The 111,842-nt window shown below is 39.6% G+C and overlaps 2 protein-coding genes and 1 long non-coding RNA gene across 4 annotated transcripts; 2 read left to right on the top strand and 1 right to left on the bottom strand.

The window, feature by feature from the left end:
• Window positions 1-696: 696 nt before the first annotated feature.
• On the top strand, window positions 697-81,523 carry WWTR1 (WW domain containing transcription regulator 1). Its single transcript, XM_075031164.1, has 6 exons — window positions 697-1,382; window positions 46,295-46,431; window positions 66,678-66,877; window positions 77,767-77,900; window positions 78,450-78,562; window positions 79,645-81,523. Exons 1-6 carry the CDS (start codon window positions 988-990, stop codon window positions 79,827-79,829), a joined length of 1,164 nt encoding a protein of 387 aa, XP_074887265.1. The 5' UTR covers window positions 697-987; the 3' UTR covers window positions 79,830-81,523.
• A 6,151-nt stretch (window positions 81,524-87,674) lies between these two features.
• LOC142032509 (uncharacterized) lies at window positions 87,675-110,266 on the top strand. Its single transcript, XR_012650853.1, has 3 exons — window positions 87,675-87,742; window positions 107,697-107,904; window positions 110,030-110,266. It is a non-coding gene; the product is annotated as an uncharacterized LOC142032509 (long non-coding RNA).
• On the bottom strand, window positions 88,482-94,611 carry TM4SF4 (transmembrane 4 L six family member 4). 2 transcript variants are annotated; one of them, XM_075033169.1, is made up of 5 exons: window positions 94,184-94,611; window positions 93,829-93,918; window positions 91,526-91,659; window positions 88,980-89,169; window positions 88,482-88,689 (listed from the first exon to the last, which is right to left on the bottom strand). In XM_075033169.1, the coding sequence occupies exons 1-5, from the start codon at window positions 94,355-94,357 to the stop codon at window positions 88,672-88,674; spliced, it is 606 nt and encodes a 201-aa protein (XP_074889270.1). In that variant the 5' UTR covers window positions 94,358-94,611; the 3' UTR covers window positions 88,482-88,671. The 2 variants fall into 2 exon arrangements, with proteins under 2 accessions (XP_074889270.1, XP_074889272.1); XM_075033171.1 differs by lacking the exon at window positions 88,482-88,689 and having other exon boundaries at window positions 89,122-89,287.
• Window positions 110,267-111,842: the final 1,576 nt, after the last annotated feature.

Here is a 111,842-nt window from a genome sequence, read left to right as displayed (position 1 = left end):
CTCCGCCTGCTGCGGGCCCCGGGGCGACGGCCGGGCCGGGCCGGGCCAGGCCAGCCGCTCCCGCCAACGAGCCGCCTGCGGCCCCCCGCGGGCCGCCTGGGGCCCGCCGCCGCGCGCCGTGGCCCGGGCCGGCAGCGAGCGCGGCCGCCGCGCTCACCCGGAACGCCCCGCCCGGCCTCCATGGCGCCGCCTTCCCCCGGCCTCCGCTAACTCCGTGCGGGACGGGGGCAGCGGCGGCCCGAGGACAGACCCTCTTGCCAGGGCTCTGAGGGACACCCCGGCGGGCTCGGAGGGACACCCGGGCAGTCCCCGGCCCCAGCCCCGTCGGGCGCGGAGGGAGACCCCGGCGGTCCCCTGCCCCGATCCCGGCGGGCGCGGAGGGACACCCCGGCGGTCCCCTGCCCCGATCCCGGCGGCCTCGGAGGGACACCCCGCCGGTCCCCTGCCCCGATCCCGTCGGGCGCGGAGGGAGACTCCGGCGGTCCCCTGCCCCGATCCCGGCGGGTGCGGAGGGACACTCGGGCGGGCCGGGTCTGATCCGTGGCCCCGCCGCCCTGAGGGTCCCCCTGCTAGGCGGGGAACCCGCCCCCGCCCCACAGCGACTCCGAGTACCCAAAGTTTCCGTGGCAGTTGCATAACTGCGAGCGAGGCGGAGGCGGGGGCGGGCGGGGCCGCCGCGGGGCGGGCGGGCGGGGCTGGCGCTGCCCTCGTCCCGCCGCTGCCCGGCGCGGCCCGGCCCGGGGGAGGGCGCCGCGCTGCCCGGGGGCTGACCCGCCCGCCCCTCCGCCGGCCGCCCGGGACACCGACACTGCCGACGGGGGCGCAGAGGCACTTCCCCGCGCCGCCCGCCCGCTCCGACAGAGCGGCGCTGGTCCCGGAGAGCCGCCCGCCCGGCTCCGAAAGGCGCGTTCTCGGCGGCGGCCTGCAGCGGGGCCGGCCCCGGCCACTGCCTGCCCGCGCCCGCCGTCGGGGCCGCCGGGTGTGAAAATGAACCCCGCTCCCGCGCCTCCGCCGCCGGGGCAGCAGGTGATCCACGTCACGCAGGACCTGGACACGGAGCTGGAGGCGCTTTTCAACGCGGTGATGAACCCGAAGCCCAGCTCCTGGAGGAAAAAGATCCTGCCCGAGTCCTTCTTCAAGGAGCCCGACTCGGGCTCGCACTCGCGGCAGTCGAGCACGGACTCGGGCGGCCCCCCGCCGCGGCCCGCCGCCGCCGCGCAGCACGTCCGCTCCCACTCCTCGCCCGCCTCGCTGGTGGGCTCGGGCGCGGCGCCGCAGCACGCGCACCTCCGCCAGCGCTCCTACGACGTGACGGACGAGCTGCCGCTGCCGCCCGGCTGGGAGATGGCGCTCACGCACACGGGACAGCGGTACTTCCTCAAGTGAGTGGGGCGGCGGGCGGCTGCGGGGGCGCTGGCGGGGAGCTCCTGCGCCCGGCGGTGGCTGCAGCCCCGGGGCGGGCGCGGAGTCTCGGGCTGGAGGGCGGTTGCCGCGGCCCGGTCCGCACCGGGGGAGGGTTGTCGGTCAAGTTTCACGGCGGCCAGCCGGGGCTGGCGCAGAGGAGCGCGACGGGGGGTTATTGGTCGCCGGGCCGGCCGACGCGAGCTGCGGCGGCGGGAGGACGGGGGGGGGGGCATCGCCGTGAGGTGAGGGCGGCGGGGGGGGGGGGGGGGGGGGAAGCCTCGCCGTGAGGTGAGGGCGGCGGGGGCGGGGGCGGGAAGCCTCGCCGTGAGGTGAGGGCGGCGGGGGCGGGGGCGGGAAGCCTCGCCGTGAGGTGAGGGCGGCGGGGGCGGGGGGGGGAAGCCTCGCCGTGAGGTGAGGGCGGCGGGGGGCGCCGAGACCTTCCAAGGCTGAGGTGGATGCGAGGAAACTCCTTCCCGCGAGGAAGACGGTCGAGGTGAAGCGAGCCGTCGGGCGCGGGCTGGATGGCTGCTTCCAGAGCAGGGGGGAAGCCCTGCCTGTAAAACTGTCGGTTCCGTATTTCTTTGCTGCTTCGTCTCACGTCCAAGATTCAGAAACTAATTTATTTTTTTTTTAAGAAGTTTAATAGGAGTTGTTCCAGGGAGTTTTCCAGAATGTGGGAACAGTACACTGTGTGTCTGTGACCTGTTGGAGGTAAACCAGGCTGTGGATGGGGGAACTACATAACCTGGGCTCTCAGGTCTCCAGTCCAGGCTTTTAACTGCGAAACCACCGTGTTCGTTTCATGGGTGGCTTTTCACAAACGGAATGCACTGCTAGTGGTACAAGTGGTGTGTATTATATTTATAGTATCCATATCTTTAGGGACACGGGAGGAGGCTTCCTTATTTTAGTCATAGATTTTGAGAAGTGTGGTAACATAACTGCCTGTCCCATCTGGCCAGTAACTTTTGGCCAGAGTGTTTTATTTATGACGTTTGAAATTTGATTCAAAGCAGTTTAATAGGCCTGAAGATATGTAATAATTTTTATATGTGGTAAGACAACAGTGCCTTATTTTGGTAGATTCTGTTATCTCTGGTCCAGATTCATTGCAGATTAAGCGGCACTGTATTAACCCAATAAATATGCATTGACAAAATGTTCACTAATGAAATAAAACATTTACTGATGAAACATCTACCTAAGGATACTGAGGGATTTAAACTGCCAGGGTTACAGGACATCATTTACTCGTTTACTATGGCCTTCTCAGTCAGAAGAGTAGTTCATACTCAACCGTGTGTGTGTATTCAGCCATAATAAATGGCATATAGACATTGCATGATGGGACTGGCAAAGATAGATGATATTTAATATTTAGAAAACTGATTAAATGCATAATTTACATGATTCTGTAACAATTTCTTTGCCTTGTGGCTTTGGAATATCCAAAGGGTTACTCAAGAGCTCAATCTTCTAATTACTCTGCACAGAGTTTACTTTTTTGCCTCTTGTCATACTCTGAGTTACTAGCAAAGCACAAAAATACATTTTGTTTCTATCTGCCATTCTGCATGTTACTGTATATGGTTTATAATACTGGGTGGACATGTACCAGGGTCCAAATTACGAGTTTTTCATTAATCTGGTTTATCACCTGAATGAGAAGATCTTGTTGTTCTGTGCTTTGCATGTATTTTTCTTGATAGAGCAGCACAGAGAAACAGCAGCTGACTGATAAGAGCACTGTAACAGATCATTCGTAAATAAATATTTTATATAAATTCTTGCTAGGGCTTGGCTAGCAGGTGTTTTTGGATACCTCTGGCTAAAAATTACATAACATAATCTTTGTCTGCCAGTCGGTTTTTTACTAATATCAAAATGAGCTCATGTGGTTTCACCTTCCTGTCACACATTTCTGATGTAGAGACAGAGTTTTCCAAGCTGGTGGATTCTTGTTGCTTAGGCCAAAAATGCAAGTCCCTTATTTAAAAAAAAAAAAAAAAAAAGCTATAGATAAAACCCCAAAGTATCTTTCATTTTTTTCCAAATCGTGTCAACAGTAATACTCTCATTAATGACATCCTTTTTCATATATGAAACAAAAATTTCATTGTGTGTGTAATTTATTACCTAGTTTTGTTTCCCCAGTTTTATTTATCCAACAGGACTTTTCTCATTCCTATAAAAATTAATTGGAATAATGTATTTATACCTATAATGTATTTCTTTATATGTCAATGCTGTTGGGATTAATACTTAGCTATAAAATAATCACATATGAATTCTAATACTTGGCAAGTGGTGTAATGTTTTTCAGGTGAAAATAGAATTTTCTGCAGAGATCTAAGATTGTTTATGGAAAGCAACATTTAGAACTATGTGCAATAATATGTAGGGTTCAGTTGGATTATGTACTTGAAAATCTTATTGGGTCAAACCAGGCATACAAGATTACCTTTTCCTATATTCAAGGCCTGTCTGTCAAAAAAATTTGCCATTTTTTTCCAGCTTAATGATAAAGATTTGTTTACAGTCATTAGCAAAAGAAAATTGAGAAGGAAATTAAGAGCAAATAGCCAAATTAGGTCCTGTTAAAGCCTTTATTATCTGTTAAAGTTTAGAATGCAATTTGTTGTATTTAAACATATTTCCAAGAATTATTAAACAAAAGTAGTGATGGGACTTTCAGTGAACAGTGAGCTAACCTTCTTGACCGGGAACCAGCTATAACTTGAAGCAATCACACTCCTGCATGTCAATTCCTGCAGAAATTTTCTGGCTGTGACTGGAAGAAACATAAGTAGCCTGGGGACCACTCCACCCTGTAATTAAATACCAAACTGCAGAAGTGGGGGATGGAAAACAGGCTAATGAACACACACTTCCAGCAATGTTATCTAAAGCATTTCTCTCTGTGTGCATGTGTGGAAAAAAATTTAAGTGTGAATTATTTCTGATAAAAAGGGTTTCTGGAAAGACAGGCATTGTCTGCCCTGCATAGCTCTTATGTTGTTAAACGGGAATATCAGTTGCGTATTGATCCACATGCTGAGCTGTGTACACATACTCTGTAAAAAGAATTTTTCAAGTATTACTTTCCATCAATTTGTTTTTAGGTCGTACAGCCTTGTATTTAAAATGAAGACTAAGATTTTAATGTTTTCTCAGTGTGTGTACAGTGCTTTAGTCAGACTCTGATTTCATTTCAGAAGGTAAACAGAATATAGAGAACACAGCGTTTGCAGTGAACAGATTTGTGAAACTGTTATCTTTATCACAGTGTTTTCTAAAAAGTTGCAGTGAACATTTGCCATACCAGGACGTATTTGCCAGTAAATCCTGCTCAAGGGGAAAGAAGGCTAATTACTTTCAATAATTTATTTACTTGACAAGTTCAGATTTTTTCCTACTGGTTTCTGTTGGTAGAGGAGCTTGATTTAACACATGATCAGTTTTACATTACTGAGCATGTTCAGCAGGACAACAGGAGAAGAAAAGTAATGTGAATACTATGATAACTTTTTTCTGAAAATGACAAAACAAGTAGTATTAAGACAGTTGAAGTGCTCAAATGATTTCCAAATATAGCCTTTCCTTGAAAACCATTTGTGTTAATTCTGTAGGGGTTTTTATTATTTTATATTGATTTTGTGCTTGGTGCTGTACAGTGTTCATAACAGAGGTACTTTTCTGCCTCAGGACTGTAGTTAACACAACTAGAAATGGAGGAGGAGATGGACGATGCATGAGACAGTTACTCTGTTAAGTTCTGATAAAAATGGGGAAAACACCAGCACCTTTGAATGACACTTGCAGTATTGTTCCACAGTTATGACCACAATTACTCATGGACATGAGTAAGGTGGGGCTTACACCTATGTAGCTTTGGTCCTTGTAGAAAAATGGTGGAAAGCAAGAGGCCACGCATCCTGGCTGGTTTTGGTGTCATGCATTAGGAAGAGACACTTACAAAAGGATGCAGCTTTTGGAGCATTTAATCCCCACTTTAGGGGATTTGTTTTGTTCCCTGTCTCCAGTGGTTATGTGGGACTTTGTGTGCCTGAACTCCTCTCCTTGCCGGCGTTCCTTTATTAAAAATGAGTTATGGCGTGAAAGACAGTGTCAAGATGTATTACTACTAATGACTTTTATCTGGAATGAATGCATGTATCTGCTATTTTACAGTTACAGACAGGAAAGCTGTGATACAATACCAAAGTTTAACTGATGGAAACTCAACTGTAGATCACCTTTGTAACTCATTTTAGAGGTGCTTAGGAAGTTCTGTGCACATCAAAACTAAATTTGCAAGCTGTGATTGACAGCATTGGAGGTCTACCTGATTGCTCCTTTGACTGGAGTCTGTAGTTCAAATGCTGTTTCAATGATGATGTTATAAATCCAGAGAACTTCCTTAACTTTTGTGCAAATGAGAATTGTTTTCTACCTTCCTGGGAGATCAACATGGTGTATGGAGTAATTTCAGCCTCTTGATTCTGAGATTGGGCCAGATCTCATTTTGGCAGAACTTGAGTGATTGGGCTTTGGCTAAGGGACCTCTAATGTAATCAAATAGAGAGGATCAGCACATGAACTCTTCAGACATAGGCAGTTAGGTCATTTAATTCCTACACATTAAAATAATGAAATACAAAACTAGGAAGAATCATTTTAGGATTAGAAATAAATTGTTATATTCTCTTGGTTTAATGATCTCTAGCACCATGTACAAGCAAGGAAAACAATGGAATTTCAAAGTTGTCTCTCAAAACAGAGTTATTTTAGCTTGCTAGTTAGTTTAATGCAAATATTAGGCCTTGATAGGATTTTTGCCCAACTGAGGACAGAATAAGAATTTCAGAAATTGACCTTATACATTGTTTAGGAATAACTGTTTTATTTCAGTACAAAATAGTGTCTAAATTTCTGGTAAGGGAGAGTTATAGAGATAAATTTGAACATGCTCCCAAAATTAAGTGTGTACATTTTCAAGTACAGTAAAAACAATAGTATCAGGAACCACCAGAGTATTTAATAAGTTTTATTAAAGAACTGTTGATATTGAAAGTTACTGTTGGGACATACTAATAAAAGGCATATACACTAGTCCATATTCTTGCTATTACATACTTTGTAGGCTGTTCTGCTTCATTAGAATTGCATGCCTATGACTGCAGTCAGAACTTGCATTTCAGTCATCACAGCTTTAAAAGTTTCTCAATTTAATATGTATGTACAGAATGCAGCCATATTTCAGATACATCTGTATGAGCTTAATTTAATTACTGTACTTGCAAATATATTAAATAATAAGCACTGACAAACTGTAACAGTAATTATTTCATAATAATCTGCATACAAAGTTAATTTTATTTTTTTAATATTACATGAAGGAAATGCTGTTTCCTGATAGTTTTTAGGTACCTTTTTGATTTATAATAATGTTTTCTTATCAATATGTTCCACTAAATCATGGGTAAATTCTCATGATTGTATTCAGCTTGATATAAACATGTAACTTGATAGGAATGTTCAGATAGAGCAAACAGTGAAGTTCATGTGATCACTTGAAAGCCTACACTGATTTTTTTTGTTTCTGAAGATGTTTGTTAATTTCAAATTTTAGATGGCTCTTTTACAAGTACATTTTAATTGGGTATATATATTGCCTAAGACAATTCCGTATGATTAGCTGTTAAGTACAACAGTACTGACATGGAATTTTTCATTTATTTATTTAGTTTTATTTCTTTTGTTGATTTGAAAGATTTAATAGATTAACTTCCATATTCAGTGGTACATCAGTAGTGAATTGAACTAAAAACAGACCTGCAATGGTCTCCACAGGGAAAAACCAAAAGTTTGACCGTAGTAATTTAATTTCTTTGTGCTTCTGTCAATGCAAAGGAGTATATGGAAGTAAAATGCTGAGAAATAAAGGACAATTAAAATGGTATGCAAAATGAATGGACAATATATGTGATCAGATTGTTATGCACAAACTGCAAGCTTGGATAGGTTTCACTACTGTAGGTTACAAAGTTGATAGTGAAACAGGTGTAATTCTTTCTCTTACAGGGAATTGTCTGGCTGAACTATTTCATGGGTTAAAATTTGTGTTTTGCATAATCTTTGAAGTTCCGTTGCTTTTAATTGAGTACACTTGCTAGCATTTTTCAGGAGAAGTGGGGCAGAACCATTTATTTTTTTCTGGTGATCAAGCCAAGAATTCACATTTTGTGTGTGAAAAAGTTTTTCTTCCCATTGACAATTATAAATATGTGGAATAGATTACTTCAAAATTAGAGTGATTCATTGGACCTGGATAAACAAATAAGTTCTTTTGATATAAATTTATAAAGCCTAGCTGAAAAGAAAAATTAAGCTAATTCCTATATTGACGTTGGAGTTCCTCTTAAAAACTTAAAAGACCACCAGGGATTTATGAGGTACTTTTTTCCCCTCTGAATTTGGTAGTAGGAATGGCTACAGAGTTTCCCATGAAAGCTAATAATTATTCGTTTTCTGGTCCAAGACAATGTCTTTTCACGATCAATAGACTCTTTTCTCAGGATCTAAAGTCATGTCTCCTGTGGTGCTTAATAAAATTTGATGGTTAATGTGGTGTTTAATAAAATCTGAGGATGAAAGCAGATCTGGAATAAAATTGTGTTGAGAACACATTCAATTTACAGGATGTGATCCAATTCCCTCTTTTGTCAGGTTTTGTGAGTTAGGATACAAGCTATGTTTTTGACTTGGCTGCAAAGTGTCAGTGAAGAAATCTTTAAGCACGACTACGCTGACCCTGGAAGTGTTACCAAGAAGGGTTTCCTTTGAGGGAAATATTTAAGACAGTTAATTGTAAAGGGCTGTCTAGACACAAAAGTGGCACTAAATTTAGGTGTATGCAGTTCCAAATGATTTAAGGAAACTGATGACAACCCTGCTATACACACTAGTTTGTTGATACAAAATGGGATATATTGTACTGATGCATACTTTTAAGCTAATAAATGAATAATTTGCATGCAGAGGATTGCATTGGTTTAATTACATTTGTCTTAAATTACTCCTTTAGTCTTAGTGTTAAACCCAAAGTCCAGGAATATTTGTGCATTAATGGATGAGAACTGTCTGGCATCCATCTTGTGATATAAGCTGAAAATACAATTGCTTTATGCATTAATCATTAGAAAAGAATATAAGTTATAATATTTTTAGAAAGATGTGTATAGAATAGATACAGGTGTTAATTAAGAATGCTACCATGAAAACTTTTTTCTGGAACCATCTGAAAGGCTGTTGGCTTTACTAATGGTTTGGGTTGCTCAAAGAAAGAAAAATGAGCAGTAGGTTTATTTTTATAATTTTCGTGAGCTGCTATAGTCAACATCTAAAAGATGGTCTGCCTGACCATCTTTACTCCATAATTGGTAAATAGATGACAATATCCAGAGCCATTTGCTTTCTAAGTTGATGAATGTGCCCAACTTTGAGCAGATTTGACAATGTACGATTTGTAAAGTCTGTCTTTTCCAGCTTTTTACTGTTCACTCCTTCAAATCATGTTGGAAGAGTCGGTGGTTAGGCTTTGACTTGTTTCCTTTTTGGATGCTTTGGATGAAGTTGAAAATTGGTTTTACCCGTAAGTCTGTCTCTTTGATTAAGGAGGTTATTGCAGGACAAGAGCTTCTTTGTAACAGCATATTTAGTGCTCTGAGGGTAGCGTGACTAGCAGATACAAATTGTATGGAAGCAATTAAATCCAAAGGAAATGTCATGTGGGCTGAATTTCAACATACAAGCTTGTGGCATTTTCCCTCTTCGTTTTAGAGAGAGAGGGAGAGAGGTAGGCGTGATGTGGGGTGGAGGTGGATGGGGAGTTTTTTTGTTGTTGTTTGGGGATATTTTTTTTTACATTGATTAAATCAAAGTCCAGACCTAGCATGAATGCTAATGCCGGTGACTGTTGTATGAACTCTTCAAGAATGTGAAACTTGGGAACACTGTACCGTACTGCAGTATTCCCTACCTATGACTATTTTTAAGGCAGATGTGACTGAAGCTACAGTGAAGAGACAGATACAGGCTTTCTTAGAGAACTGAACAGAATGTATTGTGTTAAAACTGAACTAATTGCTTGGAGTGTCACCACAAATTACTACAATCTAAGGGGAGGTGTGAAAGAGGAGTTAGCTGTCTTGCCTTTCCTCATGGCTAATAGATGCATGTAGGCAGTTACAGCGTAAGCGTAGCAATAGTAGAGTTACAAGTCCAGACAGAGCTTTTCCTGCAGTAACTTGTTTGTCTGCCCATGCCCTATACGACATCTGCTGGCCCCTTGCTATTTTCTTGGTCAGAATGCTACTTTTTGTTCATTGGGTATTGATCTGTCCCTAATCCTTTTGGGGTTCAATACTCTTGACAGTCTTTCAGGTTTGTGAATAGAAGGACACTTCCATGGTACATTTGAGTTTTTTCCTGTACCATAAGTAATCCTTTTTTTCTACCTGCGATCAATTTAACCTAGTTTACCTGCTGATGGTGTTTTTACTAAATGTTCTATGTTCCTATTTTTCGATGACTGATTGGTGAGCAATGGTGCAAGCATCACAAAATGAAATAACAGTCTTCTGTCAAGAAATTCTTAAAGGTTGCATTAAAGTGTATTGTGTTTCTGAAATCAAAAATTGTATTTGAACTGTGAGATTTCTGTTTATGTGAGATTCTTAAAGGCCACTAGGAGTCTTAAATTGTGTGGTGTTTTTTTTAAAGAAGTTCTTAAAAATTCTTGACTGACAAGTTTTCTTAGGCTTCACCTTCACTGCGAAGCCCTTAAATACAGCAGGATCAGAGAAGAAGGAAGTAGCAGTCATTGGGAAGCTGACCTAGGTTGAAGGAAACAGTGGTGCAGTTCCTGTTGTGCTGCAGTGTGTGACTCTTAGGAAATCACGTAATCTCTTTGTGCCTTCATTTGTGGTGTGTAAAGCTAGAAGAATATCTTTTCCCACTGTCTGGTAGCTCATGTGAAATAGTATATTAAAGATTGAGGCACTAGCACAAAACTCAGAAGTATCTATAGTGATATTGATAATGCAGGGCATATGCATTAAGAACTGATCAGCATCTGTTCTTGTCAATGAAAAATTTCTGTGTTTTGAAGCAGATAGTGTACAGGAATAAACACTAAATTTTTGCTCAGTGGAAGTTGTTTCTTACAATGTAAGCTTACATCCTTTTGCAGTGTTACCATTCTAAGTGGATACAAAGCTTGCGTTTCCATAGGGCACCTCAGACATTAACCACCAGGATGTTGTAGTGCAGTTTTTGGTGATTCTTGACCATTCTACCAGCAGCAGGAGTTCAAAATCCCTGGAGATGACTGCTGATTGCTTTTTAATATGCTTCTCCTGTGGGCATGTTTACAAAAACTAACTATAGTTTGTACAAACTACAGCAACGCCCCAAACACACTTGGAGGTAGAACAGAATTTTTCATAGGAGCAGACTTCACAAACGTAAGAGGAAGGCACCTTGCCCAACTGGAGTTTGTTAGATTCACAGACTATATTTTCCAAGGTCTCTTTACCTGATAAATCATTTGGAGGATGTGGGTTTGGAGTCTTCTTTTTTAAAAAGGAAGGAAGAAGAAGAACAAAACCAAACTGTTTTATGTCGTTTGCCTAAGCAGCATTTTGTACACATTCAGGTGGAAATGCAAATGTTTTCAGAATTTTCTCAAAATATGATATTTTTAAAAGCTTCAGGAGTAAAAAAGTAATTACCATTTGAGAAAGGCTTTGGATTGTCTCCTTAGTTGGACAGTTTGGACAAAAGTAGCTTTTCCAATATTAACATCCATTCTGTATGATTTCTTTTAGAGCCATATAGGAAGCTGCATTGTGTGGATATGCTTCTCTGCAGCCTCTTGCTGGTGCCATTATTCACCTAGGTTAGATAGCTGGGGACTGAAACAAAGCAAGCTTTGCATCAGTAAGTGAGTACAGCCTGCACTGTGTGGTCATCATTGTACAGCTTTGTGGGGAATGTAGTAAAAGGTCAACATTTTTGAGCTTACAAGAGCAGAATTTAGTGTGGGAGTTCTTCACAAAAGGTTTTTTTATTTCACATTTGGTTTTGACACTACATTTTCCTAGTCATGTTTGTCATTTTACTCATTCTACTGTATATATTTAAACAGAAATATAAGTGCTTTTGCCTTGAGAAGTTAGGAAAAAATTTTTTTGCAAATATATACAGCTTAATTGCATAGTCACGTGTCAAAAATGAGGATTTGATGTTAATGTGAAAATTGTGGACTAGATTTTAATGTTGAATAAAAGTGTGTATATGCAATCTATGACTCCTCTACCTGACATGGCAGCCTTGCTAGCAGGAGGGATATAGTGATGCCAGTGATTCTTGCCATCCCTTCATACTGCACAGGATATACTTCGTATAACTTTTTGACAGCCATTCCTTTAATGATGACTTTTGTGGTCATGGGATGATCTTTTCATGGATGCTGCCATCACTGTCTCAGCCCTGACATCACCCAAATGGTAGATTATAATTTTAGACAAAACTTCTTTTTATTGGAGGTGGCAGAGGGTTCTGCTTCTTTATTCATGTTTATATTTGGCATTTTGATTTTTATCTGCTACTGAAGGACTTTATGGCAGTGAAGAATCAATGAAATTATGCCACTGCAAGAGAGTGGACAATGTAAAATTGAATAACTAGAGTAAAAGAGTTTTCTAATGAGACTATTTACAACTTATTGCAAGTGGAACATGAAATTATTGATATTTAAAAGAAATTAAAGTTTCTCTAAAGATTCAGCACTGAGAATAGTCAGTAAGGGTATGTATGTTGTAAAAGATACTTTGTCAAAGCTAGGAAAGATCCTGGTTTGAGATCTGTGACACTCCCAGGATTAAAAAAGCATCCTTTTTAAATTCTGCCCAACTTGAAAGCAGAAAATTGTTGAATCAGTCATCATTTAAAAAAAAAAAAAAAAAAGAGAGGGGCACAATTCCAATGAAACAAACAAACAGACAAAGCATCTATTTATGAAAATTTCTGGAGCTATTGATTTCATATTACTTTTACTTTGATTATGTTCTATTTACATTTCTTTAATTTAATTTTTTAATATGATTTGCTCTAAGTTCCTTCCAAAAATAGGTTAAGAATATGAAAAGCTCAGTTTCAAAGTTACTCTGACAGCCTTGTAAAGACCTCTGTAGACAATTGTTGGTATAAAGATAGTGGATGTGATCAGCTGTAGTGGAGCCTCAGCAGAAGGTCACCCAGACAAAATTCCATATGTTTGTTCACCTTTGGGAACGCTTGTTATTGTTCTTATTGTCTTGCTTTCAATTTACATCTGGAAAGGGAAAATAAAGTTCTCTGGGAAGTCTGAGACACAGGCAACAGGTCATTTTTTTTAGTGTCACACTCAGCCACACATAATTGGACAACTTTTAATTTGGCATTAATAGTTCACTTCAGTGTTTGGGTGCTTGTTTTTAATTTTTTATTTTTTTAAGACAGTTTCAGAGGGCTTTCTTGTTTGAAAAGTGCTGTTGGACTTGTTCATCTTTGACTTTATTAGTCAGCAGAAAAAAACAAGTTAATGTAATGGAAAGGCAGAAGCTTAGCTGTTTTGATAGGTTTTTAAAGTGTCTTTTACCACCTCTACAATCTAAAAAAGTGTTTCAAAACACATAATTAGATAATTTCCTGGTACAATGAAACATCTCTTTTGGAAAAGATGCTTTACAAAATGAAATTGGTGATTGTTACACTGATTTTCTTTGTTGCAAATGAAAAGTTTGATCTCATAAATCCATACTTGAGATAGAGTACTCTTGTGAGTAGGAATTATTTATTTAAACATTTTCAAGATGGAATCCAGAAACAGAGGACCCAGGCCTCCCTGCTTCATGAAGGTGTGAAACATGAGATTTGAAACATGTGCTTGGTTACCTTGCAGGGGTTTATCTGTGACAGTGATGTGACTGGGGAAGGCTACAGTGCAAAGCAGTAGCTGGAGATCACAACACCTGATGGTGCTCTGTTCAGTGTGCAGTCCTTTTGGAGAGACACTTCTGACTGCAGCACAAACATTCAGCTGCCTGTTTCTCAAGTCCCACAGTGACAAAGGGCTGGTAGATCAGGCAGCCTTACTGCCTGCATCTGGTATGCAGGGGTCCCAGAATGACAGAGTACGTTGCTGTGTGGGTGCCTGAGCTGCTGGTGGTGGTGGGGCGTGTGTCAGGACTCTTCTGGTATGTTGCAGTTCATGCTTGGAGGGTTAGAGTTGGTGAGAGTATGTCTTTCAATGGAAGTTCAATGGAAAGCATTCAATCTCTTGACTGCCCAAAGACAAAAGAGGGTCCCAGAACTTTAAATTTAGAATTGATGGATGATTTCTTCTCTTCTGCCCTTACTCAAGAAGGATCATACAACCCATACTTCAAACCAAGCAAGTCCTGAATAAGTATGGAGAACCCTAGTGACTCAGTTGGTGGGATTTTGTTCTCAGAGTTCCCTTTTGTGCTCTTAACTGAACAGTTTGCCTCTTAGTTGGTAGCCAGTGACTGTGATTGCATTTTGGTCCCTTGTGCAAGTAGAGAGAAGATAACATGAAAGTCAGGAATGCCCCTAGAGAATTTGTATTCCCTATTCCAGCCTGTTGGTTCCCTAACAAAAGGCTGACATGCTCTAGTATGGGACATGCCTCCCACAATACATTTTATGCATTGCTTTATCACTGGCTTGCAGGAAATATTTTGCAATCTGTGATGTCTTTGGTCTGTGTAAACGGTGTATTGATTTTACAGATCATGTGAAAAGTATTCTCCATTAGCTACAGAGGATTAATAAGAGTATTTCTTATCCTTTTTTAATAGTCCAAATATTGTTTCAAGCTTTTATTTGAAATTCTTAACTGATATTGCCAATATTCCTCATTTATCCAAACACGGGTCCCAAAATCATTAAATGGTTTTCTAAGTTTAGGTTGTCATTAATGATCTGAGAGGTGTCAAACTCTCCATAACTTCTGTAGGCAACAGTTTGGTTTAAATGCTTAATACTTACCAAGATGAGGCAAAAGTTTACTTTTCAAGGTTTTTCCCTTTGGAATTTCTATTTTTAGTACCAAAAGTAATTATTATTTTTTCCTGCAAATAGCTGAAGTAAGGGGATCTGTGTGCTGATGTGTTCAGTAGCTGTGGAGACCTCTTAGCTTGGACTTTCACCAGATGTGCTTGGCTTTTGACGTTAATTAAAATAACCCTGTTGACATGATGAGTAAGCTTATTTTGTTCACTGATGCCTCCATTTGTCTCACCCAGCCACAGCGTATTGTTAGATAACTGTGTTTCAGCAGTGAGTAGAATGTAGGGTTTGTTTTTTTTCCCCTGGATTCTATCTTGTTATGAGAAAAAATGATTCTGTTCTGCATGTTGTAATAGTTCTTGCCTCAAAACTTGACTTTTATGGGGTTTCTTATTCCTCAGGTTTCTGGTGGATTTTTTCAGAGATGGAACACATAAACACAGCAAATACACACAAACACAACAAGTATACAAGTAACAAATGTATAGTTTCTTCTTTGGCATATTTCTCTTTGTGAGAACAGCAGTCTTATTTTAGGATATGCAAAGTACTTGATATGATGGAATGGTTATAATTTAGTTATTTTAGGCTACTGAAAAGGGACTTTCAAAAAACACTTGGTTGTTTTCTTGAATTTATTAAATAAGTAAATGGCATGTTAAGTACACCATTGGAAAACATGCTCTAATTGATTCTACCTGGTTTTGCTTTAAACAGAATTAATTATTTTGAACTTCTTACAAAGGTAAGATAAAGCATACAGAAAGAATAAAAATAGAAAGAAAAGGAGCTAAAATATGTGTAGGAGTTTTGCTTTTCAGGTTCCAGAGCAAATACCAGTCTAGTGCTGATAGAAGCAGTGTATGGAGCATGGACCCCTGCCAGCAACATCTTGAAACAGTAGTACAGGGATGTAGAGGGGTTTATAGCTGACCGTGGGCTTGGAGCATGTGACACCTTGGAAGGGCACCTGCAAGTTATGGGGCCAATCATCATGCTGCTTTTGGGTGAAGAAGACTTTAAAATTCTCAAAATATAGGCTGCTGTATTACTTTAATGAAAACTAATAAGAAGCAGAATGTTTCAGTAGCTAGTTAGTCTGAGTAACTTGAATTGCTCTCCCCAAGATTAATTGTCCACCTTGTGACCATGTATGTGTCTTTCCCATTCATATTCTGTAAGGGCTTTTTAACTGAGATTTCTCTGACTGGGAAGACAACTGCTATTGAAACAAAAATAATTAAAATGAAAAAGGTGTGTAAATATTGCATCTTTAAAATTAGCACAGTATCATCAGAAATTACAACGTACAGCCGCGTGTTCTCCTGGTTTGGTTGGGGTTTTTTTTCAGGGACGGGGGCATCCACCAGGCACTGAAGGCAGTGCTAGGATGAGAAGAAATTAAAGCTGAGTTTACTCTAATGAGATGGAAGGTGTCAGCCAACTCCAAGTGAGTAGTTGGGGCCTTATAGCTTCTCCCCTGTTGTGGTTTAACCCCAGCCGGCAACTAAGCCCCACGCAGCCGCTCACTCACTTGCCCTGCGTCAGCATGAGGGAGAAAATCGGAAGGGTAAAAGTGAGAAAACTCGTGGGTTGAGATAAAGGCAGTTTAAAAGGTAAAGCAAAAGCCGTGCATGCAAGCAAAGTGAAACAAGGAATTAATTCGCCACTTCCCATGGGCAGGCAGGTGTTCAGCCATCTCCAGGAAAGCAGGGCTCCATCATGTGTAACGGTAGGAAGACAAACACGATCACTCTGAACATCTCCTCCTTCCTTCTTCTCCCGCCCCCCCCCCCCCGCCTTTATAGGCTGAGTATGACATCATATGGTCTGGAATATCCCTTGGGTCAGTTGGGGTCAGCTGTCCTGGCTGTGTCCCCTCCCAACTTCTTGTGCCCCCCCCAGCCTGCTCGCTAGTGGGGTAGGGTGAGAAGCAGAAGAGGCCTTGGCTCTGTGTAAGCACTGCTTAGCAGTAACAAAAGCATCCCTGTATTATCAACACTTTTCAGCACAAAACCAAAGCATAGCCCCATACCAGCTACTATGAAGAAAATTAATTCTATCCCAGCCAAACCAGCACACACACCCTAAAAAAAGTTCAGACCAGAAGTTTGCAAAAATGTTGAGAGTTAAGTTTTTTCATGTATGCAAATTACAGGAGAGTTTTGTCAACCTTGTTTGTTTGTGACAATATAAAAAAAAAAACCTTGTGTTCTTGAAAATGGGAAATCTGAGTCATTGACACTAACAGGTCTGCAAAAAATTTTTTGCCATGGGACTGTTTCATGTAATTTCAGTTTACGGTGACTATTTTGTAGCAGCATAGGATGTAGCAGGAATCCAGTCCAGTCCCCTTCTATTAGAGACAACTCCTTCATATAATCCACTTTACATTTCATAAAAACTTAAGTTTTTTGGACCCTGCTCTTCCTCTTAACACAGTTGCAGAAACTTCTCTGATAGGCAGAAATCTTGTTTTAATATCCTGCCTTTTTACAGTGTAATGAGTGTTATGTGTGTATAATGAGAATATTACAATAGAAATATAAATTTGTAGGCTTCTATACCCATTTGTCTAGTGTAATTTACTGTGCAGTAAGTTCACAAATAACTTTGCAGTTCTAGTCCATAAATTGTAAAGAAGAGGTAGCTCTTGCTATTAACCATGCTAATAGTCACCCAAATCTATGGAGAAACATTATTTTAAGCAGTCATCTGCAGTGACTGAGTGATTCATATTATTAGGTTTAGTTTCTTTCCATGGTAGACTTGCTCTGAGGACAGACGGATGATCTAACTTTGATTCCTTAAATTCTGTTTAATTATATCAACAGCTAGATCTGCCATCTCTTGTGAATTACTTGACAGAAACAGGCTTGCCATGGTGTTCCATTGCCAAACCTTTGGGTGAAGTTTCTTGCTACTGTGACAGGTCACCTTTTTGTGTTGCCACATGGAAATATATGAACAGTCTGTGGCATCAGATGTGGTTTCAGGTGCTATATGTTCCAGAAAGCAGCTCTTGCATGATCTGGGGTTGTGGTAGGTAAAAGGAGTAATCCTGTTCATGTCTGATGGTCCGCTTTTTAAAAAACACCTCAGATTTAAGAGGTTATTATAGTTACTACATTATATATTACACTAGATTTTTATATGGAGGTTCTTGTGTTGAATTTCTTGTCAAATAATTGCCAAAACTTAGGCATTGCAATTGATTCCAATATTTGGTGCAGTATATTTATAGTCAAATACTTCTCAAAACATCCATTAAATTTTGAGGTTTTGACATGCTGTTTTTTAGCAATTATCACAGATGTTTCTTGTAACAGAGTAGCACATTAAAAGGTGAAAGAGAAGCGTAAAATTGCATGTAAAACAAATGGGGATGCAGTTAAGACACAGAAGTACTGTCATTTTCCAGTTTGTACTACTTTTCCTGTAGATACAGACATAGGTTTGCATTTATTTGAGTAGTTTTGGCGTACTGTCTCGTTTGCTTTACTAAAACCATGCCTTTTGCTGAGGATATTGTCTCATGAACATTTCCTTTTTCTGTCAGGATGGCCTCTACTAGAACAATATTTTCAGTAGTCTTTTTTATCTTGGAGAAACAAATGTCTGATTCATTTTTCTAGAAAAAACAGGAAGCTGTAAAGAAGACAAACTGAAAAAGTAATGCATACTATTACTTACAATTTGTAAGTAATTTAATTTGTAAATTAATTTGTAAAGGTATAAAGCAAACTGGAAGTAACTCTTTGTTAGATACTGAGGGGATATTACAGTTTTACTGTTTTCCTCGTATTATCTAAACCTTATGTGAAGAGCAATTTAAGATGAGCTTGTTAAAAAACAAAACCAAAGAACTACCTACACATATGAGAACCTCAAATTAAAGCAGCTTAAGCACAGCAGCATGTACTTTGAAAGCATCCAGTCTGTGCACCTTTGTGAGCTATGTTATCTGTCACGATGTTCAGTACTACTGCTGCACTATGGCTGGTACAGATTCTGACTATAAAACAACAAATGGGGAAATTTGATCTGAAAGTTCTTTCTGGACTGTATGAGTTTGAGATTTTTTTGAAATGAGATTACATGATTAATGGATAAAATGTTCCAGTTAATTTTAGTAGGCTGAAAAAAACCCTGCATATTAATAATCACATTACTAAGCATGGCTCTTTTTGCTATAGAAATAATTAATCCTAAAGGCAAATTCTTCTCAGATTTGCATACAGATCTGTACTCTGGCCTTCCTGTATGGTGGAAATATCCACCGACATCTTGCATCTTTAAAAAGCAGAATGACTGCGTGCTGAAAGGAAAGTGGAGTATTAAAAAGCACGTACCACAGTAACCACTGCAGTAGGATGATGGTTCTAAGTATATGCAATCCTAAGCAATAACTGAGTAATGAGGTGTTGATACTTTGGTGTATCACTGGTACTAGCTTTGTACTTACCTTGCTGTGCATAACCTGGTCCTCCACTCTGGTACCTTTGTTACTATTCTTTTTCCTTGTTGGTGAAAAAGTATCCCCTTAACACAAGCATTGTTAAAACTTGAAGATTAGGCCTTCATGTTTTAATACCCATGACGGTGGAAAGAAGCTTAGAAATTAACAGGAATGCGTCCTAAGGAAAAGAAAAGTCAAGTTAAAAAACTTCTGTTATTCTCATGCTTTTGCCCTCTGGCAGATACGAGATGAACTCCCTAAAAACCGTAATGAAACAGGTGTATTGAAAATATGTGAAGTTCAGTTTTCACTTCTGCAGGTAGATAAAACACTCTGTAGTAAGATTATCTTGACTGTATTTAAAGAGCGCTTGCATAATGCAGAACCATCAGAAATTAAGCTGACCCTGTATAGCTGAAGTCTCTGCCTTTGAGGTAGTGTTGGGAGAAACTGTAGATTTGTATCCAAATGTGGAGTGGTGCCACTTGGTTCACAGCCTTTGCAGATTCCTTGCACAAAACAATTCAAATATATTTGATAGTTTGTAATGGCCAACAACCTGCCTGACTGGCTCCAGCTCAACTCACTCGGGCATCTTCATCCCAAGCTCCAAAATTGCTTTTAGGCTTTTGGTTGCAGAGCACAAATTTTCTCATAACGAATAATTTTGTCTATTTTGAAGTGGTGGTTTTTTCTTGATGACTGCACTAGGAACAGCAGGGAAGAAAAAGAAGTCTTAACTAAAATACCTCTGGGGGCCATACGGAAAGAGATATCACTGCAAAAATTTCACATGATACACACATGACATTTGTCCTGACTTTATTGTGCATGTCAGTGTTGCAGCTTGCCTTTTTAGATAGCATTTTAGATACTGGCAGAAGGGAAATGTTTTCTAGTCAATCAGTGTCCAGCCTTTTTACAAAAAAGTAAAGTTGCAAAAGCTGCTTTTGGTGTTTTACCTTGGGGTCTTTGAGACAAAGCTATGCCAGTCTTTAAAATTTTAATCAATACATGAAATTTTATTTAAACCACAGCTTAAAAAAAAAAGTTAACTGCTGAGAGATTGCAGTTTACAAATGACTCATTCCTTTGAGTCATTTGAATGAGTATTCGTTTGATAGTGTAATTCCAGATGGGATGTGCAAGAGTCTTGACCTGCCAGATCATCTCTGCTAGACCGAAATGCATCCTGCAAACTCTTCCCTTATATTGAATTTTCATTTTTAAGTTGAAATGAAATAAATGTTTTTAAAATCCTGGGAAGATCACCTCAGTGTAAAGCATTTAAATACAGGTATTTCAAAATAAAGACAAAAAGCTTACCAATTTGGTTTAATTCTAAGACAATTTGGATTTTACAGGGCAATGTTTTGTTTTCATGAATATTAAAGAAGAAATACACAATGCAAACCATATGTAGGTTTGTTAAATTGTATGGCAAGTTGCTTTGAAAGGAAGATCATATGCGTGAGTTTTATTCCAAAAGAGGGCTTTTATGAAAAAAGCGCCTGTGTGTTTTAACACAATCTGCATGCACAAAGTAGGCAATAGAAGTACCATTTTTCACTATTTGATATGAAGAGTTTTGTCTTTAATTCATGTGTTTGGAATTTAAAAAATTGTAATGAAGATTAATAGCAAACATTTTAAATAAGCATAAGAAGTTGATGACAAGACTGTCTTTTAATGTATTTTGTAATGGGTTGTTAGTCCAATGCAAAAAAAAATTGTATATTTTAGCATATTGGTTTCTAGTGGTTGAAACAGGACTGAGAGCTAGCTGATCAGTGTTCCGTTCCAGTCTGTCACTGCATGATGATTGAATACAACATTTGGTCTGTATTTCCATACTTTTTTGTTCTTGGCAAGTCAGGAAATTTTAATACTAACTGTGGTCTGGAGCTGGTTGAATGTGGCTGAGTCCCAGAGGTATTTAATTGGAAAGTGCTAGGTGAATGGAATATTATTTATCATTGTAACAAACTTACAGGGTCTTTATAGAATTGTCAGTGAAATTGGTAGATATAATCCATTATTTTTACTTTGTAATTTTGAGAGTCATCTTTAACAGATCCATTTATTTGTATCACATCATCGTGGTGAGATCAAAATAGTAGCTTTTTTTGTTGACATGACATTTGTAATTGGTGTAATGACTAGACTATGTTTTAGTCCTTAATCTGTTAGTATTATTAAGCTAATTCTAATTTCACTTAAAGCTTACCTGCTTAAAATAATCTAAAGCAAGATGATGATCAGTTTAAACATAAGCAAGGCATACATACTTGTTCTTCAGTTCACACAGCTATTTTGGCCTTCCTTTTCTGTATGAGGTCAAACCTCAGATATCAGGGCTAATTATGCCATTAAAAGGACTACAAATTTAAATCCAGGGTTGATAAATTACATGATCATATGCATGTCGAGCCCAGGTTCTTTTGGCTCTTGAATAATACCATTGTTACTAAAAATCTTCAGAATATTTTTCTTGAGGTTGGAAAAAAATGGAACTGCTAAGATAGAAGCAATTTCTTTTTCTATGTCAGTGAGAAACATTTATACATGAAGAATATTTAGTTTAAATGCCCTGAAAGGGAGTGAGTGAAAGATGATCCCTTTTCAAAGACATCTACCCACATTAAACAATTACTGCTTGTGGCCTGAACTCTACTTACAGAGTATTTGAATAGTTTACTGCTTCTTACTTGGCCCTGCAGTCAGTGGATGTTTTGCCATTCACTTCAGTAGAAATAAGACAGGGGAGTTCAGTAAAATAGCCATGTCTAGATTACATCTATAATGAAAATATTAAGCATTTGTTTAATGTGTTAATAATGTGTTTGGCTCTCACTAAGCAAAATACTGACTGAAATCAGTTGGAGTGTTGGATTAAAGTCCACAATATTTGGCACCTGAGAGAAAACAGCTGATCCCTATCTGGAGGGATTTTTGCTTTGTAGAAAGATGAGAGAGAAGTGTAAGTATTCATTAGAAATTGTTCATATAGCTGCTCACAGACAGACAAAAGTAAACCAGTGCTACATAATATAGGAGTTAACTAATTGATTTCCATAACGGCTGAAGAATACTCTCCAGCTCTTGCTGTGGGGAAGGTTTTTTTTTGTTGCAGGGGTTTGACCCAGCTCTTCCCCTTCTCCCCCCCCCCCGTTCCTTTCTGCTGATGCCAGGTGGGACCGTGGAAGTGGGTTTAGTTTTGATGAATTGAACAGGCATGTTAGTATGTATGATAGAGTCTTGTTTTTAGGTACATCACAGTTGCTAAAAAGAAAGGGACCTCTATTGTACAAGATACAGAGAGAACATCATGTGTTATGACAACTACGTGCTTTAGGAACATCTGTGAAAATCACTTGTTCTGGGAATAACCACCATTATTTCTCTGACCACAGAGTTGTAACTGCATGGTTGGACTGAAATCAAAGTGTATTTCTTTCTGCCAAAGACATCGTTCTCTTGCTGGGGTTTTGTAGTTGGATGCCTCTTCCAGAATTAGTTCTTGAAGCTGACGCACCTCAGCAAGGCATACGGAAGGTCCCATCCACTTAGGCAGTGCTTCATGCTCTGTGGATTTAGCAAGCTAACTGCCTGCTGTGAAACACAGCAGTAAATGAATTTTGCAGTCATGGCCATGCAGAACTCATTGAAGTTTAATATTCCTTGCTGCAAGGTGTAGTGAACAACTCTTAGTGATCTCCAGCTGATTACACTGTGAAGATGCTTGCTTTTTAAACCTTTTTTAAACCTTTTTTACAAACTGGATGGCTAGCAACTCACAACTTCAGAAATAGAAGCCAGACATGCATTCTACATGAAAAAAGATCAGGGTGAGTTGAAACTTGTATATAGCTTGCAACGAATTTAGTGCCTGAACAATTACAACTTCTCAAGCCATCCTTTTTTTCCCCCCTCCTTTGTCATTCATGTTTGTATTAACCAGACCTGTTAACTTGTTTTTCTGTGAAACTTCGTGCTGCTTTATTAGATCCAGTTTTTACTGCCCTGTGCAACCTTTATTTTGACAGCTAAAGCTGTCTTTAGTTATGCTCTTGCATATTATTTCCCTGGCTTGTTGACTCATTCACTACACAGGATTAAAAGTTCACAGTTAATAAACAGCTAGGTGCTTTACTTCATCTCCTTTCATGTGTTCTCCTACCTTGCTTACTGCACGCTACTGAACTTGTTCCAAAGACAGAAATACTATCTTCTTATTGGAGTTTCTCTGGTGCCCTTTGGTGAGCTGTGCCAGTCCTATGGATAGCCTTGTAAACTTTCCTGATGTGTTCAGTCCTTTTCCTAGTTATGAGAGATTACCTATGAAACAGTGATTGGATCTGTAGTTTTCCTCCAGATTTGAGGTTCCAAATGTGTCTCTAGTAAAATGAAAAAGGAATTCATAATCTGGCTGTCTGATTTGTGGGCACAGTTAGGCAAATGTGTACTTAAAAATTCCAAATTTAAGATAACATTTAATTGTGGGTGACAAAACTATCTTGTAAATTACAGCTACAAAATAGTGTTTTATTTTTCAGCTGAGTCTTTCAAAGCCAAGCTCTGTAACTGGGTGACCTGCAGAATGTTAATTAAGTCTAGGGGTTCTCAGCAGAAGCTGTTATGTGTAACATTCATTTCGCATTGAATGAGAAGAAAAGTCTGGCTTTTTTTTTTTTTCTCCGTATGTTCAACTTTGGTAGAAAAACATGGACTTGTCTGTTTTTGAAGAAAATGTCTGTAAGAAATGACTTGGAGTGCAATATTGTGGGGTTTTGTCTTATTTGTGTGTAGTATGTTGATACTTTTAGAATATCATTGCAGTGTTTCCAGAGAGCATACAGAAAAGCTTGGGGGGGAACAATAATCATGTGGAAATATTAAGTTGTTATTTGTCTCAGGTCATATATTGACCTTCATGTCTTAGAGTCCGGAAGGTCCAGAGAAGATCAATGGCTTCACACTAGCCCTGGGTCAGTAGTTTGTGGTAGCAGAAAGCAATTAGTTGCCATGAGGAAAAAAACCAGCAATTCTGATTTCTTTCCTGTGCTTGTCTGTTTTTATTTATATGCTTTATGTCAACAAATCAGTACATAAGACTGTATTACATGATGCAGTCTAAGGGGAATTAGTGTAAGTACTGACACTGACTTCAATGGGAATAACACAGCAATAATATCCTTGGTAGTGGAAGACACTGTGACATTGGAAAGTAAAAATATAGAGCGTGTACAGTCAGTTGAACCCAGTAGATGAGTGAGACGAGCATATTTTAAAAGTGAAGTGTAGAAAATAATTTTTCCCCTCCTCTTTGGTGGTTCAGTTGGCAGTGGCCTCCCGGCTGCCCCTCAAGTTACTTATATTCTGCCTCTTCTTCAGCTGTTACTCAGTTCCCTCCCTGGTGGGAGCAGAGAGCTGCTTTTCTGTTAGGTCTTCATTCCTGCTACTGGTTTTACTAATGGAGATAAGGGGCTGAGAAGCAGCCAGACATTGAAGTGGCCTCCCGCTCCTCTTGGTCTGGTATGACCCCTGATGCAGGCACTGGTTGATGAGACAAGGAAATAGCTCCATTTGATTTCTTTCCCTGGCTTCTTTATATGCAAGAACAAAGACGACTACACAACCCTATCTGTGTCAAGACCAGTAATGTCAGTCCCCTCTGACTTCATCAGTGTTGTAGTCATACCTTTAGGGGCACATATCTGATGTGTATCTCGGGTCACAATTCAGTTGCACCCAAAGAAAAAGACTCTGTGAATTTGTTTTGGCTGATAGAAGCTGAACTGAAAATAAAAATACAGGATGATTGCCCTTACCTCTCAGTCAGGTGATAACCTGATTACTTTCATTATTGTAAATATGAAAGTGCCAACATATGGTTAAAGTTTACCAGGTAAATTTTGAAATAGGACTGCTTTATTCCTCTTCTGAACACAGTATGCCAATAAAACATGACAAATCTTCATTAAGATGACAGAGCTCCTTGCAGGTCATATCTTAAATTGCATTCTCATGGTTTCTTTTGCCTCCTAGTAGTTTATTTTTGGTCAAGGTTCATTTTCATTTACTATTTCATTGAATTTGGATGCTACAAATTCTTTGCCTGTTTTTTTAAAGACCATAAAGGATTTTAAGGCTTTGAACTCAATAAAGTACAGTCTTACCAAAAATATTTACAATGTGAAGTTGTAAAGGAGGGCAACAGCGGTGGTGAAAGGAGTAGAGGACATGACTTTGGAGGAGCCGCTAAGGTACTAGGTTTGTGCAGCTTGGAGAAGACTGAGGGGTGGCCTCATTGCTGTCTACAGCTTCCTCACAGCGGGAGCAGAGAGGGAGTTGCTGATCTCTTCTCCCTGGTGTCTGGTGATAGGATGCAAGGGGATGGTTTAAAGCTGTGTCAGGGGAAGTTCAGATTGGACATTAAGAAAAAGTTGTCCTGTGAGAGGGTGGTAAAACACTGGAACAAGCTCCCCAGGGTAGTGGTCATGGCACTAAGCTGGTTGTTGTTCAAGAAGCATTTGGACAACTCTCAGATACCTGGTTTAACTTTTAGGTTGTCCTGTGTGGCGTCAGGAGTTGGGCTTGATGATCCTTGTGGATCCCTTCCAACTCAGGATATTGCATGTTTCTATGAAATAATTCTGCATTTATTTAATAAGAAGTCCAATTGAAATACAGGGAGACTATTTTCCAGGTAAGAAGCTGGTCTAAAATACTTCATTCCTACTAGATTTTAAAGATTGGATTTTAGATACCAGATATTAAATGGTTTATTAGGAAATTTTAGTGTTCTGTGACACTGCCTTTTTAATGTTTTTTCAGTCAATATTAGCATTTTTCATAGCTATGGTACAGCATTCTAATATTGAAAAAATAGTCACACCTTTTCTGAGGATAGCAAGCCTCTTTCTCTTTTCCCTGCCCCAAAATTATATTTGTTACCCAGGTTTAATGTATAGGTTAAACATTACCTGATCAGTCACTCTCTTTTCCATTACTAAATAAATAGGCTTAGGGCCCTCGTCTAAACTGCTAATAATGTAGTTAATATGTGCTGTTTCAATATCATAGCATTATTCCTTTTAAATACAGCACAGTATATTCCTATGAAATGTACACAACTTCTCATACTTGTACAAGTAATTCTCAAAAAAGTGTGCACTTGTACTTCTAATGGAACTGTGCTCTCCATTGTAAATCGGTGAGATGCACCTACATTGTTAAATGTCTGATATTTTTATACGTTATTCTCAGCTTAAGGGAAGTCTTGCTTGTCCACATTTGTACTTAAATTTTAAAAAGACAGATTTCCTTTCAAGTAGACTACATTTAATCGAAATATTACTGCAGTGTCAGAATTGACAGCAATTCCTTATGTTCAGCTAAATCTTATTTGAAATTCTGGTCTCGTTTAAAATTCTCAAATTACGTACAGAGAGCACCAGTGCAGAACTGTCACCCTTCCTCAGCTGAGGTCAACTGTCAGCTACCAGACATTGTTTCTTTATTTTGGAAAGGTTTTGTTTGGGCAAAGGCTTGGTCTTCTAACCAGATCCTGCTTTTCATCTGTTTTTCATGGCAGACGATCGCATTTCCCAACCATTTGCAAACAGTGACTGTCTGGCAGGATTTCCTGGATACACAGTAGTTTGAGATTGTAAAAGGCCAACTTTCTGAACTCTAGCGATTAGTATGGTTATTTGTACTGCCTTTTCTTCCATGGGAACTAATCAGTTCGTCATATGGAAGGCAGAAATAAGGTCCAAGAAAAATTCATCTGCTAGCTAATCACCTCCACCATGAATCATAAAGAAAAAAAAAAACAATCAAAATAGGACACCTCTCAACCTTTGTGTACTAAAACTTTCTGAAGAGCTGGAAACAATATTTTGGGAGTCAAAATTTTGTAAGAAACTCCTGAAAAAGTTATTTATAACGTGATCACATTTTTGTCTAGTAGAGTGAAGTACTGAGGACCTCACAGCACAAAACCCATGAGTAAAAGTGGTGTAAGCAGAAGGCAGTGGATAACCAGTGCTAACTGTGAAAAGAACCATTTCTTTATTAAACTTTTTTTTTATATTCTGAGCTGACCTTCAAAATTGAAAGCAAGGGGGTAATAAAAACATGTAAACACACAGATGCTACAAGAAATTCGATCAATCTTAATTTGTTTGCTGTGAGTCAATTCACTGGAAGAAGTGGTGGGATTTTTCTCATGTGTATATGTCATGTAAGAAATTGAACCCTTTGAAATCTTCCCATGTTCTGAGGGAACCCCCTAAATGGGTAATATGGAATAGCAGAGAAGATGTTGATGAGAGACAGGGTTTTGTCATTATTTTAATAGAATCCATCAGATGTTTCTTCAGGTCCTGAAAGTGAGGGTATTTTCTGAGTATCAGGAGTCCTAATGGATTTCTTCGTAAGCTTACAGGGAAGAGGAAAGAGCTATGCTCCATTTTCCTTAGCATACATCAGTTGATGTTGGTTGATTGCTTTCCTTTTCTTCACCTTATGAGAACTTATAAAGAGAGCAATGTTCTGTTCAGCCTTCTGTTAAAAATATGTTTATCCTGAACTGTCTTTTGTCCTTACTGTAGTCTCAGTAGTGATAGAAATGGTCCAAATAGAGGAAGACAAAGTTCTGATCCATTCAAGTTCACAGGTGTCTCAGTATTAGTTTAAAAGAAACAGATTTTCTCTCACTGAATTTATTCTATGGAGGAAATGTAAAAGGCATCCTGATACCCTCTTTCTCTGCCCATATTGTCCAGAGTCTAACTTTTTTCCACTGTATGAATGAGGTCTAAAAGTTTGGGGGTTGTTGGGTTGGGGGGGAGAGGGGGCAAGGTGGTTAGTTGGTTGTTTTTTAAATATGTATGGATCCTCCACCCCTCTGGCTATGATTGTCTGCAAGAATGTCATCTGTGTGTAGTTACCACTGACTAGCAGGCTAGTTAGTACAGACCCTGGTGCAGGAGGGCAGGGTTCTCAAACCTTGCCAAAATGCTTGGGCAGTACAACTCTTTCAAGTAACCACATGTCCACATCCTTATGTACATATTACATGTTATAAAAGAAATTTAGAAGTGTTTATTTAACTTCAGACACGCAGGTTTGAAAGAATGCTTCTTACTCTACACCATATAACACTGAAAGGAGAGCAGGGACCGAAAAACGGAGTTTGGTGGTTAGATTAGCAGCATGAAGCACAGATTCTTTCTTATCCCTCTAAGCGGTTTCATGCTTCTTGGACAAGCATCACCCCCAATGAAATCAATAGAAGATTTGCTTCCACAAGCAGCAGGCAATCTTGTAACACAACTATGAGCTGCCCTTTTTTCAGTGTCTGCTTCTTTCATTCCATAAATCTGCAAAACAAAAGTGTGATGCATTGCATCACTGGCAAGTTGATGAAACTTCAGCACTTACAGTTAACCATCACAAAGTTGTTGCTGACAATTTTCAGTAATAAAAAAAAAATTATTTTCTAAAATACTGAGATATTTGGGGAGCTTGAAATTTAAAATAATCTTAGCTACCTCATAGCCACTATTGTGGTAGATAAATACACATCTAAAGTAATTTTATTCACCTGAATAAAAGTATACATAAAAATACAATTATAATTTTAAAAAATTATATCTGTGATATCGTGAATTAAGTTGGTTGCCTAAATATTATTTTTAATTGCTTATGTTTTAACTAAATCAGAGGAGAAAATGCTTTTGCCAAAGTAATTTTGGCAAACTAGTTGAAGTCTTATTGACAAGATATAAATCTTGGTTTGAACAATTAGGGGTTTTGGGCTTTGAGGAAAAACAAAAAATGTATTTTAGGATCTAGTTTGGTTCTGCATGTCTGTTGTGCTGTAGCCACAGGCCTTCCTATTGAAATATAAAGAGTGCTGCCGTTAAGTTCAGAGAGCAGAAGCTATTTTGACTTTTTTTGGAGCTTAATAAATGTACTGACCTGAAAGCTGAGGTTGTGAGAATGATCTTTGAATGAGAGTTGCAGTACCAGGAACTGCTTTGCACAAATGTGTGTATTTTGAGCCAGAGTGCTCAGTTTCCAGTGAAGGAGAATCGTCTGTTTGGGAAATATATTCTTCAAGCCAATTCATGTTATCGTTTGGAAACTCTGACCAAGCAGAACTGGAAAAAGAGAGCTTGTCATAGGAAAAAGTTAGAACAACTGCTGTGCATTTGTGGAAAGAAATTCTAGAGACTGTGGTAACACCGTTTTGTTGTCTTTTTAAGAAAAGCTGGTCCCTCTATGATATCAAAACCAGCAGGCAGACAGGATTGCAGATGTGCCTACTTTTGGAGCAGAAAATAAATTATTTCTGCAACAAAAACCTTTTACAAAAGTATGCTTGAATATATTGCAATGATCTGAAGCTCTTGACAGTTATTCTTCAAATTACAAAGAGAAAACAGTACATGACAGTTAGTTAAATAGCACAAATAGCAGAGTGTTCTGGTATTATGGTATGAGTTCAACCCTATTAATTCTCTGACCAAAAGAGCACCGGTACTAGAAAAAAATATTTATTTTTTTTTTTATGCACATGCAAAATGAACAATGCTTTGGCAACAGTAATGGTGATTTTCTGACAGCCTCGGAAAGCAAAATGTGAAATAATATCTAGACTGCAGAAGAGAATTCTGGGACCAAATTCTGCAGTGTCATACATTTCTCTGCCTCTGGCCAATGCAGTGGGATACAACTTTAAAGGAGAATTTTTTTATAACTTCATAGGGATTTTATGTCCTGTTTTGTTCTGGGTTGTTTGTCTGTCCCATTATCTGTTCTTGCCTGGGGAAGATTTTGATTATTTCCCTATAAGGGGATTCTGCATAGTTGAAAGGGGGTTTCTTGTTTGTTTGTTTGTTTATTTTTACTGGAATGCAGAGTATGTTAAAATAATAACAGCTTGTCTAGAAATGCCAGCTTGATAGTAAAAGAACATTTATTAGATTGGGCTGCTTCTCCATTTCTTGTTACAGCACCATTTTATATTTCATGTATGTAAACCATGATTGTTCATAAATATGGTCACTTTTGACATGGCTTTTTTATTGGTAAATAGAGGCATTCACAACGAAACCTGATTATAGCCCTCTAGTTCAAGTGGAGGACAGTTAATTATTTTTTATTCTATAACATATTTAATAATTTCTGTAACTTCATGAACCTGAAAGTGTCATGTATCTCTCTAAGGAATATTTTGTCTTCAGATTTTTCTATTTTTCCCCCTAAAATAAAATAAACATGGTTTTAGTAGAATCACTAATATGTCTCTAAATATGAGTGCTACAGGCACTCATCAAGTAAACAACTGCATTAATGTCATTGTATATTGTATACATTAAAAAATCCTGTAAGAATGTTCTATGTAACAATTTCATTCAGTTCCTTATTTTCTTCCTTTCAAGAGTTGGGATTTCATCCAAATTCTAAAGGTTAAGTTGTCAATAGAACTCAAAGGGTGTTTTGTTTCCCTTTGTATAACTAGTTTAATGTTTTTTAAGTCCTCAGTGTATACCAACAATGGAATCAGTCAATTACAGGGAAGCTTAGCAGGACATTCTTGAAGTTTTCTTCACAGTAGTGAATAATGCTGAAACTAATTCAGGAAAAGAGCAACTCTTTTCACTGAAGAAGTTATTTTAATTAGTACTTAGCATAATATAATAAATATTCAAATACTTATGTAATGTTCCAGCTTCAAGATTAGAAATTATGATGAGCATGCAGTAGGAGAATGAAGTCCATGGTTCAATCAGTTTAATAATTACATTGTGTCTCTTTGTTAAAACTTCATGAAATTTTCATGAAACATTATTGATGTCTGAAAAAGCAAGTACCATGGATTTTATTAGCTAAACCTGCAGGTTGAAATACTGTAGACTGTCCCTTGAACTTACTACAGTAATGAATAGTTGAATTACTGAATGTTAGTTATTAATTTCTGTACTTTCAAAGGAGAATTGATAGATGCTGGTTTTATGTGTTTGTGTGCTTTTAGTGATATAATAAATGATAAAATCTTACTCTTTCCACCTGTTGAACTGTATAAATGAAATCAATAGCATGCAGCTTTAAGCTCTTCCACCTAATAGTTTTTTTCTCTTCATATGTATATACCATGCGCATGATCTTTTGCAAAATATTATTAACACTTTGGCTTTGAATAAGGCAAACTTTTTTGCTTTCCTGATTAACAGTCAATAATGTCAGCAGATAATTAAAATGCTGAAGCTAGAAAATAATACTTAACAGCTGTTCTGACTGCCTACCACCAGTTGTTTCAAGGATATCAATAGGGGCCAATCGGAGTGCTTTGCGGCAGCTGTAAATGTGGACTAGCTACACTAGCTTACTCTTAAGTGCCAGTGAGTTCAAAGCGCTCCCTGAAATTACTGGATACTTCTACATATGTTGTACTCCTGATCTGTAAAATGGGGACAATGGTGCAAAACTGAATGGAAATCTCTGAAGTTGCACTGTGATGATTTACTCATCTTTTAAACACAGTTTATTATATCTGCATGCTAGATAAAGAAAATACCTAATAGCACATCAGTAACTGAGTCTTTGAATAGTCAAATGCGCTTAGTAAGTAAAGCAGGCACTCTCTGGAAAAATAGTGTGTGATTATATAATTAACAATGGTATCAGAGTGCACAACCATGAGAGGACCAAAAGAAGCTAACACTGAGTATGTTATTCCGGTTCATTGTATTAAACTTTTCACATTCCTTTTTTTGTGTGTAATGTAAACATAAGCTAAAAGAAAAGACTAAGACAACTGCAAACCTAATGCAGTTGATGCTTTGTCTGCACAGTCTGGCATGTAAACTGTCTATGCCAATAAAGATTTTTCTCCAAACATGTTCTGTGTGGGCTCATGCCAGAGTGAAGCTCATTGTCTTTAACAAGATCTGATTCAGGTCATAATTTAACTTGGTCCCATTTCCACTTAAGTTTGCATTTAACAGGGCTGTAAACAAGTGACAAGCCATAAAAATTGGACTATCCTACTGAAATTACTGCATGATCTTCAAGCTTTACATTAAGAGAAGTGACTGTCTCTTACATGTTTGGAAGGTAGTTCCCACATTGTGGGGACTGTTACAGTTTACTTAATGAGTTACCGTTATCAAATGCACAGGTGGGTGCATGATGTTAGGACATGGTGCTGTCATTTCTGTAAAGCCTTTTCATGTTGTGATGAGAGGCAGAACTTGGTTCTTGAAATTTTCCAGTCTGTGGTGAGAGAAAGGGAAAAGAAGCGGGGCAAAGGAAGAGGAATCCAACTGCATGCTACAGACAGAACAGTGTATTCTCATACAGTTATTGAACCATGTCCTGCCCTTCTTTTGTGCATATAATGGCCATGGAGAAGATAGAATATCTGCAAAGAAATATAAAATATTTGTATATATAAATTACAATATATCCAATATATATTTATCTAGTGGAAGGTGCCCCTGCCTGGGGGGTGGGGTGGGGTGGAACTAGGTGATCTTTAAGGTCCCTTCCAACCCAAACCATTCTGTGATTCTATGATCTTTTGAAACTAAAGCTACTTGAAGTTGAGAATTAATTAACCCACTAGTGTTAATAATTAAGAGTGTTTAATGGAGGATTCTTACAAAGAAGCATTCACAAATTCTCTTTTAATATCCAAGGGAGCACGTAGCATATGTAGTTTTCTTACTAGAGACAATCTAAAATGTTTCTCACTTTTTTTAATGAACAATAAATTCCTCCCCCTTTCAGGATTAGAAAGATGACAGCAATAACTGAAGTGCATCCCCAAGTTGCAGAACCAACAGGTGTTGGTATAAGGTGACCTTGGGAAGACGTGGGGCAGGGACAGTGCTGAGGGTGATAGGCTGCGTATGGTCTGGTGAGGAAGACTTTTGCTAGTTGTTTTGGCACTCCCCAGCCAGTCCTCCCACTGGTTCCAACAGCTGACATAAGCTGCTGTAAAGTATTGCTTAATTATAGAATTTCCTTGATCCTCTTCATCCCCTTCAGAGATTCCTGGCCCCACCCTTGATCAAACTAACCACCTTAAGGCAAGAATTCATGGTGGTATCACAGTGGCACTGCTGCTTCTGTGATCCTTAGGGAGCTGTTGGTGTTTCCCTAGTGAACAGTGGGTTTGGAGGTCTCTAAACATGTCAATAAATGTAACTGCTGTTGGTAAGCATTTAAAAATACTCATTTGTGAGTTAATTTTTTACCCAAACCAGTGTTTTTATTTTTCTGTACACGGTGGGTCTCACCCTTCAATTGAAGTTTCCTGGGAGCAGACACTAGGCCAGGAAGTAATTTTGAAGTGTGTGAGGGAAATAAGATCAAAGGTTTTCTTAAAGAAAAAAGGATATTTTTATTTGTACGGTAATTTTTTTCATCCTAATTGTTACACAGGACTAGGTACTTGTGCACCTTTTTTTCCACTTACCTTAGAGGGGTAAAATAATACTTCTGAAGGTCACTTCATGTGATTTTGTGGAGATGAATTGGAATCTTGCGACTTGCTATTTTTTTAAATAAATTAAACTGTGCTAAGTAGATTTCATTTCTTTAGATTCTAGTCATGGTTTTTGAATTCTCTGTTTAATGACAAAGAATATTGGTTCTATGGTTTTCTTTCATGCTTATTCACTTGCATGATGTCAAAGATCCAGTATAGTGAAGGACCTTCATGGCCCTTATCCTGTTTTTTTTAGCACAATATAGACACAAATTCCTTTAATTTCTGTGGGAATTGGACACATGCACGTAGGGTAATTGTTCATTTGCATTCAATTCATATCTTAAGTTTTGCTCACCTGTGACTGCAAGACATAAAGGTCATTTCAGAAGGAATAATAGAGCTAAGATTTTTAAGAAGTTGGTGATACTAGACTTTTACAGTTGAACAAGATTCTGTGAGGCTAGTGAAGCAGTTCTCAAGAAATATGTTTTAAAAAATCATAACTTCACAGTCCAGTTGAGTTCACTTAGCATTTGAAAATCTTAAAGTACTATGCAGTTTAACTGGTAGAATGGGTAGATTAGCTTTTCAAATGTTGATTCCATCTACATCTGAAAAATCAGAGAGTTAATTTCAGTACCTTTACACTTTCTCTTTTAATGCTATATAACTCCACTTAGCAAGGAATAACTGTGACATGAAAAAATGGCAAAGCTTAAAATAAATTTAACTTGAAGTGAACTGCAGGTGGAAAAATAGCTTTTACAATATCTATAACAATGCCATATTTAGAAAAAGGGCTATAAAATTTATACTGCATGAAGCCTGGAAGAAACATTTTTTGAAATATTCAACGTTTAGTAAAACCCAGGGAGTAGAAAGAAGATTTCTTGTAAATAGCTTCTATGTCAAAACTGTTTTGGAACTAGAAACATATTTATGTATCTGATGTCTCTAATAGTAAGCAAAAACCAAACGAGACTCTTCCAAACTAATTATCTGTGAACAACCAGAATCAACTGTTCCCCAACTCGCTCAAATATAACAAAGACTGTGAAAAGCTAGCCAGAGTTTATAGTCCAAGAAAAAGGATCTTTCTTCTGGCCCCTGCGAATACAAGATGTATGCTGCCTTTTTTTTTTTTCCCCAACTTTTCTAAAATAATTTAGCAAGAAGCTGAGATTTTTAGTTGTTTGTTTATTTCTGCTTCTTAGTAAGGGTATTTCCTTTCTCTCCAATCTGCAGCACAGCTCACCAAACTCACATCTGTTTGGCTGTTTCCCTTTTAGTAGATAGGCTCTTTAAAACAATCTGCACTAAATGCCATCTAAAGCTGATTTTGTGCAGTTGTGAAGTCAAACCCTAGTGAAAGGGACTAGAGTGTGAAATAAGTTTAAAAGTAGAGCAAAGGAGATAATATTTAAGAATTTTGAGGGAGCTCACAAGGCAAAGCCATAGAGGATGTTTCTTCCAATGGAAAGAGTTGCAAAAAAAAAAAAAACAACCCCAAAACCTAGTGCCTTGTCTGCTTGAGACAAATTTTTTGAATAGAGGGAGAGATCAAGCCAAAGCTAGATGAGCCAAAGGACAGGGGGAGGGGAATTAGATGATAAAGTACTGTGAAATTGGCTGGGTCAAGTACATTGACAATTCTAAAATGAGAAGTCAGTTTGAATGGAACCTGGAATAACAGAGAACCAGTGAACCATTTGCAGATGGGACTGATGTGGTAAAAGTTACTGTTGTATAAAAGGTACTGGGAAAGATGAAAGCAAGCTACTCTATTTTAATACTCTCTTGTAGGAGAGGAAATAAGGGACTGTCTCAGTGGTGGGTTCACTGTCTGCCCTCAGGCAGTTGACAAGTTTTTTTAGAGATGCATGAATGTACCAGGGCTGATGCGTACAGTAAACAATTGGTATTTATCATTTGGTGCAAACAAAGTTATGGCTAGTAGGCACTACCATAATTAATAAGTATGCTAACACACATTCTCAGTTACGTATGCAGGATGAAGTCTTTTTTTGCTCTTGATATTCACTATTTTTTTCTTAATGTGAATGTACCGTATGAATTTTTTCCCAGACCAATAGTTGTTGAATATTTGAATTAGACCGAAGTTTTAAAATAAATCTTGATTCTTTTTTTCACAGAAATAGATTTATGTGCATTCAGGAGCACAAACAAATGCACTTCTGTTTAGCAATTGCCCTTTGTGGTGTGAGGTTAGTCCTCTAAGCGCCTTTTGGGCAGGGAGTGAGTGCCTAAATATCTGAGGTGCACAGTATCCTGAACAGGCCCCCGCTTGTCTTGTGAAGGAAACGAGACAGTAATTAGCAATAGTACAGGTTCCTTTCACCTCTGCCATAAGTCACCTTATTGGATTATAAAAGACAGTTGCTGAGAAATAGGTGAGGGGACTTTGCATGTTTAAAGGTAAGCAAATGCAGCTGCTTGATCAAACAGTTACCTCCTTATTCAGGGTTCTTTTTAACCCACTTAATTTTGTGAATCTGGATTATAGTGCAGTCCCACAAAACTGTAGCGTAACTGAAGGCGGGAGGCAGCAAACTGCACTGGGATTGCAGGGATGAATGTCCAGGGTCAGTGGGCTCTTGTGTCAGACTAGCTGTTGGGAGGGAAGTTGCATGCAGGTCTCTGCTGAAGGCCTTATCTCTGGAAAGCTGACATTTTATCTAGCCCAATGTGACAGTCCATGAGGAAATGTGTGAAGAGTTCCTGCCTTGAGGAATCACTCCTAACTTTTTTACCAACCCTTAAGTTGTCCTAAATTGATCCAATATATTAATTATTTTTATTAGGTCTGGTTTTAATCTGCATCACTTTATTGATTTGAGTTGCTGTCCATAGCTTAAACCAGTTGTACCAACTGATCTAAGGAGGTAGCAGAGGATCGGAATGAACAAGGTGCAGAACTGACTGCGACATTGTGTTTGGCCTCACAAAGTATACTGCTGTCCTGGTTTCAGCTGGGATAGAGTTAATTTTCTTCTTAGTAGCTGGTACAGTGTGTTTTGGATTTAGTGTGAGAATAGTGTTGATAACACACTGATGTTTTAGTTGTTGCTAAGTAGTGCTTATCCTAAGTTAAGGATTTTTCAGTTTCCCATGCTCTGCCAGCAAGCAGGTGTACAAGGAGCTGGGAGGGAGCATGGCCAGGACAGCTGACCCGAACTGGCCAAAGGGATATTCCATAACATAGGATGTCATGCTCAGTATATAAAGTAGGGAGAGTTGGCCGGGAGGCACAGACTGCTGCTTGGGCATCGGTTAGTGGGTGGTGAGCTATTATTATTGTTAGTATTATATTTAATTTTACTTCAGGTATTAAATCATTCTTATCTCAACCCACAAGTTACTACTGCTTTTTTTCAGTTCTCCTCCCCATCCCACTGGGTGCAGGGGAAGTGAGTGAGCGGCTGCGTGGTGCCTAGTTGCTGGCTGGGGTTAAACCATGACAACTGCAAACAGGTGATTACTTTGAACTCTGCTGAACCGTTTATGTTTTGAAGGGCTGAATGCTTAGCACCCTTGTGGGTTAGGCCCCTACACAGAGGAAGGCTTTAATGAAAATGAACATGAATGTTTCTTTGTTATTTCCACTAGTTGTCTTCAGGCTACGCTGGGGCTATGCTGAACTGGTGGTCGCTGTGAAAGCAGGCTGCTCGTGTTGGTTGTGATCTCAAGAATCCTGGGCCAGCTGACTTGTGATACTAATGGTTGCTTTCATCAGGATCAGGGAGAGGGCCAAAATTACTAGTTCCTACTCAGAGGAGAAAACCCACCTTGACTTGTGAGAGGTGAGAATGTGGCCACTGGCAGGGCAGGAGGGGGAAGCTGTTCCTGTAGTTACTGGGAGCATCTCTGGTTTGTGTCAATAGATTGTTTTATACCAGCATGTTTTAAAGTAAGTTTCTAAGGCACTGAAACCTTATACACAATATCTCTCTTGCTGCTAGATCCTGCATGATAACAGTGACTGAAATACCGTGTGGCTTGGCTCTGGCTGTAGTTTTACCAGAAATTGCACTGCAGTACCATAAGGCAGCTCACATAATAGACTAGGATGTTGTGGCCCCAAGGTAATTTTCTTAAATTTAAAAAACTTTCCATCTGTATAAAAGTATATCTGCCACATCACGCAGTGTCAAAGCACTGTGAGTGGACTCTTACTTGAGACAAGTTTCCTTTTTGTCCCTTTTTTGTTTACAAGGAACAGAGGGACAGAGAGAAAAAGTTGGGCAACGATTTGGCTCTGCTTGCAGAGATGTAAACAGATTTCCCAATGTTTAGCCATGGTGGTGTAGCCGGAAGCGGATGACTGGATGTGCTCCAAGGCAGTGTGAGCTGTGGCCCTGTTTTGGAGCAGTTAATGAGTCAGAACATGAGGGCTGTTCGTGCTGATGAGTCATCAGCTTCCCACTTGCCCTGAAGCAGCTTTACTTTCATGTGGCTCAGCCGCAAAATCCACTCTCTCAGTCTGTATGACAAAGCCCTGATAAAGGACCCGGTACAAGTACTACAGTGTTAGCCAAACTCTTAAGTTTGTGTTATTTCAGGTGAGAGCACACTTATGGAATAATGTATTTCAAGTCAGTTCTTTCTCTTCAATTCCCCTTAAACCTTTTTAGATGAGTAGATGTGAATTTCCTAATACAAGGAAAAAAAATTATGGTCTGAAAATAGAACCCACTGAGATACATCTGTTGGAGTTAGTACAAGCAGAAAGAGAATTAGTATACTTCATGCTGCTGCTTGCTAATTTAAACTAACTGAGCTGTCTTGGCAAGGCTGCAGTGGAAGTCAGGGATTAGAGCCTAGCAGTTAAAAAATGCAGTACACAGCAGTACCACAAATTCTGAGGAACATTGGCATTTCGAAGTGGGAAGCAGACACCCAAACAGGAAGCATTTAACAAAAGCCTAAGGTACAACAGGTGGAACAGAATCAAAAAGTCCTGGTAAAATACTGAGTTTTTTAGATTTGAGCTTTGATTTCATTTTTCTCTGATGATGACCACCATTAGGATACAATTTACCACTTACTGAGCTTGTGCACCATAGGACTTTATGGGTGTGAATGCCGTGATTTGGGCTGCTTAGGGGGCGGCATTTATAATAAATAGCATGTTCTGTTTGATTTGTAAATATTTAAGTTTCACTGATTTCAGTGGGAGCACTGAAATTTCTCATTTGCCTAAGAACCTCCATCAGTCTCATCTGTGATGCAGAAATAGAAGATAAAATGAATGTCTCTTCTTTCCTACCCTTCTTATTTATGAAGACCTTGTTGAGAAATGGCCTGGTCTCACACTAGGATTAATAATAATAAGAAATGCAAAGATTGCTTCTGAAAAACTTGAAAGTGAGAATTTGAATATGTATTTTGGGGCTACTTTCTCATGTGTTTGAATATTCCTCAAATAAGAATTTTATGAAAACAAGTCTTAAAAATTCATTACATTTCTACATAGGAGTTCTCTCTACTTCATAGTGAAGCTTCAATATTATAGGTTAGGCAAGATCTCTTTAAAGTTTGGGGCTCCTCCTCTTTGTATACATACACGTGATGGAGGCACTTACCTTCAAAATTTATAGCAAAGAACTGTTTCACTAATTCTCTCCCAAAGTTTTAGGCTGTCTCTTTGGATAATGTATGTAGATGATAAACAGAAAATGTCATGCAATAAAAGAGGTAATAATAAATAATAATAGTAGAATATAATAATAATAAAAGAGCAAATAATTAAGAGATTTAGAACACTCATAAAATTAGTCTTTTTCAGAGTTGTTTTGACATTGAGTTTTAGCTTCATCTTTGGTTGAGCAATCAGTATAGTAATACTTGTTACAGGAAGTGTGTTTAAATGTGATTGGCACTTTTTATTCATATAGATTTTTAAACAAAAATTACGTTACTGTTCCAGCTCTTATTTTTCTCTCCCCTTGCCTTTTAGGGGAAAAGGGAAGTAAAAATGACAAGGGAAACTGAAAAATATTATTTACATAGCTTTGGAGCTATTTTATGAAAAACTGTTGAAAATTAAAATGTTATTATCATTTGCAGAAAATTATGCAAAAATTAAAAGCATAAACTAACAATTATAGAAAAATACTTTTTTCTTAAGGGAGGTGCAAACTTACAGAAACAGAATATAGCTCTTAGGACTGACTGACTGAAAGAGGTTTTAGTGATATTTATTAATTTAGACAGATTTATTGTAATAGGTGATCCTTCTATATAGATGCTGCTACACCAGAATTAAGTGTGTAAAGTGTTTTATAACAATATGATTCCATTGATAAAGCAGGTAAAACTAGCATACAAGTCAGTGCCTTAGGGGACACTTAGACCAGAGTTTTAACACAGTGGAAGTGAAATGCTTAATCTTTGTCCAGTACCAGTGTAAAGCTCAGATGTTGGGGGAAGTAAAAATGTTACTGTCTTCCAAGCAGGTCACCCATGTGGTACAGTTTAGCAATGAAGGCAAGATTTCTAGCCTATGTTACTTGCCTTTGCCTGAAGCTTTGTTCGCTGTCTCATTGTTGTAAGGCTATGTAATGTATGCCAAGAAAAAAATCCTTCTGGGATTAATAGTTCTGGAAATAATAGAACAAGGAACAGATGGGTTGATACAATCCCAGATAAGGATATTTAGGGGTTCTCTCTGTAGTCTTATTCTTTCTTGTGTACAAATACACATTTCATAGCTGAAGAAATGGTTTTCATTACAATGAAATTTCACACATGTGAGCAAAATTATTTTTTTCCAGAGTTGAAATAAACAGTGGTAAAAGGGTATGGTTTCACAACCAGAAATGCTGCTTTTCTGCCACTAAGGCTCTGAATTGCGTCTCCCTTCCTCATGCAACCATACAGCTGGTTGGATGAGCATCCAGCAAAAACAGAACCGGCAAAACAGAAATTAGTGTTAGCTGTAAGAGTTTGCTTAGCCCAATCTGGCAGACTGCATGACTGCGGGGTCAGCCCAAGAAAAGGGATGAGAACACATGGCTGGGGACATGGGACTTCCCCTCTCAGCAGCAGCATGGACTTGGGTTGTCCTCAGCCAGTCATGAAATCACAGTTCAGTCTGACTTACTCTAACATTGGCCTGTATCATACTTTTTCAAAAAAAAAAGCAAAACAAAAAACAGTCCTATGGAAAGTCCAGAGCTAAATACTACTATTACACCTGCTCATTGTGACTGAGTCTGATCTGGCTACTCAACACAGTGTGCGTTGCTGAATGTTTGCAACAGGGTTATGGATGGGAGCCACCTGTCATTTGGTGATTGTAGACTGGTAACTGTCTTTGAATTGATGTTAATGATGACGGCCCTGAATTTTAGGACAGTATTCTGCATTTTAGTGTTTGAAATCCACCTGTAATGTTTAATGTTTCATGCATTGGCCTTTAAGAAAAAGGAGGGTGTTCTGAGTTGAATTTTGTCAGTTCTGATACCCAGGAGGCTCTAAGGATCTAAAAAAGGCTAATTTCTGTCACTGCTACATTTTCTGTTATTCTCTTGTATAAATAAAAAGATAGTGGGCCAAAATCTGTTATCCCAGTATAAATCCAATGTATTTCAAGTGGAATGAACTGGTACCTGTTTCTCCAAGGGTTTCACATAACCTTTTCTATACCTGTGTATAAATAAAGGGGGGGAGAATTTACATGAACAGTGGAAATCAGGGTGGGGGGAGGATTCTCCGACCTGAAACCAAGCCCTTTATTTTAGAATCTTAGTCCGATAGTAGGGATTTGTTGGGGTTTCAGTTCTACTATCTTAAGTTGTTAAATTAGCATTGTCTAATGTTTAACAGCCTTTTCTTTAATAACTGGATGAAACCAAATTAGCTTAGTGGTCATAGTAATAAATTCTAGTAACAACCAGCCGTTTCTTGATCTTGAATCATAATATCAATGCCATATTTGAGGCTTCTGTTTCAGACACTCTGTCTGCATGTTTTTTAATGAAGAAGATATGTTTGTGCACTGCCAGGATGGCACCAGGAAGGGTAAGTAAGGCCACTTGTGGATCCTGGCTATGGCTGCTGAGAAGTTACCATGTTTACACAGAAAATTCCTGTGTTTTGTTTTGTTTTAAATGCAGCTGAATTTTTTTTAGATCTATGATCCTTACATTTTTTGATCAATTTTTCAGTTGTTCTGTGAGTTAAGAAGTGTTGCTAAATGGTTGTCATTGCCCTGCTTCTCACACGTGTAATTAAAGTACAGATTGTTTTCTCTATAAAAAGGATAAAAGATATTTTGAACAAAAGAGTGTTAGTTTTCAGCTACAGTTTCATGGCTGGTTGCTTTGCCTAGCAATTTGCAGAACGTTTTTATCTTTTCTTATAAGGACTTCTTATGTGAGAAGAGGCTTTATGAATTTATTAAAACTTGATTGCGTATTTTTAATTTGCAACTCTCTTATTTCAACTGAAAAAGGAGAAAATCTGCAAGGCAATAAAGGTACATCCTAGAAAGATATTAACTTAGAAATTACTTCCTTGTTTATTGATTCTAGATTATGTGCTGCTTCATGTTTTGTGCTGGCTTAATGCTGGCTGCCTTGGATTAATGCTGACTGCCTCACTATGTCAATAACTAAGAAAAGACACATATTTCAGGGAAAACAAATGTCAGAGCTCTTCCTCGTAATCCTTCGTAGGCAGGACATTTTAAGTGGGCATATTTTAAAACAACAAGAAAGGGATGGAGAATTGTCTCGTGGTACAATGTGGAAAAAAGCTCCTTTACAGAACTACAGCTCATTTCATCCTAATTTGGTGATGAGAAACCAAGTGTTTCAACAGGAAGTGTTATGCCAAACGTGTTTCTAAAAGAGTAACTATTGCTTGACTTTCTGGTTTTTAAAGTATATGGAGGATAATCTTAACATAGTACTGTTCTTAGAAAGGTTTTTTTCAAAGTCATTATTTGGACAGGATTTTGCTGAGCTAACGATGTTTACTGTCAGCATGATATAAACTAACTAATGACTTCTGTTACCTAAATCCTATATGATTCAAAATTTTTTACAGTTTCAATAAAGTAAACCAAATGACCCTGTATTAAAAGACAAAAAAAATTCATAGTTATTGTAATAGACTGCCAACTGCAACCAAGCATTCCTGCTACTATGCTTCTTCCTAAATATCTGCAATGCTGTGAATCTGTGCAAAATTAAAAGGATATGACCCACTTTCCATTGGCACCTGTAGCAAAACTTTTGTTGAATTCAGTGCTTCAGAAGCCACAAAGGGGGAGCAGCCACCCTCTGCCACCTTGGGCAGCCCCTGCCATTCCCTCCCCTGCCCTCTCCTCTCAGCCCTTGTTCACCTGGCTACTTGTCTGCTAGCCTGGTCTGTTGCAACTCGCAATATATAAATATAAAATACTCATCCTGGGCCAGCCATGTCAGCAACAACTGCCCTGTGACATGGCTACCACCGATGTTCTGTCTGCTGTGACACAGCCAATGACACTGCCAGGCTAGTTCTGGGCGCTGGTGGCTGCCTGTTGTGACATAGCCATGATCTCACCAGGGCTGGTGCCTGGAGATAGTGCTGCATCACTGTGACATGTTTATTATCTTAGACCATTCAGGCAAGAAGACACAATTAAAAATAAATATAAATAAATAAATTAAATAGCAGCTGGCAATACTGGGCTGGGAAATTAGGTAGCTGTAGCAACAATTTAAAGAACAGGACCTCAGCAAAAGTTAGAAAAGAACTAAAACTGGCAAGTCCTACCCGCTGCCCAGTTTTAAAGATTTGTGTCATACTTCCTGCTGAGATTTGTGGGTTTGAAGACAGTTCTGGAAGAAAAATGCTTGTCCTCTTGACTAAAGGTAGTATGTCACACCTTTGGAATTAAAGCCATGTCTAGTGCCAAACCTTGCACCCATGAGTGGCTGACAGTGCTGAGCATGGTTCAGCATGAACTGCAAGACTCGCATCTTTCTTTCCCCGAAACAAACTAAAGATTTTGCCAGGGATTGTCTTGTGCTGTACACTTCAGTTGAACACTAGAGTGAAATGCATGAATTAGCTTCCATCTGCTTGGTTCACTGCAGGCTGTTACATTCAACCTTTTTAATTGACAGGAACAGAGGCAATGGGCATGAACTGAAAGAGAGGAGGTGCCCTCTGAACATCAGAAAACACTCTTTTACTGTGAGGGTGACCAAGGACTGTACTGGGTAGACTTGTTCTCTTTTCCCAAATACTTAAAATGGAGGGATCCTCAAAATCTTAAGTATGAACTCACATGACTGCATGAGTTCATAGTTCTCACCTGAATCAAAAAATGAACATACTTTGTTGTCTTTCAATGCCCATGAAATATGAGAATCTTACTGCTGAAAGGAACTTTGATAACAGAACAGAATTTTTGAAGTTGACCGTTTTGGTATTCTAGTGTGTCTTTGTTAAGAGCGCTTCCTGTTATTGCTCATTTTATGTAATTGGCAGTTCTAGTTGAAGGTTTTGGATTTGTAGTTAGAGCGAGGAATATGTTCAAACAAGTTACAGATTGCTTAATACAGCTGACTTCATAAATACTTTAACTTGTGTTTCAAGTTTTCCTAACAGGAATTTGTGCTTTCAGTTTTTAGAAATGAACATTACAGGAAAAAAGTCTGATTTAATTTTAAGCTTTTTGCTTAAATTTTACAGTCTTTGTATGTAAAAAAAATGCTTTGAAGTCAGAAATGTGTTTTGATACAAGCTTCATCAAGGCAGTATTTTTTTTTTATCACTAAAGTTTGTGCTTAAAAACATGTTTCGCACTATTTGGGGAAAAATCTTTTCTATTATATGTTGGTATTCCAAAATTCATAGCTTTGATTAAGTGTAGCTTCTTTATTTGAATTACAATGCCAGAGAAACAAAACAATGGAACTTTAAATAAAAAAGCTTTTCATCTCATTTAGCCACAATTAGGACTTAACAGAAAACATTGCCCAATTTATTACTATAGCAGCATCTTCCATTCAGAATGCCATTCCTTAATTTTGGAAAAAGATCATTTAACTGAACTGGATACAAGAATTCATATACTTGGAAAGTAAGAGTAAAAGAAGAAAAGCTAAAATATAGTAAAGGTTTACAATGAGGGGAGAATAAAGTGTTTTAATGCTCGGGAGAAGCAATGGTGGGTGGTTTCACTGCGAGTGATAAATATTCTAGAAGCTATGAAGAAAAGAAGTGACTCAATGGCTTAGAGACTGAGTTTTAGACAAGCATTGAAGTGAAAGTTTGATCTTCAGTTACAGTTTTGGAACTGTACATTAAATGTAAAGTATTAGGAAATGAAAATGGCTATGGACTAAATAAAAACAGTGTCACTTTTTTCCGTTCTTTAAAAAGTGGTTCAGGTTGGGGTTTTTTTTCCCCCTGCTTGTAATTCACATTATTTTTTGTAATATCAGAGACTTACTGTAAAGAGTTTGGACGTGGTAACATCACAATAGACAGAAACTTGCTTGTGAAATAATACCGGTGATCAGCTGAGTCTGAAGATGTGGAGTGGTCACAGCAGTAATGGCAATGCTAGTAATGTAGGTGAAAGTAGCAATGACGAGCCTGAGACTTAGTTCAGTAAAGATGATGTTAGACTGTGCTTTTCTGACAGGTGTATTGGAAGGGGTTTCCAGACACAGAATATTTAATTTTTTATCCTTCTTTACACGTTCTTCTTAAAGACTTGCCTCTTTTAAAGTTTTCTAACAAAAACCATAGAGGAAAACCCATCCCAAGTCCAGCCAATAATCAGTAGCCTGGTCAGTGAGTTGGGCGAAAGCTGGGCATGGAACCAGGCAGTCCCTAGAGAGATACCAGATTATTGATTGCTTTAAGATAGTTCCTTTGTCTTTTCTTGTTTCAGATAGAATTACATGCTGATCCTTGAAATCCATGTCCTGATAAGTTTCTTCCAAAACCGATGCATTTCAATGAAAACCTTTGGTTGCAACAAAACCACAGTTCCTTCTCTGCTGTATTCTGTGGCAAAAAATATTTGAGATCACAGTTTATAGTTATCTCGCTGTAAAATCTCATGCAGATTCATGCACTACTCCATTGTTTTCAGGGTAATATAGGTAAATGAGGGTTTACATACTAGCGTGGTAGATATGTTGTTGACCTACATTGACTACATTGCAATAAAAACTGTTAATGCCTTTACAGAAAAATTGGCGATTACACATGAGTCATGAGGACGTAATCTGTCCCTTTTGGTAATGCGAATATATTCTGATATTCTTGGAGACATACAGACAGACTAGTTTTCATGGTGTGGTAAGGAACAAAGCAGTGGAATTTGGCAAGACAAACACTTGTCTTTTCAAAAATGGCCATACATTGCTGAATGAAGAATGGCCATATGTTTGAATATGTAGAAAAAGATTGGTAGGACAAGAGTAAACAACTTTTGGACAATTAAATAATCTGGAAGATGAGTGTGTATTACAGATTTTCAATATTGTAATAGAATCCACCAATCGTTCAAGTAAAAGTAATTATTCAACAGTAGTGCATAAAAAGTTAGAATGGCAGGGCAGATGATCAGAAGAAAAAATAAATGATGAGATAATAGATAATTTCAAGTGGGCTAGGGTGAGATAAGAAGGGTAGAAAAATGTGGGATAAGAAAAGCAAATACGACTTCCATGACATTATGCCTAACCATGTATATAATATACTCGGTAATTTTGTGTTAAGATTGTGTTTTATCTTTTCTTTCTCAGTCACATAGAAAAAATTACAACATGGCAAGATCCTCGAAAAACTATGAACCAACCACTGAATCACATGAGCCACCATCCTGCAGCTACTTCCACACCAATACCACAGAGGTCTATGGCAATGTCTCAGCCAAATCTCGGTGAGTACTGGATGTCATCTCTGTGGTGAAAATACAAAAGAGAGAGGAGAGCCACCTTTTACTAATTTGTTTGCCAAAGTAATTTTTGCTTCAAGAAGGGTAGCTCTGATTCTGCTGTCAGGCCTAACAGTATGTTCTCCACTTCCTTTTCTTATTTTCCCTCTGTAGAGTTGGCAGCAAGTGAATTGGTACTGTTTGAGCTGAAGTTCTAACATCTCATGCATTTTATTTTAGAGCCTCTGTGACAAATTTTTGATGTAGTATTGAACATAGAAAAATAAGCTCTTGCTCTGCTTTTTTATTCAGGGGTGGTATAAAGCCTCTACAAGCCCACCATATAATTTTCAAAGCTTACTGTGCGAAGTGCTGTTAGATAATCTGTCTGCAGTCTTTCCTGTGTTTCTTCAGGTCAGAGGTTGTAGCTGGTTTGCTTGTTTGTTTGTTTCCAGTGGTGGCGTTTTTTTGCATGGTTAGGTTCTGCACTGGAAGCTACTTGCAAAATACTAAAAAGGCTGTTTTGCAGTATGAATTATCTAAAGACTTTCTATAAATGGTGTGGTTTCATTGTTGTTCCTGTTTAGCACTTCAAGGTTAAATTTAAATATCAACTTACATTCCTCTGATTTTGCCAGATATGAGCCTTAGTGAAAATAAAGCCATGAAAACTCTGAAAATTTTAAAGAAAATACATAAATGGAAGAAAACATTTTCATGTGTATTTGAGAATTACAAATAATCCCTAATATTTCACTTCTGCAGCTTTAACTTTTCTACCACTCAAGGAAATGAGTAACAGATAGGTCAGCTTACAGGCTCAAGATCACAAAACTATGTCAAGTAGGTAGTTTTAAAAACACAGACCAGATTCTTGTTCAGATTAACTTTTGGTAAGTTGGTCTCATAATTTCATGATTATTCATTTGCAGTGTGGTTGTTCAGGGCTGTCTCTTCACGTACCAAGGAAATGGAAAATGTTTGGCTGCCAATGGTCACCAATAGCAGTATTGCAATAAACATATTACTTTTGTCTTAAGTTTATAATAAACACCTAGGCTGTCCACTGAAGTAACTAACTTCAGTTCTTTCTTCTACCTTTGTCTCAACAGCTGTCCTGCTTGAATATATTCAATAAAAAGTGTTGGTTATGCTATGTGATTCAGCGGACAGTAGCAAATTGTATCATGAGAGTGGATATCTGAAGAAGAAACCTAAGTAAAATCTGAAAGGTTAGGGTGTACTGCAGTGTGTCACACTACATGGTAAAACTAACAGTTGCTCTGCGCATGTTACTTCAAACCACAGCTGCATTTAGGTCAATCTGTTCATAGCAATTCTGAAATGGCCAAGATGTAGGAATAGGACAGTGGGGGTTTTTGTTCATACCAACTCCTCAGCTTATGTTGACATGTGTTATATTCTCTCTAATTAAAAAACAAAGGAGGTACCATAAATCAGGACAGTGTACAGCAAGCTTTTTCCCCCAGTTTGTCAGTGAAAGTGAATCAAAGCCAAATGCTGTACTGAAATACTTGTATACTGAATTTTAGGGAAGGGTCTTTCTCAGGATACAAAGGATTAGAAATAAAAGCATACACCCAAGTGACAGTCTGTTCTTGAAGGTACTTCAGGTCCTCAACAGGGGCATTTCCACAGTCTTCAAAATCTGTCACATCAAATGCAGACTATATTTCATTCAGTATCCATCACATTTATAGGTGAGGTTCCACTTTTGGTAGGTATTTGTACAGTGCTTGGCATAGTGCTTCATATCTGTGACTGAAATTCCTAAACATTAGCCCACTAGAAATACTATGTAAAAATTTCCACAGTGTTCATATTTATTTAATCGAGAAAATGTTCTGTCAATATGTTTTGGTGAACTTTTTCTCATTCTGGTGGCTTTCGAAAGGCTTGGTGTGACACTTTGGAAGCAAGCAAATCTGTTTACACAGCCGAGTAGCACTTTCAGCACTGTATTATTAAATTCAGCATCACAGTCCCTGATTTTCCAATCCACCTGTTTGAACATACCAAGTGTGACACTATTTTCTTTAAAAATGTATTTTAAAAGATTTAATCTAGAAACACAGAAATTACAAGATTGCAATAATCTGAACAGAATACAGTAGCCTCTGAATACTTCATGTGACAGTTTAAAATACATGTGAGTGTAGTTTCCAGTACTAAAGTAGAATGTCTATTTTGAAATTATCTTGGCCAAAAGGAGGGGCCTTTCTGCTCTTTTGTGATGCTAACCGTGTTACTGCTAAACCTGCTTTCTTGAGTCTGCTGAGACATTGAAGTGAGCAATTTGTTGGTCTGGCAGTCAGACCTCTAAGCCAGAAGTGATTGTGCCAACATCTTACAGACATCAGAGGAGAAATGGAAACTGGATACCAAGTTAAGCCACTCTTCTGGCCATAATTTTGTAACTTTTTAGCAAATGAAGTCTATGCATCTGTCTTCTGCCTTAGCGATTTTTGGTACTGTAGGAATTAAAAGAAGTTTTTATTTTGAAGATGAGCCACTTAAAAGAAAAGAGTTTAAGTATTCCAGGTCTGCATACTGGTCTGCACTTCCAATTGCTAACACATGTGTTTTCCTTGCTTTGCTTCTTCTGAAGAGATGGAAAATACGGTCTGTTCTGTACAGTTTGTTGCTTTGGTTTATAAACTCCTTTCAGCAATATTTGCTGGAAAGTGTACAAAGGCACTTATAAACTTTCTATCAAAATCACAGAGTGTGACTAAGTGATACCAAATCATAGTATGCCTATGCTTGAGACAGAGAAACATAGTGAGGGTTGATTGAAATTAGTAGACATACCTTAAAAAATCTGCTGTATTTTTCTACCTTTTTTCTTACTGTGGTTTTATGTTGTCTATTTATGAGCTACACATACTGGTTTTCTTATAACTTCAGCGGTATTAGTTTTGTCATTAACATTTAAAGCATTGCTTTTTAAATGTTACATAACAAAGGCATCTGAAAGTATTTCTTCCTTTGATGCTTATTGTTAAATTAACAGAAAACTAATACATGCTAGGCAGGTTTCTATGCTCATTTACACACCACCACTAAATTCAGTGAAGTTTCATGAATGAAAAGGGAAATTTATCCCAGAGATTGAAAGCATATTGTTGCAGGTTAGCATACATTCAGACTTGTCAGTCTGCTTTTTCTAAATATTTTACCTTTTTTCTTCTTCTAAGACAGTTTGTAGATGGATATGCTAAGGAAAGGACAACATCAACAGGAATCTTTTAACTATATGTTTTGTTGTTGGAATGCAACAGGGAAAATGATCAGCCTCTGACAGAAGACAGAATCACTGTATTTTTTGTGTCTTCATAAGTACTTCATAAAACCCATTTACTTTGGTGCTGAATCTGCATGTGTATTAGTTTTCTGCCCATTCTGAAACATAGTCTTTTTCAGCTGATTGATAAGGTATCAACTATCTATTGCCAGTCAACTTGGTTCCTGTGGTAGAATCAAAGACCGTATGTGGAAGGAGGGGTATTTGTGCACCCTTATTTTAGGCATCTAACCCAGGTCTGTGAATTAGGAGATGGAGCTCCATGGACTTCCTGTGAATGAAAGGAAGGAGAGAGCATTTGCATTGCGCCGAAGCTAATGGTTAAACTACTGCCTGACTTAAATGACTAAATTGTTCTCTGGAAGTGCCTAAGTCCAAGCTAGGGAAGCTATTCTGCCTTAATGGCAGTCACTGGTGTAAGAAGATTCTGGAGGATGGTTTTTGGCTATGTGTAGCAAGATTTAGGGGAAAAAATTAGATCCTTATAAGAGTTTCTTTGTAACAATTTTTAATTAAATGCTGCTTGTTATGTAGTCTTTATGCTACATTATGCAACACTCAAAACCATTGTTATTTTCATCCTGCTTCCTTCGAACTGTTTTAAAGAGATTTTTTTCGTGATTGTACTCTTCATCCAGTTGGTGAGCACAATCTGGTCTTCATTTAAATGTTTTTCAAGTTTAACAGTTTGCACCTTATTTTTACATAAAATAATAAAACCTTCTGATAGTATTTATGTTTTCTATATAAATTAGCTTGAATTTATATGCATGAGTTCCTTAAAAAGCTCGTACAAAAAGAACACAGTCTATCTGCAAAAAAACTCAGAAGACCTTCTGGGTAAAGTGGCATACATCATGGTACAGTCGATTGTAGAATTTAGGCCTTACAACAAATACCAGTTGCAGACTGCAAGGCACAGTTATTTGAGGTCCTGTGTGAGTGACTAAGCTGCGCCTTAAGTAGTGCCCAGAGTTTGGTGGTTTGAGTGTTTTGGGCACTCTGTGACTTTGTAAAATGCCTTTGAGTTTATCTGGGTGTGGATAGGGGCTTTCAATTTATCTAACTAGAAACTGTGGTTAAAATGTGTGTTTGGTCTAACTAAACTCACTGAAATCCAGCCAGGCTGGACGTCCCTGATGTTCCCTAGTCCTTGACTACCACTGTCATCTTTGCCTCTCTTCACAGTGGACAGCCCAGCATCAGCAATAACAGAAATGCATACCTGGTTTACCACTTTGCATTTTCCACTTCTGGTACACAAGAGAACTTGTGTAACTCATCAGACTTTGCATAGAGACGGGATTGATGGGTGGAAAGGCTTTTAAAAGCTGCAGTCATGTATGAGCTGGCTGTCAGGGAAGAAGTGACAAGGGGTGAAGCAGAGAGACAAGCAGAGCTGTGTTTGTATAGATCCCTTATGCATTAGAGCTGAGCCATCTTCTCTTACCATATCTGTTTTTTCCCTCATAATCTATTAGTTTCCATGTAAGTTTGGTCAAGATGATCTTTCAAGGTCCCTTGCAACCTGGGCTGTCCTATGATGATGATTGATAACTTGGTAACTTCATAACTTGTAAATTATTATCTTAGTGCATAGTGTCTATTGGCCCAGCTAATCCTGCCTTCAGAACATAATACCTCATAACTATATGTTCTCTCAGGTTCTGTCAAAATGAATTCATTAATACTTGTATTTGAGGAAAAAAAAAAAAATCATAAAGATGCTTAACATTCTAATTCCTGAGGTTTCCAGTGTTCCCATACTCTGTATCTGGGTGTCATGGTTGAACCCCAGCCGGCAGGTCAGCCCCACGCAGCTGCTCACTCCCCCCCAGTGGGATGAGGGACAGAATCGAAAGGGTAAAAGCGAGAAAACTCATGGGTTGAGATAAAGGCAGTTTAATAGGTAAAACAAAAGCCATGCGCACAAGAAAAGCAAACCAAGGAATTAATTCACCACTTCCCATGGGGCAGGCAGGTGTTCAGCCATCTACAGGAAAGCAGGGCTCCATGGCACTAAGTAACGGTGACTTAGGAAGACAAACACGATCACTCCGAACATCCCCCCTTCCTCCTTCTTCCCCCACCTTCATAGGCTGAGCATGACGTCATATGGTCTGGAATATCCCTTGGGTCAGTTAGGGTCAGCTGTCCTGGCTGTGTCCCCTCCTGACTTCTTGTGCCCCCCCAGCCTGCTCACTGGTGGGGTGGGGTGAGAAGCAGAAAAGGCCTTGGCTCTGTGTAAGCGCTGCTCAGCAGTAACAAAAGCATCCCTGTATTATCAACACTTTTCAGCACAAAACCAAAGCATAGCCCCATAGCAGCTACTATGAAGAAAATGAACTCTCTCCCAGCCAAACCTAGCACATTGGGGCAGATTGTTTTAATTTATCTCTGTACTGCTTGTTTTTTATCAGTTAGCTGCTAGTGGCATCCTCAGAGGGGTATTATAAGAAACTGTGAACGCATTCAGGTGTAATGAATTGAGGGACAGCTGCTAGAAGGTAAGTAATAATGTTATGAGCTTGCAAAAGTAAGGATGCTTATTCTGAAGTAAGGAAAGAAGCTGGATGAGTATTCCCACATGGCTGAGGGTTGGGGCCTTGCAAAATGTAAGGTTGTAGCCATCAGAATAATTCAGGTGGGAAGGGGCCTTGGGAGAACTCTAACCCAACCTTCCTGCTCAAAGCAGTCAGCTGTGAGATCAGACCAGGTGCCCAGGGCTTTATGCTATCAGGTCTTGAAAACTTTTGTGACAGATTAGAGGGTCCTGGTGGAATTCTCATGCTTTCATCGGGTAGGAGGCTGGCACCATAAAGACCATGGGTGTTGTATCGTCAACACTGGGTGGTGGAGTTTCAGAATGTGTAATACACACTTAAGAATAGAGAACAATTTCTGGCAGGGAGAGAAAGGTGCTACATGTACTTTTGTTGGACTTGACACCTGCACCTTCACCTGATCAGATCGTGTGTAAGTAATAGAATATAAGAAAAATAAAACATCATGGCACATCTTTGGTAGAAGCTGGTAATACTTATCTCCATTTTATAGATCAAGCAGATCAGGCGTAAAACAGTAGAAAGCCTAAAGTTAATTTGTTTAGGGTCAGTGTATGTACTGATCCTGAGAGTTCAACCATATTAACTTTTTGTGTCAAACTCCAGATGAAGAAGTATTTGATTTTTATTTTTTTCCCCTACTGAAAAAGAGAAAGCTCCTTACCTTAGAAGCTTCCTGTATCAAGATCCACCAGTAGGCATGACCCAAGTGATACAAGCAGGATAGTTTTAACTATTAAATAGACTGGTTCTCTAATGGGAAAGATATTACATATTACATATTTAACATGAAGAGCCTCTTACACTGACAACTGTTTGCGTTGTAGAATTTTTTCCGTGAATCTAAAAAGTTTAGCTTTCAGCTGTATTGCTAATGGTAATTTAATTGGGTCTGGATACAACTGGGAGTTGTGCCATTTTGCCTCTGCTTTCATTTTTTTTTATCAGCCAGGAAATCCAACCAATAAAACAATGCAATAATCCTGTCTAAGAGCAATAAACACATGAACCAAAGTTTCCACATCCTGCCATGATAAAAGAGGTATAGCTACTATTGTTTTGAGGATGATAAAATGCAGTTTTGGTTACCATGTTAAAGTGAGTCTCTGGAGATAAGAACACAGATCCCAAAGTGTTTAAAAACAGGCGGTATATATTTTAGTGATAACTAGCATACATGAAATGGTCTAGGTCTTGCAAGGCTTGGTTTGCATTGGCTGGAAATTTGGCTACAAATATGTAACATTGAGAGGAAGGTGTTTTTCCCTCAGTGTAGCCCATACTCTCGCACCACCTGCACAGTGGAAAGGCCTGTTCCAGGTCATTTTTAATTACTGGATATCCTGAAAGAAGCGGACGCAATTCAGTTGTGGTCAATGTGAGTAATTCTGGCACCTGCTTCTGCTTGATGAAATAATACTTACGGGAGAGCTGAAAGCACTGTAGAGGACTTGCACATTCTGTGGGAATGAGAGTTTTATGACACAGCTCTGGAAAAGAACAAAGAATGGGGGGTGGTTTTTGTTATTTGCAATTAAAACCTCTAAGAAGTAACTTATCAGGCAGATTTCAAATGGAGTAATTTTATTTATGTTTTACTGACACTGGCTAATAATTCCAGAGACTAATAAGAGTTAACTTCAGTATCAGGTAAATTAAATCCATATAGCTCAAAGGACACACACCTTTAAACCAGCAACTGACTATCTAGTAAATCTGAAATGTTAATGGTTGATGTGTTCAAAAGAGATGTTGGTATTGTTTCAAAATCTAGTAGTTTTTAACACAAAGAAGTTGTTGGTGTCAGCATTTCCCTTCAAGATTAGTGATCCAAACATGTGCCAGGGCAAAAGCGGAGTGTCATTTTCATAGTTTCAAGGTGAATGAAATGCAAAAGCTGAAGATTGCATGAAACAAAAATAATTTAATAAATATTTTAAATAATAATGGTCATCAGTTATTGGTCATTAGAATTAAAGCTGTCTCTCCAGTCAAGCAGCCCCCACCATTATTTGCTGTTACTGATTTATTGCTAAAAGTGCTTACAGAGTAAATCTCTAATCTTCTAAATAACTTCCTGCTAAATCATAGCTTTGATGCTGCACCTGCAGGTTGTTCATTTGGGTATTTTTTAAGCTTGAATCATTGAAGATGGGAAAGATGAGTTAAATGTGAATATCACAGAATTTAACATAACAGTTGGAACTGTTGAGAAATTTCTGTATAGCTATTTTCAGCCCAGAAATCTGAATAAAGGAGTCTCTGTGCGCTGGGATAGTACAACTTTTTGGTTTAATACTTTACAGATTTTTGGAACAAAATGCACCAGAACTGAAAAGCAGCATTTTTTGCTGACCTTGTTGGAAGGCTAATGCTGTTTCTGGGAAATAAGTGAAACAAGCAGTTCTTTGTTGGCAGAAGCAGAGACAGAAAAGGAGGGGAGCCTAGTCTTTTTTTCTTCACAATGTCGTGACTAAGTCAAAACTGTAATATGGCTGGGTTCATTCTTTTTTCTTTTTTTTTTTTTAACCTCTATAGACATTTGTTTTTCATCAGACTGTGTTGCGTGACACCTGACGCTGGCCAGTTCATATGAATTAGGCGCTGGACTGCCTATAAACAGAGTAGAGAAAAAGATCCACAGTTGCATCCAGGCACTTCTGACACTAAAATAATAAAAGTTGGTACAATCAGTTCAACGCATATGTCAGAAACAATTTGCACTTGCGTGTTTTGTCTTCTGCAACTTGCGGAGTCTCTTGCCCACAAAATAATCCTTGCTTAGTATATATCCAGCAAAGTCATCAACAGAAAGGTCTTCTACAATGTCAGAAAACCTAATTCACTAGAATATCATTAATTTAAAAGCAAACGAAAGCAATAAAAGATTTTTTTCATTCTTCATCTAACTGGAAAAATAAAATTACATAGGTCTAACTTGAGATGTGAACTAAATAGTTATAATTCCATGGACTGCAATGAAACTGTGGGCACATAATCCATCCAGGTTTGGAACTTAACTCCACATTTTTACTCGCTTTCATTTGAGCTGGAAAATTGTGTAATGGCTGCTTATTGAAGAGACTTACTTCATTTTGCAAAATAAATCTGTTTTTCCCCCAAGAGAACTGAATTCAAGGCTGCCCTGAGTCTGTCTGCTAGAGTGGTGAATACTTTTCACCTGCTATGTTATATCCAATCTCCTTTACTATAGAGTGGTAGATTTGAGTTTTTTATATTTTTCCTTTGTTTGCAGAACCTTAGAAATGTTACACTGGGAGTGCCAAACCCTGCCTAGTGAATTTAAGCTTACTGAAGACGAGTTGATTTTCCTTAGTTACCTTTGACCTCTCAAAAACAGTCCAGAGGTCCTAAGGCTCCCCAGACCACAGGCTGAAAAGAGTTGTTAAAGTGTCACTGATTTATTAGATGAGTATCATTGTACTGAAATCAGTATTCATATTGGGTAGTCAAGTTGGAGCATGAACTGCAGGTTTTTCTTTTTTAACCCAAACTCCATTATGTTCCTCATAGCATTCAAATCCAAATTCAGAATTCAAATATAAATAATAGCAGGCGTTAATAGAACTGCATAAATAGCCCAACAAAGGTGCCATACGATTATATCATAAGGAACAGAGATTTGTAGAATGTCATTGTATTGTTAAGTTGCTTGCTGGAGTTGACACAAGAATTTCCTTTGACTTCACTGGGCTCATTCAAATCTGTAGTGACAGAGTTACCAGCTATATTAAAAAACAGTGTTACTGAACTGTTCAGTACAGGAGTTCAGCTCTGGTTCAGTTGACTAGTTCCAGGAAAAGCAGTTAGGTAGAAAACTTATCTCAAACTAAGCTTATGTATATAGCACAGGGGTAATTTTTTGATTGTTGGGTTCTTTTCATTCCAACTAGTGTATTTAAAGATTCACTATTAATTGAAATCTAGACAAAATCAGACATATCAAACATGCTTCAAATATTCCAGGTGCTATATTTTTTTGTTTTCCCCATGCATTCCCATTGTAGCTCTACCGTTAAGAAAAGCAATTTACTGTTTATTCCAATTTTTTTTTCTTGTTGTTTGAAGAACTCACACAGTGGAAAATGCAAAAGCAGTGAGAAGTCTTGGTCCTGTAATAACTATATCATACTTTTCCACACTTCTTTGGAGGAGACTGGAGTTCTGCCTGGATGATGGTTTTTGCCCAAGTAGATAGCATTGCAGGATAAAACCTACCTGATGTTACATATAATGTTGTGCATAGAAAATACAGAGGGGGAGTGGGATAGAGAAAGAAGAGGGAAGTCATTTTAAGTGATCATAAGTGTTGGCACAATTATATGGGAGACTCATGTGACTACAGATTTTAATAGTGTTGATTCTGTAAAGAAAAAGTCTAGGAAGATGCAGGTAATTACCTGTAAAAGCAGACTTCATTATCAATATATAAACTAGAGGTTGATAATAGCAAGAATTGGATACTCTATTGAGACTTTTGGAATTGCCCTGTGTAGGGTGGTGTTTTAATTTGTACAGACTTGTAAACTTCAGTGTCATTTTTGCAAGCATAGAATAGGTAAAAATATGTAATGACTTTCAATAAAAAACAGGTCACAAAGAAAGGTTTCCAGCAAATCTGAACCTTGGTTTTAACTTCTTTTGTGGAAGGTCCAGTCATATTAATCGTATCATTCCAGGACTACATACATTGGAAACTTCAATATTTTTTGAGACAGTGAAAGGAAATAATTTTATTTTCTGTCATGAAATGTGGAAAACACACACAGGACTGATATGAGCAGATACTTTGCCTTTGCAATGTGTAAAGATGCTATCTATAATAAGATTGGTATGGGATGAAGTTATTTTTCATATGTAGCAAAACACAAATCACTCACTAGTGTATTTTGGTTTATTCCCAGAGGTACCTTGCCATAGTCTCCCCGTGCAGTCAGAAAGTTTGAGACGTTAGGAAACACCTGCGATCTCCTCTCCAGCAGTGAAGCCAGCTCAGCGGAGCTACAGTATGTCCATTTAAGTCCAGATATGGTTTCCTTTTTTTACCCAGACTTGAATTCAGGTAGAGCTTAAGGATTTTTTTAATATTCCTTTTGAATTACTAGTTTCTGGCATCCTGACTGAAAGGTACTAAAGAGTACATCAGATCAGTACTGCATCTGAACAGAAAGTATTTTACAGAAGCATTTAGTTTACTATGCAAGTGCTATGCACTCACCCTGCATTTGTACTGGGCTTGGCTGGGATGGACTTAATTTCATAGCAGCCCCTGTGGTGCTGTGATTGGATTTGTGACTAAAACAGTGTTGACAACACACCAGCCTTACTGCTACGCCTGAGCAGAGCTTGCAGAGTGTTGCGGCTTTCTGTTTTTTCCCACTGTTTCCCCTCCACACTGCAAGTAGGCTGGGGGTTCGCAAGAAATTGGGAGGTGATGCTGCCAAGACGGCTGATCTGAATTGCCTAAGGGGATATTCTATACCATATGATGCCATGCTCAGCTATAGAAGGTCAAGGAAAGGAGGAGGAAGGGGAGACATTCATGGTTACAGCATCCCAAGTAACCCTTACATGTGCTGAGTACCTGCTTTCCCGGAAGCGGCTAAACATCTGCCTGCTGAAGTCATGAATAAATTCATTTCACTTTGCTTGTGTGCGCAGCTTTGCCTGACTTCTTAAACTGTCTTTATCTCAACCGACAAGTTTTTCTTGCTTTTGCTCTTCCAATTCTCTCCCCCCCCATCCTGCTGGCAGGGGCAGGAACTGAGTGACTGCCTGCGTGGAGGCTTAGTTGCTGGCTGCTGGGGCGCCCAATCCGCCACAGCAGGACAACTGCAGTTTTAAAAAACTGGATGAACGTACTGCATGTTCGCACTATGTTGAACCACCTATGCCCAGTAAGCTCGAAATTGTTGGATTTGCTTTGTGTACTCACATGCACTGTACAGCACATGCAGATTTCTGCCAAACATCTCAAAGCCTTGTAGCCAGCTATCTTCCTAGTGGAATCGTTCACTTCACCAAGAAGTCCCTTTTCCCCATCTGTCAGAACTCTAATGGCAAATGCTTTTAGTTGCAGTTTGTGCAGCACTACTGCATTAGTTTTTCTGAAGCATCATTCAGTAGCTTTAACTGCTCTGCTAAACTGCAGGATTTCTGGGCCAATAGTTCGTTTAGGAGGATTACAAGTGCTGTGGGTTTCACAATAGGACTGCCAGTGCCTGTCTCTGTGCCTCTGGCTTTGTGTGTAACATCACCGCATTTCCTTTCTGTGCATCATTTGTCTCAAGTATTCCACTGCCACTAGGTTTGCAGGGAACATGGAAAGATCATTCATCATTGGTAGACTTTATGTTCTTTGACCTGGACATTTCTTTAGGTCTTCTGATTTTCTCAGGTCAGAATTTCTCAGAGATAATGGCTATTGATGTAGGAAGCTGCAGTTTTCAGTATAAGGTTGTCTGCATTCTGGTAGTATAGTCATCTTTATCTTGAGAGCATTATGCAGAGAATCCCAAATCTGGAATTGTATGAAGATCTAGCCCAGATCTGATAATGATCCTTTCAAAGCTGGTGCTAATACGCTTCCACAAAATGAAGTGGGTGCCTCTGCACTGCAGTCTGTGGGTTCCAGGAGACTTAACCTGGGGATCAGATGACATCTACATGCCTTTGGAGAAGTCATGCTGGATGACACACTGGCATCCCTGTGCTATACTCTCCACAACACCTGATTCTGGAAGCATATAGCAAAGATGGTTTAGATATCCTGCATGCTTTCCACAAGGTCCAGAAGGATTTATTGGTGTGGGCTTTGCACCACCTACAGGTAATAAAGCTGCCTTGAGACCCAAACTGGCCCTGGGTATAGCACAGGACTAATCCATGCCTGTTCGATGCAGCTGGTACTGATCTGTGTAAATAGTAAAACTAATCTGCACTCTGAACAAACCATGTAGTTAATACTTTGAAAATTTACTGCATTTCACTCCTGGCTTATCTGGAGGATATCAATGCTGGATGCTATTCTTAACACCATAAAGAGGAAGAACTTTTGTCTTGGGTAAGTCAGCAGCCCATACAGTGTCTTTGGATAGCTTAATATGAGAAGTACTGGACTTGCTTGTGCAATTGCTGACTTCTTCACTGAAAATGACTGATACTGACAATTGCTACATTTACACAGAACTATGAGATGCCCAAGGGTATCTCTGGTACCAGAAATTTTAAAGTGGTTCTGTTCCTCACAGTCTTTTGACTGTTGTGTACATACTGGAAATTTTCACCACTATCTTCCTGTGGTTACCAGGCTATGTTCTCAGTCGGCCTTTTTCTTAATTCACAGCTCCTTCAGCTGGAGCTGGTATGCTTGTTCAGCACTACTGGCTGTTACTGTTTTCTTCATTTTCCTGGGTGTTTCAGTTAGATTTTCCCTGGTACTTGAACACATTTTGCTATCAGTTATATTGTTTTCTTGAGAGCCACAGTCATGCTTTCTCTGAATGTTTTCTGTCTTGAATCAGGGACTCTGCATGTATGTAAGATTACCCATAAGTTACTGTCTCTGTAGTGTATCTACTACACCTGTATTACTTTAGGGGATTATTCCCAGTAATACTGTCCCATTCATTTTTTTATGCTTTTCCCAGTGAGAGAATAAAATCTTCCCACGGATTTCTCATCTTCATCTTCTGTGGTCAGTTCTGTATACAAAGTGAGATTTTTATATTGCTAATTCTGTGTTTGCAGAGTATTGTCTAGCACAGCTGTAGCAGCAGTGCTCTTCTGCAGGCAATAGCTCTTTGAACTTTTTTCTTGTATTCTGCCTCCTTGGGAGTACATTCTGCACCCCTCTCTTGTCCTGGAAAATGTATTGCTTACTGCAGTGCCCCAGTCACAGGCAACAAGCATGTGTGCATGTTCACACACAACCTCAAGCTCAAGAATTTCTATCAATGTGAGGCCAGTGAGTCAGCTGGTTTCCTGCACAGAGAGGAGGATGGCAGGGAACTGAGCAAGCAGAGTGTCCTGGTTTCAGCTGGGATAGAGTTAATTTTCTTTTCTAATAGCTACTATGGTGTTATGTTTTGGATTTAGGATGAGAAGAATGTTGATAACACACTGATGTTTTCAGTTGTGGCTAAGTAGTGTTTGTACTAAGTCAAGGATTTTTCAGCTTCTGATGCCCAGCCAGCAAGAAGGCTGGAGGAGCACAAGAAGTTAGGAGGAGACACAGCCAGGGCAGCTGACCCAGACTGGCCAAAGGGATATTCCGTACCATGTGACATCATGCCCAGTATATAAACTGGGGGAAGTTGGCCTGGGGGGAAATCGCTGCTTGGGAACTAACTGGGCATCGGTTGGTGAGTGGTGAGCAATTGCATTGCACATCACTTGTTTTGTATATTCTAATTCTTTTATTATTACTATTATTATTATTGTTATTATTTTCTTCCTTTCTGTCCTATTAAACTGTATTTCAACCCATGAGATTTACTCTTTTTCCTGATCCTTTGCCCCATCCCACTGAGTCGGGGGCAGCTAGCAAGTGGCTGCATGGTACTTAGTTGCTGGCTGGGGTTTAACCATGACACAGGGAAACATGACACATATAAAGGATTTATCTGCTGCCTATGGGTATTTGCTAGTGCACAAACTGTATGGAGTTTTTTAGTGCCCAGATCACCTAATACAGGCCAAGAACTGTGCTGAGGAAAGTGTCAGTGGCTGCAAGGTGGCTGTTGACTGAGGGGAAAAGGAGCAAGCACTTCATCTTCTGTGCACAACATGTCTTTGGCCTTGTGGTTTATCCTGTGGGGCTGTTTCAAACTGGAGATGATATGCTGCATTTCATATGACCCAAGCTTCAGGTGGTGAAAGGCACCAGGAAGGTGAGGGGCAGTGCTTTTCAAAAGTCTGGAGGACCATTTGGACAGGCTGTTTTGCAGAGGACATGTTCCACATGCCATCACGTGTGAGCTGCTGGTATGGGAAAGCCCTAAAACTTAACACAGTGCCTTTCAGTGGAACCAATGCAAAACAGCACTTGCAAATCTGCCATGATTTAATTACTCTTCAGCTAGTTCCCAGAGTCAGCTGTTTCATTACTGTACATGTAACATTTTGACCCTTAGGATATATTTTTAGAGCAGCTGAATGCAGCAGTTGTTGTGGGAAGTGCTGCAGAATGCCCCAGGTTTTGGTTTCATTTTGCTTTCTAAAATAGATATTAAAAAGAATCACTTAACAGTCTTTGTGTTTTATACTATTTTCATTTCCAGTTAATGTTTGTTTAGAGCTAGGTTAGACTAACTTAATGTGCATTATATGTGTTCATGCACATGCTCAAAAACTAGATTTGACTTCACAAAAGTAGACCACATACGTCCTAAATTTGCTTATGGGACATTATTCTGATTCCACTCAAGAATAATTCAAGTGGAATGATGCTGTTATGCAGTTGGTAGGATCAAAACTTGGGCCTTAGCACCTGTGTATTTATAAACTGGTTTTTATTGACATTAAAAAAAAAGAAAATGGATTTTATCACCATATCAATTTAGTGCTCCATTTTAAGTTAGACTTTATCATAAACATACTCTATCCAGATACCTTGACAAAACTGTCTGTACTTGTTTGAAAGCACAGATACATGATTCCTCTATACTTAATGTTTCTGAGTCTGTCCAGTTCAGGCTGCTGTGAAAGTGGGTGTCTGGTATTCAAACTGAATGGAGAGTTACCTGAATCCCATTTTTTTCTTGAAGCAGTGTACGCTGGAGAAAAATGCGGTGTCAGCGGGTTCAAATGACCTTCAGTAAGTTTGTCTCTATGACCCAAATCAATGGTTCTTTAAAAGCCATTCCAATTAGTGGTAGTTTTGAACAGATCTGTTTTTCTGTGGACCTGTGTCCAGAGATTTAGACTGACAAACCTCTGAGGAGAAAGGCACTGCCTGAAAGAGGAGCAGAGCCAAGTAATGCAGGTGGTGGAATTGGCTGAGGATAGCTCCTACCTACTTACTTGCCTTCTGTGAATCTCTTGCACTGAAACTTGTAAAACTTATAGCTATAGCTTTATCAAACCCAGATGACGTAAATAACTTTTTTTGGAAGTAAAATGGATTTTTGTTGTTTCTCAGAAATATGATCACATACTTATGGCATATTTGACTTGTAGGAGATTTGGTTTGACATAATTTCTACTCCTAATATCAAGGTGTGGGAATGCTTACTTTACTCATTGTACTGAGCTTCCTGTAGTTCCTTTATGGTATGTAACAATGGGTAGTATTGCTTGAAAGAAAAGTAATTTACTCCAAGATATAGAGTTCATTGGACCAAAGCATTCTGTCTGTCCCCATGAGAAGAAATTACTTGGAGGGTTATTGGGGACCATAGGTCGGGGAGAAATATTCCTCAGCATTTTCATCTTGTCTTGTTCTTTGCCTTCTTGCATGTATAATTTCAGCTGTGATACAACATAGGTACAGATCAGCTGATGAAGAAGAGGGAGTATTTTATATAGCAAAGGCAACAAATAGTCATGACAAATAGTACTACAAATCATGCCCTAGCCCCGAGTGTATGCCGGACACACTGTACAGTCTATTAATCTTTACTTAACTTCGCGTGGTTCTATCATTTGCATGTGCTGCTTACGTGAAAGCAGTTTTCTTACAGAGAGCTTACTATATTGTGGTAATCCTTGAGCCAGCCTGGCTTCTTACCATGGTTGTTCTATTCACTCAACCATTGACATGCCAAAAATTTAAGCACATGCTTTTGTATATGAGAAGAGTTAAAGTCCTGCCTAAGTGCTTATGGTCCTGGCAATTTAACGCCAGATTTACACTGATATAATTTATATAATTGTACTTATAATATTTCTTACTTATTTAATGTGAATAAGACTAGATTCACTGCATCTTAAAACGTGGGTCCACATACTGTTTTCCATTGTGAAAGTGGTTTGATGTCTGCACCCAGCTCTTATTCCTACCTTTCCTCTCAGCACTGCAGCTTGCTAACCTTTCGGATTTTTTACCACTGAAAAGTTACTGATCAGTGCTGGCTTTGGTCTGTCTTTCCTGCAACCAGCTTATTCTTCCCACCTGGACTCCTATGTTGGTTGCACATGAACAGTTTCATAGCTACCCAGTTACTTTTGCTGGGAACTGATCTAGTCAGAAAATACCTTCTTTTTATCCCTGGGCAATTTTTAGTTTGCTGTGTGACCACAAAAACGCTTTTGCCAGCTCAGTAAAGGGGTAGCATGTGGGCAGGAACAAGCAGATGGGTGTGGAAGAGGTGGGCAACACCCTGGTTTCATGTGGAAGCATGATGTCATTTGTGTGGATACAGCTGTTTGTGGACCACACATAAACTGAATCCATGAAAAGGTTATATTACTGCAGGCCTGCTTTTAACTTGGATTATTTCTTGAGCTGGATTTGCCACTGAAGCTAAAATACCGTGCAGCTGCGCTCTGAAATGATTCTATAGTCTTTACATGCTGGACCCGTGTGATGGTATATCACCCAGAAGGAAAAATTTGGTTCAGATCCGATGTGAGCACAAGTAAATATTTCTGTCAAACAAAGCAGGGCAAAGTTTATGCTGGCCTAATGCCTGCGTACCTGCATTACTCCAGCTGCAGAAAGACAAGACAGTACCTGATTTGGCAGAAAGCTGGCTAGCATAAAGTCAACCTTTCAAAAAAATTTTAACTTGGAACTGGCAGAGTGAGTTAAGTTCAGCACTTTGCATTGTATGGGTATCATACATTTGATCCAGACTGGAAAATCATCAACCCATTTCTTTCAATGCACACTTCTAACAGTGCTTGCTGTACTGTATCCTTTAAGGTCAGACGTGTACACAGCGTAAGTATGTTCAGGTCTGAGAAGCATAGAACTGAGTTGAGATTTCATTTCTCATACGGTAAGAACAATGAGTGAAAGATAAAGAGGAAGATACAAATCTTAGTCCTTTGGACAGAAAAATACTGTATCTCTTCTAGAGAGTATTTTAGTATCTGGGGTGTTCTTGTTGAAAGGTAAGAGCTTTGTTAATGATGCTGTTGCCCCGTTAGTGAAGGAATCCTTGTGAAAATGTCAATTTTTAAAGCAGTATATGGCTACCACTTGTAATCCAGACTGGCTTTAGGTACTATATGTGGTTTTTACTGGAAATGTGAAAGTGGGGAAGGAGAAGAAGGAACTGTTCACTCTATGGTTCACTAAAGGTATTAGGTTGCATTGCTGGGAACTGATAACGTTTTACTCAAAAATAAAAAGGAGGTACAAGCAGAGGCTATGCAGTTTCCCCTCTCTGCCTCAATTTCCTCCTGTTTCTTCTAAGCCTATTACTGAGGGAAACGAGAGAAAGGGTGGTTCTGTTTCCATGGCCAAGTAATACCTGCTGTCAAAGGTGCCAAATTATTATTTTAGCTTTGTAGTATGATTACCAGAGTGACTGTGGAGCTACAGACTCACAGTTTCTTTCGTAACCGTTCTCTGAATAAAAATGCCCATCCAACAGAGAATTCTGTTCTGATTTATAGTTTCTAAATTTGACCGGAAAAGATTATGTTAAGTAGTATTAACAGTCTAAGCAACATTAACTGTCTGAGCAGCAGCCTTCTGTCTGCAAGTGAAAGGGTTTAGCTGGTTTACATAGGTATAAATCAGGTTTGCTTACCCCGTTTCTCGCCTGCCATCTATGGAGTTATTACCCAGATGAACCTTTTGAATATCCTACCAAAGGTGGTAAATTAATGGGTCATTTCCAAATCTGAATACCCTAACAGGTAAAGTTTCAGTTGTTAATCGAATGTGCAAAAGACTATTTTGGTTTTCTTTGTAAGATATTAACTGTACAATATGGTGCTTGCATATCCAGAACACAGGAGAGAGTTACAAATCCCTCTGTTGTCTTAAATCAGGTCTAAAATCAGACACCTTAATCTCTAATTTATTAGACCTTTTCATTTGCAAATGAAACCATGAATTGTAAATTCAGCCTTACCTGATTTATGTACCTCCTGAGAGGAGTTATGCCAGGCCTGAACTTGGCATCTTTTTTTGGATTGATTTTATACAGCCTTGCATTTAAGAACTCATTAAACTTGATTCTTGTCTGATGTAACTGTTTAAAGCAGCAGTGAATTTAGGTAGTTATTTCAGTACAAGTTTGATAAAGATTTTTGCTGAGTTTGATAATGAAACTGGTATAATGTATTAGTATCTTGCAGTTACACTGTTTTCCTATTGATAGTAATTCTCACACTGTGAACTCAGATAGCTAACTTACACTGACTGCATCCTGAAACACGGAATGGCTGACGCCATTTTGAAAAAAAGGCAGTGTTTGTTCAAAAGTGACAAAGACATCTATGAAGAAGAGTTAGCAGTGATTCTCACTACTTTGCTTTTTTATTTATCAGTGTGGTACAGATTCAATTCAATTATCTTTTCCTTGCATTTCACCTGCTTTGAAAAAATAAGTGAAAGTATGTTAAGGATATTATAGAAAGATGTAGCTTCTATTAGTTTCTGGTGTCTTTTTATTGTGCTGTTTTTGTAACTTCTGGCAGTCCAGCTTGTTGCTGGATCTTATCAGATGCACTTTTTTTCTTCAGTTACAGTTCTCAAGCTGCTTTTGATTACTGTAAAGCGTGAGTGCCTGTGAGGGAAGGAGTGCTTAAAACACTTCTGCAAGATATAATATTAACCCTCATTTATAGATGAGTACACAGAGACTGTGACTCATCCATGATAATACAGGAAGGCTACAGCCTGCCAGGGAACAGGACCTCCTACAAGGTTTGCTTCTTAACTGGAACTGGAACATCTCTCATCTGCGTGTCATTGAAAAAAGTGTGTATCTCCTTCATAGTGGTGGAAAACACACACAGTGCTCATTATTTATGCTGGTAATTATTCTTACAATAATTAACTTAGATCTGTCAATAAAGAAAATATTAAGATTGAAAACATTTTTACTAGTTTACTGCATATTACAGGCACATGTTTGTAGAGGAATTTTCAGTTAAAAAAACTTGCATGTCATTTACTACATATCATTAGGTAAACATTTGAACATACCAGGATGAATATAAATACTTGCTATAAGTATTCGTGTTTTATATACATATGAAATATTAAAAATCATTTATTAAGCAATTACTAGTACCAGATCTTGCCAGATGGAGTAGTTAGTTATTTGAAATACAGTAATTCTAATAACTCTCTACTGTAAATGAGCAATGTGTCCTATGCCCTCTATTATCTTAAAGTACAATTCTACTTAACCAGCCATGATTTATTTTCTTGCCCACAGTCATGAATCACCAGCACCAAATAACACCCAGCACAGCCATGTCGCAGCAGAGTCGTCCTCCCCAGACTCCACAGCCAGGGCTGTTGAACTTGCCCAGTACACTGACCACACAACAACAGCAGCAGCAGAAGTTGAGGCTCCAGAGAATCCAGATGGAGAGGGAGCGAATTAGGATGCGTCAGGAGGAGTTACTGCGACAGGTAACGCCAAGGATACTCTTATTTTGTTCAAGAGCCTATAGTTCAATGCATCCAAATTTTTACCAGGTACAATTAATGGCTCTGTTACTTTTGTCAAGATTAACCATTATTTTAGGTAAGGGTAACCAAAAAGCTAATATAAACAGAACATTTATTTTTTTTCTCTAAACTAGCATTGAACAGAACACAAAATGCTCATCTGTCAGGAGTTACAGAGCTGGTGTCTTTCTTACCAGCTATAGTAGTAGTTTAAGGACCAAATTCTATTCTGCAGCTGTTTATAAATCTAGAGCAACTATCACTGATTAATTCTCAGTTTAACTTGGGTTTGTGTAGTAGACTATGTTCTTGCTTCACTGAAGATAAAGGCAGAACATAGGGAGTTGTTCTTGACTCTGACCTCAAATCTATAATTTGCACCCTTTGCTTTTGAATTAAAATAAAATCACATTCACATCTTACGTGAATACCTCTGATTTGAAGACTTTCCAGAGATGGATCTTTGTGGATGTTTTGTTTATTGTTCTATTTCTTAAGTTTCAGCTCTATATAATTACTCATGTTGTACAAAATAGGTATATAACTTCCTTTACACTGCCTTAAGGAAGTAAAAAGTTTTAACAGTTGTGTTTCTTCTGTTACGGACAACTCCACTGGTGATGTTGTGCTTTGCATGGCATATTAATCAGCTTCCTTAGAGAAAATAAATAACATATTTCTCTCAGGAACAGTGTGAACGAAGTACATTTTATCGAGAATAACACCATTATTGGTGGCCTTGTAAATGCCGCAGTTACAGTTCTAAGTACCTTTAAAAATAGTAGCTTTCACAAAATCACAGAATCGCAGGCTGGTTGAGGCTGGAAGGGATCTCTGGAGGTCATCGGGTCCAACCCCCCCTGTTCAAGCAGGGTCACCCAGAGCTGGTTGCCCAGGACCATGTCCAGGTGGCTTTTGAATACCTCCAAGGATGGAGACTCCACCACCTCCCCGGGCAGCCTGTGCCAGGGCTCGGTCCCCCTCACAGTGAAAAAGTGTTTCCTGATGTTCAGAGGGAACCTCCTGCGTGCCAGCGTGTGCCCATCGCCTCTGGTCCTGTCGCTGGGCTCCACTGGGAAGAGCCTGGCTCTGTGTTCTTTGCACCCTCCTGGCAGGTGTTTATATCCATTGATGAGATCCCCCTGAGCCTTTTCTTCCCCAGGCTGAACAGCCCCAGCTCTCTCAGCCTCTCCTCATAGGAAAAGCGGCGGGCCCGCATTTTCCCTAGCCTTCCTATTGTCACCTAGGTACTTACAGAAGCCCTTCTTGTTGTCTGACTCCCCTGGCCAGATTCAATTCCAGCTGGGCTTTAGCTTTCCTAAACTCATCTCTGTGTCCTCAGACAATGTCTCTGTATTCCTCCCAGGTTACCCAACCTTACTTCCATACTCTGTGGAAATAATAATTTTGTGGAATTATTATTTCACGCCTTCAGTCCTTTTGCCTTTGGGATTGTCCCACAATCTGTAGTTATTCTAGGGTAACGTTCGTTTGTACTGTATTTGGAAATACAGTGTGACATTTCTTTGCAGCAGGTAGAAGCATGTTTGTTACTGGGCTAATAATGCCAATTGGCTGAACTTTTCTGATGATTTATTAGAGAACCATAAGTTGCTGTAATGTTTTGAAATGCTAGTGACTGGTGTAAAATGCAAAAAGAAGCCTAAGAAAAATCCTCACACTTAGATGCCCTCTGAGGAGGAGTAGCAGAGTATATGTCATAGGTTGACTAGCTGCAAGTAGGTGAGGAGTGATGCACTTTTTCTTCCAAGTCTGGAGGAAAATGACTGAGAGAAAACACATTAGTGATAAAAACAGACTGGAGCATCTCAGTGACCTCTGGAAGACTTTGTGGGCAGCAAAGAAAGGGACACATACATCTTTAAAACCTTTAGGTCTAAAATAGAGATCTGGATGATTGGAGCAGATTTACCAGAAGGGAGATGTGCTCACAAAGGATTTGTCATGTTTTAGAGGCAGCAGTCATGAAAACCACAGATAATGGCCGGCTTTTTGGTTTTCTCTCTGCAGCCTTTGAATGTTGTTTTTGCTAAATAGGTTGTTTTGGTTTTTTTTTTTAAACATACCATCTCAGTAAAATTAATGGAAGAAAAGGTCTTTAATGTTTGTAATGATTGAGAATGTGAGGTACTCTTTTTTCCATGCTTATATTTCAGAACAAATAATTTTTAATTGGATTTTACCAAAACATCACTTTTCAAAAAGTAATAATAGACATTATTACAATCATTCACCACATTAAATATTATTAGAATTGTATTGAAAGTGCTTTTTTTGTTCATATACAGAAAATGCAGTTTTATATGGGTCTTTATAGTAATACAGACTTCTAACAACAAGAATACGATTGTACTTTTCTTTCCGTGTACATACTATATGTAAGTCAAATTTCTCTCCAGTTACACCAGTGGAACCTCAGTAACTTCATCTTGTGCAGATAAAAAGACCAAATGTAGGATGAATGTACATACTATCATATAGTAGGCTTTTGTAAAAGAGAGATTGATAACAAAATGAAAATGGATGTCTGACAAGTAGAATCACAAAAATGTTACTGTGAATATTTGTAAAAACATTTTACAACCATATATTTGCTTCATTTATATTTTTACTTTTACCTCCATCTAAATATATGTATAAGAACTTAAAAAAAAATTGCTTTAACAGAAGTAAGTAACAAAAATTCATTAATACATTTTGAAACTGTACAGCACCATCTAGGTGCATTAAAAAAAAAAAAAAGGGCATTACAATTACGTGCTTTCGTAGTTCCTGCAGCAACGCTTGGCTGTCTTTGCATGTGATTATTCCTATTGTCTTTGGTGAATATATGTACATGCTCGAAGTTAAGCAAGTGCTCAGTGCTCTTGCTGAACAGAGGTGAAAGGCAGATATGATTCCACTAAAGTTTCTGAATTTTTTTACCTGCTCGTGTCAGGGCTGAATTTGACTTTCATGGTTCAGACCTGAGTCTGGAAAGTGTACAGACACCAACGTCTTGTGCCCACATTCCACTACCCTTAATTTTTGGAGTTACATTATGATACATTACCTGCGTATGCAGAACTGTGTTCAAGGTGGTGGTCTCTGCCCTGAGCAGTGGTCTCAATCAAGCCTTTTGCATACCTTCTCCTTTACTATCAAGAGCTCAGAACATATTAGAGACGGGTGTGGGAAGAGAGTGGGGATATCTGGTATAAGCTTAGTTATAATTGTTATCGTGCTAATAATGTGTTACCTATTTTTACTCTTTGGCTCTGTTCTTCAGGACAAGAGCAAATTAAGCTTCAAAACAGTTGTGCCATTAACATAAGGGCTGGTTTCCCTGCTCTGCTGACTGTGTTTTACTCTGAAACTAATACATGCACAACACTCTGCAGCTGTGCCATACTTAATCAGGCCTCCAACATACTATGCCTAGTACCACCCTGCACCTATGGTGTTTGAGTTCCACATTATATAAAGTAGGACAGTATCACTTTGCATTACAAAAGTTTTCAGAACTGGTGTAGCTCTTGAGGAACAACATACTTCCCACCCAAGGAAAGCAAGATGCAAAATCCATCCATCCTAACAGAACTTTGTGAACTTCCTGCCAGTAACCTGAGCGCTCCTGAACCCTGGCAGCTGAGAAGAATGCAACAAATCTCTGGAGTCGTCTGCATTCAAGAACCATTACTCCTGTCCTGACCCTTCACTGCTGCTTTTGCTTTTCTAGTGTAACCTGTCTGAGGGAAAAATGCTGATTAAGTGTGCACACTGCTGCTAGCAACTGCGAGGAGGTGCAGAGTTTGAGTGAGGGGAGGAATTCTTTTGGTGGGTCACAAACCTCCTTTCAGCCTGGCAGCAGCTGCTGGCTCTCCACAGCCATTCCTGGCTGCAGCTGCTCGGGTGGAGCAGCACACACAACCAGGAGGAATACACAGTTCTGGAAGCTCACTACTTAGGGAATTCGTTTCCTTCTTTGTCCTCCTCTTCATTTAGTTGGTAAACCCTCTAGAACTGCTGACTGATTACATGCAGGAAGGACAGCATTTCAGAAAACCAGTATGACAGCTTCTATTTAAATGTTTCCTTACTCAGTTTTGTCATTCTGGAAAGAGTTAATTTTCTTTCTTACTGGTCTGTTTTTGTCAGCTTTCCAAAGGAAAAGGGAGAATCTGCTTGCTACTCAAGAGCTTCTTGGATATGGAAGTAGTTAGAAGTGATATCACTAAGAAATCTCTGAAAGGGTCCTACAGGGAAGATGTCCCAGCACTTCTCTGTGTGCTCAAGTGCCATCTTGCACCTTGTTTAGAAGGGTACAAACAGTCACAAAAAGGCAACACTTCTCAGAGGTTCCTTTCTGATCCCCCAATCCTATTCATAAATTTGTGCAGAGAAAGTTACAAGGGCTCAAACGAGGCTGTAGAAGGAATGATGTATAGGGTTGCAGAGGAAGATTTATCACTGTTTTGTCCTCGCAGAGTAGAACCTTACTGGCCTCCAATGGCCTGAACAGAAAAATGCCCTGCTGTGCTCCTCCCACTGCACAGACTGGCCCATAGTTGGATTTATTGATGGCACAGGCAATATCTAGATGTCTCACTTTCCACCCTAAGTACAAGGACTGGCAGAAAAGGAATTGCAGCAACTAGCAATGTAAACTTACTATAAAAATGCTCTCACTCGTCTCCCCCAGCTGGAAATGACTGTTCGGCAACTAAGCATGGAGCTCAGTTCAGTTCTGCCAAGGAGGGTTCCAGGAAATGTGGCAGTGAATTTCTAGAGTTGTCTGACATACAGCTAAAAAGGGGTTTACATCAGAATTGTGTTCAGATGCAGTGAATAATTTAACTCACTGCAGTGCTTTGAAGCTTTTAAAGATTTTTGCAAATAACTACTGATGAAGCTTTTTGACATGCCTTTGTGATGTCAGAGTACTGTGGGGATTTTTAAATTTATTTTGTTTTGTTATTTATTCTGAAAATCCCCTTTGGGTTTTTAAAATAGCATATGCTGTAGTGGCAAGCAGATCATTATGGCTGTTTGGTCCTTTTCAAGCTAACTGCTGTCTCTGCTGGCCAACAGGAGGCACTCCTGCATTTGAGAGCTGAGAGCTAATTTGAATAGCTAAGGTAATGCTTGTCGCTTGCAACTGTAATATTGCCATCCACAGGGCTGCGAGAGGTCTCTGGTATTTTTTGCCAGACTTTTTAACCTAAAGTAGGAGATTCCTGAATATTCTTAAGAACCTTGTAGTCATGCTTACCATAGAGAACAGGACATAACAGGCTATCACAGAGCTTTTGTGGTTGTGTAATTGTTCCATTACTATTGAACATTGCTGTATTAATATCAAAGAAGCAAAGAACCAAAGGAGTCTTAACATCTGTAGCAGTACTAAAATTGTAATGTGACTTCTGAACAAATCACCTGCATGAGGCAGCAGCAGAGGAGGAGCATACTTAATGTATGGTAGAGCCAGTACTCTGCTTCCCCAGCCTAACTCTGACTCTAGTATGCAGGAGTCTGTTGTTCCGTATTATAAGGTACACACTGAGTTAATATTAGAGGCAACATGGAATATGTTGAAATAAAGACACAGGAGGTGCCATGCCATTCCCCAAGTGAGAGTAAATCAAGTAACCTTAAGATAAACGTAGTGTTTCTTGCAACAAATAAGAGACAGGAACTGAGATTTTTTAAGTGACAGTGTGAGTCTTTCTTTAGGGTGCTGGAGGCTTTTCAGCTCACAAATTGTCTTGCTTTGCAAGGCCTGTCTAAATCATGTAGTAGATTAAACTTTCCTGGAATGGATTGTTGGCCCTGTTGCAGTTAGCGGTTAGGAGGACCAATTACTGTATCTGGGGACGTGATTAATAAACCTGGGTATGAATCTCTACTTGTTGGACCAAGCAGTAGTTGGCACCATGTTTTCCAAAGAGATCACTATCTGAATTCCCTGATTGCATAGGTCAGCTGCAGGACAGAAAACAGCCAGCATTAAGGTCTGCAAATACATGTGAAATTCACAGTATCTTGTGCAGGAGCAGTAAGTCCAGCACCCTGGGAAGAATGGACATTTTGCAATAATGCTCTCCTATTTGTGCAAGGCAGTTCAGTGAAAAACTTTCAAGTTTAACAAAAATCCTTCTCAAATGGCTGACAGTTCATCTTCCTGACCATAGGATAAAACAGTCTGATGCATAGCAGTAATGTAGTCTCTGAGCCCTTGTTCTTACTTTGTTAATAGTCTATTCTGAGCTACTTTTGGAAATTAAATTACTGTGGAAATGGAGAGGAAGTTACAGAAGTTACTGGTGTTTCATTTTTTTTCCCTTACAATATGGTATATTTTGGAGGAAGGCAGTGCCTGTGTCTATTCTGTAAAAAGAGGGTATGGTTGCAGCAAGTATAGGGTAATCTGAGGTTACAAGGCCAGTAACAGTGACATTGAAGTAGCACAGGTTTCAGCTTGGCCTGTACAAGCTTGCCCATGGCACTTGCTTGGGCATTTAGCCCACAACAAAACCTGTTCTGTTGTCACTTCACTCCTGTTAGCTACAATTAGTTGTCCCAAGTACAGGCATAGCTGTTTATTGAAGTGGCACAGACATTGCATTATCAGAAAGTTCTTCTTCTAGTGTAACATGAAACATCTAGAGGTTAGAACTGGACTTGGTAAGCATGCTCAGAGCAGTTATAGTGTGTATGCAATAAAGAGTTTGCACATTGTGACCAGGGCTATCAGCACTCAGAAAAACATACTGACCTTGGTAGTTGAGTTGCTTACTCCATGTTAGATAAACCTCGCCTTGGAACTTAAGCTATGCTGGGAGGAGCGTCCTTGAAACGCAGCCTGTGTATCTGTATTAACCTAAATTTAGGTAATATAGGTGCAGTTTTGGTTGGTTGTTTTTGCCAGATGGAACAAGCCAGCAGCAGTAGATATAAGAAATTATCTGCTCTTTTCAGTGTGTTTATTTGGCTGGGCATTTTTTGAGTCAGTTTGTAAGAGAAATAAAAAGCCGTAAGGAAATTTTTGCCTATTTTCTGTGCAATTCAGTGTGAGAGGAATAATATTTATTTCACAGAGGGTTAGAGATATGAAACTCCTTTCATGAACAACACTATGTTTTTTGCAATGTACTTTGATTTTATGTGCAACTGCATTTTTTAAGTAGTTGGAGGTTCAGAAATCTCCACTAGTGCTTTGTGTTTTGCTGTTTTGGAAAGTTACTAGAGGAATCATAGACTTAAGGGAGGAGAGGTATGTTTGTGCTTCTGTAATGAGCTGAAAGGAATAATGCGTGATATGAAGAATGAGAAAAGCCTCATGTTTCTTGTGATCATTTAATTAAACATGTTTCATGAAGAGATTTATCTCTGTCTCTGTTTAAAAACAATTCCATGGAATTGTACGGATTTTTCAGTGTTGTTTGGAGACCTTTCCTCAGTTTCCACGTACACGTCTTTTGTCTTAAATACAGTACTTCTACAATGGCTGTGGAAAGCAGTGGAGTGATTACAAATCTTTGAAAGTAATAGAATTTACTAGTCTCAAATAAGCTGTCTTTGGCAGTATAGTGAGAACAATTATGTAAAATTAATTACTCAGAAATTTAGGCTGTCAATACGTCATTACCTGTTATGGAAACAGAAAACACTAGAATATCATCCCTGCTAGGCATCTGGCATTTTTAATTAAAAGTTTCAGAATTCTTGCTGTGAATCCATCTACAAATTGTCAACAAATATACCCTTAAATAATGGCCTTTCTTCTCTGCAGATGCATGACTTTTCCTTCATAGATTTTCTTTGGCACTGCTCTGTGGTAGAACAGTTGTTTGTTAGCTTGTCACTCTGGTTAATCATTGTTATTATCAACTTTTCAGCTTTAATATTTTTCTGGACAACTTATTTGTAGTTCAGTTTTTCTCTTTCATGAGCAGGGAGCTTGGCAAGCTCTCCCCTACCCACCCAACATACATATACACAGTCCCCAACAAGTTGAGACACTGATTTGTACTATATGATCCATTGAGAAGTTGCTGGATACAGAAAAGTTTTTCCATCACCTCCTACAGGCAAGATATTTTCAGGCTTATGTTTGATACAGTGCAGTAGTATTGAGCAATACAATCGGATTTCGATCTGATAATTGAAAAAAAAGGGCACGACAGCTGGCAAGAAATTATTAAGAAGATTGTCCAAAACAGAAAGGCAAAATCTTGTTCAGAAAGATGTATGTATGCACACAGTCATTCTTTGATTCATAGAGTCACAGGATAGTTGAGGTTGGAAGGGACCTCTAGAGATTGGCTAGTCCAACTCCCCTGCCCAAAGCAAGGTCAGTTACAGCAGGTTGCTCAGGGCTGCATCCAGTCATGTTTTGAGTATCTCCAAGGATGGAAACTCTGCAACCTCTCTGGTAAACCTGTTCCAATATTCAATCACCCTTACAGTAAAAAAGGGTGGTACTGGGGCAGTATTTTCAGTGCAGTGTCTCACCTTGCCTCAGTAGCAAACGGAAATCATTTACATCAAATTAGGACTTAGTCACAATATTCTGAAAGAGGCAAATACTTGGATCTTGAGCAGGGTGTTCTCAGTTATTTTATTTTTAGTAATAGCATTTGATTTTCAGAAATGATAGCGACCAGAATGGTAACCAACTTGTATTTTACATCTTGGCAACCTAGGGGAAAGCCTTTTTTTTTTTTTTTTTTTTTTTTTTTTTGCCTTTTTTTTCCTGTTCTGATCTTACCTTTGTTAATGTAGAACAATGTCCAGTGAGATTTGAAAATGCACTGCTCAGGTATCAAAAACATGAACTTCATTGCTGGATTGGACTTCAACAAAAAAAAATCCTAGCTAAGTATATCCTGCCTCATGTTATCTGTCTTCCTTTTCTTCTCTCTTCCTTTCTCTTTCTGTATTTCTTTCTTTATGGGTGTCTTTCTAGTATTAGCCTTGCTTGTGTTGCTGCAGTTGCTATTCTTATATTGAAAAAAATACTTTCAGTATCTTCATGTAGACAGTTAAAAAAGCCAGTCTGCCCATTTGCTGAGGTTTGTACATTTTCACAGACTCCAGCTGATTTAATTATGAATAGAAACATCACCATTAGAATTGTCACTTGACAAATTAAATGAGATACATAAGCTATTATACATAAGCTATTAAGAATCTTCAGACCATTTATTCTTAACACTTACTAAATAATGACACCCTCTAATGTAAGTTATTATTTATCAGTGAATATATTGATAATTTGATTATAAAGGAAACATTGCATCAATGGGCAGCAATATATGTTAATTCCCAATGAATAATTGTTACATTATTCATGAAGAGACCAGACCAGTCCTCCTCAATGAAGAAATCAATTGAAAACATAGTAAAACATCATATTCTAGCCTGAAAAACATTTTAGTCTTTTCTGTACTTGGGAGAATGAATGACTGACTCAGTGGAGAAAAGTTTTCTACTAGGATGTAAATTAAATGCTTCCTTTGCTTATTTCATTTTAAAAAAAAAATAGTAAGGCTGAGTAAACTAGGTAAAAAACAGATACAGCTGTATTATTTTAAGGTCTTTGGATATTTGTCTGGAACATCCCCGTGAAGCCAAACAACCTTTGTATAGACCTCTGTACCACTAGATGTCATGGTTGTTTCACAGAGATAATGCTAGAAGAATTTACCTTTCAGGAAGAGTTCTGAAACAAGTTTCCTTTGGCTCTTAATTGCTCATTTGTCATCCTAAAAACAGTGTACATGAGACAGGTCGTTAGGCAGATGCTTATTATCAAGCAGAGGGTTCATTCTAAAGATTATTGGGTCAAAGTGTTGGTTCCAGTGGTTTTCTTCTAATGTGTTAAGTACTTTATGGTTGCAAGTGATATTCTTCTGCTTTGGTATATAGCCAATTATATCATCTAGTAGCAACTCACATAGTTTCAGTGCCTGATTTTGCTCTCTTTTGCACCAGTTTAAACTGAGAGCAATTCCGCTTAAGGTAAGCTGTTAGAAACAGATATGTGGGAGATTGTACGTCTGTACGTTTTAAACTGCTTTATTATTGCTACTCCAGCTCTCAGAAAATTTGGCCTCACTGAACAGTAAAATGAAATTGTAATTTGAGTGTTACACAGCTCTAGTATGCATGTGAAACTCCAAAACTGGAGTTAGCTGTCCCATGAAGTGCGGACAGGCTGTCAATAATCAGCTGTAATGTGCAGGCCTATCAGTGTTTTATGATGAGGTGACACACAAGGTGTCCAAAGTTACAACATAGATAATTGCATTTTGTAGGGATTATCCCTGTGGCCAGCAAGGCTGTAGAGGTGCCGTTATTCTGCAGGTAGTTGTGCTTGTTAAGGTTTGGCTTTCCCCTGGTTGTCTGCCCCTCACTAGAAGTTGCCAATTGGACAGCTCTGCCAGTAAAGGCATTATTACGAGCATTTCGTGATCTGCATCACACAAAGAGAGTGAGGCTGGTTTAAGCAGGCAGAAAGGCTCTCTGATTTAGTGTGAAACTGGTTAGAAAATCCTCAAACACGTCTGCCTGCTGGCTGAGCTGTGGGACTGGCTTCCAGCTGTGCTGGTAACTGAAAGATAGATTCTGCAGTGTTTTAAGCCAGCACAGGTGGATATGAAAGACTCTGTCTGTGTACATTATGATTTTCTTCACAGGATTGTAAACAAATAATTATCAGTTACATTGTTTAGAATTACTTTCCTAAATAAGAAGATGTGTATATATTACATGTTCACTTGTTGCAAGACTGCTGTACTTCCGAGCTGTTGGAATAACCCTTCCCTTATATTTACTTGCCTTTTCAGGAAGCTGCTCTGTGCCGACAACTTCCCATGGACTCAGAAAACATGGTCCCAGTTCAGACAGCTGTGAATACACCTGCCATGACACAAGACATGAGGCCTATTACAAATAATGGATCCGATCCTTTCTTGAACAGGCAAGTTCATGTCCTCTTCACTAGGCAATTGGTTCTGTTGCCTTCTCTACACTTTTAAAGCTGTCTCTCTAAAGTAGTTTCCTATATCATCTTCTTTTGTACTTACTGTGAAGAGCGGGTACGGCTGAGTGGCTGGCCTGAAACCTTTCAGTTTATACTTCGAGGGGGAATCTTAGAAAAATCAAACAGATGGTAACAGGTGGTTTTAATTGTACTGTAGGTGTATGTAGAAGACTCTAAGTAGAATAGGTACATTACCTAAGTATAAATACACTCAGGTTTTTTAGGCTATCAGAACTGTTTTTGTCTAGAGACTTATATATACATGTGTGTGCTGCAAAGTTTAAGAGTGGCCTCACTTCAGTTGCTTTATATTTGGGCTGATGTAACATGACCACATTAGTGGCCAACAGTTGAGAATGAGTCTTAATGACTCAGTATTTAACTTTAATATCTAACCTACTGTACTGTGTTTTTTCAAACACCATGATCAGGGACTATGTCTACCAGAACATCTTTACTGAGTCTTTTTCATGTTTCAATTTATAGTGGGCCATACCATTCCAGGGAACAGAGTACAGACAGTGGCTTGGGATTAGGATGCTACAGTATACCAACGACACCTGAAGATTTCCTCAGCAACGTAGATGAGATGGATACAGGTAGAATACTCTGATTTAGCTTAAAGTATAATGATTTTAATAACTTTGTGTTACAGCCAGTAATGTTTTACACTTGCATAACTGAATGATAATCTCTCGCTTTCCTATGCAAGAGAACAGACTGAGACTGTGGGGGAAAATGCCTAAAAGGCACTTAGTGCCTAGAAGTTTCTCAGCTTTAACTTAGGTCCCAATTCTACCCTTTTGCCTTAGACTGATATTAAACAAAATAAGTAAAAGTCGGAAAATACAAGCCTTAGTTTGTATTTTCATACCATAGTCCAAGGTAGGAGGAGTAAAAATCTGGTCTTGGGTTACATTCTTGGTACAAATCACTGTGTTTTCTAACTCTGGGAAATCAGTCTCATTAGTAAGTCTCTTACAACGGCAAAGTTGGATTTGCCTTCAAACAATGTATTTAGCTAGTTTAGGTTTTCGTATGTATTTATTTTTATATCAGTGTCCTCATGGTGTTTAAAATACTGAAATAAATTACTAGGAAATCAACAAGTTTTTTTCCAGATAGTGAAATTCTCAGCACTTCCTCACCTAAACTTACTTCTGAAGTCATCAGAAGTTCTAGGTGATGCAAAGACTGAAAGGTTTGTCCGTTAAAGATTTTCATACTTGTCATTATTAATTTATTAAAAAAGTGATATAATATTGCAGAGCTAAATTGCTGTGAAACACTTTTTTCAATTATGCCCCATGGACAGCATTCACCCTTGTGCAGAGAGGAGGTTAGAGGGTTTATGTAAGAGCCAGTTGCATTGCTCCCTGTGGAGACTAGTGAACGTCGGAACTATCATGCTTCCCAAGTGAAGTTCAGAGGCTGATTACTTTGAACACTGCTGGAAAGGGCCTTTTGTGCTTTCGAGAGCAAAGCAAGGATATGAAATTAACTCTTACAAGAATATGCATTCTGCGAGCAAATACGGTTTTGAGGTAACATTTGTAGAGGATAGCAATGCTCACAAGTGCTTATGGGAAAGGGGGAGTCTAATTTTTATATGAATTGTGTTGTTTTAAATGACCCACAAGAATAGTTTGTTATTTCAAAAGTTCTTCTTTACTTTTCCTAGGAGAAACTATTGCACAGACAACAATGAACATAAATCCACAACAAACGCGTTTCCCTGATTTCCTCGACTGTCTTCCAGGAACAAATGTTGATCTTGGGACTCTAGAGTCAGAAGACTTGATCCCTATTCTCAACGATGTGGAGTCAGTACTCACCAAAAATGAGCCCTTCCTTACCTGGCTGTAATCATTCAGTGCTGATTGGGCCTACAATGCAATTCAACATTTCTTTTTCCTCTTGAGATAGAGGTAGAATATCTGAAAATCCTCAAGAGATACAACTTACCGCCTTAATGACTTTTGTTACATGATCTTTATGGTCAGTTTAATCTCCACCTGGATTTGATTGACACTAATTTAAATATAAAATACATATATATATAAAAATACATATATGCATATATATTTCTTCCTCTTTAAAAAAAAGCACACTACTTTACACATCTTTTCAGACCAGGCAGAAATGTTTCACTTCAAGGACAGAAAGTGGGTGATGTTTGTGCACGTACCTGACTGATCTCCTAGGTATTGAGTAACATCACAAACCCTTCATGAATCACAAAAGCTAGCTACTAGGTCAGTTGGTTCAAAAAACGTGCACAGCATCAGACCAAGAGAGCTGTTTTATTGCTATGTTTATTACAATAGTACCAGAAGCTTTTTTTATCAACTTAAGCTTTAAAAATCTTTCTTTCGTTCTTAGTAACTAACTGTGCTGTATGGAATACAGATTAAATCTGATCCGTATCAGCCATAATACTTCTCATTATATATTTGTAAAGGCACAAACAGTACTATTGCAGTTTCTTTTTTTCAGTATATTACTGTATAGTTTTCGGAAAATAAATACTTCCAATCTGAAAGTACCAGAATTGTTTAGCAACGTTTTTATGCTACAATATTGTTGCAAAATTAACCAGACTGGTACTGACTGGTGCCTTTTAAAAACAAGGCAATGTATTATAAACAAGCATTTTTTAAAAATATCTTAGATTTTGATGTTTATTATATTAAGCACTACAATTTTGTAACTTAACACATGAACAAACTTTTTTATATATATAAAATCTGTGGCAGATACCTTAAATGCAAAAACATGCTTTTAAAATCAGGTCTGGAAAATGTGGCACAACTTGTTAATGTCATATGTAGTGGGAAAAAACCCTTGCTCATACTGTTTTCAGTAATGTTTTTAACTGACAATGTCAAAATACATGTAGTTGTATACATGAAGAAAGATGGTAACTTTTATCAGGGCAATGCTAAAGCAGTACAGTAACTGGTCTGGTAAAGTTGCTTAGTTCTTAAGTCTTTCACTTACTGTAATTGGTGTACAGGACACAAGGCATGTTCTGTGTATTTCTACCTATTGTATATCCTACAAATACTTCTTTATCAGAGGTTTGGGACTGAGAAGGCATCAAGGACATTAAGCTTGCAGTTCCCCTGAAATGCAAATGAAGTCCTAAAATTTTTAAATATTTTGAAATTATATTATTTATAATCTATGAATTTAAGCTTTTTATGTTGAAAAAGATGTCTTTTTATGAAAAGCATTAAAACTTTTCTCTAATCTTTATCCAGGCTATGTAGAGAGAGGAAGGAACGTAGCACTCGGTGTAAATGTGTGTTTGCCAGGTCTAATAACACTTTACAAGATCTTACTGATGCACCAGAATATTGATCACTAAAGACTTTTTTCCAAATGGTTGGGTGAAGGTAGGTGAAAAGGTCAGAGATGAAGTGATGGGAATATGGAGTAGGTTTGGAAGACAAATGATTACATAAGAAATGTAGATCCTTGCTGGTGGGGTGGCTGCAGATAGGGATACACAGAAAACGAATCACCAGTGTTCAGTGAAAAACATAACAGAAGAACTTGATACAATAAACTACCTTGTCAGTGATGAACTGCTGGGTGTACATGATATCAGAAGATGGAAAATAAAAAGCACACACACCAAAATTTTGAAAAAAGAGATGGAAAGCAAAGACGTACAGTCATGAAGTTTTATTACGTAGGGAAAAGTAGCTCTTTTTATGTTGGTGGTTTTGTTTGGTTTTTTTTTAATAGAAAATGAGATGTGACAGCAGAGTTGTGTCTGCACAGAATTTAATTGCTGAATGGGCATTGTGTTTCTTTTATTCTTTTGGAGGGGTTATTTGTTGTTTTGTTGGGGTTTTTTTAATTATTTTTGACATAGCAGAAATTTCAACAAGCAGAGGACTGGGCAGGGCTGACCAATATTACTCTAATTATGATTAATCTCTCTCTTAAGTAGTTCTTCAGGTTGTCAGCCTAAATGAAAAACAGATGGTCCTAAGGCTTTGTTCTTTAGTGACATGACTGACTTTGGTAAAAGAATTGGAGATTTTTTGGCATCTGGTTGTGATGCCAACTTGTAAGGCCAACTCGTCAGCACTGCATGATTGGCCTAACAAACTGAAAACCATTGGTGCTAGAGAGCCACTTACAATAGCTGCTGATCTGAGCTCTAATATGATTCAGTTGTTATTGCTCATCATTAGATTATGTTAGAAAATGCAGCATGTTCATTTGCTACTAAGTCTGTACTATTGTAAATTTAAGTTTTGTCGTAATAAAAGATACTCCAAGCAGGTCAGGTTCACAGCTGGTGTGAATTATCTAACCTGTGTTGACTTCTGTTTAGATACACTAATTTTCATCAGCTGAAGGCCACACTACTTACAGTGAAAACTGATGCAGTTTTCTGGTAGTCAAATAAAATGTTTGTCAGAGTTGCAAAGCTACAAACTTGATTCCTCTTTCATTGGTGTTTCAGGTGATTAAGTGTCTTGGTTCAAAGACCTTAAAGAGGTAAAAAAATCAGAAACTGTGTTTCTATATTACTTCCATAATAAACCAGCAGCAGATTTGGAACAGGAGCGTGCTATGTGAAATGAAACTTCCAGCATAAAGCAACTGCCAGAATCTTAGGTCAGATCTTTACTCAGCCATGAACCAAATCACGGTTAAGTTAAAAGTGATTCTTCACACTGTAAGCTTTTCATTTTTGTAATGGAGAGGATGTATCAGAGGAAGTGAAACAAGAACAAAATCTATTTTTTAAAGTTCTCTTTTTTAAAAAAATGCTGGCTTTAAACAGGCTTATGGCAGAACTTTTAAGTATTCAAAGCATATGTAATTCTTATGAAACTAAATTTATTGTTGACTGTTTCACTGTACTATTTCAGGTTTTGAACATTTGCTTTACTAAATGTACACTGTCTACTTGTAGTTTAAATACAATAAATGTGCCAGCTGGACAGTTTTACTGTTGACCATCACTGAGGGTGGCATACGTAAGTCTTGGTGATACAGAAGTAATGGGATATTGTTAATTACAGTTTGTATTCTGGTAATACTGTTAGAATGTAACTTGGGGGGTGGATTGGGTTTGACTTTTTGAGAAATGCTGTTCAGGGGGTGGGAAGGATTTAAATGTCTATTTTAAATACAGAAAAATATGGGTGTTCAGATAAACTTGTTTCCTAATATACTACATCCATGTACATCCTAGTACTTTAACTTTTTTATTTACTTTTTTCATTTTGTTATATGACGTGTGAGCATTTGTTTTTAATTTTGAGTACCTTGCAACAGATTGTATGTATCAAAAGTAATCAGATCAAACTGTTGTATCCAGGGTTTGATTCTGTTTGTTTGTTGGGGTTTTTTTTATTTCTTTGATCTTGTACATGAAAAACAAATATAAATGAACTTAAAGGTTTTGGATGCATATTGCTTTATTAAATTGTTTCTTTTTTTTTCTTTGGAGGATTTCAGTATGTGCTTCCCAGGGAACTGTATAACACTGCTTGGAATAAAGGTACAGACATACTATTCTGTGCAAAAGGCATACATTTTGAATTAAATGATTAGCACTTAGCAAATGAAATGAGTTTTTTTTACCATTATGTTTCAGTTTATTAGTAGTTGTTATGGCTGTTAGTGGTGGTTACACTCGTAATGGTTACAACATGCTCCCCAGTGCCACCGTTACTTGTTTCTCTGCGCGCACCAGTCTCCAAGTCACACGGGAAGCGACTCTGGTTGGCGCGATTAATTCGTGTATTAATGGTGTATTTTCCAGTGCCTACCCGTGATTTTTTTTGCTCTGGGCTGTCTGGACCCGCAGGTGGGAGCAATCTGTATTTCAGCAAAGGGTCCTGCAGCAAATTGGCAGTGACAGGTGGAGGAGAATGGTGGTGCTTCGCAGGTGAAGATGTCTATAAGATAAAGTCCCATTGCACTTGGCTGAGCTTTTGTCATTTCAGTTAAACGGTGTATCCTGTCCCAGTGAAGAAGTAATTTGGCAAGAAAAAACTTCAGAGGTGTTTTATCTGGGTTTTTATTCATGTCCATCAGTGTGATACCAGTGCCCGTGCTCTCGAGCAAAGACCCCGCCCCTAGCAGTGCCGTTGAACTAGTCGGTCTCCCCATCCTCGGGCAGCAGGGGTTGTTCCAGAGTTTGCCATTGTTTGCCTTGTTGCTGGTTGCATCATGAGTAATGTAGAAGACACGAGGGGGGGATAAAGTTGAACTGGGGGCAGGCGATGAACACTGAAGACTAGAATGATGTGAGAAAACACCCTTTGCTCTTGGCTGAGCAAACATCTTTTAACTTTGTGGATGTTACTTCCTGATTTTAGAAATGAACCTTTTGCAAAGAGTTGCCAGTTAAATAATGCATCCTTCCCTGAGAGGTGATGCTGTACTGTGGTTAATGTATCACCTTGTTGCAGTCGATTTATTGGAGACCATCAATAGAGAGAGCTCCAACTGTATATAGTTGAGTCATGTAGGGGCACCAGTTTTGTCAGGCTGAAGTTGAAATGCGTGGGCTCAAAATCACATGCACCTACTCCACGTGTTGTAATCTGAGTTGTTAAATGACCTGTGTGTTGCTTTTTATGTAAACTCTCAGCTGAAACAATGCTGTGCAGTGTCAGAATAGCCATGCTCTCAGCACCCTAGTCAACCAGTCACTGAGCAGCCAGTTTTTATGGGCGAATAACGAAGCTTCAGGTAACATGTGCATCTCTGAGATTTTACAAATGGTACTAATATTTTTCCTTTAGGCTACTAGGATTTCTGTATTTGTATAAGCATATATATGTTGACATTTGTACACAGTAAAACTGAATATGGTGTTCAAGCTGGTCAGGACTACTGAGGTCTGTTTTAACACTCAGTTCTCCCTGTTCTTCGTTTCTCTCTTGCCATCGTCTTTCTGTCCCTGTCTAGCATCGTAGTCTCTTCATCTGTGACTTCTCTCCCAGGAGTACTACTGGCCCATTATATCTTTCTCTGTTACAACAATCTACAATCAGTCTCTCTCCTTGATTTTACTGGACGCTTCGCTCAGTAAAAACACACAGAGCAATCTCCAGTTACTGCAGAACTGACACTGGAAATGTGTGATTCCCTTGAAATGAAATGCTAGGGGAGAGCCTCAGATGTTAACCATAACTGCATAGATTTAGGAACACTGTTGTTGGCACTTTAAAATGCTAGATCAGCGGAGCTGCTGGTTCCAGTTCATTTGTGCTTGTTCAGTACACCCCAAGGCTAAGGTGCAAATGCAGTCCAGATCACAAGATGAAATGTGTGTGCCTTGTCTCGGTATCTACTATGTATTAGCTGATGTTAGAAAACCACTGTGTAGTTGGGCATCTTAGAAGCATTGACTCATGAAGCACCCGTTGTTTTTGGGTTTAGGTATCGTAGCTTCCTGTCTGTTACTTCTTATCCCAAGTCTCCCACAAAGATGTATGTATTCTGTTTATTAGTATATTAAAATTGTACACTATGCAGCTATCCGTCCCTTTGTTGAATGCTGATGAGAAACATTCCATGTTCCCAAAGGCTTCATATAAATAAGACAAATGCGAGATGAGGTGCAGGACAGCTGCTAACCACAGATGAAATCATAGATGCAAGATGGTTGCATCAGTGGGTGGTGATATAAAGGGTACTCTCAAATTCCCTAGCAATGCCATAGAACAGGTGGGAGAGACAGCTGTTTCTAAAGAGGTTTTTTTATAATTTCTTTTATCATCTTGCACAATGTATCACTGAGGCCACTTTGCTTTTATTAATGTAACTCTTAGTACCTTAATCTAGCTATTTAACATTTTTGCATATGGCTCACCAGCTTTTAGTGCTTCTGAATGCTTTTAAGTTCTTTGGTTACCTCTAGTGTCGATACGAAGTACATGAAATATATTTTCTGAAAGCGCAGGCCACAGAATCATTATTTCAGGAGGAAAACTTGTGGGAAGAGATGTGGCAAATACATTGATGAACTAGAAGCCTTGAGACATCCAGTCTGGCAAGCTGGTTTGTGAAAATTTGTTTTAGGAATTTCTTAAGAAGCATACTAGTTGATCTGGATCCCTCAAACTTCTCCAGTCCTCCTTATTTCCTCCTTGATTTCTTTGGGAAATCGGTTTTAAATTTTAAAAGACTAGTTCTTTCTAAAAAAGTACTTTTGCCTTTCCTATCTCTTTTGCCTTTCCTGTCTGTTTCATAGCACTGTGCCCAACACAGCTAAATTGAACTTCTGCAAAAAGATGAATAAACAGCATTTGCACTCATGTATAGATTGGAAGCTTTAGAAAGAGCGGTTACAAGCTACTGAACTCAACTGAATAGAAATTTTAACCTGTGTTGAAGCCACAAGTCGAGTGTTCAGCTTCTGGAAAGTTGTAGGAGAAGCTTGCAGGAGCACAACATGAATACTGAGTTGTGAAAGAACATCTGTTATGATGAAAGAGTGAAACTTTTTTGTTTTGTCAGACATGATGATCAAAACATGATAGGGGTTTCCAAGTATGTAAAAGTTTGCTGTGAACAGCAAGACTTTTCCATAAGCCCACTAGGAAGAGAATAGCTTTGTACCAGGGGTGTGCATGATTACATATTAAGAAAGTCTTTCTAACTTTCAGAACAGTTAGCAGTGTTATAAAATACTGAAGATGCTGGATCTCTGAACTTAGAGATTTTTAAGAACAGGTTACCCAGATGTCTTACAGATTTTTTAAGTGTTGTTTGCTCTGCCTTTGCTTACAAAGGTAGGCTCCAGAGATGCCTCCCAGCCCTGTTTACCTGTGACTCTAAGTCACCACATCACCGTTGTTAGACAAGAGATCACCGTTGGTTAGTTAGTGCCATGAACAGGGGGTTAAAAGCCCTTTCACTTCACAAGTAGAAACAGATTTGGTTATGTACTGCAAATATTTATGTTAACATTATATACATTTATATTAACATTATATACTGTGTATAAGTATATTAACTTACACAGGCTGCGCAGTTTCTGTACAAGAGAGATTCAAGACAAGGATTACGGGTATAGGACATATTTCAGCATGTAAATAGATATGTATGTTGAAGTTTTAATTTTCTCATCACGTAGCTGGATTTAAATAGGGTATGTCCCTCTCCTTTTCATGGGTACCAATTTTATATTTTGTCAGAGATGTGGAAAATTATTTGATTTTCTAGAAATGAAGCTTCATTTACCATTTGTTTGGAGCCAGTGTTTGAAGATGATGTTATGTATGAGAAATTGGCTTGCTCTCTAACAAGACAAGACCTGTGGGATTCACAGTAGGGACCAATCAGGTTGTGGTTCATCCTTGTCTTTGTAGCTAATGAACTTTGCTGTTAGAATAAATGGCTAGGGCAGTGTGCCTGTACCTGGAACACTGCTGCTCTGTCCCTCCCATCTCAGAGTGTAATGGGGAAAATTGAAAAAAACTTCCAATAAAGGTGAAACAACTTCTGTATGAAGAATAGCTAAATATACTAACGTTCTTCAGGCTAAAAAAAGAGAGAGCTGAGAGGAGATATGGGAGAACCTGTGAAATTAGGTATCATGGGGAAGAGGGGGTAGGACTGACTGTGTACTCTTCCTTGCAGGCAAGAACTAGGAGGCATCAAACAAAAGGAACAGGTGGCAGGGTCAGAACAAAGGAAGTTCTTCCCACAACATGGAGTTAGACTATGGAAGGGATATTGTGATCCAAGAAACAACTGGACAGCTTCATGGAGAAGGAGTCCCTCAAGAAGAGGTCAGTGCAGAGATGGAACCTTTGTCTCAGGAGGTCCCTGGAGTACAAAGAATTGTAGGCTGGGAAAGTCTCTCTGTAAGTCTCCCGTGTTCTTATACTCTCTGTTTTCAGTGTCATCTTCTACAGCCATACTGTGTTGTTACATTCCCTCTGGTGAGAGTGACTGGAGGAAAATTGATTATGGATTAGTTAAGAAGGCAAATCCCCACCATGCTGCAAAATGGCTGTGAATTGCCCTTCCTCACTGAATTCCTGGTGTGAAGCAGGGTATTGTGGTGTCCAAGATAACTCATAACACCTCAGACTAGAGATCCACAGTACTCTCTTCTTTGGCCTGTTACTTTGACCCTACACTTACCTGCACAGCAGTGCTGCTGAATACAGCCATCTGTCAGACAGAGTCAAGAAAAGAGACCTCACCGTGAGATTCATGAATCTCTTTTGTAACAGAGACTCTCTTTATAGAGAGCATTTTAATCAGAGCAGGTCGGAAGAGGAAAGTCCTCGCTTTTCCACGTAACATAAATGTACTTAACAAAAGTTAGACTTGCAGTGTTTCCATCTGATAAACCTCAAAGGAAGATACACACAACTGCATTACAACTGAGCTTGTACCAGAGTATTTGGTGATCCCCAGTTGGAAAGCTGACTCAGGAGAGAAAATACTTTGCCTGAGAATACCCTCTTTTTAAATGGAAGCTGTTTTACAAAAATAAATATGAATGTGAGAGTTGAATTTCACTTATTTTATTCCACAATGAGGGGTTTCAGGAAGGCTAGAAAGGGAGTCAGGGCTTCGTAACATTAGTGGGGGAAGTGCCCTTCATTCTCACCTTCTTAGCGAGAGACAATGCATCTAAGGGCTGCTTTTTGGAACATAAAAGGGAGCATCCCAAGGTAAGGAGGGTTGTCTGCAATACTCATATTCTTTAGACAGTTCCATCTCCCTGAAAGAAGAAGAACATGGAGGTTATTTAGTGGCTACTATTCCTGTGACTTTAAAGGTTTTTATTATTTCCCAGTGGCTATTGCAAGCTGTCAGATAAACACCATATATATGGACTGAGATCATATCTTCAGCACCTGGCAACACTGTAGGGTTTCAGCTGTACTTTAGAAATCATGATCATGGTGTTGAACAAAGGCTAGTTTAGTTTTTCAGATTGTCAGTTAGTCAGGTGTATATATAACTATTATCAGTACACAAAATAATGAAAGAAAAACATCAGTTGCTCACCCCACAACATCCGCAACATTGGCAGTCCCCACAGATTGTTCCCAACAGGCCATTCACCACCTGAATGCCACAGAGCACTACCTGGATCCCACTCATGACGAGCAGCAAGGAGAAGAGGGTTAGGTTCCACGGGACTATGTTTTCGGGTGACTGACACACATTCCACAATGTGTGGTTAGCGAGGTAATTCCTGGGGGTGGGAACAAAACAGTTATGAAGACGACGATGTTAGCTCACAGAGAAGAAGTCTGTCACAGCTGACAAGTTGTCGCTGTTGTGATATGGCTGAGGTTCTGTTAGCTTCAGTACTGCAAGAAAGAATTTCCATTATCACACTGGTGCTAGATATCTGGAACATGATTTTGTTTTAGTTTCTACATCAATTGAAGCAATTGATTTGAAAAGACAAGGCATCAGAAGAGAACAATCAGAGATGAGTATGTGTTTGATACAATTGAACAGATTCTGGTATTTTGGGAAGAGGAGGTCTTCACCAAGCATGTACCAAATGCATGTTCATCTGTGCCAATGTCTTTTGTCAAAGGCATGTTTGCTACTGATGTTGCGGTTCTTTGCTGGGTGAAGCAGAGCTGACATCTGGTGGTGTGTAATAGAATCATAGAATCATAGAATGGTTTGGGTTGGAATGGACCTTAAAGATCATCCAGTTCCAAGCCCCCTGCCATGGGCAGGGACACCTTCCACTAGACCAGGTTGCTCAAAGCTCCGTCCAACCTGGCCTTGAACACTTCCAGGGATGGGGCAGCCACAGCCTCTCTGGGCAACCTGTTCCAGTGCCTCACCACCCTCACAGTAAACAACTTCCTCCTTACATCTAATCTAAATCTACCCTCTTCCAGTGTAAAGCCATTACCCCTTGTCCTATCACTACATGCCCTTGTAAAAAGTCCCTCCCCATCTTTCCCGTAGGTCCCCTTTAGGTACTGGAAGGCTGCTATAAGGTCTCCCCAGAGCCTTCTCTTCTCCAGGCTGAACAGCCCCAAGGCTCTCAGCCTGTCTTCATAGGAGAGGTGCTCCAGCCCCCCGATAACCTTCGTGGCCCTCCTCTGGACTCGCTCCAACAGGTCCATGTCCTTCTTACGTTGAGGGCCCCAGAGCTGAACGCAGTACTGCAGGTGGGGTCTCACAGGAGCAGAGCAGAGGGGGATAATCCCCTCCCTCCACCTGCTAGTCACGCTTCTTTTGATGCAGCCCAGGATGCGGTTGGCTTTCTGGGCTGTAAATGCACATTGCTGGGTCATATTCATAATACACTCACAAAGCATACCCCTACAGATACGGGACTCACAGGGTCTCCTCGGGAGTGTGGCACCTTCTATAACTCCTCCGTGGCAGAGACCCCAGGCTTTTACTTGATTACAGTATTAGATTTTTGTGGTTGCACATGCATATGTGTGTGTGTGTGCGCGCATACATTGTAATAAGAACGAAACAGGTGAATTATCAAAGCAGTATGATAAAAGATGAATAAACTCAGTTTTCCTTACAAAACGTCAAATTCTACCAGACCAGTTACCTCTTGCCCACCGAGCAGGAAAGAACCTTTGCTGTTCTAGATGCCTCATCTAAAGAACAGCAGTATTAGATAAAAGTATTTCCTGTAATTTTTACCTTCACATTTTGATTTAATTGTGGACGGCTTAACCACTTACTACATTTCCTCTGCATATACTTAATGCTGTTTTGTTTCCTGTGTTCCTTGACTGTAACCAGAATTATGTTTGAAACAGAGCATATTTTTCCAAAGATTCCCAGAATTAGACCAAAGCAGTTGGTTTCCAGCCCTCACTGGCCCATGAACAAATGATGTGTAACATACAACATTATACTTCTTTTTTTCTTTTTTTTGCTTTTCAACCTGAACTATAATTTTGTGATGTATTATGCAAGAAATGCTGGTAGGTCACTCTTGACTGAGGAAGACTGCATTTAAGATCCTCAGGTGATGAGGGGTTTACTGCACCCCTTGTCGATCTGTTCTGATCACACGTGCTCTCCTTGGTAGCACCTTGCACCCTGTTTTCAGTTGAACCTTTGCTGACTTCAGCCCTGAGCAATTGGTCCTTCACACCACCTCACTGAAAATGATAAATATACATGACAGCAAACATGTTTGAGTTGCAGTGTGGGGAACAGACAACTTCCAAATTCCATAACCAAGATAAAACGACACATAGATACTAATTATTTGAATACCATCAAATGTCAATATAAGATGTCATGCTATTCATCTAGGTGGAATTTATCCCTGTATACTGCTTATCATCCCAAGGAATAACCTAGAAGGCTGTGTGTTTCTCTTTATTGGCTCCTTTGAAACTCAGTAGCTTTGATTGTACTTGCTATTCTTTACATCTGTGCTCTTGAACCTTATTTAGTATTGCTGTGCATTGCTGGCTCTTTTAAGACCTTCTGTGTTTTATACAAACAGTATAATTCCCGTTTTTATACAATGGATTTGGAAGTTAAATCATATCACAAACTTAAAACATGTATAAGGTTTTTTTCTGATTGTCTTGTCTTACCCATCCTGGAAAGGATAGGTCCACTCTGTTCCATTGTAACATTTAGGGCCTCTGTTTAGGGCTACTGCTGACAAAACAAAGCAGTATCCAGCTCCCAGAACTCCAACTGCAGCAAATATTATAGAAGAAAACATCTGATGAAGAGAAAAATAATGTTATTTTTGTTCTCATTCAAACAATGAAATGTACCCTATTAATGTGAATGTACATTCCCTAAATTCAGCTCTTAACAGTCAAAATAGTCAACTCCTGAACAGCTAAAATCTATTAGTTTGCAATTACATAATAAATGTATAACACATGCCTGCAGTGGTGTTTAAAAGCTTTAAAAGAATGAGCACGAGAGGGGTGGATGCTGACACAGTAGATGGCACTCCTCCCCTTTAGACAGTATTTAGCCAATAGCCCTCGTTGTTGTTCAGTGTCCTGTGTTTCACTGAAGTGGATGTCTTTCTCAAGAGATTACAAGCAAGACTGAAGCCTTTGACCACTCAAGGCATTAAAAAAAATAATAATCTACAGTACCTGTTACAAGTTAGCCTTGATATCTTGGTCATATTTGGACCAAGTAATTATGTTTTTCTTTCCTGAGTCTCCCCTTCAGGATTCATGTTCGTATGCTTTATCTCCTCACAGGTATTTGTCATCATTAGCTCCAACAGTGCAATTGGAGTGGATTGGAAAGGATGTCTTTATTTTTCTGGCTTTCCATTACAGTATTTTCATATATACCAATATGTAAGTAAATAATGCAAAAACTAATGCCCTGCTTGAATTCTGAAGCACTTGTAGCCGTAATAGTTTATAAGTAGAGGTAGTATATTTTATTGGATCAAAGTGGTATAGGTGGAGGAAAAACAGAAACGTACTTTCAGGTCTGTGAGCTTTTATTCAAACCACATCACAAGACTCTTGCCTTGAGGGTAGACATGCATTTTTATGTTGATATATCTGATAGGGCTGACTTAAACGTTAATATTTATGTAGTAGATATAATAATGGTGTTTCTGCTAACATACAAGAACAAATCCAGTTCTCAGTCATGCTGTGGTAAGGCCACCAGGACTCTTCTAGTACGGTGTACTTAGTACTTGTGACTATTAATATTCCCAGTCTTTCAGTCAGCTGCGCTCTAACGTGAGTTGTCAACAAGGTACCGCACTGCAGAACATAGGTTGCTTTCTGGGCAGCACCGTGCGTACACGGTTTAGCTTACCCATGCCAGTGAGTGCTCACAGCTGGTTTGTCCCCACGTCCCCCCGCCGTGTAGAACCATGTGCTCAGTTCAGCTGCATTGCAGAGGTGTGAGTGGCAGCCTGGCAGCAAAGCGTCAGTAGTTTGGTAGTTGCTGAGTTATACGTGGTCTTCAAAGCTAAACTAAGATATGTTCACTGCTAACAGAAAATTGATAATACAATATGGTGGAGAGAAATATGTGGCTCCATTTCCCCCTCCTCGAAGTTCCACCTGGTTTGTTGGGATTGCATGAAGACAGCATCAAAGACGGGACTTAGGGAAGACTCTTTGTTAACATCACAGTCATGGTTCATTTCCTATTTGTTTTTTCCTTTTTTTTTCAATTGAAAACATGTTCCCTTATAAAAAAGTGTAATGATCTACTAGAGCCAAACAACTTATTTCAAAAGCGCAGACTTTCCTAGTAGAAGTATATTTATTTTTTCTCTAATCTCATTTTTAAACTAAATTGCTTGAAATGTTTACCAGTGTCTGATGGTATCCATTTGAAACTTTTCACTTGTGATGTGAAATGAAGCTATAAATTCAAAGTGGAGCCTGGTCTCCCTGGCTTTAAGCAGGAGGTGGGATTAGGTGACCTCCCAAGGTCTCTTCCTACCTGAAATTTCCTCTGAACCTAATGAGACACTCGCAGCCCATTGCATGGGTCTGCAGTGAGCTGGGAATGTAGTGCCCAACTGTCAGAGTAATTTTAAAAACTGCCAACAAAAAATGGCTAAAGAGAGAACTGTTGTGCTCTGCAAAACAAAGTGCAGATCTTTCAGAAATTAGTTTTAATTGTGATACCAACTGTAAGTATCTTGTGATGGCAAAACACAACGAGGCAGTACAGTTGGGGTAGCTGTGGCACAACATCAAAGGCATAATACAATTTTTACAGCCTGCTATTTCTACTTTCCAGCACTCAGACAAAGGGCAGGGCTTTGTGTCCTATGCTCTGGACCCCAACTGTCTAGTCTCTCAATGACTGTGAGCAGAAGATAATGTATATATCGTATCAGTAACAATTTAGCTTTTACTTTTTTGCCATGTGTCTTCTCACTTACCGCAAACCTCTTTCCACAGCTCTCATTACCACAGCATCCACAGCAATCATTATTCTTAAGGCCCAAAAATACCAAGGCAGGAAAGATCATCTACCAATAACAGAAATAAAGTTTGAATTGGGATGAATTCTAGTTACATTTGCTTTTAAATATAAAAGTTCTATGTCTTTTTTTTTTATCACTAAATTAAGTTACTTATTGATGGATGATTTGTAACTTATTTGTTTATCAAAGAAGTATTTGCAGTGTTGGAACCTGCATTTGAGGTGCTGAGGAAATTCAACAATGCAAAGTCATGGCATGGGGGGTGGGGAGATGGGTGGGAAGGTGGGAATGTCTGAATTTATATACTCACCAATACACCAGATCCCAAGATCCCTCCGAAGTACCAAACCTCATTTGTAATGTGTACGTTGTTTTCAACCACTTTTCCTCCAGGGAAAAACAACAAAATGTTAGCGAGGGTACATAGCACAGCCAGAGGGATAAGAGTGGTTCCCAGGCACTTAGCACAACCTCCCGTGCACATGTTTTTTTAAAGAAATGGCAAACACAATTAAAGGCAGAGGAAAAATCTGGCAGACGTTCTCAGAGCTGTTTTATAAAAAGATGCTTCTCGGTGTACAATCCAGTTTCTGCTGTGCCTTTAGAGGAGCCGAGCCTGTAGAATGCTCCCTTAGAGATGTTGCTGCAGACAATCAGAAAGGCACTGTGCTGGTTATTTATACGTTCCTGCAGGCATGATGTCAATTTTCTGAACGTTCGTAAATGAAATTATGTTCAGTGCAGCCTCTCATTTTACTGTAACCACCAGTAACCTCTGTTAATATTTTACTAATGTGGATGAGACACTTCAATATCTGGGCTCAGGTCATGGGTAGATAGCCTTCTTAGTTCAGGATCATCGTTTTTACAATATATGGTCCTTCTTCACAGTACAAAATACTTTGTAAAGACTGACATGAAAACACATAGCGAATCAGCTGATGTTAATAACAGCTGTGTGCAGTGGAAAAGTTCTAGTGAATTTTCTTTTCTTTGGGTAAGTTGAGCTAATCGTTTGTTATTTTGAAGCACTCGGACAATAGATTTGCAATAGGTAATGAATTATTATGGAGGCAGTGCTTTGCAGCTGGTATCTCTGAATAAGGGCTAATGATCAAAAAAAGTTGCAGTGAATTTGCTCCTTATGTTGTGTCATTTTGTGTTCCCTAAGGATAATGTGTTCCCTCAAAGCCCAGCTTTTCATCTGCACTCAGGCAAAATTTCCACTTAAAATTAGGCTGCATGTGGCAGACAGACTCCTGAGCTCAAGCAGAGCCTCACTGGCTTAGCATGCAACATTTTATTCAAGCAAGCACGTCTTTTAAAGCAGGTTCTGCAGCTCTTTAACAGATACTGGATACCTTCTCTTTCATATTTAGACTTAGTATATTGTCCTGTAGAACTTGTGTTAGGATGATTTTCACACCAATCTTAATTCCTAGCAAATAGTGATAGATGCAATTCCGTTGCCATCCCTGTGTGGACATGTGAATTCCATGTATTTTGAGATGGACAACACTTTCCACTTTGCTCAGAGGGTAAAGCTCAGGAAATTTTCATTCAAATTTGAGATAAGTATTGTTTAAAGATGTTTGAGACTTTGTTTTGATCCATATAGTGGATCTCTGCTGAATCTTCAAAGACAGGCAGCCCAGAAACATCTAAAATTTTACCCTGTACAACCACAAAATCCCATGAAGTACATGATACCGAACTGTCCAAAGCTGTCTGGAACTGTCCAGAGTTATGGCTTCAGGTTAAGTGGCAATGCTAAATAAGCTGGTTTTTGCAGCCAGCAACCTTATAGAAATGACACAGCTGAAAGAAACCCAAGTCACTCTTCATCTAGAGTAATTCCCTGATCTGGTTCATCACAAGCCGCACTGACAATTGTGTGGATACAAGGAAGCCAGGAGAGCAGGGGTCGGGATATCTCGAGCCATCACTGATGCTGAAGGAGTGTATTTGGAACCAGAGCCTGGCCTGTCAACTTTAGGCTTCTTTGCAGAAACAGAAGGATACAAAGCAGTTTTATCAGACTGGAGGGCCAGACCTCATGTTTTTAGGAAAATACCTTTTTAAGGTGACAGTAGTAATACTAGAAATCCTATTTAATTATATATGCAATGCTTCTAGTTGTGAGGTGCAATTGGAAAGGTTGTCAACTTGCACGAGGGCTCTCAAATGCCTTTTTTCCTGAAGGTGCCAATAGGATTGAACACACACAGGTACTGTCTCTGGCAGGTAGTGTGTTTGGGGTTCTGCTGTAAAATATGCATCAGACTTAAAGAAAAATAGTTACTAATAATTTAGGTATGGCACTGGGTACACTCTTACTGTTTTCAGTAGCTGAATTCTGTCTAACTTCAGGCAGAAAGGATCACAGTCTTCGTTTTTTGATTAAAAGATGAAACTATGAAACCCATTTTCACGTCAGACTTAAGACTAGATTTTTGAGCTTCGTGTTTACCTCAGGGAGCCTGCACTCAGAATAAGAAAATTATCACAGTATGACTTAATCTTCGCAGGTAAAAAATCAGCTCACTTATTTACTATGCACTCACTTGGCCTTGGGTGGAGCAATTTCTGCAAAGAAATCTTACTTTTCCGAAGTGTTCTTCTCTAGATACTAGGAACCAACTGGGCAAATGCTAAAGGCTCTCAGGTTCTTTGATGGGTTAATTGATAATCACATCTTTCTGATATGTCTATTATTGCTTTAATTAAAATAAATATTTGCATATATCAAGGGAAGTAGGAAACACTCATTGAAAGTTTTTATTATTGAGAATTTTTGGAACTCCCAATACCAGTCACTAAAACAGCTTTTAATGGCTTGGAGAGTAAAAATGGTGCTTCATTTACAGAAGGACCACTAAGGAAAAATATGTGTGATTCACATCAGCTCCATACCTGTGGCACCAGAAATTCCCATGGCACTGGGAAACTAAGAACTTATTTAAACAACTCCCCTTCCCCTAAGAGTATCAGAAGTCCCTGGGATGATGCTAGAGAATCTACTCTTTAGTTGACCTTTTCTCTGGCAGACTAGCCTGTGTAGATGACTTGCCAGAGATCAGAAACCTACAGATGTTTCCTACTGGACTGTGCCATGTGTTTCTCCACATTTGGGATTAAAGAGTTGATTTCATATTTATTTTGTGATTTCTGGAAACTGTGCTACATGGTGCAAGACTGTTTGCAGGAAAGATTGAATGAGAAATGCTCTAATTTTTAATAGCCCTCTTCACTGAAACATTAAGTCATATGATGAAGATGAATCAAAATCTGAATGTATCTTCCATGGCTTGTACTTTGAAATTATGGTATATGCCACATTTTAGCATAACACACACATTTTTTTGTTTAAAAGAAGAATGTTTCATATCATATATACTTAAGCCCATTCAATAAAGGATGGCAAGAAATGATTGTCACCACTGCCAAAATAATCATATGCATTCTTTTGTGTATTAAGAAGACCAGAGGATGGTTCCTTTTTGAGGATCACTCCTAGGAGCAAACATGTCTGTAGTGCTGAGCGGACTCACGATTCCTGAGGAAAATCTAGTTTACTTTACTTTGCAAAAAGAGTTTTATTCAGGTATTTAGTAAGACACATTTTGAGTGGCTCCTCAAGTCTGCATATAATGCAATGCAAATGAAGTCCACAGGTTCTTGGTGTGAAAAGCAGATCCAGCAGAACAGCCTGGACAGTGACAGTGGCTGTTCCCAGTGGGTTGGCAGATCCTGATCAAGCACAGTGTATTCAGCGCTATTGGCACAGGCGCTTTTAGGAGGAGTCCATAACTGATGATTCATTGAACAGTTTCTGGGAGTTGTGCTGTGTTTGTTTTTCTCATTGTGTCATTGTGATTCCTCTCTTAGCCATTTTGCTAGAAGTCCAGGAGGCTGTGAACAACCTGAGCTGTTTGGTATACAGTTGGAAAGCACGGCCCTTCACGTCCCACTCTGCTCAGGGAGAGCAATTACCTCTGTCAGGCTCTGGGAGCTGCCTGCTGCTGGCCGCGTGCTGCTTCAGTCCGTGTCGTGTCTAACCTGGGAGCTGGATGTACCTGTCCTTCTCACCCAACAGACACTGTTGGAGGCATCGCCCCTGATTGCCAGTTGGGACCCTAAAGGAGAGAGGAGCATCTGGTCCCATCTGCCTAAAAGCAACATGTGCATGACCACCAAGGAGAGAGTTTTCAAAGGCTCGTGCTCATAAATTTAACATTTCATCCCAAGAAGGACAGCTATTATGCAACAGAAAAGCAGACAGAAACAAATGAAGAAGTGCTGACTGACAGCACAGTCTACATGTGTTCAGTCGGATGTCAGAGTTAGGCCAATGTAAGCAGTGTTTATGGCTTTCTATTGCTTCTGTGGCAAAGATTCAGAACTTGAGAACTCTCCATACTTCACCTGATATGTTAAATAGACTTTCATGGCATTCCCAGTGGGTAGAGAGCATCTGTAATTTGGCTCCCAGTTATAGCACAGTGACTCAGTAATAGGCATAGGGAAAATATTTGCTGTAGCTGGAACATAAATTTTACTTTTTTTTTTTCCCCCTTCTCTATCAGTCTAGAATGTGGCTTTTATGCAGTTGTGAATCCTGGCTTGCAGTAAGGAGAAAAGGTTTAAATTGTATTGCATCCAGCACCCTGCCATCCTGATTTACTGCAAGTGGCTCAAAGGCAGATGCTTCTACCAGGCTCTTGCCAGACTTTCAAGCTGAGCTTCACAACAGTGCTCTTTCCCTCTTACTCCACTCACCAACAGTGTCAGTACCACAGAAGGCTAGCCAGACTCCTCCATTCAACTATATTCTTATTTATGCATGGCCTTTTCAAACTACTGCCAACCTTTATGTGAGGGTTTAAGTTACACTTACTTGTCAGCGGCGTTGGCATAAGGGGAAGTGGCATCCAGCCTGAGCTGGAAAACAAAACTCAGGATGACTCAAGCCTTTTTCCAGGGAAAAACTGAGTGATGTGCACAGTCAGTTTCTCTCAGAGGAGTTCTTCCCTTCCGCTCCAGCCCACATTTTCCAACTCTGGCCGTCTCTCTGGGAGGAGGCCCAGTGAGCCCATTGTCAAGCATTAGGCACGACTGCTTGTCCTGGAATAAATACTCCCTTGTAGAGACTTTGAGGGTTGGTACCTGGGGTGGAGCTGATCTTTTAATGTTGTGTCATCCTGTCCTGTTCAACAGTGTTTTCCTAGCAATTGTGGAGTCACGATGGAAGGCACTCCTTTCTGATGTGCTAGGAGAGGGTGTTTCTTCCTCTCCTCACCTCCTAAATCATGCAGAGCCCATGCTGTGCAGAGAGAGGTGAAATGACATATTTTCCTATGGAAAAATAATAGGAATGGAAGGCTACTCAGTTTTGGTAGTTTCAGGAGGATGTAAGTGGTGATGATACCTTATAATTCTTTGCCTGGCTTCTTAAAACACAGACAGGCAATGATCTGCAAACTGTGTGGAGACTGAGAAATGAGAGGAACAGAAAATTTGATAGATATAAAGGATAAATATAAATACAGCTGCATGCCCTGTGGCCATATATAAACCTGCAGAGTGCATGGTAGCTGGTAGCTGTAAATGAGAAAGGTCAATAATTGGAAGCAGTGATCCTGAAACAGAACCAGATGTAGCATAGATGGTAACCTGAAAAGTAGAGTAAATTGTGTGGATGCAGCACACATTAGTTAACCATCCTTTTCTCAGTACCTGGGCTAGCCCCTTGAGATACCACCAGTACTATTATCACAATAAGTTCCATTTTTTTGTTGCCATGGATTTCTTGCTAATCTTGATAATCAGATTTTGATTTTGTTCAGATAGATGGATGTGGTTTAACATGTATTTTGATGTATCTGTTCATTTTTAACTGTAGATAGGTGTGTCTTGATTGGTTCTTGTGTCAATGACTGAACTCATTAGACAGTTATGACCCAAGTTCTTGCTATTGTGTTTTGTGTAGCAGCTTCCATATTCTAAACATAGTTTGGATATCTGGAGCTTCATGAGTTTCTGTGAGAAGTACTGATCCTGCCTCCAATTAAGCCAGGGAGGATTTTGCTATGAATTTATGGGTAGGATTGGACTTATAGTAGCATAGCTGAAACCAGGTCTGTTCAAGCCTCTGCTGCTGCAAGTGAATTTGTGTGTATGTGTGTTTATATATATCACATATATAGTGACACACTGATCTCAAGCAAGAAATACAGAAGGAATTTCCTGTGTAAAATCACTCTGAACACACGTAACGCAGTGTTGTATTTCCTTTTGTGTTGTGCCGTTCCATTGAGGACCGGAGAGAGGCTGGTAAACTGTGGACGAAGTTTCTTTTCTTTGAAGAGAGACCAAAGAAGAACGAGCTGAAAAATACCTCCCTTCATATTAACCCAATCTTCCTTGCAGTGAAGGATCACATTAGTAGAATCTCTCCTTTGGAGAACACAGGGAAGCCCCCCACCTCTGATACCAGTGTAGAATGAACCCAGGTAGACATGCAGAGGGGACAGACCCCGCTCCTGTTTGCTAGCAATTCAGACGAGCCACTCCTTATTTGTGAAATGCATGGATATGGGAATGCATATTGGTGAGATGCTTAAAGAGTGGGGCTGCGTAAGTGAGGCTGTGTACGTGCAGAGTAAAAGCCATCATCGCACCCTTATCCACAGCTTTGACACAGGAGAAATTCATTCCCTTTTCCATTCACAGACTTCTCAAACCTGGGGGCTAGCTGTGTGGTGAGGCATGTGAAAGCAGAGAAGGGGAGAAGGTCTAAGAGGAAACTAGATATCGTGGGCTTCCCTGTGATGGTGTTTTCCTACCCCAGCCCCAGCTGCCAGACTTCCCCCCGGCTCTGAGGACAGACTGGGAACATGCAGTTTCCCTAGTATCTTGTTTGACCTTTGCTCTCTTCCTGACATTTCTGTTCAGGTAAGAGCTTGTGGCAGGTGTAGCTTGGCCTAGGCGGTATTTTAAGTTGCAAATTGATATTGTTGTGAACACAGAAAAGCAAGGTACGCTAATGAAGAGTATTTAAGAGAAGTGGGCTGGAAGGCACGTTAGAACAAAAACAAGCCTGAGTTCATGCCCTGTGTGGGCAGTTCTGCTGTCAATAAGTCAGGATTTAGATAGTATTTCAGCTTCCAAGAAAGATCAAATTAATTAGGTCACAGACTATCTGCTGTAGGTAGATAATTGCCAGCTTAGAGTGGGAGATTCCTCTGCCTCTTGTGTGACTGGAAATAGGTCAGATGAAGAAGCCTGAAGTTTAATGTCCTATTGCAAGTAAAGTTTTTATTCCATGACATCACTCTGACATCTGATAGCCCAGTCCTTTCTTATTAGGGAAAAATATTTTAAAAGAAGTTTCAATTTCCACTGGTGTCAGACATGTCTCGGTAAGTCGGCGGCTGAGCGGTAGGCTGAGGCGGCGAGGGAGGCTCCCGAAGCGCGGGAAACCTGAGGGGGAGCAGAGAGACCCTTCCAGAGCCGGCAGCTCTCGCGAGAGGGGCTGACGTGATGTGGGCGTTACCAGGGGCAACCGCGGGAGATTAAACGGCTCTGAGGAGCGCGGGCGACCTGCAGTGCGGCGAGCAGGGCAGGCAAACGAAGGGCTGTGGTGAGGCAGTTTGGGCGGCAGTTCGCGAAGGGAGGGCGCAGCCCCCTCCCCAGCTCGAGAAGGCGACTCAGCCGGCGGGCATCGTCCTCTCGGCAGACCCAGGTATGGTTGCGGCTCGGGTGAAAGCCATTGCCAGGAAGAATGTGGCGACCCAGACAGAGCTCCCGAGCAAAAGTGCGGCTGTCCGGGTCTCCGGCTGCAGGGAGTGCCTGAGCCTGTCACTGGTACCGGAGGGCAGCAGAGACAACTCCTGTGCACGGTGTTGATCATCCTGGGTGGATGATCTGCTCAGCCTGGTGGCAGAGCTGAAGGAGGAAGTGGGAAGGTTGAGGAGTATCAGGGAGTGTGAGCGGGAGATAGGTTGGTGGACCCACACCCTAGCATCCCTGAGGCAGAGGCAGCAGATGGAGGCTCTGCAAGAAGCAGAGGTTCCCCTGCCCCCTTGCCACCAGGCAGGAGGGGACCTAAGAGATGGAGGGGAATGGATACAGGTCCCTGCTTGGGGAGGCAGGTGAATCCCCTCCCAGTCTCCCTCACCTTCCCAGTTGCCACTACACAACAGGAGTGTGGCTCTGAAACTTGAGGGCCAGGCCAGTGAAGATCAGGGTGTAGATGAAGGCCTGTCCAGGGGTCTGCCTAGGCTGAGTCAGTCAGCCCCATGCATTCTGACAGCCTCTGTTGAGAGAAAAAGGAGGGTAATTGTCGTAGGCCATTCCCTTCTGAGGGGGACAGAAGGCTCGATATGCAGTCCTGACCCATCCCACAGGGAAGTCTGCTGCCTCCCTGGGGCCCGGGTAAAAGACATTACTAGGAAGCTCCCTGGTCTGGTTCGGACCTCTGATTATTACCCATTGCTGGTTGTGCAGGTTGGTGGTGATGAGATTGTGGAGAGAAATCTAAAGGCAATCAAAAGGGACTTCAGGGCACTGGGGAGATTAGTGGAAGGATCAGGAGCACAGGTAGTGTTTTCCTCAATCCCTTCAGTGGCAGGGAAATACACTGAAAAGAACAGGAAAACACACCTGATTAACACGTGGTTCAGAGGCTGGTGCCATTGGTGGAATTTTGAGTTTTTTGGTCATGGGGAGGTTTGCATGACACCAGGCTTGCTGGCAACAGATGGAGTCCAGCTATCTCAAAGGGGGAAAAGGATCCTTGCTCATGAGTTGGCAGGGCTTATAGAGAGGGCTTTAAACTAGATTCAAAGGGAGAAGGGGATACAACTAGGCTCACCAGAGATGAGCCTGGGGGCAGCATGCCAGTGTTGGGGGTGGAATTGATAGCCCAGCTCAAGTGCATCTATGCCAACGCACGCAGCATGGGAGATAAACAGGAGGAGCTGGAAGCCATGGTGCAGCAGGATAGATATGACTTAGTCGCCATCATGGAAACATGGTGGGACAACTCCCATGACTGGAATGCTGCAATGGATGGCTATAAGCTCTTCAAAAGGGATAGGCAAGGAAGGAGAGGTGGTGGGGTGGCTCTCTATATTAGGGAAGGTTTGGACTGTACAGAGCTCCATGACTGTGATAAGGTTGAGTGCTTATGGGTAAGGAAGAGAGGGAAGGCCAACAAGGCAGTATCATGGTGGAAGTCTGTTATAGGCCACCCGACCAAGTTGAAGAGACAGATGAAACATTCTACAAGTGGCTGGCAGTAGTCTCACAATTGTGTGCCCTTGTTCTCATGGGGGACTTCAACTTTTCGCATGTCTTCTGGAAATACAACACAGCAGAGAGCAAGCAGTCTAGGAGGTTCCTGGAGTCTGTGGAAGATAACTTCCTGACACAGCTGGTAGGTGAGCCTACCAGGGGAGGAGCCTCGCTAGACCTACTGTTTCCAAACAGGGAAGGACTGGTGAGAGATGGTTGGAGGCCATCTCGGGCTTAGCGACCATGAAATGATAGAATTCTTGATTCTTGGTGAAGTAAGGAAGGGGGTCAGCAAAACCACTACTATGGACTTCTGGAGAGCAAACTTTGCCCTGTTCAGGACACTGGTTGAGAGAGTCCCTTGGGAGACAGTCCTGAAAGGCAAAGGCATCCAGGAAAGCTGGCCATTCTTCAAGAGGGAAGTCTTAAAGGCTCAGGACCAGGCTATTCCCATGTGCCACAAGATGAACTGCTGGGGAAGATGACCAGCCTGGCTGAACTGGGAGCTTTTGCTGGGACTCAGAGGAAAAAAAAAAAAAAAAAGGAGAGTTTACCATCTTTGGAAGAAAGGGCAGGCAACTCGGGAACAGTACAAGGATGTTGTTGGGTCAGACAGAGAGGAAATTTGAAAGGCAAAAGCTCAGCTAGAACTCAATGTGGCCACTGTTCTAAGAGACAACAAAAAATGTTTTTACAAATATGTTAACAATAAAAAGAGAACTAAGCAGAATATCTATGCTTTATTGGATGCAGAGGGAAACATTGCCACCAAAGACGAGGAAAAGGCTGAGGTACTTAATGCCTTCTTTGCCTCAGTCTTTAACAGTGAGACCAGTTATCCCCAGGGTACTCAGCTCCCTGAGCTGGAAGACAGGGACTGAGAGCAGAATATACCCCCTCATAATCCAGGAGGAAATAGTTAATGACCTGCTACGCCGTCTGGACACTCACAAGTCTATGGGACCAGATGGGATCCATCCGAGAGTACTGAGGGAACTGGCAGAGGAGCTTGCCAAGCCACTCTCCATCATTTATCAGCAGCCCTCATCAACAGGGGAGGTCCCAGATGACTGGAGGCTTGCCAATGTGACTCCCATTTATAAGAAGGGTCGGAGAGAGGATCCAGGGAACTGGCCTCGGTACCAGGGAAGATTATGGAGCAGTTCATCTTGAGTGCACTCACACAGCATGTTCAGGACAACCAGGGGATCAGGCCCAGCCAGCATGGGTTCATGAAAGGCAGGTCCTGCTTGACCAACCTGATCTCCTTCTATGACCAGGTGACCCACCTAGTGGATGAGGGAAAGGCTGTGGATGTTGTCTACCTGGACTTTAATAAGTCCTCTGATGCTGTCTCTCACAGCATACTCCTTGAGAAGCTGGCGGCTCATGGCTTAGACAAGTGTACTCTTCACTGTGTAAAAAAAAATGGCTGGATGGTCAAGGCCAGAGGGTTGTGGTGAATGGAGTTAAATCCAGTTGGTGACCAGTCACAAGCGGTGTTCCCTAGGGCTCAGTATTGGGGCCAGTTCTGTTTAATATCTTTATCAATGATCTGGACGAGGGGATCGAGTGCCCCCTCAGCAAGTTTGCAGACGACACCAAGTTGGGATGCAGGGTCGATCTCCTTGAGGGTAGGAAGGCTCTGCAGAGGGATCTGGACAGGCTGGATCAATGGGCTGAGGCCAATTGTATGAGGTTCAACAAGGCCAAGTGCCAGGTCGTGCACTTTGGTCACAACAACCCCATGCAGTGCTATGGGCTTGGGGAAGAATGTCTGGAAAGCTGCCTGGCAGAGAAAGACCTGGGTGTGCTGGTTGACAGCCGGCTGAATATGAGCCAGCAGTGTGCCCAGGTGGCCAAGAAGGCCAATGGCATCCTGGCCTGTATCAGAAATAGTGTGGCCAGCGGGAGCAGGGAAGTGATTGTTCCCCTGTACTCGGCACTGGTGAGGCTGCACCTCAAGTCCTGTGTTCAGTTTTGGGCCCCTCACTGCAGGGAAGACATTGAGGTGCTGGAGCATGTCCAGAGAAGGACAACCAAGTTGGTGAAGGGCCTGGAGCACAAGTCTTATGAGGAGCGGCTAAGGGAACTGGGGTTGTTTAGCCTGGAGAAAAGGAGGCTGAGGGGAGACCTTATCGCTCTCTACAACCACCTGAAATGAGGTTGTAGCAAGGTGGGTGCTGGTCTCTTCTATCAGGTAACTAGTGATAGGATGAGAGGAAATGGCCTCAAGTTGCGCCATGGGAGGTTTAGATTGGATATTAGGAAAAATTTCTTTACTGAGAGGGTTGTCAGGCATTGGAACAGGCTGCCCAGGGAAGTGGTGGTGTCACCATCCCTGGAGGTATTAAAAAAAATGTGTAGACAAGGCACTTCAGGACATGGTTTAGTGGGCATGGTTGACGGTTGGACTCGAGGATCTTAAAGGTCTTTTTCAACCTAAACGATTCTATGATTCTATATGTTTAAGTTACTGACATTTTCATTTAAAGTGAAATTACACAGAAATTTATTTTACTAATTGGACTTTTACATCCTTACTGTAACTCAACTTTATACTTCTTTTCTGTTTTACTGTTCTGTAGTCATGTTCTGTTACTTTCCATTTTACCCACCTCCACTGCCCGTTCACCAACTTGCCCACAAATGCCCTTTTCTATGTGGAACGTCTTCCGTTCAGGCTTTAATAATCCCATTCCTTCATTCTCCTCAAGGCATACTCTAACCATGGGGCCAAAAGTAACTGTCAACCAGTAGCAAATAAGCATGTGGCCCCTAAGCAATCTCTGATGCTTCTCTGATTTATATTACTTTTAAGAAAGTAAAAGTTATCTAACTATGTGTATGTAATGCCTCTTTTTACTACTGTCAGATTTGTTGAGGCTTGTGATATTTATTTTTGTTCCTTTGCAGAAAAGGCGTTTTGTTACATATTAATCAAAATTGCTTTTTTGTAAACCACAATGCTTGCAGCAGAAAACAAAGGAACTTCAATACTGCTGTGGGCCACCTAAGCACCACAGAAATACTTTTAATATGTAATACTGAGAACTAAAATTCCACCTGAGGTATTTTCCAAAATGGGAGAACAAAGGGACTGTTTCCTTTAGGGTTACCTGTTAATTATTTCTGTGTGGTGGTGTATGTACTTTATAGTTTTGCTATGATCTTTTTGTCAAGTCCCACAAATTAAAAAGATCAGAATTATTTACAGAGGTTATGCAGAGCTTACAGTTATGTATTCTTCCTGTCACTGTGAGTGCTGAAGTGCACAACTGTCTATCAGGCACTGTCATTCTCTTGCTGAGTATAATTTATGTTTTCTTCTTCCTCTTGACCTTACAGAAGTAGGCAAACAGGCAAGATGCTTGGGAAACCATGCCAGTTTCTTCAAGTTTGAGGAACAGATGAATCCACCTCATGTTTTTACCAGATGTTTTTGTTCTTTCAGTGGATGAACTGGTTCTCCTGCCTTGCAGGGGAAGCATCACTGGATGCTATCACCACTCTTGGGTTTCTGTAACTTGTTTCTCAGAGTGACCATTTGTCACTCACTTGTCATATGTCTTCAGAGCCCAGTAGTGTTCAGCCTGACTCAGTATGTTTCTGAAGAATGCAGGGATACACAGTGTGCCTCCTTGTGTATTATCCCTGCCAAAAGCAGCGTTTTTCATGCTTTGGTCTGCTTCTAGTTTCTTTTTCTAGCAGTCAGTGCACCTGATGTTTCACAAGAAAACTTCACCTGTAAGTAACATTTGTACAAGTTCTGTAAAGCTTTGAAAACATGAGAAATTGAAATTACTGTTGCTTGAGTGAAATCTTGGGTACAACTTGAAAGACAGTTCCCACCAGGTTCAGTGACGGCAGATTTTAATCCTTGTATTGTTGTTTCTGACAGTTTTTTTTATGTCTGTCTTCTTAAATTATTGTGGTTCTGTGCCTTCTGCAACAACAAACATCTTTAAACTAAGAAGTTTTCACCATTTATGTCTGTGAACCTGGGATTTCCTTCTTTGCATCTGTAAGCACTCAGATCCTTATTATCTGGTCATGTAGTGGCTGGACAATTTTGCTATTTTTTTTTTTTCCTCTCCCACTCTCCTTTCAAGGGCACTTTCAGACTGCTCAGATTTTGATCAACCTCTCAGGCGCAAATACCTGAAAGAACTGCTATGGCTGCTGCGGTGCTGCTGTGGCTGCAGCTGCTGCGCTCAGCGTCACTGAACCTGTCAGTGCTGGTGTAGGTGGAGATTGCTTCTGTCTTTACGGGGATGCAAACATCAAGTGTGTGCACGGTCCTAAAGGAGGGTAGGTTCCAGAGATAAAGCCTGGGCGTTCTTATCCCTTGCTAGATACCAGTGCAATTGAGAGGAGAATCCTCCTGTGAATTCATTAACTCTTCTTATCTAGGAACAAACTATGGCCTAAGCGGCCCCAAACGTAAAGCAGGAATAATGCTGCAAATTGGAGTTGCTTTGGTTTTACCCTGGAAGAGAATACCAGTCTCTCGTCTTTCTTTCTAGACTTGAAGGTGATGGGAGCAAAGGAGAACTAGCTCTTCGTTTCTGCCACTTGTTTGTGTTGCTGACATTCCCTGTATGCTAGCTCTTCAACACCACGTGGGCTCTGGTGGCAGTGAGGAGATGCGAGCTGCACTTCAGTCAAACCGAGTATCTCTCTCCAGTTACATCCCTGCTGCCTGGCTTCGTATCCTCCATTTGTGTTTTCCAGGTGAATTGTTCGCATGCTCCACAGAAGTGACACGATTGTAGCCCATTGGATCTTTTGCTTCTCCCACCCATTTGTCTTTAGGGCAGCCACATTCGCTACAGAAATCTTTGCTCTAAAATCCCTTATGTGAAAATGGTTCACGTGTCACAGACGAAAATAATGGACCCTGGTCTGCAGGAAAGAAATCCTATGGTGTCAGAGATATTAATCTTATGTTATGATATTGATACTTGGAATATCTGGATGGTATAGGTAGATTCAGTTTTACTTAGAGATCACCTGTCTGAAGTGAGGGCACTTCTCATTATGGATCATAAATTGTGTAGGGAGACAGACTGAAGAAAGACAGGAAGGCTGTCTTTTCTGTGAAAGTGGAACTGGATGTTTCCTTTTTCCAACTTGATGTTGGATCAAAATGGAAAGACCGTTACGGTTTTGAATTCATTCAAATTTAAGAATTGCCATGGATCGTATCTTCCAAGCTGTATGTCTCATGTACTTAGATGCAATTCTGTACAGATTTTGATTGACAATAAGAATGCTATTATGTACTGCATTCATTTTAAGCCATTTGGTGTGAGACTGGGATGCTTAATACCTCATGTTTATCTTGCTCATAACTACAAGCATGCTTCCAGCTGGCTAGTCCAACTCCCATGCTGATTTCACTGGGGACATCTGTTAAGAATGGGGTCAGAGTCCATGTTTACACTTCATTTCCTCTTCAGTTGTTTGTTTAACTATCCTCTGCTTGAATTCTGTTCAAAAGAGAGATTTTTATGACTGAATAGTATTTTCTTCCACACTGAGCTCCTCTGATAGCAAGAATCAAGAAGTTCTAAAGGAAGCAGCCAGCTGGGATTTTAGCTTTGGGATGCCTAGAACTCACAAATGTGACTCGTTCTTTGTTTTTCCAGAATAAATAAAACATTTAATTTTTAGTTATACATTAAGGATCTAGTTGCGTACCTTGTATGTAACCATGGTTCCCACTGACTTCTGTGTGAAGCCTTGTTGGAGAAGAAATGCAGAGTTGAGTTGTCATATCAAAATCTTTCTTCATCCACAATTAAGGCAGTGCATTATTTTGCCCAACATGCCTCAAATTGCTGGTGGCTTGACTTTGCAGTCTCTGTTACTTTCTGTTGTCAGCATTAGGCTCCACAGGCTCTTGGAGCGCTCATCCTTGTGGGCAATATGTGACTAGATGTTAGTGGCCTTACTTGCAGTGGACTTATGCCCTAATCACTGCTGTAGTGAAGAATCTGAGCAGTTTGCCTTTGCACTGTTGTAGTTGTTCATTGGTTTCTCAGTTAACAAATAAATTAAAAAATGAGGCAGATCATGCAATGGTAAGTCTAATTTCTCACCAATTCTGTGAAAGTTTGTATTCTTTTTATGAACCAGTTGAAAATGTATAAAATTTCGGGTGTTTTGTGAATTGTATGCTGTTTGTTGACAGCCCCGTGCTATCCAAAGAAAAGCACGTGGAGGCAAGGATGTGATGTGCTATTGCTGTTACCAGACAGTTACTACTTTTTTTTTTAGCTTGGATTTCTTGGCTGGAGTTTTGGAGGGAGGACAGGACACCCCTCCACACCTTCTCCCAACCTCTTTGCCCCTTCAGTTCTTCCTTTGCTGTTGCAGCTTTTAGAAGCTTATCCTGTTCCTGTTTCCAGAGCGCTTACATGAGGAGTGGTACATTTTTCATATTCCTCTCTCACCCTCCACAAAATCACCTTGAATCATGAGATTTGTATTAGGTACAGCAACAAATCAGTTGCTCTGTAAACAGACATCCAGATGGTCTAAGGCATATGAACTGTTTTGTAGTACATACTGTTTGTGGCTGGTAACTATTGATTTGTTGTTATCAAATTTGCCAGGTTAGGAGTAGAATTATATTGCTGGTAACAGCATCCATATTAAACTTCAAATGATCCTTGGCACTGAAAATCTTGCTTCTGGGTATGTTCTGTCCCTCCTTATAGCATAGTTCTTGTCATTGTCACTATGCAGTATCTGTTTAGACAGGGATCTGTTCCTGAATTGTTGCTAAACAGAAGAATATTCTAGCTGTTCCTTCATTTAGTTACACCTTTTTTCTTTTTTTTTTTTTTTGCAGGTGGTTTGTCCCAGCTTGAAACTGAATTAGCTGTTACTCCCTCATTGAAAGTCCATATGGTTTTCAGGTAGAGTGTAACAGTATCCTATCAAGAGCAGAGCTGGAATATGTTAATTATTTTGCAGATTTGTCTTTTATTATACTCTATCCTTTAAAGTTTCTTTTATTTCCGAAGATTTGACATGGACCATTTCATTTTGTCATACTGAAAACATTCACGATACATTTTTCTGAAAGAATTTGACAGTCTGGATTTCAGAAGTGAAAAAAAATTTAAAACTTGAATTCTAAATCAGATCTTTTTGTTTCAAAACAAGCAAGATAAGTCTTTATTGATTTTTTTCAGGAATGAGTTATATTCAGTTTTATAGATGGACCTTCACTTGCGTGCTCAGAGTTGACACAAATCTTTTCAAAGCTTTTCACAGCTTCAGTTTAAACTGTATCATGAAGTATTAAAAAACATGGCACAAAACTCTGCTGATGCATTTCTTCCTAAAGCATGGAATATACAAGAAGTGAAGAGCAGCTGTATTTTTCCTATTGTGTCATTGAAATGATACCAACTACATTTAATGAGAGGCGAAATGGTTTTACCGTAAATAGGTTAATTAATGGAGGTTTTGCAGCAGCCTCTGTTAAATCAGTTTTATTTCCATGGCAACTCTTTCTGCTTCCTGGATAACTTCCTTTCAGTAAATGTAAGACAGAAGTGAGTAGAAGAAGATAGGCCTTTCTGTGTAGTAATAAGTGGGCAACTACAATAAATTTCCATATCATGAACAGATAAATATAGGCACTTAACCTTGTTGTGTAGGCAATGTAATGTTACAGGTTGCTGAGAACGAAATGTCAGCGAAAACAAATAGGTAATTGAGAGTGAGAGCCTATTGATAGTGCTAGTTCATCCATGCTAAAAGCACGTACAGGATCTCAGCTGTAGGAAACATAATGCATTGCTTTTTTGTTTTCTTTCTGCTGTGAAATTTTATTGTGTTTACTAGTGTGACTAGAGCTAGGTAACTGTTAATCTATTCTGTAAAAAAACCTCTTGCTCCTGTTTCTGCTTCAAATTTGAAGTCAGCTACCATGCAATTAGAAGGCCCAGAGAGAAGTTTACCAGGACACCATTTATTTCAGAGATATATCATGTATGAGTTTAGGGTTTGGTTTTGCTTTGTTTTTGTGAAGGCATAGAGGTAATCCAGTTTGAATGCAGAAGACTGAGCTGTTCCATAAAACTGTAAGAACTGCAAGCTCAGGGTTGGTTACAATTTTTAAATTTTTTTTTCCAAGCAGCAAAATAAAATTCTGATCTTTTCACATATGCCTTTCCTCTCAAAACTATAATCTAGCATGTCTTGCAATAATTTATGTGCTTAGACTTGATTTGTTAAACTTTTTTTTGTAAATGGTTAAAACTGCGGTCAGAGTTGACTCACCTTGAGTAGATCAGTTATCGCTTGTGTTAATATTTAATGGTATGGTACCAGGCTGTAACCTGTTACTTTCAGAACACTCCCATGTTGTTTTGAGAGATAACGTATCTCCTGCCTTAATACCAGGTATCTGGGATAGAGTGTGCCATGTGGCCTCAAAGGCCTGGTGCTTCTGTTGCATTAGTCTTTGTTTAAAGGTTCTGATGGATCCTAACAGTGCAAATGTTAAGATTGAGATGCTAATTCTGGTCTTGCTCATAGTGATTAGAAAAAAGTTAGAAATAAATTAGATCAGGAAAAAAAATAGAAATAAATCAGAAATCATTCTAGTTAGTTATCCGTATCTCGTTGTGAAAAATACGCTGACCCTTTTG

The sequence above is a fragment of the Buteo buteo genome, chromosome 7 (genome assembly GCF_964188355.1).
Source record: "Buteo buteo chromosome 7, bButBut1.hap1.1, whole genome shotgun sequence".
NCBI lineage: Eukaryota > Metazoa > Chordata > Aves > Accipitriformes > Accipitridae > Buteo > Buteo buteo.
Note: the sequence above shows the minus strand (reverse complement) of the source record. Positions and strands in the feature narration are given on the sequence as shown.

Coding starts and splice junctions, on each gene's coding strand:
- TM4SF4 (XM_075033169.1), bottom strand. CDS start 94,357: ATGTGCACGGGAGGTTGTGCTAAGTGCCTGGGAACCACTCTTATCCCT. Junction 93,919..94,183: donor TCTTGGGATCTGGTGTATTG/GTGAGTATATAA, acceptor TGTTATTGGTAG/ATGATCTTTCCTGCCTTGGT. Junction 91,660..93,828: donor GCTGTGGAAAGAGGTTTGCG/GTAAGTGAGAAG, acceptor TCTCTTCATCAG/ATGTTTTCTTCTATAATATT.
- WWTR1 (XM_075031164.1), top strand. CDS start 988: ATGAACCCCGCTCCCGCGCCTCCGCCGCCGGGGCAGCAGGTGATCCAC. Junction 1,383..46,294: donor GGACAGCGGTACTTCCTCAA/GTGAGTGGGGCG, acceptor TTTCTTTCTCAG/TCACATAGAAAAAATTACAA. Junction 78,563..79,644: donor CGTAGATGAGATGGATACAG/GTAGAATACTCT, acceptor TACTTTTCCTAG/GAGAAACTATTGCACAGACA.